This window comes from Ranitomeya variabilis, chromosome 2 (assembly GCF_051348905.1).
Source record: "Ranitomeya variabilis isolate aRanVar5 chromosome 2, aRanVar5.hap1, whole genome shotgun sequence".
Lineage (NCBI taxonomy): Eukaryota > Metazoa > Chordata > Amphibia > Anura > Dendrobatidae > Ranitomeya > Ranitomeya variabilis.
The window spans coordinates 977,192,967-977,337,145 of NC_135233.1; the positions used below are offsets into that span (position 1 = coordinate 977,192,967).

General features: G+C 45.1%; 1 protein-coding gene across 1 annotated transcript; it reads left to right on the forward strand.

The window, feature by feature from the left end:
* The first annotated feature begins 316 nt into the window (after window positions 1–316).
* Window positions 317–49,013, forward strand: SLC25A36 (solute carrier family 25 member 36). Its single transcript, XM_077290851.1, has 7 exons — window positions 317–776; window positions 17,522–17,692; window positions 21,606–21,683; window positions 22,766–22,866; window positions 43,337–43,403; window positions 44,949–45,238; window positions 47,532–49,013. Exons 1-7 carry the CDS (start codon window positions 736–738, stop codon window positions 47,723–47,725), a joined length of 942 nt encoding a protein of 313 aa, XP_077146966.1. The 5' UTR covers window positions 317–735; the 3' UTR covers window positions 47,726–49,013.
* Window positions 49,014–144,179: the final 95,166 nt, after the last annotated feature.

Sequence of the window (144,179 nt, forward strand, 5' to 3'; positions counted from 1 at the left end):
GACTCGCCCTTCCCACCACTCTTTAGGTCACCCTCTGACTGTGGTGGACGCCACCAGTAGATGGGGACCCTGGCATCACCCTCAGGAGGCGCCGCAGCTGCCAGTACTGCCCTGTATTACCACCCGTGGCCTCTAATAGCTGCACATATTGAGGCAGCGCAGCGCTGAGCGACCTGTGAACCTCCAACACCGCGGTTGAAGTTACTGGCGCCTCCTCGGACACGCCCCCTGTGCTGCAGTGCATGCTGGGATCTTAGTCTTTTAGCCGCTGATGAACATTCCTCACACTTATATCCCAGCGCGGGAGCCAGGTCACGTGGTAAAGCAGCTGCGCCAGCCGTCACTTCCGCCACACCTTCGCAGCCAATCAGCTTGTGTTTATCTCGTGCTGCTGAATATTCATAAGAGAGCAGGGGGGTGAAGGCGGCAGAGGGGAGCGGAGAAGGCAGGGGACAGTGCTCCGGGCAGGACTGCGGAGGCAGGCAGTGTGGGAGGTCACGGCGGGCAGCTCCACGGTCTGTGCAGGCGCCATACACCTTTATATACGCGGGCAAGTCTGCGTGTGAGCAGCCGCTATCCGCAGACGCTGAGCGGTGCATGGTGGCGGGCCTACGTCTGCGGGCTGTGTGCTGACTGCTGCCTCCGACATCCAGTCACCCGAGAGCGGGCAAACGACCCGGCGTCTCCCCGGGGACCTGCTGCCTCCACCTGTCTGCAGGGGAGAATAATGAGAGAATGAGCCAGAGAGATACCCTGGTGCATCTGTTTGCTGGAGGGTAGGTGCACGTGTGGTTCCGGGGTGGGCTGTGCCGTGGGTCGGGCCCTCCATCACTTAGCATGGGTGCTGTGTACTCTGCGGCTGAGCCAGGTGTCCGGACACCTGTGAGAACGTGCAAGTGCGACGGCACCAAGACTACAGCCCCCACTATCTGCAGACATGCTGGTGATTATTGTTCCCTGTGGGGTAAGGACCAGGGGTGCACGACCTGTGGCCCCCTGTGCCATCCTGTGTGCTCCCAGCCAGCCCTGACCCTTGTGGATAGCTGTGCTCCTCTTGGCTTCTTCTATTCTGGACAGCTACATAAGGGGAGCAGAGGACCCTCTTAAGCTACCATAGTGGGTGCAGATATTAGCAGGTGGCATACAGTAGTGGTGAGGTGCCTCTGATCAGAATGCCCCTCTGTAGTTGATGTGGTCATGGCATAGTCTGGCACTAGTCAAAAACAGTGTGTGCACCTCTGCTATAGACTTATTATTATTATAGTGGCATTTATTCCATGGCGCTTTACATGTGAGGAGGGGTATACATAATAAAAACAAGTCACAGCTGGTACAGGAGGAGAGAGAACCCTGCCCGCGAGGGCTCACAATCTACAAGGGATGGGTGAGGATACAGTAGGTGAGGGTAGAGCTGGTCGTGCAGTGGTTTGGTCGATGTCACTTTACCACTGTTTAACCTGCGCTTTATAGACATCACTGCTGTCATCGTGTAGCAAAGGAAAACTACTCCCATCAGGAGCTGTCTGTACATAACCTGGGCAGCCCATGTCTGCAGGCTGAGCTCCTGAAGAACCTGTGAGGGGCCACCGCTGCTCTGGTGGATGTGTCCCTTCAGCTCTCCAGGCATGGGATGTCAGAGGCCACTGCTGCTCTGGTGGATGTGTCCCATCAGCTGTCAAGGGCCACTGCTGCTCTGGTGGATGTGTCCCATCGGCTCTCCATAATATAACAGATTTATGTGTGCACAACCTGAGAAGGTGCACGGGTAGGTTCCCAAACCGTAATCACCAGTAATGCAAAAACCCAGCACTCAACTTTGTAATGTGAAGGAGTGGATAATTTATTGTATCCCAAATCAGTAAATGTTTCGGTCACATAAAGGGACCTTCATCAGTAACGTAAATTGGGATAAAGAGTGGGTACGGGTGGCTATAAAGCCTGCCAGAATTGCCTCCAGTGTCTCACTGGATACTACCAAAGAGAGATAGCAGCCTGAGGGGTGGCTGTCATCGCGGTGTCCACTGCTGTAGTGCTCACACTACAGCAGTGGACACCGCGATGACAGCCACCCCTCAGGCTGCTATCTCTCTTTGGTAGTATCCAGTGAGACACTGGAGGCAATTCTGGCAGGCTTTATAGCCACCCGTACCCACTCTTTATCCCAATTTACGTTACTGATGAAGGTCCCTTTATGTGACCGAAACATTTACTGATTTGGGATACAATAAATTATCCACTCAACATTATAAAGTTGACCATCAGCTCTCCAGGCATGGGATGTGTGAGGGGCCACCGCTGCTCTGGTGGATGTGTGCCTTCAGCTCTCCAGGCATGGGATGTGTGAGGGGCCACCGCTGTTCTGGTGGATGTGTGCCTTCAGCTCTCCAGGCATGGGATGTGTGAGGGGACACCGCTGCTCTGGTGGATGTGTGCCTTCAGCTCTCCAGGCATGGGATGTGTGAGGGGCCACCGCTGCTCTGGTGGATGTGTGCCTTCAGCTCTCCAGGCATGGGATGTGTGAGGGGCCACCGCTGTTCTGGTGGATGTGTGCCTTCAGCTCTCCAGGCATGGGATGTGTGAGGGGACACCGCTGCTCTGGTGGATGTGTGCCTTCAGCTCTCCAGGCATGGGATGTGTGAGGGGCCACCGCTGCTCTGGTGGATGTGTGCCTTCAGCTCTCCAGGCATGGGATGTGTGAGGGGCCACCGCTGTTCTGGTGGATGTGTGCCTTCAGCTCTCCAGGCATGGGATGTGTGAGGGGACACCGCTGCTCTGGTGGATGTGTGCCTTCAGCTCTCCAGGCATGGGATGTGTGAGGGGACACCGCTGCTCTGGTGGATGTGTGCCATCAGCTCTCCAGGCATGGGATGTGTGAGGGGACACCGCTGCTCTGGTGGATGTGTGCCTTCAGCTCTCCAGGCATGGGATGTGTGAGGGGCCACCGCTGCTCTGGTGGATGTGTGCCTTCAGCTCTCCAGGCATGGGATGTGTGAGGGGCCACCTCTGCTCTTGTGGATGTGTCCCCATCAGCTCTCCAGGCACGGGATGTGTCAGGGGCCACCTCTGCTCTGGTGGATGTGTCCCATCAGCTCTCCAGGCATGGGATGTCAGGGGCCACCTCTGCTCTGGTGGATGGGATGTGTGAGCAGCTCTGAGTGCAGGTGGGAGTATTAACGATCCACTTATGGGGTGCATATACTTTATTTTTATGGCTAAACTGAGCCAAACTTGCATGAAGAAAAGCTCTCAATATAGTTAAGTAACACTTTAACACCCCTGCTATAATCTTCCATTCACTAAGGGCCAAAAAGAGTTTGTGTTTACTAGGTCCCTGTGGGGATCACTATCAGCCCGTGTCCCCGGTTTATTACACACTGTGCACTTGGCCAGGTTGTGTCCTGCATGGTTTCTCCTTACTTCAGCTGCCTTGTGTCGTGTCATGTACGTTTTGTGGGCAGATTATTAAAACTGATGTAGCAACAGTGAAGTAACAGTCAGATTCACGCTGTAATTCAAGAGATTGAGCATAAAACTCCCACTTGTCTGCGGGGGAGGAGGTAAGTGCTAATGTGCTCTGCTCTGCACTAGCTTTATTCTGGCCACTATCAGACTGCAATGTCCAGACTGACACCTGTCTAAGGGTCAGGAGATGGGCCTCTGTCCTTGGCCTAACTTTATACATATTCTAGGGACTACTTTATTAGCAATTGTCTATTACAGGAGTTGGTGCTTTACTCATAGGCTATGTGCACACGTTGTGGATTCGTGTGCGCACTTTTCCGCACCATTTTTGCAAAATCCGTAAAATGCAGTGAGTTTTACCTGCAGTTCTTGTGCGGATTCCACCTCCAGTTTTATACCTGCGAATTCCTATTGAGGATTTGGTTTTCCATAGGTTTACATGGTACTGTACACCGCATGGAAAACGGCTGTGAATCCGCAGTGGCCAATCCGCAACATGTGCACAGACCCTTAGTCTGCCTGTGACTGATCGCTGTAATGTTGCACTTTATGTCGTTTTCTCAGATATTGTCTTTAGTCCATAGTCACACAGACACTGCTGCATCTTACCCTCTGCTTGGTGGCATCGAGTCCCCAGGTATCCTGCGGTGTATTTATCCTGTGATTATAACCCTTTTTTTTTCCCCCTCTGGTGTTTACCTGGAGGATAAGCTGCTCTGTAATGTAGTAATTAGTAGCATAACCTGTAGATTCTGGGAGGAGTTGCTGGTCCTCGGACCGCTCTCATGCACAGCATTCGGGCGGTTTCTGCTGTCAGAGAACATGGATGACAGGGCAGTGAGGGAATTGGCTGCTGTACAGCAGCACAAGGGCAATGCCCTATCAAGTGTTGTAATAGCGCAGAATCTGGCCACATTGTTAGATTACAGCTCGGTATGTGCCAGGAGAGCCGGACATGATCCCTTCTACAGATGCCTCTCTGGATTCAAGGCTTTACTAGTTACTTCACTGCTTGTCTCTTCTCCTCGGGTCTGCTGTGTCCCCCTAATAGCACAAATCTCCAGTGCTGGAGTAAGTCTGTGCGTCATCCTCCTCTTCAAGCTATTCATTATTCTGGGCAGCTGTTTATTAATAATCTGATTCTTCATTTCATGACTAATGGCTGCTAATATCTCCTCATACTCCATAGTGGTGACTAGCCTAGTTATGTGGCTGTGCCCAGTGGGGCTTTATAACTAGATGGTGTTCCCCGGGGCTCTTGGGAAGGTGTAAGTGTGCATTATTGGGTTTTCATCCCAATTTTCAAGAAATTGGTGTAAAGTCTAAGGATACGTTCCCATGGGGCAAAAATAGAGCCACATGGAAAAACCACTGGAGTACTGGCGTGTGCATCAGAGTTTGAGAACTCTGCTTCCTGGGTTTCTCTAAAAGAGATCTGTATTGGTCACTAAAGAAACAGGTAACTGACAATGGCAGATCCTGGTAACCAGTGTGATCTGTAGTAGATCGTTCAGCGGCTGTAGGGTGCCATTGTGCTCAGCAGTGCATTGCCAATAATCTTGTGTGCATCATAAAAGATTTTCTCTTGAACGAGTGTTGCCATAAGGATTTTTTTTTTTTAATTAAGTAAAAGCACTGTCTTGCAAGTACCACCTAGTACAGGAAGCAACCCTATAAGTTAATGTCTGACCATTCAATATCCTTGGAACTTGACCAGGAAAAAAAAATCCAAACTAGAAGCTGTACAGGCAGCTGTTTCAGGTTGTTTGTCCATCATTAGTGCAGAGCAGTCAGGCTGGTAGTTTCACATGTTGCATACTATGGAGGAAAGACATGTCTGCTGTACTCGTTTTTTTTTGGGGGGGGGGGTAAGTGGAAATGGTCACACTTGGATCCCAAATCATCACAACATGTGTTTTGCACACCAGTCTTAATTTGGTGCATCTCGCTTCAGCAGATCCTTCAATAGGAATGCTTTTCTTAATTTTATGACATTTCAGCTGCTAAACACCAGCAGAGGAAGACAAAAATCAGCACAGAAACTGACATGCAGTTCAGATTCCGTTTTTTGTGGTGTGGATTTTACCCTTTGTAATGCATCATATAAAATCCAGGGCAAATCTATAACAGAATACTAATGTAGCTCATGCAGATTTTGTAGGAAAAAAATCTTCAAATCTGTCACGCTGAACACTAACTCTTGTGTCCACTCTGAGGGCCACCCCCCCCCCCCCCCCCCCCGGTCACCATACCTGGAAGCAAACCCCGTATGTGGTAAAATCAATGCTGTCATTCAAAAATACAACTGGCCTTACAAAAGAACAAGCCCTCACATGGCTACATTGATGGGGGGTTCTGGCTCTTGGAAGAATGGGAGGAAAAATCCTAAACCCAAAAAGATGGCCAGGTGGTGAAGGGGTTAAATGTCTTATCTGCAGAGTAGTTCAGTGTCTTGGGAGAACAGACTTTATATAGTTATTCCCTGGTGTAGATTTGCTTTTTAATTATGGTGATGTAATAAAACAAAGGGAATTACTCCTATGTAATTGTCTAGATGGATTGTCATCCTGAAAATCCCTCGTAACTGGAGGAGGGTACTTTGATAGCTGCTTGTTTTGAGGGACCTGGCACATCCCTTGCAATAGTTGGGGTTAGAATTGTACCTGAAAGCTGTTGGTTGTACTAAAATGGAACTGAATTTCAGAATTCTGCTTATTTAATTTACTTGGTAGGATAAATCTCCTAATTCAGTACTGCACAAATCCATAGCAGCTGGGAAGGCCATCCATGTAGAAACCATCCTGTAGACCTAACTTCTAGGTTCACATTGCGTTAGTGGGTGATCGCTAACGGACAGCGTTGCACGGCGAAAATGTCGCAATTAACGTCGTGCAACGGGTCCGTTAGCGCACCCATTGACAGCAATGTAAATTTCGCCTGCAGCGCATCACTAGCGCGTGCCTTTTTCGGCTCGCGCTAGTGATGTGCCGTTCTTCTGTGACGCGCCTCGGACGCTGCTTGCAGCGTCCGCGGCGCGCCCGAGGTCCGTTCCCCGCTCTCGCAGATCGGGGATCTGCGAGAGCGGGGACGTTAACGCGGCCCCTAAATAAACATTGCGTTAGCGCAATCCGCTAGCGCTAAACGGATTGCCCTAATGCAATGTGAACCTAGATTGTTATAGGAACATATGTACCATAAGTTCTTATTTGCCCACAAAACCGAATAAAAACAGTTTTTTGTGAAGTGCTATTGCCTATCTTGGGTTGAGCTTCAAACATAGATCTGGCTTTGATGGGAACTCTTAAAGGAACTGACCGCAAAGCTTGATGCTGTCTGACCAAACAAACTAATCTGAAATGCAGAGCTTGGACCCCAGTGCCCCATCGGGCATAGAGGGCGGTTGGCTCAGGATAGACACACTGACTGGGCCAGATATTGGCACAATCTTTTTCACGGACATGCAAGTTTGGACTTGGGTGGTAATGAAGCTGAAACTTGATGTGACAATTATTAGAAAAAAAATGGGGTCTGTTTGGCTGTTATTAGCTCTTCTCTGATGGATATATGAAGAGTACTGAGTCTATACTGTGTATTTGGGATGTTGTGCAGCACTATATGGGGGGAGTGCTAGGAAGAATTGTCACTATCCCATGTTTTACTACAGGATTGTTCCTGATTGGTCTTGTTGAATGCACATCTTATTCCTGGTGTTTGAGGGTAAATATCTGCAGGAAGCCTCCTTGTGTTGTCGGGCTGCTCCGCAGTAGGCCAGAGGTCACAGACCTGAGTGGAGAAGAATGGGGAATTACTTGTAAATGCAGCTTTACCACCGCATTACCCTGAGCTGCACATTGCAGATGATCTGTCAGGAATGGGCTGAGCGAAGTTACCCAGGGACATGTGTGAACTCTCCACATAACCCGGGAGCTCCATAGCTGTCATAGCTCTTCATTACTGAGTATTGCACGGAGAATTCCTGTTCTTTAATCTAGGAAAGAAATATATCTTGGTACCGTGTTAGCCAGTAGATAGAAAAATATTTAGAATTGAGTCCTCAGTAAAAAGGTATCAACCACTGAGGACTCTCAATTCTAAATATTGTTCTTTAATCTGACATTCTGAAGGATGTGCTTCAGTAAAACCCTGCCTGTTACTTGTGTTCCTTTCCTTATCCTGTATATCTGCATTAAAGAAAATCCTTCTGGGAGGAAAAATGCACCAACAAACTTTGTGCTTGTGAAGAACACATCTAAAGCTATGTTCACACATGGCCAAAAAAAAGCATGACTTATAATTTTTTTGCTGCAAAAGGAAGTTACCTGCATTTTTGCACTTACTCATTGTTTCCTAAGTGTGAAAAACACTGCAAATGCAATGAAGGTGACATGCAGCAGTTTTTTTTCCAGATCAGTCAGGAAGAAAGTCTGTATGAAATCTCAGACTTTGCTGGAACTGTAAAATGCAGCTTAAAATTTACATTAAAAAAATTTGGTGTGAACGTGGCTTAACATGGTGTGGGATGACTAAAAGCACCTTGGGCCCAATTTATTATTGCATTTTGGGTTTTTTTTTTTTTGTTTTTCTCTCCTCTGTATCCTTTGCACTTAGACCAACATTTATCCTGAGATTAAGATCTCCCCGATTCCCCATCCTTGTGTCTGATCACTTCTGTGGGAGATCTGAAAATTGTCAAGCAAGGCAGATAAGGGAGAGCTGGATCTCAGTCCTTTCTGGTCTGTTCTGTGGATATGCTAGGAGTACCTCAGATGGAAATGCCCCCTATACCACTATTTTATTTTATATATTTTTTTTCTCTCCTTTCTTGTGTAGTGCAGCTCTCCCAGTGTGCTCAAGGCTTGCTTAACTTACATCTACAGAAGTCACATTTTCATGGCTCACCTCCTTGCATATGTGGTAGGGCAAGAGTTCCTACTTTTATAAGACATTTTGGCCTTTTTCCATCATGCTAATTAATGGCTTGTCATTGCTCCATGTCGCTACCTCAGGACAAGGGTTATTTAAGGTTCCTCTGAAGGTGCATCTTCTAGGAAGCCTCCTCACGGTCTCGTGCTGCTGTCACAGATTGTTCTGTGGTGATGACACCCGCCCGGGCAGTGCCACGCTTCAGTCTGTTTATTGTACTATTATTAAAATGGCTAAGCTCTTACTTTCCTTGCATAGTTTCTTGGGATTCACTTTAAGCAGCCAGTCACAGCTTTTCAACACTGATATGAAGATGGCCTTCCACTAACTTGTGCCACCAGATCTGCTTCCTGGGGTAACAAAGTACTGGGGGTTAGTGTCAGAGCTGCTGTCCATGCAGACAAACTGTGTAGGCTTCTACTTTGTCCTCTGTTTTTAAGACCTAGTAGAGAGATGTTAATTGTGAGGTATTGAACTGTGACATAGAAATAAAATCTATGCATGGCCTTTCTTCTCGCTTCCATACTCTTCATTAGTCACAAACTTTGCCTCACTCACTTGATGGGCGCACACATTCATTATTTGTGGCAGAAATTTCTGTGGCAAATCCTGATGTGTTGGTATGAAAAATGCATAAAATAAGCGGGGTTTTTTTTCTGTTTTTCCTTGCAGATGTAAGTCTGCAGCAACATGTGCAGGAGACTTCAGGAGTCTCATTCACTTTGCTGGCAATAGGAAATACTTGTGCAAAAACAAACGCAATGTGTGCACACAGCCTTGGAGGCCATTTCTGCAGACCACTGAAGATCTGCATCCTAATGTGACTTTCTGTGGATTTAAAATTTGCTTTTGAAGATCAATGTTAGTGTCTATATGCTACGAGGTTATAGCAATCGTAAGTTTAAAAATAAAAAAAATAAAAAAAGCTATATGGTGGCCTCTTCACTTGGCATTCTTCAGGAGAACCCCAGGCGGGCTGCAATAAAACATGGTGGCAAGCTAATTTTTAAGTTAATTTTTACAAATTTTGACTCATCTTGCCCACCAGTGTACCTCTCCACATGTTTTTAATATGTGCCTATAAAGTGAGGAGGGTCTTAATTAGTGCTTGTTTCAGCTTCTCGCCAGTCAGCTGGGTAACAAAGGGCTTTAGATAATTACTGGTGGACTGAGTCTTGTGGGGCGATTACTTTCCTTCTCGCTGCCAAGACCCTCAGTATAAAGCTCGTGTGTCCCTAATTTGGGTCATGTTACTTTGTGTACACACTTATTATACAAGCGCCCGTCCTACAAATTAATGAACTCTTTGGACGCTGCAGCCTTGTGGCCCCTGTCTGCCAGTTAACAAAAGTCTTGGCAGAAAGTGTTTAGTGCTTGGCAGAAAAAACAGGACAAACGCGTGCCTTCTACTAAGCAGGGGAGAAAAACTCTCCTTTCTCAGCAGATCTGTGGACAAATGGGTTTGTTGTGCTGCAGATCCAGGTTCTCATTTACCTCCGAGCCCTTCATCACATTGGCTTGTGTCCTGTATACACGGGCTCGCTCTCCTCCATCTACCCCAAATATCTTGTAAACCTGCTGAATGTATAGTGCTACACTAATACATATTTTTATACATAGTTTAAACATTTTTTTCATATTCCTGCCCTCCACACTTGGACAAAAAAAACCTGGATGACGTGCAGGGTTTATTTATTTTATTTTTATATTTAGTGTTTTTATTTTTTTTATTTTTTTTCCCCCTCAAACAGATGGTTTTTCTTTTAAATGTTTCCTATAAATCTTTCTCCTGTGTTTTGTCCAGTCAGTCTCTGAAAGACTTGCAATAACACAATGGTAACGCTGTTTGTAGGTGGAAATTAGATTTTGGGGAGGCTGTTGCCTTCCTGCTCCAGACTTCTCCAATCAGGCGTGGAGGGTGGGTACTATAAGCCCTGGGATCCCTGTGGAAATGTAGTTTCATAACAAAATTATTTTTAATCTGTGGCAAATGTGAGCATTTCTGTTTTCCTCTTGTAAAAAAAAAAAAAAAGAGAGAGAATCCAGCCATCGTTGTAGGTGCTGCTTTCCACTAGTGACATTCACTGTATCTTGTCATGGGGTTTTTTTTGTTTTTTTTTGTATAGAAAGATCGATAGGGATGACTCTTGCGCATTATTTAGCAGAGCTAATTACCGTACCTTGCAAGGCAGTTTTGGGTGTTGTGTGCAGATTGCATGTGAGCTTTGTCTTCAATACATGTTTAGTAAGTTAGCTTTATTCACCAAGAATGAATGCAGTTCTTCATCAGGAAAAGTGTATGCATGAGATCATCATCATCTGAGCACTATACTTGAACATGCCACTAGAGAAAAATACTACTAACCTGCACATCTGGGGTCAGTAGTATTACTAACCTACCTGGTGCCTATGAGTAGCTGAACACGATGGTAGAAAATGAACTTTATTCTCTCTGGGAGCTTTCAGTTTGTCACCACTCAGCAGCTGTAGCCATGGCCCCAACAGCGGAGCCCCAATTTGGGGTCGGTCTGATCAGTGCTGGGGATGTGGTTACAGCAGCCGCTCTGTATAATCAATAATGAACAGTGGCCTGTAGTTTTGTTTTTGGCTTTCAATCCCAGTTAACTTTTCAAGGCTTGCTAAATGTACTGTCTTGAGTAATAGTCTCACATAGGGTATATGCACACATTTGGTGCATCACATCCGATGTGAAGGCATCATATGCGATATGCTAATGACCCTCAGCTCCTGCTTTGTTGCAAGCCAAGTGTTACGGTACTGTGCTTTTCTCCGCTTGCATCAGAGAATCACAGCAGAGTAGATGGCGAAAATTTCTCCTCAATGGCCTGATTCTATGTATATCGTACTGCACTTGGATGACATCAGAGTGCAGTCAGCTGATTCTCACGCCCCCATAGACTTGTATTGGTGTGATTGAGCAGAGTCTTGCTGCCGATCATGGCATACTGCCATTGCTCCCCCATGCTGAATCTGCATGAGAAAATAATCACCAATCTGAGCTGCCCCATAGTAGAACATCAGACAGAGCTGTGCAATATGTTGTCACATAGCACTCGGCCATGTTATATAGTAGCCATAAAGGTTAAAATCTACAAGTGTTGATAAGCAGCATGTGACTTCAGACATATCGTCACTTCCCATGTGCTGTAAAACACTAGATAAAAACGTAACATATCCTATATGGTATTTGCAAAGTTTCTTTAGTCCTGAGTTCTTATAAAATGAAAGTAACTCTAAGGCCATGTGCACACATTGCAGAAGCTACACAGAAAATTCTACAGGCAAATCTGCATCTCTCAGGGTGATGTCACTGCTCTACAGGGCCTCCCACGATGCACTGACTGGAGATAATGGCTCCTGCAGTGCATCGCTGAAGAGGATACCTGAGTTCAGGCTCACTTTACAGCAATGCTGCATGGGAATTTTCTCACATAGCGCGCTGCCAGTGAGAGAATGAACTCAGATGACCTCTCTCCCCTCAGTAGCGGAGGAGATTCATCACGGAGGATTACCTCCCGCCTGTCAGTTCATCGCAGAGGCCCTGTAGAGCGCTGATATTGCCAGATGTCACTGTTCTACACAGGAGATTGTCGTGAGACACTCGTTGTTAACTGGACTACGGCGGAAAGGTAAGTATACGTTGGTGTATTATCCTATAGGAAATCAATTTTTTTTTTTTTTTTTTTTTCTTGCTACTGAACACATGCATTGTCTGATGGGACTACTTTCCCATCATTGGCTTGCTGCTGTCACTGTGAGCATTCATATCCGGATGAGAGCAGTAGTCCCATCAGACAATGGCTGCTCACTCACTCTCTCCCCTCCTTCCGATCTGCAGTGTTTCTTGCACTCAAATCGGCAGCTCTTTTTTACAACTGCAGTTTTGCTGCGGATGTGCCTGACTTAATGGGTGCAGATCCACAAAAAGAATTGACATGCTGCGGAAAATAAAACGCTGCAAATCTGCACTGATTTTTCCAAAGCATATGCACAAGTCATTTCACATTGACTAACATTGGTAGTGCACTACACTGCGGATTTGATGCAATTCCGCACGTCGAAAAACGCTGCGTATCCACAGCTTGTGCACATAGCCTAAAGGTACCACATAGGAGCCGCTTGGTGCACGGTGGGTATTTCTAAATTTTTGCAAGAATGGTTAGAAATATAATTGAAGGATGAGAATAGAGGAATTGCTGCAATCTGTGAAAGCTGTTACTTTTTAAATGGCCGATACACTTTCAGCATATTGAGCCCATTGTGTAGATCATGTGATGGAAATTAATAATTTATTTATATGGCGCCAGCATATTCCGCAGCACCTTATAAATTATAGAGGGGAGGGGGGGGGGGGTTGTACAGACAATACACATAACAAAAATCACAGTTCAAAATGGATACCAATAGGAATGAGGTCCCTGCTCGCAAGCTTACAATCTATAGGAGAAAGGGAGACACGAGAGGTGGATGGTAACAATTGCTTTCGTTGTTCGGACCAGCCATAGTGTAGAGATTGGGTGTTCATGTAATGCTGCATGAACCAGTTAACAGCCTAAGTATGTAACAGTACAGACAGAGGGCTATTAACTGCACAAAGTCTATGAGAACATGATGCGAGGAACCTGATCATGGTTTAAGTATTTTTTTTTGGGGGGGGGGGGTTTTGGTTTTTTTTTAATGGGCCACACGGTGATAGTTGGGTTAATGCGTTGAGGCGGTAGACCAGTCTGAACAAATGCGTTTTTAGGGCACGCTTAAAACTGTGGGGATTAATCTTATTAACCTGGGTAGTCCATTCCAAAGAATTGGCGAAGCACGTGAAAAACCTTGGAGTGGGAGGTTCTGATTATTGAGGATGCTAACCTCAGGTCATTAATAGAACAGGTAGGGTGGTAGACTGAGACCAGTGAGGCGATGTAGGGTGGTGCTGAGCCATGGAGCGCTTTGTGGAAGAGAGTAATAGTTTTATACTGGATTCTTGAGTGGATGAGTAACCAGTGTAATGACTGGCACAGGGTAGAGGCATCGGTGTAATGGTTGGTGAGGAATATAATCCTGGCTGCAGCATTCAGGACAGATTGGAGCTGGGAGAGTTTGGTAAGAGGGAGGCCAATTAAGAGAGGGTTACAATTGTCTAAACGAGAATGAATGAGTGGAACGGTGAGTTTTTGCAGTGTCAAAAGTAAGAAAAGGGCAAATTCTAGAAATGTTTTTGAGATGCAGATAAGAAGAGCGAGCCAGTGATCGGGTGTGGGGGTGAATGAAAGCTCAGAATCAAGCATGACCCCAAGGCAGCGGGCATGTTGCTTGGGAGTAATGGTGGAACCGCACACGGAGATGGCAATGTTAGGTTAGTAGAGGGAGAGAACACGAGGAGTTCAGTTTTTGACAGGTTCAGTTTCAGATAGAGGGAGGACATGTTAGACAGTGGTAAGACAATGACTGGTGTTTTCTAGAAAGGCCGGCGTGATATCAGAAGTGTATTATTGGGTGTCATCAGCATAGAGGTGGTACTGGAACCCAAATCTACTGATTGTTTGACCAATAGGGGCAGTATACAAGGAGAAGAGTAGGGGACCTAGGACTTGAGGAACCCCAACAGTAAGGGGAAGGTGAGAGGAGGAGGAACCAGCAAAAGATAGTAAAAGAGCCGTCAGATAGGAGGAGAACCAGGGGAGAACGGTGTCCTTGAGGCCGATGGAGCGGAGCATAGTGAGGAGGAGCTGATGATCCACAGTATCAAATGCTGCGGAGAGATCCAAGAGAATTGGCATGGAGTAGGGACCATTAGATTTAGCTGTTAGTAGATCATTGGAGTCTTTAGTGAGGGCAGTTTCAGTAGAGTGTAAATCAGATTGAAGAGGATTGAGAATAGTTATCTGAGAGATAGCTGGTAAGACGGGCGTGGACCAGGCGTTCGAGGAGTTTAGAGATGAAGGGAAGATTAGAGACAGAAATTATGAATGTCCTGTTAATAACAAATTATGTTCTTGCCCCCTCTCACCGTCCTCCATAAATTACTGAAGAGCTCGGACTCCTTTATGTTAACACTTGACTAGAAGTTAGTCTGTAGTGTCAGTAATGCAGAGGTGGGTTACAGGACGTGGGGGGGCTGCCCTGACTCCTCCTGCCAGTCCACCTGTTATGCCAGAGTTCAGTTTTGGACAGTAAACCCATTGAATAAATGTCAATGCTAAGCATGCTGGGAAATGAGTTCCAGTAGACACCTTGTCCAGGCTGGGCAGTATATCCTTGTGATGTGTGGGGTCAGTATGACTCTTCATTGCTTATATGCCAGGGGTTGCCTTGTTGATAGTGCACTTTAAATGTATGTAATATAGGGTTGTCAGGACGTATAGGTGTTCTACTCTGTGGGGATAGGATACCCCTCGCTATATCTCCTATATCTCACCTAACAAGCTTTTTTTGATGGGTCAGCTGGCAGCCTTTTGCATGGCATATTTATTTCTGTGACTTATGAGGGTCTCTATATTTGGAGTCTGGTATTTAACCCATTCACATTATGTATGAGCATTGCCACCGTTATATTGCTCGGTCCGTTTGGGGTGATTATGGTTGGGCTATTTAGCCTTGTTAAGTGTTTTTAAAATTTGTTACCACCTTTGCCTTGTTTGTATATGATATTTAAATAAAGTACATTATTCAGGTTGATCTCTTGTGTGTGCATATCCTTTTTCTTGTTTTTCTGAGTTCCAGTAGTGCTGGCAGAATGCTAATGAGGGGAAACCACCCATTATGTTAACACAACCCTATTTAAGTGTTCTGACTGTGTGGAGAGCTGACATTGCACCAGGTATTGACCAGTGTTATTCAGTAGAGCATGCATTAGGGGCTCCGTATGTAAGATGGGACTCGCCTACTCAAGTTTGAGCGTGAAAGAAATTCATATTCCATATTGCATCTGATTTTTAGAATACATGGAATACCTAAAATGGGACACTGTATTTGGTCTTGTACACTTCTCACTGAAGTACAAAAACAAATGATATATACAGATGTGATAATATAAAATGTAAAATCATCCTGTTCTGCGCCACTTTGTTGGTGGGTTTTTTTTTTTGTTGGGATCTCATTTTACAATAGTTTTTGGATCCTTGCGCACACATGGCCATCAGGGGTTCCCTTCTCCCTTCCACTAGCATCATTTGTGCTTTTTTTTTTTTTTTTTTTTTTAAAGGGAATCCAGCACCAGAAAAAATGTTAATGGCGTTATTATGCCTGGCGCCAGCGCTAAGCCCCACCGCCAGGAGAAAAATGAGCGTGATTCCCCCAACACCATTCTGGTATCAGTCACTGTAACGACGCAGCCCTATATAGTCAGAGCAGTGACTGAATCCCTGTGGGCACTGCCCCGTGACTGAAACCAGAACGCTGCTGGGGGGAATAAAGTTTACATTTTCTCCCTGCAGCATTTGGCTAAGTGCTGGCGCTGAGCAAGTTAGTAATTCTATTAACCTGCAGATTAACCACATCTGCAGGTTAATAGGATTTTTTTATTTCTTGTAACAGGTTCCTTTGAAATGGAGTTAGGAGTCCGTTTACACTTCAGAGTTTACATTTCTTCCATTAGGGCCCCTTCACACTGTGCAATCAAAGTCTGAACGAGCGTTCGATTTGTGACGTTTATCCGTCCTCGTTCCGAGGTTGCAAAGTGTGACATGGCGTTACGATTTGCGACGCAGCCCAGCATCGTACGATGTGAAAGAAAGAGCAGAACTTTCTTTCGTCGTAAATGTCCCGCTGTGGCGGTCGAAATCGTAGTATGTGACGGCGGTCATACGAGCTCGTAATGCGACTACGTGGGTTGGGCTTCCGCATACCTGTCTCCTGATTGGGCGTGACGTTTTAGCACGCCCATGCTGGTAATACGTCACGCTCGGAGTCGTAGGACTATGGCGGTGTGAAGGGTAGCGTACGATTGCGACGCGTGACGTTCACATCGCAACTACGTCAGAAAAAGCGTTAACATCGTAGAGTGTGACCGCTGGCTACGAGCTCGTACTGCGATGTCGAATATGACGCAAATGCGTCGTAATCGTAGCAGAATCGACCAGTGTGAAGGTACCCTTAGTCATTCATTCATGCAGCTTTTATTCCTAAAATGTGCCATTCTGTTAGGACTCCACTAAGCAAACCCATCGCCCAGGTGTTGTAGTAATGAAGGCATGAGCTGTTTATTGAGAAGCCGTAAGATTTAGATATTCTCAAATTAATCATTTGCTGGCGGACACTTGAACTGACTTTTTGTAAATCTTAATTGAGGTAATACTCGTGGAGAGGCCTATGAGCGAACATCAGCCGCCTCAAATGAAATGCCATTATATGGTACGTGGGGAAACGGTCTGAGGAAGGTTCTTCACATAGAGGATGTCAGGGGTCGGGGCCGAACAAGTTGTGCTTTCTCAATGAGTAGTGATGAACGAGTGTACTCGGGTTTTCTGAGCATGCTCGGGTGTTCTCAGAGTATTCTGGGCGTGCTCGGAGATTGTTTGAGTTGTCGTGGCTGCTATTCAGCCTGAATACATGTGGGCATTCCCTAACAAACAGGCAAACTCCACATGTATTCGGCCTGTCTAGCAGCCACAAATCATGCAGCTGCGGGGACTCAAACATAATCTCCAAGCACACCCAAATACTCCGATCACCAAGCATCCTCTGCTGGGCTAGGTGTAGGCATGAGCTACCATCAGGTTGAACAATGTAGTAATGGGCACTGCCCTTAGCCAAATTTAGTGCTTGGTGTGTTGTCTGGAGCTGAACCTATGTGCCTTGCGTATTAAAGGAGTTGATAATGTGTATCTCTGGAAGTACATTGCTAACACGAGCATTTATTGGTGTGCTAACCACGATAGGACTGCATCCTCTAGAACTAAAGAAAATAAGGTTTCACAATTGGGATTCTTTACTGTAAGAGCAGTGAGACTACAACCCCAAGTGACAGATGGGCCTGGCTGCTAAGCGTCTTGGTTGGATTTTATGGACCTGTACTTGGGTGTGGTGTGTTTTTTTGGGTGTGGGTTATGACTACAGCAGAACATGCCGGGTTGAATTTAATCTTCTTAAATCTGTTTTCCTTTCTGACTTCCATTTACAGATGTGGGGGCACTGTTGGTGCCATATTGACGTGCCCATTAGAAGTTGTGAAAACAAGACTACAATCCTCATCATTGACTCTCTACATCTCTGGAGTTCATCTCGACACCGTAGATGGCGCCAGCGTCAACAGAGTGGCAAGAGTGTCTCCAGGACCACTGCACTGTCTCAAGTATGAAATGCTATAGTGAAGGACACATCTGTCTTAAATTGAATATACTTGGTGGAAATTCCAGCCTAACTACCTGTATTTTAGAGGTGGTGTCCAGGCATCTAATATTGGGGGCCTATTCTTGGAGAATAGGAGGTGCTGAGTACTGCACAACAAATGCTACATGCTGTTTAGCACCGGCCACATGTACACATTGAATGAACAATGTGTACATGTGGCCGGTGCTAGTAGCAGGAATTCTGCGGGTGTGGGACCTCCACTGAGCTGTCGATATGAATTATGCTTGCCATAGCACCATCCTAATAAGCAGCGCTTTAGACATCACTGTCCCCATTGGGGCTTACAAGCTAAATTCCCTATCGGTATGTCTTTGGTGTAATTATTCTTATTGGTCATCAGTATTTGATTCTGTACTCAATCAGCTGTGTGGTGGGTTTGTTTTTTTTTTTCTTATGTAATCTGAGGGCAGCATGATATAGCAGCAGAGAGCCTGATTCCAGCAATGTGTCATAGTGGGCTATGTTTTGCAGGTTTTTTTTTTCAGCTCACTTCCTTCAGATGTGACTTGTGTGAAGGTGGGGGAGTGAAGCGGATGTTTGGTTGCAGGGATCATATGACGTAACTGTTTTGGGCACACATACAGATTGAGAAGGGGTTGTCCGAGTAGTGGGGAAAACTCCATTTAATGAGAAATTCTGTTAGAGATTAGCCTTCAAATCCTGCCTTACTGGAGCTGCAGCTACAGGGAGAAGGTGAACTTGTCTCCTCCCTGTAGCGACTTGATTTTAGTCATAAGGTGGTGGTTATGGTCCCTGGTTAGTATACTGTGAGCATGGCTGTTATCATTCCCTGGTACATTGACAACCTGTTGTATGTGTGAAGTGAAGGCCTTTGGGGAGTGATCACAGCCACCACTTTCTGTATAGTGACTGTAACCGCTCCCTGCTCTGCTTCAATGACTGAAAGAGAGTAGCTGCAGGGAAGATAAACCTTCACTTTCTCCATGTAGCCACTGCTCCAGTAAAGCAGACGGTCATTATTCTGTTTAGCTGCAGACTAGCCCTATGTCTGTAGGTAAATTACTTCTGGACAAGATGGCTTCCTTTGAAAGGGATTCAGTACAGAATGACTATTCAAAGTACAGGCGACTTATACGGTTTCTCCTGAGGAAGCTGCACTTGTTTGTGACGAAACATGTGGGGTCCTGTCCCCTTCCTAAGGGTACCGTCTCACAGTGGCACTTTGGTCGCTACGACGGTAAGATCTGTGACGTTCCAGCGATATCCATACGATCTCGCTGTGTCTGACACGCAGCAGCGATCAGGGACCCTGCTGAGAATCGTACGTCGTAGCAGATCGTTTGAAACTTTCTTTCGTCGCTGGATCTCCCGCTGTCATCGCTGGATCGGCGTGTGTGACGCTGATCCAGCGATGTGTTCGCTTGTAACCAGGGTAAACATCGGGTTACTAAGAGCAGGGCCGCGCTTAGTAACCTGATGTTTACCCAGGTTACCATTGTAAATGTAAAAAAGCAAAAACTCCATACTCACATTCCGGTGTCACGTCCCTCGCCGTCTGCTTCCCGCACTGACTGTGAGCGCCGGCCGTAAAGTAAAAGCAGAGCATAGCGGTGACGTCACCGCTGTGCTGTGCTTTACGGCCGCCACTGACAGTCAGTGCGGGAAGCCGCCGGCAGTGGACGTGACAGACATCAGAAGGTGAGTATGTAGTGTTTTTGTTTTTTTTGTTTTTTACATTTACAATGGTAACCAGGGTAAACATCGGGTTACTAAGCGCGGCCCTGCGCTTAGTAACCCGATGTTTACCCTGGTTACCCGGGGACTTCGGCATCGTTAGTCGCTGGAGAGCTGTCTGTGACAGCTCTCCAGCAACCACACAACGACTTACCAACGATCACGGCCAGGTTGTATCGCTGGTCGTGATCGTTGGTAAATCGTTTAGTGTAACGGTACCCTAACTCCATGATTGACACAGGTTTTGTACGAGCTCACATTATATGATGGTTGATAAAGTTTGCATATACGGCTGTTAACTGCGCTTTATCCTCTCCATGGATTAAGTTTGTGGTCTTTTCTTCTGAAAAGGCCCATTATTTGGTTTTTATAGCTGCTGTCTGTTAGCTTGGAGATACCACGACTACCACAACTTTTAAGGGTTGATATCATGTGGAAAATAGAGAGAGAGAGAGATCTCATACATGAACTAAAAACAACTACATTTGTCAGCAGAGAATAACTGTTCAAACAGAGTCCCTCTAACCTCCTGCTGGGTGAGGTGAAAGATGATTTCCTGAGATGCTGAATAATGAACCACTTTAAACTGGCTCTCATTTAGAATATTGACCCATATAGTTAAATCGCCTGTGAATGTTTTTGGTTTGCTCTGTCACTAATTTGTTTGCTTTTTTTGCCTGATTGGACATCATTAGAGGCTGAGGATGTGTGAAAGTGATGCAGGCTGAATGGAGATCATGTGTTTGCATGATATCCTGCTGACATCACCTGGACTTGTTTTTTGTGTTCAGCTCAGTTCACAAGTCCAGTAATCATCCTTTAGAAAACATCCAGTGACTAAAAAAACGAATCTTCAAACTCTTATCTGCTTAGACATCGATTGCTTCGGAATCTGTTTTGATAAATCAATAAAGCCAGTGTGCCTGTATAGGTTATAACGTGAACCAGTAGAAGCTGTTCCAGGGTTTTGTGTTTTTTTTTTTTGTTGTTGTTTTTTGTGGGGGGGTGATAACACTTAAAGGTTGAACTTCAGTTCTTTACCAAGAACCACCTACAATAATTTATTGTGCCACAAACAGAATTTCTAGTAGTCACAATTAAATGTTGGCATTTCTCTGCTAGTGTCATACAGGGCAAACATTGACTTCCCTGTAGGATGGCGGTGGTCTCGGCCTGGTAACACCTATGAGGTTGATTCATGCAGGATACCAAGGTTCTGATGGAGGCTATGTACATCTCACCAATAATATTGAGCCAATTAGAGCAAAGATATAATTACTTCCTCCAGCACTCTGATTTCTGGAGGGTAGAAATCATCCATTCAATCATCCATTCACAACACAATTATGACTAGATGTGAGATTTCGGGGAGTGGTGAGGTATACAATGCATGGCCAACAGTGTGAAATAAAGGGAGGAAAAGTAATTTCCATTAATCGGAATGACTTCTGTCCTGCCTTTGTAGCTCTTGTCTGACAGATCTTTCTCCTGATTCCACCATAAATGAGCTCGCTCTGCATTCAGTCTGATGGGGAAAGGGTAAGATGTTTCTGAATGAACTTATCTTCACAGAACATTAAAAATGTCTCCTTCACTTTTTGAAACAAAAAGCCACTTTGCGTGTATTGCAGCTTCATAGAAGCTTCATAGAAGCTGCTGCAAGCCAAGCTAGGAGCAACAATATGGTTATGCTGAGTCTGTATAGGGGGCCTGCCATCGGTCTCCCCTCCCCACACCCCTCAATACATTGTCAGGGGCAGATGTTTCTGCCGTATCTGATTTTCTACTGATGATCCTTTTATCTAAGAGATGAGCCACCAGAGTCCGACAGCGGCACTGGAGCCCTCAGACCCTCCGAGTGTTTGTGTATGGGAGAGAGCTGCCTGCCAAGCAATTGGTTGCCTGACCGCTATGGGGGGGGGCTTTAAAGTCAGGCCATTGTTGGTGGAAGTTTAATTTATGCTTCTCCTGAAACCTTATTGCTAGATTTGTGTTATCGCTCTAGATTTTCTTGTCCATAATGTCATGTGTAGCGTAGCTCCTCACCTGATACCCTCTCCAGATTGCTGTAAATTCAAGCTGGCTTTTTTTTTTTTTTCGTAACCAAATATTAAAAAAATAGCTTCTGAATATCTAACTTGAACTCTGTTGCTTTGCAGGATGATTCTGCAGAATGAGGGTCCTCGTTCCCTATTTCGAGGCCTGGGCCCTAACCTAGTGGGGGTGGCTCCTTCCAGGTACTGTAAATTTGTGAATTAGTTAAAATGTCTCAGGTGTAAAAGTGAGCAGGATTTTGCGCTGTGTTGAGCTTTATTGCAGAGCACAATGAGCAGAGCCGAGCGCTACGCTGACCTTACTATCAGAACTTTGCTCTAAATAACTTTGGTCTAAATATAGCAAAAGCTTTCACTGTCACAGAAGTCTTATTGTAAACCTGTACGGCTGTGGGAATATACCCAGCACTTCTGTATGGATAAAAAGCAAAGGTAATGTGTATATATTGCTTACACATCTATGGTGCCTTGTGCTCCTTCAGTTTGATCCCAGAATGCCCCTTATGTGTCCAGTGCTGGGGAGAAGCTGCTGGTTCTTTTAGGCTGGCCAACATAAGAGGAGGCTTTGCTGCCCACTTACAAAAGCATCAGGACAATGGGACTGAGCAAATGAGATCCCTCAAATGCACATAAGGGGACACTATAACAAGTATTGAACCCTAGACCCCCATAAAGGCCTCTCTTACTTTGTTTTGACTGGGGCAAGAATGCAATACAGTTCGCAAATAAAGGTCTTTGTTTTGGAGGAGAATGGTTTGGCTGAAGAACCAAAGTCATAAGTCTCATTATAGGTACAATATAAACTTATAGGTTACCTACCTCCAACTTTCTTCTGTAGTTGGAGAAAACCTTAACTTTAACCTGGCCATACACTGGCTTTAAGCAAAATGTCCAATCCCTACAACACTAATGCTTTCTGATGTTGAAATTCATAATGTCAGTGGGTACCCAAGAGAGTTGGCCTGTCTGCCAAACTTTTTGCCGGACATTGCTCCTGTCTGTGTTTGGGTTCTTGATTTAGCTCTTGCATAAAATTTTAACATCACAAAATAAAAATAAGAATTCAGTAGGTGTTATAATGTTCTCTTGGGATTTCACAGGCTGGTAAAATGGCCTTCTGCCTCCAGGTTTCCTTTATCCTCAATGCAGTGGGTGATCCTTCAACTCTTGAGTTCCCAATCTCTTCTACAGCTTGGCCATTATTTGCACTCTACAGAGATCCCTAGTCTGGACCTGTGGCTTGATGCTATGCTTTCTCTCCGCAGGGCCATCTATTTTGCAGCTTACTCAAGCTGCAAGGAAAGACTGAACCCTGTATTTGGGAACGATTCCACACAGCTGCACATGTTCTCTGCTGGGGCCGCAGGTATGTATCCTGATTTATGATGACCAAATAGTGCTAGCCAGACGTATGGCCAGTGATGGAAAATAGTCTAAGAACCCTTTGTTTCTACTTTTTTGATATTCTACACTTATCAGACTAGTACTGGAGCAAAAGCTACTAACATTACTGATAATTTCTTGTTGGCGATGTTACATATGTTAAAATAATGGAAAATGCAATTCCAGTATTAGGGATTTGATCAAATGTTTTGTTTTTTTTGTTTTTTTCTTAATTCACAATTCCAGACGTCATTTACTACATATCATTCACATGATCTGTACACCACTTTCTCATTCGATATAACAGGAGCTTGACTAGATGCATCTTCCTGTAAAATTTGCAGTTATGTGCGCCAAACACTTCCTAAGCATTTTTTTGCTTTTAGGTGAACATCCCCCTTCAAAGGGCTACATTAGTTTAGTATGAGAACCTCAATGGCTGCAGAAAAAAAATAAAGGGGTAGTTGCATGAATACAGCACCAGACCCACAATCAGATGAGTACATTGCTAAACTGCAGCGATCAAATGCAATGTTAAGTCGGCCCCATATACATTTGTATATCACATGAACCTGAAACTCACAGATAAACAATGGTAAGGAGATACTGAGAGTTGTTACCAATCAGACTGGCTCTTACAGGAACTACAATACAAATGAGGTGCTGACAATATTGGACATTTACATCCAGGTAGTTTTATCAATTACACTTCTCCAATGACTCATTTTTGACCCTTTGTCTTCATGTTGTACAGTTTCCACTTCACTTCTGCAGACTTCCATCTTCTGCAGCACATCCTGACATGGGCATATTCTAATGCCCAAATAAAAATGTTACCCATGCTATGCCTAATGCCCAAATAAAAATGTTACCCATGCTATGCCCCTCACTGTGCTTACTACACCAAGTGATCCTCATATTGTCACCATTACAATACATTGCCTCCACACTGTCAACCTCCCTCTGTTAATTTATAAAAAAAAAAAAAAAAAAATCACAGTACTCCCTTATGACCAGTTGCCACACTGTCCTTTACGAAGTATGGTCTTCAGAGTACTCCAGCTTCTCCTTACAGTTCCACTCCATCTCACCATATTTTCCCTCATGCTGCTCCATCTCCTCAGTAACCCCCTTATAGTAGTCTGTACATTCATCTGTCATGGTGCGCTTACTGTACCTGCCATGTCGGCTGAGTCCTCGATGTCTCTGTAGTGACAGCACCAATGTGGTGACCTCCTCGTGCCGCTACACGAGTGCTCTCCTGCCTCTTTCTGCCTCTCAAGTGGCCAAATGACTTTGCATTGGCAAGTCACAAACTGGAGCACAGTTGTGAGCCAGCATCTAAAAGCACCACAAGACCTCCTTTAGCGAACTGCATGTTGTGGAGGCATTAGGAAACAATCCTTGGTTAGATATGCGCCAAATACGGTACTCAACCACTCAGAACGTATGAACGGTTGAGTATTCAGATAAGGCAGACTGCATAGAACAAAGTAACTTGCTCTTTTAGATTAAGATCTCCTGCTCTTTATTGACCGGATCTGTACAGACCATAAAATATGTAGCTGTGAAATGGCTCTGAAAATGGCCATGAAGTGAGAATCGGCAAGGCTTACACCAATGGCCTGTCACCACCAGGGCCTCATTCATCCTGTTCCCACTTGCAGTTTACATTTTCTATTTTACCACTGACTTCAGTGTGTTCAATAGATTTCAAGTGTCCAAATCACTCAGCTCCATATTGATCTTGTCAACTTGACCCTTGTATTGATTTAGAACAGGTTACAATCATCAGGAAGAATAAAACTTACATTAAATGTGTAAAACCATCTTGGTCTAACGACATTTATCTAAAACTGACAATAGGCCATTTCCTTATGCATTGCATTGACAGTTGTATCTTTTGCCCTTTTGGCCATTTGTGTACGCTTTATCATAATGTTCATTTTTGACCCACTGGATGTGACTTGTGCAGTTATACAAGTGCACAGCTTAGAATGGTCCTCCCACTCCGTATGTTAGGATTTAGAATAACTGATTTTTCCCTAAATCTGTCCTAAACTACAGGAGTGTTCATCCTCAGTTGTTACAGGGATAAAATTACCTTCAAGGAGTTTTTGATCAATATTTTTTTTTTTTTTTTTTATTAGTTGGTTGAGACTAAACATTGATCCCTGGCACCTTTCTATCTTAAGAACAGCTTTTTACCAGACATTGCTATAATACAGGTTGTGACATACCAGTCACGACCCATGGGTGAGGGTTTCCTGGCTGTTGGACCTGTACCTGCCACAATGTGAAAAGATATACCGTATATATTTTCAATCCTTTAGTCCCATCCAAACCTGTTTAAGGGTAAGTATTTCATAGAAACGACAACTTTTAATTACTTATATACATGTATATGCAGATAACAACAAGGGGCAGAAGCACTTGGCTGAGATCTGTGCACTTCATTTATGGTCAGCTCCCTGGAGAGCAGAGCCAGATGTGCACCACTCCGAAAAGGGACTATAGGGAGTACTCTGAGCACTTCTGCCCCCTTGTGTCAGCCGGTGGTTAGTAACTGATATGACAAGTGTATGGAGGGTGTTTCTTTTTTTTATTTTTCATTTTCTCTATCCCCATGATGGCACCACGGAGAGAGGGGTCCGCCCCCAGGGACAGGAAACCTACAGGTGAAAAAGGGCGTACCTCTCTCCCACATCAGTTGGTTTCCTGTCCCTGACGGGGAACCTACAGCACGTACCTGAAGGATTCTTCGTGGGATTCCAGGGGCTGATGCAGTCGACTTTCTAACAGGGGGCGCCCTGTTACGGCTGGGTCAAGCGGTTTTTTTCCCCTCTTTTTCTCCCTTTCCTGAAGCACCACCACAGAGGTCGGCGGGCCTCATGGGTGAGTGGAGGAAGGCAGTGAAAGGATCCAGTCTGCCTTCCACGAAAAAAAAAAAAAAAAAAGGGGGGAGGAGCGGGTGACGGCGGTCACCGGAGGACTCTTGATAGTAATATGGGGGTAGCGGCGGCTATCTTACCATAAAAGCCCAAGTAAGAACGGGCCAGAGGACGCCGGCGTCATTACCACTAAATCGGTGTGGGCGTCGGGAAAGGAGCGCTGGTGTGCTCACCGGCGCCATCACCGCAAAAACGCAGCGCTAGTGCGCGCGCGCCGGCGTCCCAGTATATTCATTCCCTCATGTGAGGCCGACGAATCAGAGAACCGGAAGTTGGGCGGGCGCATGCGCAAACCGTCACTTCCGGTCTCGCCGGCACAAATGCAATAAAAGAACGCCAGCATATGGAAAAGGGTGGCAAATTCAAACTCCAAGTGCACCAGACAGTGCGGAGGCCACCATGAGCGAAAGCGAGCAGCAGGTTATGCAGGAAGCTGTCCAGCGATCTCCTGAGCAGGCACAAGTGCAGCGGCATCTACACCCACAGCAGCAGCGCAAAGGAAACTCTTCCTCTGTACAGCGCAGCAGCAGCGGACGATCAGCGGGGGTCTGCAAAAACCACACGGCCGGCGACGATTCCAGCGGATACAGTCCCCAGGCCCGAGACGGTATCTCTGATCCACAGGGGGTGAGTGATCTACGTGAAAGTGCTGAGTTTAATATAGGGCTCTTTTTGTTCTAGGGGAGAAAAAGTACAGCCAAAACTAAGCACAAAGAATGTGCCATATGTTCAGACGGGCTGCCTTCCTCCTGGGAGAAGAGACTATGCAGCGTCTGTATAAAAAAGACAATTCAGGAGGAAACCCCATCATTTGCATCCGAATTAAAGTCATTAATAAAAAGCCAGGTGGAAAGTGCCATTAAAGGCATTAAAGCCACAAAGAAAAAACATAGGAAAACACCTGAGTCCCCTGTGTCTAGTGCGGACGAGTCAGAAAGTGAACTATCTGACTCAAATAATTCGTCAGCCTCTGATACCTCTTCAGTATCCTCTGAGGGAGGCCGCAGTTGCTTCCCTATCGAGGAAACAGACGCTTTAGTGAAAGCGGTCAGAGCAACAATGGGGCTAGTGGAGGAGCGACCTAAAAGAACAGCGCAGGACAATGTTCAGCGGTCTGGAACAAAAAAGAAAAAGAGCATTTCCAGTAAATGAGAAAATTCACTCTCTAATTAAGAGTGGAAAAAACCAGACAAAAAAGCTCTCCTCACCCCTAAAAGAAAATACCCGTTTGATGACCCAGCCTGCTCGTCCTGGAGTAAGGCACCAAAATTAGATGTGGCCATAGCAAAGGCCTCAAAAAAGTTTGCCCTACCTTTTGAGGACATGGGTACCTTAAAAGATCCGATGGACAAAAAAGCCGAGGTTTTCCTAAAAAAACTCCTGGGAAGCGGCAGGAGGTGGGCTTAAACCAGCTGTCGCGGCCACCTGCACGGCTCGCGCGCTAATGGTGTGGCTCGAGCACTTGGATTCCCAATTAAAGGGAAAAATCTCAAGAGACACAATTCAAAAATCAGTGTCTGTAATGAAAGGTGCAGCAGCCTTTTTGGCGGATGCATCTGTAGATTCGGCCAGACTAGCAGCCAGGGCTGCCGCCTTTTCGAACGCCGCAAGACGTGCCCTGTGGCTGAAATGTTGGCCAGGGGACCTTCAGACAAAAACAAAACTGTGTTCAATACCCTGTGAGGGGGAATTCTTGTTCGGCGCAACGCTAGATGACATCCTCGAGAAAGCCGAGGACAAGAAAAAGTCTTTCCCTGGTTTCCCCAACCAATCGTACAGACGTTCCTTTCGGAATAAAAAATTTATGCGGAGAAAACCTCCGAAAGGGAACAAAGAAACATGGGAGGAAAAAAGAAATAAAACCAGAGGGTTCCTATTCAACAAACCCACTCCCGACAACAAGAAAACTCAATGAAGGTGTCCCCCTGGTTGGCGGGAGACTGACAGGGTTTCTCCCAGCCTGGGAAAAAATTTCAAGCAGTCCCTGGATACTAGGCATAGTACGAGAAGGGCTCAAGCTAAAGTTCCGCATTCCCCCCAACAACCTCTTCATGGTGACACCACAGAGACAGTCTCAAGAACAGTCGGCTCTTCAGGAAGAGATTCTAGGCCTAGTCCAGAAGGAAGTCCTACAGGAAGTCCCTCACCAGGAAAGAGGCATGGGCTTCTACTCTCCCCTCTTCCTCCGAAAGAAGCCAGATGGATCATACAGGACAATAATAAATCTCAAAAAGTTAAACAGTTTTCTCGAGATCCCACACTTCAAAATGGAGACAATAAAATCTTGCGTAAAAATACTCTTTCCCAGGTGTTTCATGACTGTTCTAGACCTACGAGATGCATACTATCATGTACCGATCCACAAGGATCATCAGAAGTACCTCCGGCTAGCAGTGAATATCCAGGGGGAGGTGAAACATTATCAGTTTCGGGCCCTCCCTTTTGGGTTAGCTATCGCACCCCGGGTATTCACGAAACTAATGTCGGAAGTGATGGCTCATATACGAGAACAGAATATCCTGATGGTTCCCTACCTGGACGACCTCCTTGTAGCAGGGACATCATTCCATCACTGCAAACAGCAGTTGGATTTGGTTATGACTTCTCTGTCAAGCCTAGGTTGGCTGTTGAACCTTACCAAATCCAAAATAGTCCCATCACAGGTACAGGAGTACTTGGGGATAGTCCTCGACTCAACCACACAAACGTGTTATCTTCCTCAGGGGAAGATTCAAAAAATGACACAGGCAGCGGTACAGTTGTCAACATCCCCGGTCACCACACTCAGGAAAGCCATGTCCCTGCTGGGCTCCATGACATCCTGTATCCCGGCAGTGCAGTGGGCACAGTGCCATTCCCGGGACTTACAATGGGAGACTTTAAGTTCAAGCCTGTGTCTGGGAGGAAATTTAGACGGGCAGTTAAGCATATCACCAACTACGATACACTCCCTACAGTGGTGGGCGGACCCGATAAATCTTACCAAGGGGGTCCCCTGGTCACTACCAACAGAAAAAATCCTAACGACGGATGCAAGCCCCTGGGGGTGGGGTGCTCATATAGACGGTCAGGTGACACAAGGGAACTGGAGCAAAAATCAAGAGCTAACCTCATCAAATATGAAAGAACTGCTAGCGGTAAAACTCGCCCTAATACACTTTCTAAAAATCATCCGCTCCCACCACGTAAAAGTCTTCTCGGACAATCAGGTAGTGGTAGCATACCTAAACCACCAAGGGGGCACCAGGTCACAAACACTGATGGAAGAAACCCGATCCATCTTCTACATTGCAGAACACAATCTGAAGTCCCTGACGGCCCTTTACATAAAGGGTTCAGAAAACCAGACCGCAGACTTCCTCAGCAGAACACGCTTGAAACAGGGGGAGTGGGAGCTGAAACAGTCGGTATTCAACCAAATAGTGAAGCGTTGGGGAGAGCCAGAAATAGACCTATTCGCAGACTATCAGAACCGGAAAGTGAGGAAGTTCTGCTCAATCGACCCCCGGGGAGGGCCAGTAGCTCTGGACGCTCTCACAGTCCCCTGGAACTATCGCCTCTCCTACGCGTTCCCTCCAATATCCCTCATTCCCCTAGTCTTGAGGAAAATTCGGGAGGAGGGGGCAACAGTGATAATCATAGCTCCATTCTGGCCTCGCAGAATATGGTTTTCTTGGCTGAGAAAGATGTCCTTAGACAGTCCGTGGGTTCTACCAGACACGCAAAATCTGTTATCCCAGGGCCCAGTGTGTCACCCCAATGTAAAAAGCCTACATATGACAGCCTGGCTTTTGAAAGGAAGCTATTAAGCAGCAAAGGGTTTTCATCCAATCTGGTGTCCACATTACTACAGAGTAGGAAACCCGTAACCACCAAAATATATGGCAAAGTGTGGAAAAAATTTATGTCTGTATCGGGAGCTGACCCAGGGGGGGAAATCCCAATAGATAAAATTCTCGAATTCCTGCAAAAGGGTTTGGAAAAAGGGCTAGCTACAAGTACTCTAAAGGTTCAGGTAGCAGCCTTGGGAGCGCTGTATAATTATGATCTAGCCAGAAACCGATGGATCGTGAGATTCATCAAAGCCTCGGGTAGATCAAGACCGGTTCCTTTGCATAATGCCCCTCCATGGGATCTAAACCTTGTTCTAAACGCACTAACCAAATCTCCTTTTGAGCCCTTGGCAGACGCACCCCTAAAGATTCTGTCTTTAAAAACAACACTCTTAGTGGCCCTAACCTCAGCCCGTCGCGTTAGTGACATACAAGCATTGTCCGCGGGCCCTCCCTTCACTCAAATTCTCGAGGACAGAGTCATTCTAAAAACAGACCCGGCTTACCTCCCAAAAGTCGCGTCTCAATTTCACAGGACACAAGAGGTCTCCCTGCCCTCATTCTGTCCCAACCCCAAGAATGAGGGAGAAAAAGCACTACATACCCTTGATGTTAGGAGGTGCCTACTCCAATACTTGTCAGCCACTAGGGAGTGCAGGAAGGATAGGGCTCTGTTTGTCTGCTTCCAGGGTCCACGGAAGGGACAAAGCGTCAAAAGCTACGCTAGCGAGGTGGATAAGAGATGCCATCGCCCTATCCTACTCTTCCAGCGGGGCGGCCATCCCGGAGAATATAAAAGCGCACTCGACCAGAGCAGTAGCATCATCCTGGGCGGAAAGAGCTGGCGCTTCAATACAACAGATATGTAGAGCGGCCACTTGGTCTTCCCAGTCTACATTTTTTAAACACTACCGCTTAGACTTGACCTCCTCTGATCTCACCTTTGGTCGAAGGGTTCTAGAGGCAGTGGTCCCTCCCTAAAAAGGTTACAATCTATGTAAATCTCTCCGTGGTGCCATCATGGGGATAGAGAAAATCGTAGTTACTTACCGATAACGGTATTTCTCTGATCCCATGATGGCACCCGTATATTCCCTCCCTTTTCACACAGGTGTGCACACTATAATGTATAGTTAGTTACCCTTAGTCACGGTGCCTCTGTTAAGTAAAAATGGTTAAGTTTAATTTGTGTAAATATCAAATTGCAGCTGAAGTTCTGTATAAGGCTCTGTTAACCAACTGATGTGGGAGAGAGGTACGCCCTTTTTCACCTGTAGGTTTCCTGTCCCTGGGGGCGGACCCCTCTCTCCGTGGTGCCATCATGGGATCAGAGAAATACCGTTATCGGTAAGTAACTACGATTTTTGTCTTCTGACTGTTATAACGTTTCCATACATTTATCCACAGCTCATGCAAAAAGTCTAACTAAAGTTCCTATTCATGCTCCCTTGTCCCTCTTCTTCATTTTTTTTTTTTTTTTTTTTATAAACCCTTCTTATTTTTTAGCCTTTATCTTATTTCTCCACTTTTTTTTGTTTTCTTTTCCCCATTCTGCAAGTCTATTTATTTTGTGAAATCCCCCTCCGTGGGTTTCACTGGTGCGCAATGTTGTGGACCACTGCTTGTTGTTGCGATACAGAAAAGCCTGTGTCTATTTTAGGCGTTTACTGTACATTTCCACTGTGAAAGGCGCGAGATTGTGTCATCTCATGCTCGCCTCCTGCAGGTCTCGTCCTGCGGAAATATGGACTAAGTTAACCCTCGTGAGTACTTGACCCAGCTTCTATCTGCAGCCAAAAGAGTAAGAACAGCACATTGGAATTGTAATTGACTTTTTTAATGGGGAATAAAGAAAGCATTGAGAAATGTTAAGAAATGCAGATATCGCAGTCCAGATTTATGAAGTTAGCCAAAGGTGTATTATATATGTGAGGTGTGTGTGTGTGTGTGTGTGTGTGTGCATGCTTGTGTATTCATCGGCTCATGGTTCTGTATGCCTTCCTCTAGCAATTCATTGAAGTGTGATATCTGTATTACACCAACATGAATTGTCTTTAGACTTATTTTTGTTGTAAACCATTCACTAACTTGTCAAACCTTATGTTTTTGTGCCCATGTAAGGATGTTGGGCCATAGCCATAGCCATATCCAACCAATGGTGTCTAACCCACGGAATACTGACTAATCAGAAGAACAGTCTGTGACGCTCTGCTCACTAGTAGTACAAGGGACAGCCACACTCTTAAGGCCCCGTCTCACATAGCGAGATCGCTAGCGATATCGCTGCTGAGTCACAAGTTTTGTGACGCAACAGCGACCTCAGTAGCGATCTCGCTATGTGTGACACGTACCAGCGACCAGGCCCCTGCTGCGAGATCGCTGGTCGTGTCGGAATGGCCTGGACCTTTTTTTGGTCGTTGAGGTCCCGCTGACATCGCTGAATCGGTGTGTGTGACACCGATCCAGCGATGTCTTCACTGGTAACCAGGGTAAACATCGGGTTACTAAGCGCAGGGCCGCGCTTAGTAACCCGATGTTTACCCTGGTTGCCAGCGTAAATGTAAAAAAAACAAACAGTACATACTCACCATCTGTTGCCCGTCAGGTCCCTTGGCGTCTGCTTCCTGCTCTGACTGAGATCCGGCCGTACAGCGAGAGCAGAGCGCAGCAGTGACGTCACCGCTGCGCTCTCGCTGTACGGCTGCTCAGTGAGAGCAGGAAGCAGACGGCAAGGGACCTGACGGGCAACAGATGGTGAGTATGTACTGTTTGTTTTTTTTTACATTTACGCTGGCAACCAGGGTAAACATCGGGTTACTAAGCGCGGCCCTGCGCTTAGTAACCCGATGTTTACCCTGGTTACCCGGGTGCTGCAGGGGGACTTCGGCATCGTTGAAGACAGTTTCAACGATGCCGAAGTCGTTCCCCTGATCGTTGGTCGCTGGAGAGCGGTCTGTGTGACAGCTCCCCAGCGACCACACAGCGACTTACCAACGATCACGGCCAGGTCGTATCGCTGGTCGTGATCGTTGGTAAATCGCTATGTGAGACGGGGCCTTTACACCTGGATAAAGGGGCCACAGCTTTTGTTACCCCCTCTCAAGCATTGAAAGTCAATCCTAAGGATGGACCATGTATTGAAATGCCTTCAAAGTTTGTTGAATGGACATTCCGAATGGGGATATATATATATATATAATTTTTATTTTTTCTTGCAGCCATTTCATCTACCTCAATGCGCAGACACTGCATGTCCTGTAGAATTAAGCTGGAGTCACACTAGACGACTTGCCAACGATCACAACCAGCGATAGGACCTGGCCGTGATCGTTGGTAAGTCGTTGTGTGGTCGCTGGGGAGCTGTCACACAGACAGCTCTCTCCAGCAACCAACGATCAGGGGAACGTCTTCGGCATCGTTGAAACTGTCTTCAACGATGCCGAAGTCCCCCTGCAGCACCTGTGTAACCAGGGTAAACATCGGGTTACTAAGTGCTGGGCCGCGCTTAGTAACCCGATATTTACTTTGGTTAACATTGTAAAATTAAAAAAAACAAAACACTACATGCTCACATTCTGATGTGTCACGTCCCCCGCCGGTGTCCACAGGGTTAAAACTGCTTTCGGCAAGAGCGCTGCTAATGTACACGCTGCTGCCGAGAGCTTCCCTGCACTGAATGTGTCAGCGCCGGCAGTAACAGCGGTGACGTCACCGCTGTGCTCTGCTTTACGGCCGGCGCTGACAGTTAGTGCAGGGAAGCTCTCGGCAGCAGCGCATGCATTAGCAGCGCTCCTGCCGAAAGCAGTTTTAACCCTGTGGACGCCAGCGGGGGACGTGACAGACATCAGGATGTGAGTATGTACTGGGTTTTTTTTGTGTTACAATGGTAACCAGGGTAAATATCGGGTTACTAAGCGCTGCCCTGCGCTTAGTAACCCAATATTTACCCTGGTTACAAGTGAACACATCGCTGGATCGGCGTCGCACACGACAGCGGGTGATCAGCGACCAAAAAATGGTCCTGATCATTCCCCAACGATCTCCCAGCAGGGGCCTGATCGTTGGTCGCTGTCACACATAACAAGATCGTTAGCGGGATCGTTTGTACGTCACCAAAAGCGTGACGTTGCAGCGATATCGTTAACGATATCGTTATGGGAAGTGTAGAGATGCACAGTCTAATCTATGATCTGTAAAGATTTCGCTTTGGCCTGGAGAGTAAACAAATGATCATCAGATTGTCAGTCTAAAGTAAACTCTACAACAAATCTAAATCCTATTAAACCTTTTAAAGCCCTTGGTATGTGGTGATGTATCAGTAAATATGGGCTATTACAGCTTCACATTGGCTGGAGTTTTTTATTTGCAGATTGTGCACGGTGGCATCCGCTTGCCAACTCTGGATATTATCTCGACAATATTTGTGTGTTCTGGGCACTGTCCCATTGGAAACTGAGCCAAATCGCAAATGTATTATCTTGTCCCAGCATTACATGACAAACTCATTGTGTAACTTTCTGACCATGAATAAGCTCGGACAACATGGTAAAGCAAACACAATGAGGGCACTCGGTGCTGTAAACTTACAGGGCAGTCTCAGCTGCTGGAATAAATTGGCTTTTTCATTGCATAAATCATATTTTAACATCCACAAGATGCAAAATGAGTGCCCATCTCTGCTCCTGGTAAATGACATAAGGCCCACTCCTGTGGAGAGTGGGTGCAGCATCAACTTTAACAAACCTAAGGGTAGGTTCACATGAGCGTATATAAAGTCAGGTTAATCCAGAAATGTGGGATTTTATTTATCTTTTTTTTTTCTTGTCTTACAGCAGCAATTAATACTTTACAGGACCATTTACAGTTTCCTGTGTAAAGAATTGCTATGGATCTGAAAAATGGATGCTGCTGTGTATGGCATCCAAGCATTTATTCGGACTCCCATGACAGCACCACAAGAGAGGGGACCCGCCCCTTAGGAGCAGGAAACCCACAGATACAAAAGGGCAGCACCTCTCCCACGTATCAGTTGGTTTCCTGTTCCTGAAGAGACTTGATCCTACAGATTTTACAAAAGGATCCCAGGCCGGCCAGCCGACTGGGGGGGGGCCGGTGCAGAGATCCTGGAAGTGTCACGGTGGTCCTGGCAGGGCTGCACGGCAGGTGACATTCTCTGCAGGGAGCGGTCGCCGGTGGTGTCCTATCTCCGAGACCAGCGCTAGGTGAGTATGTCCTCTAGGTCTCCTCCTTCCGGTAGGATGGTGCGGCTGGGGGCTGTCTGCGGCGGCAGCATTTGGGGGCGCCACCCGGCGTGCTGTGGGTTAGCTGGGCATCCCACACTGCTCTGGAGCGCTGCAGGAAGCGCTGAGAGCTAGAGTGACGTCAGGGGCGGAGCCGGCAGTCACTTACAGGGTCCCACGCATGCGCAGTGCATCCAAGATGGCAGCACCCACCGGCAATTGCACGCCGCTCGCAATCGGACCCCGGAGATGACCTCCTGCACCTGGGGGAGGAGGCTGGCAGCGAATCAGGGAAGCGCTTGGCACATCTGCTGACCGGAGGAGGGATTATATGAAGAGCTCCAGTCCTGGGTTCCTTGCTTCTGGCCTCATCGTGACGATGGAGAGTGACCATGATCAGCAACCTCAGCTGCTGGAAGAGGTGTCCCAGAAGCCCAAAGGAAAGGAACATGACCGAAGGAGCAGTGAATCTGGTCACAAAAGTTCCTCCAGACAGGGGTCTGGAGCATCAGCCAGGAAGAATCCCCCTCATATTCCGGTATTTCTTTGGGCAGCCGCTGTTAAGTGATCTTCGTGAAAGTTCACCTAGTGACGTGATTCCCCTCATATGTTTTGTTGTAGGGGAAGAAATGCATCAGTAAGGCGAAACACAGAGTGTGCCATCTGCCGAGTACCCTTACCTGATTCGTGCCCTAAAAAACTATGTGCCCCCTGTATCCAGCAGATGGTGAGGTCTCAGGAAGGGGGAGGGGGTGAGCATTATATCTACATAGATTAGATTGCCTTAAGGCCCCGTCACACTTAGCGACGCTAAAGCGATCCTGACAACGATACGACCTGTCAGGGATCGTTGCTGCGTCGCTATGTTGTCGCTGGTGAGATGTCAAACAGTGAGATCTTCCCAACGACGCAGCAGTGAAGTAGCGACCTGTACAACGATGTCGTTGGTCGTTGTGACCCTGTCACATGGCAGCTATTATGACGATTCAGACCTCGATGAGGGACGTCCTGTGTGACGAGGTCGTTGGTATGGTGTCAAACACAGCGATGTGTGCTACCCAGCGGGACCTCAACGATCAAAAAAAGGTCCAGGCCATTCCGACATGACCAGCAATCTCACAGCAGGGGCCTGGTCGCTGCTACATGTCAAACATAGCGAGATCGCTACTGAGGTCGCTGTTGCGTCACAAAACTTGTGACTCAGCAGAGATCTCGCTAGCGACCTCGCTTAGTGTGACGGGGGCTTTACTATGGCCGCAAGCTTGAAAGATGGTCAGAATGGAGGTCAAACAATCCATAAAGTGCCTATCTCAAGCGGGAAGCTCTAAACATAAAGCTCCATTGCTCTCAGATTCTTCAGTGGATGGGGATGAAGTTTCCTGTGGTTCAGCTGCATCGTCCTCGGATGAAGACACTGCTCGCTTTTGTCTACCTCTTGAAAGGATGGATAAGTTAGTTAAAGCGGTCAGATGGTCAATGGGCATAACAGGACCCAAACCCCAACTATCCAAGGAGGAGATCATATTTAGTGGTTTGGAGCAGAAGCGTAGTTTTTCCGCTAAATGAGAAAATTCAAGAACATATTAATAAGGAGTGGAGGATGCCTGAGAGGTTCCTTACCACCAGCACAAAAACGCAGGTATCCCTTTGATGACCCAGCAGCAATTAGGAAAAAGCCCCTAAATTGGATGCGGCAATAGCCAAGGTGGCGAGACGAGCCTCTCTTCCCTTCGAGGATATGGGAACCCTAAAGGACCCCCTTGACAGGAAGGCGGCCGGTTCCTTCAGGCCCGCGGTGGCTTCAACCTGTACAGCCAGATCAATGATGGTTTGGCTGGACCAGTTAGAGACCCAGTTGAAAGAGGGAGCTTCTAGGGACTCTATTCTAACTGCTTTGCCAGTGATTCAGGAGGCAGCTGCCTTTTGTCGGATGCTTCCATCGACTCTGTTAAAATGGCAGCTAGAGCAGCAGGACTCTCTAATGCGGCTAGGAGAGCCCTATGGTTAAAATGCTGACCAGGGGATATACAAACGAGGTCAAAACTTTGTGCCATTCCATGTAAAGGAGAATATTTATTTGGTCCCACTCTGGACATACTCCTAGAGAAAGCAGGAGACTACAAAGTTCCCTAATCTATTTGGGTCCTATCGTCGTCCCTTCAATAAGAAGAGATTTGGTCAGGGAAGGAAGCGTGCTTTTTCATCCGTTAGAGATCGGTCTAGATGGGACGATAGATGTAGAAGAGGTACAGGATATATGTTCCGTCGTTCCTCAAAGGAGAGAAAGAAGGAAGACAAATGACTAGGAATCCCGGTGGGGGGTAGACTATATTGCATTTCTATTCAGAATGGTCAGAGATCACAAATAGTGTTTGGGTACGAAACACTATTTCTCGGTCTCATGCTTGTTTATCCGCACACCACGGGATAATTTTAAATTTACTCCTTTATGCTCTTCCCCTCTGGAACAGTTGGCTTTAGAACAAGAGGTGTGGTCTCTTTGTTCTAAAAATGTCCTTATTGAGGTTCCAAAGTCTGATAGAGGAAAGGGATTTTATTCTCCCCTATTTCTTATTCAGAATCCTGATAAGACTTATAGGACCATCATAAGTCTAAGGGCTTGTTCACATGATCCTTTTTTCACTGCGGATTTTTCAGGTCCTTTTTTGGGAAAATCCGCAGTGAAAACCGCAGTGCTTTTCACTGCGGGTTTTTTTTTTTTTCTACTGCGGATTCCACTGCGGGTTTCCAACTGCAGTTTCCTATTGGTGCTGCTGGAAACCCGCAGCGGAATCCGCAGAAAGAATTGACATGGTACTTCTCTTTTTCTGCAGGCAAATCCGCGTGGATTTGCCTGCGAAAAAAAGATCTTCGGCACAGCGTTTTTTGTTTTCCATAGGGTAACATTGTACTGTACCCTTCATGGAAAACTGCTGCGGATCCGCAGCTGCAATTCCGCTGCGGATCCGCAGCAAAAACCGCATCGTGTGAACATAGCCTTAGGCATCTTAATACTTACCTAGTTAAACATACCTTTAAGATGGAATCTATCCACTCAACAATAAAGATGCTGTTCAAAAGTTGTTTTATGGTAGTAGTGGCTTTAAAAGATGCCTATTATCATGTGCCCATTTATGAAGATTTCCAACGGTTCCTAAGGGTAGCAGTAGTAATCGGGGGAGTAGTTCACCATTTTCAGTACAGAGCACTTCCCTTCGGTATAACTTCTGCCCCTAGAGTATTTACAAAAATAATTGTGGAGGTTATGGCACATTTACAGGAATCTAATATTTATTGTCCCCTACCTTGATTTCCTCATAGCAGAGAACTCAATGGAACACTGTTTGTCACAATTAGAGATAACTAGAGTTAAATTGGAACACCTGGGCTGGATAATTATGAGAAATCCTGGTTGCAGCCCCTAAAAGTTCAAAAGTTTTTAGGGTTATTGTTAGATTCATCTTCACAAGTGTCTTCTCCCAATAAATAAATTAGATCAAATTCAGCATCGGGTATCAAAGGCAATCAATGCACCCTCTATGACCCTTCGGCAAGCTATGTCCCTGCTAGGGTCCCTCACAACATGCATCGCAGCGGTCAGATGGGCCCAATTTCATAAGAGACCCCTTCAAAAAGATGTATTGATTAATGACAAAATCTTGAGGGGTGCATTAGGGGAAAAAATAACCTTAAATCCGGTAACTCTTCAATCCCTAAAGTGGTGGCTGGATATGGATAACTTATCGGCGGGGGTTCCGTGGATAACAAATATATCACGGGTGGTAACTACGGATGCCAGCCCCTCAGGGTGGGGGGCCCACATGGATAACATTGTGGTTCAGGGACAATGGGAGCCATACACAACGTCCTCATCCAATCAGAGGGAATTATTGGCGATTTGAGTTGGCGGTTAAAAAAACTCATTTATCTGCAGGGCCACCACATCAGGATCCTCTGACAACCAGGTGGCAGTCACCTATATAAATCAAGGTGGAACACGTTCCGAGACTCTGATGCAGGTCACAGATTGCCTGAAAATTCATTTCTGCCATCCAGAACAATCTTTGACTGCTCTCCACATCAAAGGAAGGAAAATATAAAAGCAGACTTTCTCAGCCAAAATATACTAAAACAAGGGGAATGGTCTCTAAATGGAGACGTCTTCGATCAGATTGTCCGCCGATGGGGTCGGCCAGTGGTGAACCCATTTGCTACAAGAGACAACAAAAAAGTAAAAAACTTTTGTTTGAATCCCAGGGAGAATCCGCTGGCAGTGGATGCCTTCCTAATAAAATGGGATTTTACTCTGGGATACGCCTTCCCACCATTGCATCTGTTACCTCTAGTGGTGACAAATTAGAGAAGATCGTGCGAAGGTCATTCTGATTGCTCCTTTCAGGCCCAGGAGAACCTGGTTCGCATGGCTCAGGACAGTGTCGGTAGGCGATCCCTGGGTGCTACCAGACATCCCAAATTTACTTTTCCAGGGGCCGGTATTCCATCCACAAGTGAAGGGACTCCATTTAACGGCTTGGAGTTTGAGCGGTCATTATTAATATAAAGGTTTCTCCCCAAATTTGGTTGATGCCCTTTTAAAAAGTAGAAAGCAGATAACAACGAAAATCTACTCTAGAACCTGGAGAAAGTTCCTGACGTTCTCAGATTTTGACATCAAAGGGGTACCGATACGCCAAATATTAGAATTTCTGCAGAGGGGGTTAGAGTTAAATCTCTACAAGCACACTGAGTGCAGGTGTCAGCGCTTGGTGCCCTGTTCTCATGTAATGTTGCCGATAACTATTGGGTGTTGAGATTCATTAAGGCAGTTGGTAGGGCCAGACGTTACATAAAAACAAATTGGTACCGTGGGACTTAAATCTAGTCCTTTCTTCTCTAACAAAAGACCCCTTTGAGCCCTTACATGAACCCTCAATCAAAATGTTCTCTCAAAACAGCTTTTCTGTAGGGGACATCCAGGCGCTTTCCAGACTTCCCCCATATACAGAATTCTTACAGGATAGTTATCTTTACGCCAGACCCAGCCTACTTGCCAAAGGTAGCATCCCAATTTCACAGGTCACAGGACAGTTCTACCTTCTTTTATCCCTAATTCTTCTAACCCTAAAGAGAGCGCTCCATATGTTGGATGTCAGGAGATGCCTTTTACAATATATTTCAGTCACTAATGACTGGAAGAAGGATAATGCACTATTCTTATCCTTCAAAGGTCCTAGGAAAGGGGTTATGGCGTCAAAATATACACTAGCTAAATGGATTAGGGAGGCTATCTCTCTGGCTTACACAGCAGGTGGGGGTCCAGCTCCGCAGAATCTGAGGGCACATTCTACCCGAGCCATGGCATCATCCTGGGTGGAAAGGTCTGGAGTGTCAAACGACAGATATGTAAGGCGGCCACATGGTCATCTCCTTCCACCTTTTTCAAGCACTATCGGTTGGACTTTGGGTTCTCGTCAGATCTCACGTTCGGGTTAAGGGTGCTGCAGGCTATAGTCCCTCCCTAGGGTGGCTTACATCTCTGTAAATCTCTCGTGGTGCTGTCACAGGAGTCCGAATAAAGCATTAAGCTACTTACCGGTAGCAGCATTTTTCGGAGGCCCATGACAGCACCCTTAGTTACCTCCCTATTCACGTGGGGGTTGCACTTCCTTAAAATGTATAAAAAAAAAAAAAAAATATATAAGTCTCGCGTGTGATATCTGGATTGTTACTTTATTAAAGATATTGTATTATATTGTATATAATGTTTGTGTATACTTGTCATTAACTGCAGTAGTCCTCTCAGACTCTGTAATACAACTGATACATGGGAGAGGTGCCGCCCTTTTGTATCTGTGGGTTTCCTGTTCCTAAGGGACGGATCCCCTCTCTCTGGTGGTGCTGTCATGAGCCTCCGAAAAATGCTGCTACTGGTAAGTAGCTTAATACTTTTTTTTTTTTTTTTTTTTCTCCACATGCAGATTGTCATTGAGAACTCATCCGCACTACCCCAGGCAGCACTCGGGCTGAAAATAGTCATGTGAACAGGCCCTGTATATGAAAACCTACAAAATGGACCTCCTGGCCATTCCAAAAATAGGGGTTTGGTACAAATCAACACAATTTTATTAAACTATAATACACAAACATGGCGCTAAAGTGAGCAAGATCACTGCAGCTAAAACAACCAGTGCATAGAATTTGGGAGAAAGCATGGTTGGAAAGACACATGTCCTAAAGCAACATCTGCAGTACAAAATTAATGGACAAAAGCCGTAAGCTTAAGATTCACAGAGCCAAAGGAATAATTCCTGATCAAGATAAATAACAGGCAAAATAACCTGATAATTTGAAAGAAATGCTGTCACAAAAAAAAACCGGAGATCTGCTATTCTCTCCCTCAACTTTTATTTTACGCACCACAAACCTGTGGGTCATTCCTGGACAAATAAAAATCTGTGCAGGTTCTGTGATTTGTGAACATACTGATTTTTCTAAAGAATCTGGAACTATCTTCATGTATTCATTAAGCTGTGAATTTAATTCATACTGCTGACTTCATTGTGGATTTTGGAAAGGCTGGCATCCAGTGAATACCTACACAAAGAATCGGTGCAGAATTTTCTAATTTCGATTTCTAATAGAAATTTTCTAATATTCTGCACCTTTAGGATTCCTTTAGTACTGGGGCTTGTTGAACACTTTGAGCCGCGAACAGTCACCACGACTTTCTACTGTAGCAGTTTCAGGAATAAGAGTTGATCACACTTAAGTCCGTCATTTTAAGTCTTTATTTAAGGGATAGAAGAAACACAACCTCCCTGACAGTCAGGCTATGGTCACAACATCTCATGGGCCAAAGCATCTGGTTTGCAGCCTGCCTTCATGAGCTCTGTGTGAGTGGAGAATATATCGGGGTATATGAACACGCCATGGTTGTCTTTCTCCGTCATCTCTGGCACTGCATGATCAGCACTCTTTATTTCTAGATCTGGACATTGCATTTTTATGGCCAGATCTTTGACAATAACCACATGCAAGCCTTCATCTTTCATTTTCTTTTCCCTTTCCTAAAGCTGTACTGGTGGCGATCCAGAGCATGTGTGCTATATAATGGTGCTTGGAGGGAAGAGTGCTAGACTGGTGAAGGGAGTGTGCTTTAGAGGTCGTCTGTCACCCCCTAAAACGCAAATTAATCTACTTGTACAATTATATGAAAACAATACTAGCACAGACACCGTAGTTGTAGAGGCCTACCATCTCAAAATAGGCTAATTGTATTGTGGACACTCCATGGTTACAATTTAAGCACTGAAAACACGGAGTAACAATCCTTTAAAAATACAAAATGTATTCAGGAAAAATAGACATGTGAAAATGTAGATTACATATAAAGGCAAGGTAATATGGGGGGCTCAATGTGCCCCTCATTACCTTGCCTTTATATGTAATGTACCTTTTTTTTTTTTTTGCCATAATTGCCAGCGCTTGCTTGCCCAGAGTAAGCCTGCATTAAGTCCCCATCCTTGCACTGACGCCTGCAGAAGTACAGTGAGTGCAGTGTTCAGGTTTAATTGGTGTTTTGGGGGTGACAAACTCTCCTTAAATGGGGTTCTCCTGGAATAGCTAAAGTAAAAAATCTGAATTACATTTTGCTAATAGTATCATTGTGGACCAATTCCTAATCTCCTAGTTCTGTCTAGGGAGGTAATCACTGTAGTACAGAAGGACTGTCCTATTAACACTACAGGGCTGTATTCTGTGAGCATGTGCAGTCAGACCACTCCCCTTATTGTGGCCAATCACACTGCTGTCCTTCGTCCTTGCTGCACATGCTCACTGACGCTGTTGGGCTTTAGCCTGTGACAAGGAGGTCCTCCTAATATTCAATAAAGCACCTCCCTAGGCAAAACGAGTGACTTATGAAATTGGTTATGCTGATTTTTTTTTCTCTCTTCCTTCATCCCTTTGTATTTCCTGTCGAATTGGTTTAGTTCACCTCAGCTACCATGGTGTCACTTCCAGTTAATTTTTTTTTTTTTTTTTTTGTATTGCTTTTAAAACTCTCCCATCATGTAACTGATATAGTAGTATTTCTCAAGAACTTTACCAGAAGGGCAATATAATGAACCTTTGATTTTTTTTTTTTTTCTCCCCTATTGCCTTTGTAAGTTCTTTAAAAATAACTTGGTTTTCCCTGTTGAAGCAAGTAACCTTCCTGGAGTCATGTACAATAACTTTCACAGTTTAAGGTTTTGGCTTAGAGTTGGGTGGTGGGGCTTAGTAGAAGTAGGTTTACTGTAATATTGAGCTATGTTTCCCCCTAGCTTTAAACCTAGCTCCTTGTCCTCTCTAGAATGTCACTAGTGCATGTCATCGCTGACTGGTTTGCTTTTGATGTAATATAGAATAATTTAGTGTCATTTATTTAGGCTTTACTGCGATCACGGCCACCAATCCCATCTGGCTAGTAAAAACACGGCTGCAGCTGGACGCAAGGTAAGTTTTTGCTTGGCTCTTAATGTACCTTAACCTGTTCCCTGGCTCCAATATTAAGTGTGGAAGGTTTTATCAAACAATTAGGCTGTCATTTATTAATGTTTCATACTCCAATCTTTGAAGGGTATCTGTCAGCCCTCCTATGCCATCTGTATGGACATGTAGGTCATAAAATGATACATGGCTGAGGTCAAGGTATCCCAGAGAAATTGCATGTTTTTCTTGTATGTAAATGAGCTGTTAAGATCTATGAGCGTGACCTGGATTGTCCTGAGAATCTGCCTCCAGAGCCTATTTTAAATAAAAGGGCATTACCAGTACATGAGACATGTAATAACCGACTGCTCTAATGATCTACATGAGCATCTGTGATTACAAAGTAAGCAACGTGAGACTTCAGGAATCTTCACTTTGAAATGAAACCACCTCATAACAAACTCTTCTGTAAAATAAAAATAAACCACTGCCATGTTTTCCAAGGGGCTGACAAATGTTTGCAGGGACATCTGATTCACCTGGATCTTTCCTAATCAGAAGCTAAAATTATGCTCAGGACTAAGCCCATATACATGTGTTCAGCTACAATTTACACTCACTGGCCACTTTATTAGGTACACCTGTCCAACTTCTTGTTAACACTTAATTTCTAATCAGCCAAACACATGGCGGCAACTCAGTGCATTTAGGCATGTAGACATGGTCAAGACAATCTCCTGCAGTTCAAACCGAGCATCAGTATGGGGAAGAAAGGTGATTTGAGTGCCTTTGAACATGGCATGGTTGTTGGTGCCAGAAGGGCTGGTCTGAGTATTTCAGAAACTGCTGATCTACTGGGATTTTCACGCACAACCATCTCTAGGGTTTACAGAGAATGGTCCGAAAAAGAAAAAAAATCCAGTGAGCGGCAGTTCTGTGGGTGGAAATGCCTTGTTGAGGTCAGAGGAGAATGGGCAGACTGGTTCGAGCTGATAGAAAGGCAACAGTGACTCAAATCGCCACCCGTTACAACCAAGGTAGGCCTAAGAGCATCTCTGAACGCACAGTACGTCGAACTTTGAGGCAGATGGGCTACAGCAGCAGAAGACCACACCGGGTACCACTCCTTTCAGCTAAGAACAGGAAACTGAGGCTACAATTTGTACAAGCTCATCGAAATTGGACAGTAGAAGATTGGAAAAACGTTGCTTGGTCTGATGAGTCTCGATTTCTGCTGCGACATTCGGATGATAGGGTCAGAATTTGGCGTAAACAACATGAAAGCATGGATCCATCCTGCCTTGTATGGAGCATCTTTGGGATGTGCAGCCGACAAATCTGCGGCAACTGTGTGATGCCATCATGTCAATATGGACCAAAATCTCTGAGGAATGCTTCCAGCACCTTGTTGAAACTATGCCACGAAGAATTGAGGCAGTTCTGAAGGCAAAAGAAGTCCAACCCGTTACTAGCATGGTGTACCTAATAAAGTGGCCGGTGAGTGTACGTTGTCACAATTCCATTTTACTCAATTATGTTTTTTGTTTACTTTTTTCCTTCCCCCTCCAGAAACCGAGGTGAAAGACGGATGAGTGCTCTGGAGTGCATCCGCAAAGTGTACAAGGCAGATGGTGTGAAGGGTTTTTACAGGGGCATGTCAGCCTCCTATGCCGGAATCTCTGAAACTGTTATCCATTTTGTTATTTACGAAAGTATTAAGCGCAAACTGCTGGAACATAAAATTGCATCAACCATTGATGACAATGAGGAGTCTGCGAAAGAAGCTTCTGACTTTGCTGGACTCATGTTGGCAGCCGCTACTTCTAAGACTTGTGCCACCTCAATAGCATACCCCCATGGTGAGTGCTATGTAATGAATACTACACTTCCCCCCCCCCCCCCCCCCCCCTTTTCCTTCACTTGCAGCTGTTTGGGCTTCAGTGCAGTTTCTCATGTGACTGCTGCCTCCTTGTGGCCATCTCAGTCTTTAACCCCCCCCCCCGATCAGATAGTGTCCTTTAAAATTTGCAAGTTGGTTTCCCTGCTCTCATGTACAGTGCCTAAAAGTAGTATTCAACCCCCTGCAGATTTAGCAGGTTTAATAAGATGCAAATAAGTTAGAGCCTTCAAACAAGAGCAGGATTTATTAACAGATGCATAAATCTTACAAACCAAAAAGTTTTGTTGCTCAGTTACATTTTTATAAATTTTAAACATAAAAGTGTGGGTCAATTATTATTCAACCCCTAGGTTTAATATTTTGTGGAATAACCTTGTTTGCAATTACAGCTAATAATCGTCTTTTTTATAAGACCTGATCAGGCCGGCACAGGTCTCTGGAGTTATCTTGGCCCACTCCTCCATGCAGATCGTCTCCAAGTTATCTAGGTTCTTTGGGTGTCTCATGTGGACTTTAATCTTGAGCTCCTTCCACAAGTTTTCAATTGGGTTAAGGTCAGGAGACTGACTAGGCCACTGCAACACCTTGATTTTTTTGCCTCTTGAACCAGGCCTTGGTTTTCTTGGCTGTGTGCCTTGGGTCGTTGTCTTGTTGGAAGATGAAATGACGACCCATCTTAAGATCCTTGATGGAGGAGCGGAGGTTCTTGGCCAAAATCTCCAGTTAGGCTGTGCTATCCATCTTCCCATGGATGCGGACCAGATGGCCAGGCCCCTTGGCTGAGAAACAGCCCCACAGCATGATGCTGCCACCACCATGCTTGACTGTAGGGATGGTATTCTTGGGGTCGTATGCAGTGCCATCCAGTCTCCAAACGTCACGTGTGTGGTTGGCACCAAAGATCTCGATCTTGGTCTCATCAGGCCAGAGAACCTTGAACCAGTCAGTCTCAGTCCTCCAAGTGATCATGAGCAAACTGTAGACGAGCCTTGACATGACGCTTTGAAAGTAAAGGTACCTTACGGGCTCGTCTGGAACAGAGACCATTGCGGTGGAGTACGTTACTTATGGTATTGACTGAAACCAATGTCCCCACTGCCATGAGATCTTCCCGGAGCTCCTTCCTTGTTGTCCTTGGGTTAACCTTGACTCTTCGGACAAGCCTGACCTCTGCACGGGAGGAAGCTTTCAAAGGCTGTCCAGGCCGTGGAAGGCTAACAGTAGTTCCATAAGCCTTCCACTTCCGGATGATGCTCCCAACAGTGGAGACAGGTAGGCCCAACTCCTTGGAAAGGGTTTTGTACCCCTTGCCAGCCTTGTGACCCTCCACAATCTTGTCTCTGATGGCCTTGGAATGCTCCTTTGTCTTTCCCATGTTGACCATGTATGAGTGCTGTTCACAAGTTTGGGGAGGGTCTTAAATAGTCAGAAAAGGCTGGAAAAAGAGCTAATTAATCCAAACATGTGAAGCTCATTGTTCTTTGTGCCTGAACTACTTCTTAATACTTTAGGGGAACCAAACAGAATTCTGGTGGGTTGAGGGGTTGAATAATAAATGACCCTCTGAAACAACTTTTCACAATTAAAAAAAAAAATAAATAAACAAAAATAACATTCTTTTTTTGCTGCAGTGCATTTCACACTTCCAGGCTGATCTACAGTCCAAATGTCACAATGCCAAGTTAATTCCAAATGTGTCAGGCTATGTTCACACAGTGCAGATTATTTGCGGTTTTTTAGCGTTTTTGCGCTATAAAAACGCTATAAAACCGCAAATAATCTGCATACATTAAGCATCCTATCATTTTTAATGAAATCCGCAATTTCTGTGCACATGATGTGCGTTTTTCCGCATGAAAAACGCATTGCGGTAAAAAACCGGACATGCTCATTAATTTTGCGGTTTTTTTCGCGGTTTTCCCACTGTCTAATGCATTGGGAAATGTTTGGGAAAAACCGCGTCAAAAACGCGCTAAAAAAACGCATGCGGTTTTCATGCAGAAAACCGGCAGAAATGTCAGGATTTTCACAGGAATTTTCTGCATCAATTCCTGAACGTGTGTATGGGGCCTCAACCTGCTAAATCTGCAGGGGGTTGAATACTACTTGTAGGCACTGTATATGGCTAATAAAGCTACCCCTTGCATAATTTCTGCCATTAGCATTAGGCCTGGTTATGTTCTCTTGCTCAGTTCACTGTTAAAATAAAATAGTAATTTTTTTTTATATTATTTTTTTTTCCCCAATTTCAGAGGTTGTACGGACAAGACTACGTGAAGAGGGGACAAAGTACCGCGCTTTCTTCCAGACGCTGTCTTTGGTTGTGAAAGAGGAAGGCTATGGCTCTCTGTACCGTGGTCTCACTACTCACCTGGTTAGACAGATCCCGAACACAGCGATAATGATGTGCACCTACGAAGTGGTCGTCTACCTGCTGAATGGATAACCAGGAATGTCTTGTCTGTGAAGATGGGAGACCAAAGGAGTGAAAGTGGACCAGAGGGCACCTACTGAAGTAATGATGGTGACAACAAGCAAAGACTGACACCATCATGGAATGTATCATGGCTGCTGCTGGAAGTGCTCATGTCGCCTTCATTGTGTGGTCTTTGGCCACTCGTGCAATTTAATACATGGGGTATTGTCGGGGAAACGTCATATTTCAGGATTGCGACTTCCCCTTTAACTGGTGCATTGCACTTGGCTTTTCTAAGTCTGACATTGATGAGATTAGCGTTTCATCCTTCTTTTTGGTTTACAGTATACAAATGTAACTCCAGTATATGCCATCCATATCTCGTGTCTTTCTACCTGCTGTATATCTGGTTTTCCCCATCAAATGGGAAAGTATGAACTGGGCCTGACGTATAAATAAGGATTCCTTATTTGAGATGTAATCTGCATCACATCTTGAAATTCTGTTTTGTTGGATTTTATCTATTTTTTGCTGATGTTTGTGCATCAGCTGAACATGTGCACTTTTTATCCCATGACCAAAGCCAGGCCATCTTGGTTCTCATGTCATTTCATCAGTCGGCCTCTGTAGCACTAACCACATCATTCACCATCTTTACTACCCTATAAACGTCACTCTCGGCACTCACTAATATCTCAACTGTGAATAAAATATATGAAGTCTTGAGGCGCTGCCGCTTTATCCACTTTTCTTTTAGTCTAATTTTTTAAAATGGTATTGCACCTCTTACTAATTCACGCAATTTTTTTTTTTTTTTTTTTTTTTTTCATAGCCATCAAACTTTGGTGTCTTGTCATTGCATTGAAATCCCCCACCTCACGTTCAGAGGCTTCAATTATTTCATACATGGCATTAGTCTACTCTCAGTCTCTCGTTAATCATTCAATAGAGCGGTTGCCCCTTACATTTCTGTATAACCAAACTGACCAGGTAAACTATATAAAGTTTCCTCTTACTATGGAAATGTTTGTATATTTCATATAACTTGACTTGCAGTACTCTGATTTCTGGTTCACTTTTATTTTTGTAATATCCAATCTTGTCCATGAGGGTTATAATTGAATTATGTACCTAATACTGGCCACCTTCCATTTCCAGATCATGACTGTCCAGTCGGTGGCTGCACTACAAAAGCGCAAGTTACAGAAGTGTAATCGAACGCTTGGGTATTAAAGTATTTATTGAACGTTCCTTCTAATCCTGATTATATACATTGAAGAGTTGTCTCCATTCAGAAATAAAATTATAAATATCTTGATTTTGGTTTTCAATGGTTTTTTTTTTACCTTTTCCTTCTTTCAGATAGTGTTATAGCTGTAAAGTTTATGCCAGTCCCTGGGCAAGCTGGGGGCACTTGCCATCGGACAAGTGTCACTTGCCTCACTTAAGGCCCCACTTACTTGCTTCTCCCTGTTCCTGCGCAGCTCCAGTTTTTTGTGTCACTTGACTGACATCTCAGGACAGAGGGCGCAATGACATCACTACTGTGCACCCTCTGCTGAGTCCGGGCCTGTCAGGAGGTTTGAACACTTCATTTTTATTTTATTTTTATTTTTTTTTGGTATGGAGTATTATGTGGCACATTATATGGTGTCCATTCCGTATGAAGCAATATATGGGGCTTGTACTGTATGGAGGAGTTAAATAAACTTTTGAATCCCTCCCCCAGGACACTTGCTGCAAGGATTTGACTTTTTTTTTTTTTTTTTTTTTTTCCTGAGCTGTTGTAGAATTTACAATAGCTATCACTCGTGTAATGTAATGAGTGACATCTTTGGCATTATACTATACCTACAGTACAGACCAAGTTTGGACACACCACCTCATTTAAACATTTTTCTGTATTTTCATGACAATGAAAATTGTACATTCACACTGAAGGCATCAAAACTATGAATTAACAAATGTGGAATTATATACTTAATTTCAGTTGTTTCACACTTTTTTATGTCTTATATTCTAGGTTCTTCAAATTAGCCACCTTTTGCTTTGACTGCTTTGCACACTCTTGGCATTGTCTTGATGAGCTTCAAGAGGTAGTCACTGGGAATGGTTTTCACTTCACAGATGTGCCCTGTCAGGTTTAATAAGTGAGATATCTTGCCATATAAATGGGTTTAGAACCATCAGTTGTGTTGTGCAGAAGTCTGGTGGATACACAGCTGATAGTCCTACTGAATAGACTGTTAGAATTTGTATTATGGCAAGAAAAACAAGTGGCCATCATTACTTTAAGAAATGAAGCTGTCAGTCCGAAAAATTGGGAAAACTTTGAAAGTGTCCCCAAGTGCAGTTGCAAAAATCATCAAGCGCTACAAAGAAACTGGCTCACATGAGGACCGCCCCAGGAAAGGAAGACCAAGAGTCACCTCTGCTTCTGAGGATAAATTTATCCAAGTCACGAGCCTCAGAAATCGCAGGTTAACAGCAGCTCAGATTAGAGACCAGGTCAATGCCACACAGGGTTCTAGCAGCAGACACATCTCTACAACAACTGTTAAGAGGAGACTTTGTGCAGCAGGTCTTCATGGTAAAATAGCTGCTAGGAAACCACTGCTAAGGACAGGCAACAAGCAGAAGAGACTTGTTTGTGCTAAAGAACACAAGGAATGGACATTAGACCAGTGGAGATTTGTGCTTTGGTCTGAGTCCAAATTTGAGATCTTTGGTTCCAACCACCGTGTCTTTGTGCAATGCAGAAAAGGTGAACGGATGGACTCTACATGCCTGGTTCCCACCGTGAAGCATGGAGGTGTGGGGGTGCTTTGCTGGTGACACTGTTGGTGATGTATTCAAAATTGAAGGCATACTGAACCAGCATGGCTACCACAGCATCTTGCAGTAGCATGCTATTCCATCGGTTTGCATTTAGTTGGACCATTTATTTTTCAACAGGACAATGACCCCAAACACATCTCCAGGCTGTGTAAGGGCTATTTGACCAAGAAGAAGAGTGATGGGGTGCTACGCCAGAAGACCTGGCCTCCACAGTCACTAGACCTGAACCCAATCGAGATGGTTTGGGGTGAGCTGGACCTCAGTGAAGGCAAAAGGGCCAACAAGGGCTAAGCATCTCTGGGAACTCCTTCAAGATTGTAGGAAGACCATTCCCGGTGACTACCTCTTGAAGCTCATCAAGAGAATGCCAAGAGTGTGCAAAGCAGTCACCAAAGCAAAAGGTGACTACTTTGAAGAACCTAGAATATAAGACATATTTTCAGTTTCACACTTTTTTTTTTAAGTATATAATTCCACATGTGTTAATTCATAGTGTTGATGCCTTCAGTGTGAATGTAAAATTTTTATAGTCCTTTAAAATACACAAAAATCTTTAAATGAGGTGGGTCCAAACTTTTGGTCTGTACTGTGTGTATGTATGGCCACATACATGTGTATATATTGCATAGTCTCCTTATGTATATTGCCGTCCCTTACATATTGGATTTTATAGAGCCCTGTTTTTTATTACATACCATCCTGTCTTGTTAGCTGTATAATACAATGATGGCGGATGGAGCATGGGAAAACTTCTTTTTTAAAGGAGGAGCTGACGGACTGGACATCTGGTTACCGGCTCCTCCATCAGTAGTCATTTTACATCTAACAAGTGAGGGGACTATGTAATAAAAGAGGGTGATGTGAATAACAAGAATACACTATGTAAGAGACAGCACTGTCCATAACAGCAGAGGAATCTATATAATAAGGGATGGCACCATATAGAACTAGAGAGGATGGTATGTAATAAGGGATGGTGTTATACATAAAAAAAAAAAGAGGAAACTATGTAACGAAGGATGGTGTTATACATAAGTGAGTACACTATATACTAAGGGACTGTTAGACATAATCGATGATGATAACATCTTCCTCCACTTCCCCCAGTTCCTAAATCCATTATAAATCCCTCTTCCTCCCATCCCAATCTCCCACACCCCTCATTGTCCTCCCCCCACATCCCATTATTGCCCTCTCCTCCACCCCCATGATTGCCCTCTTCACCACCTCCATCATTGCTTTCGCCCAACCACCCCATTATTGCCCATTCCACCACCTCCATCATTGCCTACCCCCACTACCCCATCATTGTCCTTTCCACTGCCACATCAATGCCTTCTCCCCCACCACCCCATCATTACCCATTCCACCACCTTCATCATTTCCTCCTCCCCCACCATTGTCCTTTCCACCATCATCATTGTCTTCTCCCCCACCACCCCCATCATCATTGTCTTTTCCCCACCACCCCATCATTGCCCATTACACCGCCTCCATCATTTCCTCCTCCCACCACCCCCATTATTGCCCATTCCCCACCTCCATCATTTGCTCCTCTCCCACCACCCCATCATTGCTTTCTCCCCCATCATTGCCCTGTCAACCCATTCATTCCCTTCCGCCCCATCATTGCCCTCCACCTGTAAGAGGGTGGTGCTGTTGCATACTGAGAAATTCCTTCTCGCTGCAGCCTAGAGAAAAATTTGGCGCGAAGGTGTCTGGCGCTAGCAGTCTCGCCGTAGATCTCTTCCAGAAACTTCACTAGCTCCGTCAGGGTACTACGGGTGAGTTCTGGTTGTAGGCAGACTTTTCTACGGGCTTCTCCCTCTAGGGCAGTTAAAGTGATTTCCAATTCAAGGTCTGGGCTGATGTTATAAATCTTCAGGGTGCTTTGCAGCCAGAACACCCAGTCGGACAGTGGCATATTACTGCCGTCAAACTTTGGTAGCACAGTAAATATGGTGCCCATAGGGAGTGTCCTTGCAGGGGTTCCACCAATGCCCACAGCATCTCCATTAACATCATTCCCGCTGTTGCTGTCTGCTGCCTCCATCTTGGTGACAGTACCCTGCTCGCAGCGCTACTTGAAGCAATGGCCGGGGGACCACCACGGTGCAGGAAGACTATCGTACACAAGATGAGGTGCAAACAACAAAGGGTAAATTTATTGGAAGGCAAGGAATGAAGTGGATGAGGAAGATGCAAACGGGTATGCAATGGCAAAAGATAATTTACAATAGTTATATTCTTTAGCCTGTCCGTCAAATAGCACGGTGCTCCAACTGTTACAGATTCAATATATGCCACACAAGCAAATGCAAACAAACAAATAATTATGCTACTCTACGTAAAACCTCCCTGGCCTTTACTAAGCAGGCTCCCGTGTACTGACTATTGAAGCCTACTCTAGGCCCTAACGTGCACAAAACAGGAACAAACTCACGGTGATGTTGGGGACTCAGATCCAGTCCTGGGAGGGCCCCCTACAGTCTACTACGGTGGTGCGCACGGCTTTCTGCCAGCTCCGTGAAACGTGGTCTTCTCCTTCTGGGTCCTGGAGATGCTTCTGAAAACTGTAAATCCCTTTCTCGTTGTCTTCGTAGCTTCTCAAACTCGCATAGGACAGCCACTCTCGCTGCACCTGGAAAAGTCTGTCAAATTTCACAAGTCCACTCTGTTACAGGCTGTGGGTTCTCTCGCAGCAAAATAGCACAAAGTTCTCTCTGCAGCAGCTCCAGCTCACACACTGTTCAGGCTCCATCCCCACCCTCTGCACAGTCCAGTTCATTCACACAGTCTATTGCAGGGGAGAAGCAGAACATTCCATTATGCCAGACAAGGGGGTGCAGTCTCTTAAAGTGACCGTGTTCCTTACTATCCATAACAGCACCACCCTCTTACACACACACACAGACACACACGGCACCATTCACCTCTCTGCACACACACACAGCACCATTCACATCTCTGCATACGTATACAGACACACAGCACCATTCACCTCTGCACACGGTATCCTGAAGACGCACCATCACCGGTAGCTTCATGTCTCGCACAGCTGCGGCGCTGAATGATGATGTAATTCTGCCGCTGCTGTGTGAGACAGGAAGCAGGACGGATCCCTGCCCGCCGCACATGAGGGCAATCTGGCCAGGGGCCCCCTGGAGCCTCGGGGCCGGATAAACTGGCCAGATTGCCCTCATTAATAGCCGCCCTGCAGGCCCCCGGAGCCTCCGGGCCCTGGTGCAGCCGCACCGGTTGAACCAGCGGTATGTCCGCCCATGATAGCAATGCTCCCACAATGCTGTACCTTACACCTGCGACTGCAGAAAGTGAAAGCCCCATGGTCAGAGTAAGTAAAAAAAAAAAAAAAAGTGGAAAAAAGTTGTAAAAATATGTTTTTTTAAATCACAAGATAATAATAAATGCTAGTTTTTGCAATAAAAAGCATCTTTAGTGTGTGACAACAGACAAACATAAAAACCCAATATAAATCTGGTATCCCTGTAATCGCACCAACCCAAAGAATAAAGTCATCTAATCCCTTATACCACATGAGGAACGGTGTAAAATAAAAATAAAACCAATTCTTCAACTGCTATTGATTTGTTAATTCTGCCTCCCAAAGATCGCAATAAGACTCGGCACACATTTATCCTGCACTCTATGCTGAGCGCTTACACTGGGGTTTCCATGTAAATCTATGAAATGTGTGATTCAGACAGAACTCCCAGCGGAAGACTCCCTATAATGAGGCAGACAGAGGCACTGTGGATGCTGTCTGGCCTATGATCCGGCGGTGTACGTGTTTTTAGGTATGCATAAAAATGCAGTCGGCCACAGTTTTGTGCACTTCTGAAAAGGACACCACTGAACAAAGACCAACCAGGGTAACTCTGCGGCCTCATGATAGTGAATGGATCCCTCGAGGGTTTCATCTGAATCACGTCACTCGAAAATTTAGATGGAAACCCCAATGTAAGTGCTCAGCGTAGAATGCAGAATAAATTCAAATGTTATGTAAAATGTTCCCAATAAAAGCTTTAACTCAAGCCACAAAAAAAAGTCCCCACTCAGGTCTGTCATATTGGAAATATTGGGGACTTCAATGTAACTGATAGTACAAAGACTCTGGAAAAGTGAAATGGCTCCTCACCATCCAAGAGAAGTTAAGCAAATTTTATACTCCGAAATCCAAATGCCCCCCTCCCTTCTGAGCCCCAGTGTGCCTAAACCACAAACAGCATCTACGTTTGGCATTTCAGTAGCGGTAAGAGCTTGACTAATTTACAGGTCTCCGGAAGCATGATCTGAGTATAAGGTACTAATAAATATAAGGTACTGGTCACTACCGCGTACAGGTCACTACAATGGCAGTTTGCAATTTTCACTCAGCAACATCCACTGCTGCTTGTTTCTGGAAAACATCCATTGAGTCAAAATCGTCACTACACATGTAGATAAATTCCTAAAGGGGTATAATTTCCAAAATGGGGTCACTTGAGAGAGGGATTCTGGTCTTCTAGCACTTAGGGGCCCTGTATATAGAGTCTTCAAACTATTGTAGGAAAATCTGCACCAGGAGGCAAATAGTGCTTTGTCCTTCCAGAGTCTCGCCATGTGGCTAAGTAGTACTGTACAGCCACATATGGGGTATTGCCATGTTTAGTAGAATGTGGGCCAAATTTTGGTGCCATTTTTACCCACTTGTGTGGAAATGTAAAATCTGGGGCTAAAACAAAATAATTTTGGTGGTAAAAATGTAATCATTATTTCTTCACTGCACAATAGTATAAAATTCTGTGACACACCTGTGGTATCAATATGATTACTGCACCCCATATGTGAATTCATTGAAAGGTGTAGTTTGTAAAATGGGGTCACTTATGGGGGTTCTCCTGTGCTGGCACCTCAGAGGCTCTCCCAGTGGGTCATGGCACCCGCAAACCATAATAGTAAAATTTGCACTATAATATGGTGCTGCTTGCCTTCTGAGCTTTGCACTGTGCCTGAAAAGTATTTCCCGATTACATGTAGGATATTGGCACACTCGGGAAAAATGGAGCTCAGTTTGTTTTAAAAATTTCTTCTATTAAAAACTTGGGGCTAAAACTACATTTTAGTGTTAAAAATGAAATTTCTTCACAGCTAAATGGTATAAAATTCTGTGAGGCGCATGTGTCAATATGATCACTGCATCCCTAGATAAATTCATTGGGGTGGAGTTGGTAAAATGAGTTCACATATGGGGGTTTCTGTTGTCCTGGCACCTCAGGACTCTACCAATGTCACATGGCACCCTCAAACGATTCCAGCAAAATCTCCAATATTAAGCTTCTTCCCTTCTGAGCTTTGCACTGTGCCTCAAAAGTAGTTTTCCCCCACATATGGGATGTCGGAGTACTGAGTAGAAATTGCACAACAAATTGTACTATGAAATTTCTCTTATTACCCTTACAAAAATGCAACATTTGGGGCTAAAAAACATTGTGAAAATGTAATTTTTTTTTTATTTTCACGGCTCAAATTCCTAAACTTCTGTGAAGCACCTGGGGGTTCAAGTTGCTCACCACACATACATTCCTTGAGAGGTCTAGTTTCCAAAATTGGTCACTTGTGGGGGATTTCAAGGCATGGCAACCGCTAATGATTCCAGCAAACTTTGCATTCAAAACATCAAATGACGCTCCTTCCCTTCCAACCCCTGCTGTGCGCCCAAACAGTAGTTTTCTCCCCATGTGGGGTATCAGCGTACTAAGGATAAATTGCTCAATAAATTGCATGGTGCAGTTTCTCCTGTTACCCTTATGGAAATGCTAAATTTGGGGCTAAAATACATTTTTTGTGGGGAAAGCTTCATTTTTTCATGTTCACGTCTCAACATTATAAACTTCTGTGAAGCACCTGGGGGTTCAAAGTACTCACCACACACCTAATACATTCCTTGAGGGGTCTAGTTTCAAAAAATGGTGTCACTTGTGCGAGGGGGGTTTCCAATGTTCAGGCACATCAGAGGCTCTCCAAATGGGACATGACATCTACTATTGACTCTTAAGAAATTTTGCGTTCAAAAAGTCAAATGGCGCTCTTTTGAGCTCTGCCATACTCCCAAACAGTGGTTTTTCTCCACATATGGGTTATCGGCATGCTCAGGAGAAATTGCATAACCAAGTTTGGGGTAAATTTTTTCCACAATCCAAAAATTCCTGTGAAGCAACTGAAGGGTTAATAAACTTCTTGAATGTGGTTTTGAGCACCTTGAGGGGTCCAATTTTTAGATTGTTGTCACTTTTGGGTATTTTCTGTCATATTGACCCTCAAAGTCACTTTATATGTGATGTGGGCCCTAAAAAAATTATTTTGTAAATTTTGTTGGAAAAATGAGAAATCGCTGGTCAACTTTTAACTCTTATAACAACCAAAAATTATGTTTCCAAAATTGTGCTGATGTAAGGTAGACATGTGGGAAATGTTATTCATTAACTATTTAGTGTGACATAATTCTTTGATTTAAGGGCACACAAATTAGAAAATTGCAAAATTTTCAAAATTTTTGCCAAATTTCCATTTTTTTCATAAATAAGCGCAAGTCTTATCGAAGAAATTTTACCAGTGACATAAAGTACAATATGTCACGAAAAAACAATCAGTGGGACACATTGAAGCGTTCCGGAGCTATAACCTCATAAAGTGACAGTGGTCAGGATTGTAAAAATTGGCCTGGTCAATCCTGACAGCAGGCACTAGATAAATCATACCTTTGCAAAATAAAGGTTTTTAAAAAAAAAAAAAAAATGAATATTTAATGTATATTACGTATTTTATCTATTTTATAACAATGTTAAGAGAACATGTTTAAAGAGGTTGTCCACTACTGGGTGTAACGAAGCCAATGAGCGACTTTGGCTGCGCTCTAATAGAGTTGTAAAGGCTGCAGCTGACGAGCAACTGCTCATTGGCTGCGGCTTACACGTGACATAAGAAGTCATGTCACTGTCTGGGAACAGTGACACTCACCTCATTGGAAAGGAGTTGCAGCAGGAGGTGGGCATACATTTTTTTTTATTGTAATTGGGGTCTTTGCATTGATTCAGCTGGCATTGTTCAGCAGTGAACAACCCCTCTAATCAGGACATTCAACCTCTGAATGTGAACAAAGGAAGATTCAGTTTATTGACATCAACCTAAGATGTTGACATTGAGGAATATTGCATGATGCAATTAATAAAATGTATTTACAACAAAGTATAGAAGATAAGAGAATACATGAAATACGTGTAGTCCTCCCTATGGCCACTGGATGGCAGTGTTGTTGCTCACTGGATGCTCGGAGCTGCTGAGATTGAGCATGTACTGTTCTTATATGCAGCAGTAAGGCTCGGATCTCACATAATAATGCTTGTATGTGTCCTCTACATTCTGCATTTTTTGCACTCCCTGTTAATGTCACCGTTTTTTACATTTGAGCAATTATCTAATTTTCTAATTTTTTCCAACACCCGGAAGTATAAATTACCTTCTAGTATGTAGGTGCTAAAAGTGCGCACACACGCACGTGACTGTGGAGCTGTGACTGGCATGGGAAAAACGAAACTGGTTTGTGTGAAAGAAATCAATCCTGACTTTTGGTCGCCCAGGAGTGATGGTTGAATTGTTACAATTGTCATAAGCAGGGGTGTAACTAAAATAGGTGCAGGGGTTACAATCGCACCTGGGCCCTGAAGCCTAGAGGGGATAAAAGGTCGCTTTCAGCCATATGCAAAAGACCATTAATATTAAAGACCTGCAATAATTGAGGGCCCCGTTGGAGCTTTTGCATTGAGGTCCACAGGCTTCAAGTTACGCCACTGGCCATAAGGTAAATTATAACATTCACCGCACTCTCTCTAGATAAGTGTCAAAATTGTATCAGTTTATTAACCTGAATTGAATTGGGAGCGTAAATTACTACCCCATAGGACCCGCAACTCTAATGTGGGTGAGTTGCCCCCAGTCCCCTGTTTTGTCCTATTCTGCCCCCTAGTATTATTATCTTCTTATTTTCATTTTATTTGTATTATTTTTTTCTCCTCCCCCGGATATCCTGCATCTGTACTATAGTCCTTTTTTTGCATTATAAAACAACATCTAGGCACAGTTACCAGTACCCACTAGCATTGTTGCGGCCACTGCATTATCCCCAGGCTACTATATGCCCCGATTAGGTCATCCACTCTGTTACACAGCGCTCTGATCTTAGCTATCAGCAGCGCTTAGTTACAAGGTTGCCATAACAAGCACTAGACATGCGCACTGAGGCCCCACACAGTAGCGCTATGTCACTTCCGGTTTGCGCCGTCCACTTCCGGTACGGCGGTGATTTAACCAATACACGCCGTCCCAGCCACAAACCTACCTACCTATACACCAGTACATTACTGAAAGGTAACCTGGACAATTTATTTGGGCACTATTCTTATATTCTCCACTGGCTAACCCTTGTTCACTGTTTTCTGCAGAATCTGTGCTGCAGCACTGGGACTTATCCCTTCTCACATACTATCCTTTATTGGAATAAGGTAAAATAGCTGCGCCATTGCCTTATGATGTTGTGATTTATAATACCATGCTACACTGATGTAATGCAATGTTTGTATATGTTCATTATGATTTATCCTTTTCTCCATTATCCTTACTATTGGTACTCACTCTACCATCCCTACTTGCAGGATACATGAGACCCTCTCCACCCTACTCAGATTCTCAATCCCTGACTCTTCACCTCCTCGGACATCCTCTTATGTCCTTATTGGTGGACATGTTTTTGTTTTCCTATTCCTTATCTAGGATATCTTGTTTATGGATATTGTACCATTTCGTTTATGTTATTTATTTTATGTGTTTATGTATTTTTTTCACAGCGATAACGTGATAAAGGCTCAGGTCGAGCCGAAACGTTGCTAATCGCATATGCTGTAATATTCTGTTACGCTCCCAATTCAATTCAGGTTAATAAACTGATACAATTTTGACACTTATCTAGAGAGAGTGCGGTGAATGTTATAATTTACTATATCAGGGCCTCTGGTCCATTACACCAGCACCTCGCCTCATTGGGCTGAGTGCACGCCAAATAACCTTCTCCTATACTATTGTATTGGCAGTTGCACCGGCCATTCCTATTACATCTTTGCAACGTTCCCATGTCTACCGACACTTTTGCATTTGATGTGGCCACAAGCTCAGATATACTGTCCCATGTGACAGGATCTAGCGAATTTCTCAGGACCCCAGTACATGAACTGAGGACCAGGGATTTTGAAAAAGAAAGGCGTAGGCTAATTTCCTATGACCTTCATTGCACAACCCTAGCTGAATATTATAGGTAAAACAAAATACCCAGGGGTCTAAGGTGCAATTTGCATCCCACTTTATTCTCGGATAATCCGGAATACTGTGAAAAATATAAGAGGATTCTCAACAAGTGCTCTTTAGACATCATTATACTAACAATAGAGTTCCTTCAGAAAGCAATAACGGAGACCAAACAGAATATTCAGAATATAGAGACACAGCTTTCATCCACTCTCTCCTCAACTGAGTGGTCCACTTTGAAAACAAAGACAGAGAAAACCTTGGCTGAACACTAGAGGGTCCTACAGGAACGCAAAAGAGCCAAATTCCAACGTGACACCAAAGATTACGCTAGCAACAGGGTCTACAAATGGACCGACTCCTCTACCTCCACCTGGCGCCAATCACGCTATCCACGCAGAGATGGATACTACAGTTCCGGCAGCGACTCTTCGACCAATTCCAGCCGTCGACGTTTTTTATCCAAGGGACGGAGAGGAGGACATCACGAAGGAGACCCACAAGGAGAGCAAAGCGAAAGAATGACAACAAGATCACAGGTGAGACCACGAACCTAGTAATCATTATATCCGACCATCTTCTTTCCCCCACAGAATTCTCAGTACTTCAGAAGGGGCTCTCGTTTTCCCCTACACCTAATTGGGACGCTCTGCAATTGAAAAAAGATTTGGAGAACTTCTACCGGACGATTAGATTAAAGACTCATTTTTGCCTTAATACGGACATTTCACGTACCCCGGTACCCACAAGGGGAGATGACACACCACCAGCGTTGTCAATCACCACCCTTGGACTCCGTAATCGAAGTAATTTTTGCCCTCCTAGGACCTACCACGCAGCTGAAACATTTATTTCTTTAGTGGATAAAGAGGTGGATTCTCTTATACACCAACAACGTCTTGGTCTATTCCCTCTGCACTCTAATCTTTCTACCACTGAGAAACAGGCTCTGTCCTCTCTTCACACCAATAAATCAATTATAGTGAAGCCAGCTGACAAGGGGGGAGCAATTGTAGTAATGAATCGTACACAATACATCGGTGAAATCAATCGCCAACTAGCAGATACCAACACCTACAGTATCATACCTAGGGATCCGGTGGCGGCCATTAGTCGCAAAATTAAAAATGTAATCGACACATATCTGATCCAACACACTATCGATCAGAAAACAGCGACTTTCCTGACTAACCCCCATCCGATAACACCTGTATTTTACGTGTTACCGAAGATTCATAAATCACTACTAAATCCCCCAGGTCGCCCAATTGTGGCCTCAACAGACTCTGTCCTATCTCCTCTATCTGTCTTTCTGGAGAGAATCTTGACACCCATGGTTAAAACCACCCAATCCTTTCTCCTAGACACCGGTCATTTTCTAAACATTATCAAACAGCTGGGAACAGTACCACCCAACAGTACCCTGGTTACGCTTGATGTCAATAGCCTTTACGGCAATTCAACACACGAAAGGCATTGAGGCCACTAAACACCTGCTGTACCAATCTACAATTCCAGAAGATGCTATTCAATTCTGTCTAGACCTACTCACCCTAGTGTTGTATGAGAACTACTTTTTATTCGAGGACACCTTCTACATCCAGAAGTGCGGGACCGCGATGGGTTCGAATGTTGCGCCAGCTTACGCAAATGCATTCATGAACCATTTCGAGATAACCCATGTGTTTACCAACGAACTCTTTTTACAACATGCGTTATGTTATCACCGCTACATTGATGACATTTTTCTTATCTGGACGGGTACCTCAGACACATTATTATCCTTTCATTCTTACCTGAATTCCATCCTCCCAGAGCTCCAATTTACCATCCATTACAACACCGACTCAGTACCCTTTTTAGACACCACAGTCGTGAAGGATACCAGTGGAGGTCTCTCCACGGATATGTATTGTAAACCCACCGACTGCAACAGCCTCCGACATTACACTAGCTGTCACCCGCGTTCACTGAAAAACAGCCTGCCTCGTTCCCAACTCAACAGAGTAGCCCGCATTGTCTCTGATCCTGTCAAACTCAACGATAGACTGGACACCATGTCATCTAAATTTCAAGAACGATGCTATCCCTCTAAACTTCTCGCCGTTGAGAAAGCACGCATTTTGTCACCTCCATCTCCTCGGCCCCCGAGCAATACAAGTGAAAGGATCCCGTTTGTACATGTGTTTCACCCGTTGGTTCCCAAAATCCATTCAATCATTAGGAGACACTGGCCACTTTTAGCCAAAGCATATCCTGACATACCTCCTTTCAAAGAACCAGCCCTGATGGGCAATAAAAGACCCCCCATGATTAGGGATCAACTTGTGAGAGCAGACATTGGCAGCAAGCGGCCTAACACAACACAGAGACTACTGGGCACCCAACGCAATGGCACCTTCCCGTGCCTTAATTGTGCAGCCTGTTCGAATGTCATCAAGTCCAGTACCATAACCCACCCTAGAACTGGCAAATCCTATCCAGTACGTGGCTTCTACACATGTGATTCGAATTTTGTCGTATATTTAATCAAATGTCCATGTGTGGTCCCCTCTACGTAGGGGAGACCACACAACACATAAAAGACAGAATCTCTAGCCACAAATCTACTATCAGATGCGGCAAAAACTGGCTGCCTATACCAGATCATTTTACCAAATTTAGACATACAGTGGCACAGCTAAAATTCCAGGTAATTGAACAGGTCCCCCGCCCTAGGAGAGGGGGAGACCATGTTAAACTTCTCAGAGCATGTGAAACCTTCTGGATATACAAACTCGACACTCTGGCCCCCAGAGGGCTTAATAGGGATATTGATTGGTTAATATGAGCCTTGCTAAACAACTTAATGATTGTATTCTCTTTTTCAGACTCGCTAAATTACTACCCCATAGGACCCGCAACTCTAATGTGGGTGAGTTGCCCCCAGTCCCCTGTTTTGTCCTATTCTGCCCCCTAGTATTATTATCTTCTTATTTTCATTTTATTTTTATTATTTTTTTTTCTCCTCCCCCGGATATCCTGCATCTGTACTATAGTCCTTTTTTGCATTATAAAACAACATCTAGGCACAGTTACCAGTACCCACTAGCATTGTTGCGGCCACTGCATTATCCCCAGGCTACTATATGCCCCGATTAGGTCATCCACTCTGTTACACAGCGCTCTGATCTTAGCTATCAGCAGCGCTTAGTTACAAGGTTGCCATAACAAGCACTAGACATGCGCACTGAGGCCCCACACAGTAGCGCTATGTCACTTCCGGTTTGCGCCGTCCACTTCCGGTACGGCGGTGATTTAACCAATACACGCCGTCCCAGCCACAAACCTACCTACCTATACACCAGTACATTACTGAAAGGTAACCTGGACAATTTATTTGGGCACTATTCTTATATTCTCCACTGGCTAACCCTTGTTCACTGTTTTCTGCAGAATCTGTGCTGCAGCACTGGGACTTATCCCTTCTCACATACTATCCTTTATTGGAATAAGGTAAAATAGCTGCGCCATTGCCTTATGATGTTGTGATTTATAATACCATGCTACCCTGATGTAATGCAATGTTTGTATATGTTCATTATGATTTATCCTTTTCTCCATTATCCTTACTATTGGTACTCACTCTACCATCCCTACTTGCAGGATACACGAGACCCTCTCCACCCTACTCAGATTCTCAATCCCTGACTCTTCACCTCCTCGGACATCCTCTTATGTCCTTATTGGTGGACATGTTTTTGTTTTCCTATTCCTTATCTAGGATATCTTGTTTATGGATATTGTACCATTTCGTTTATGTTATTTATTTTATGTGTTTATGTATTTTTTTCACAGCGATAACGTGATAAAGGCTCAGGTCGAGCCGAAACGTTGCTAATCGCATATGCTGTAATATTCTGTTACGCTCCCAATTCAATTCAGGTTAATAAACTGATACAATTTTGACACTTATCTAGAGAGAGTGCGGTGAATGTTATAATTTACTATATCAGGGCCTCTGGTCCATTACACCAGCACCTCGCCTCATTGGGCTGAGTGCACGCCAAATAACCTTCTCCTATACTGGCCATAAGGTTACATGTAACTTTGTTTCCCATACGGAATCATGGCTTTGCAGCAAACCAAGAGTTTGTCTTGCCATAAACTAAATCTAACCACATTGCTGGAGGCACATTTATAGCACACTTAAAGATCTTTTTGAATGTTTGGGAACAACTTTCTCTTTTAGGATCTAGTTTCTTCCTGCAAGTCTGGAAGCAATACATAAAAAATATTCATAATCAACGAACGCTCCAACATCCTGAGATACCATCACTTAAAGGGAACCTGCTGATTCATGCTGACCGAACCACAAAATGGATTTTCCATTGAAATCAATACGATGAGTATTCAAAGCATATTAGAAGAGGTTTTTGATGTTTATTTTGGTGCTGATCTTCTTCAAAATCCTTATGGAAAAGCCCTGTTTGCATCTCTCTGTACAGATTTTGGGGGTGATTCCTGATATTTTTTCGACTGTAAGAGCAGTGGATGGCACTCTGGTCCTGGTGCCAGATAAAAAGTTCTCAGAATTGTAAATGGGAGATGATACGGGTGCTTCTCACAAAATTAGGATATCATCAAAAAGTTAATATATTTCAGTTCTTCAATGCAAAAAGTGAAACTCATATATTATATAGAGTCATTACAGAGTGATCTATTTTAAGTGTTTATTTATGTTAATGTTGATGATTATGGCTTACAGCCAATGAAAACCCAAAAGTCATTATCTCAGTAAATTAGAATACTTTATAACACAAGGTTGAAAAATGATTTTAAAATCTGAAATGTTGTCCTACTGAAATGTATGTTCAGTAAATGCACTCAATACTTTATCAGGGCTCCTTTTGATCAATTACCGCATCAATAGGGCATCGCATGGAGGCGATCAGCCTGTGGCACTGCTGAGGTGTTATGGAAGCCCAGGTTGCTTTGATAGCAGCCTTCAGCTCGTCTGCATTGTTGGGTCTGGTGTCTCATCTTCCTCTTGACAATACACTATAGATTCCTTATGGGGTTAAGGTCAGGTGAGTTTGTTGGCCAATCAAGCACAGTGATACTGTTGTTTTTAAACCAGGTATTGGTACTTTTGGCAGTGTGGACAGGGGCCAGGTTCTGCTGGAGAATGAAATTTTCATCTCCAAAAAGCTTGTCAGCAGAGGGAAGCATGAAGTGCACTAAAATTTCCTGGTAGACGGCTGCGTCAGCAGCAGATGACATGGCTCCCCAAACCATCATTGATTGTGGAAACCTCACACTAGACCACAACCAGCTTGGATTGTGTGACTATCCACTCTTCCTCCAGACTCTGAGAGATCTTGATTTCCAGATGAAATACAAAATTTACTTTCATCTGAAAAGACTCTGGACCACTGATCAGCAGTGCAGTTCTTTTCTTCTTGGCCCAGGTAAGATGCTTCTGGTGTTGTTTATTGGTCATGAGTGGCTTGAAACAAGGAATGTGTCACTTATAGCCCATGTCCTGGATATGTCTGTGTGTGGTGGCTCTTGAAGCAATGACTCCAGCAGCAGTCCACTCCTTGTGAATCTCCCCCAAATTTGTGAATGACCTTTTCTTAACAATCCTTTCAAGGCTGCGGTTATCCCGGTTGCTTGTGAGCCTTTTTCGTTCCACTCAACTTTCCATTGTTATACTTGGATACAGCACTCTGTGAACAGCCAGCTTCTTTAGCAATTACCTTTTGTGGCTTACCATCCTTGAGGAGTGTGTCACTGACTGCCTTCTGGACATCTGTCAAGTCAGCAGTCTTCCCCATGATTGTGGAGCCTACTGAAACAGACTAATATACCTTTTTAAATGCTTAGGAAGTCTTTGTAGGTGTTTTTTGTTCATTATTCTAACTTACTGAGATACTGACTTTTGGGTTTTCATTGGCTGTAAGCCATAATCATCAACATAAACAGAAAGAAACACATGAAATAGATCACTCTGTCTGTAATGACTCTATATAATATATGAGTTTCACTTTTTGTATTGAAGAACTGAAATAAATTAACTTTTTGATGATATTCTAATTTTATGAGAAGCACCTGTAGGTAGGGGCTCTGATTTTGCATTGGGGCCCAGAAGACAGGGAATAGTAGCATTGTCACTCTGGAAGTCTGACCATTGACACAAGATAACCGGAGCAAAACGATTATTCACCTAAGGCCTCTTACAGACATACATGTTTTTCAAGTACTCAAAAAAATGATACTGGCTTCATCAGTGTTTTGAATCCTTGTCATCACTGTTTTTCATGTATAAATAAATAAATGACAGAGCTTCTCCTATCTTTGGCAGTTTTAAACATGGCCAGCACACGGACTACACACTGATACCATTCATGTGCTGTCATATAGACTTGAATTGGCACTTGCATCTGTGCTGACATTAAAAAATGGACATGTCTCTGTGATTTTTGCATTGACGCACGGACTGTGAAAAAACAATCATATGAATAGCAGCATAGATTTCTATCCTTGACACATATGGATAGAACAAGTTTGTGAAACATAGACATCTGAATGAGGCCTAACAGATATCTCCCCTGACTTTGTTTTTCAAATAATTTTTATTGAAAGTTTTTTTAATAACTCTGGGGAGGGAGGGAAATGGGGAGGAGAAGGGGGGAAGATAGGGAAGGGAAGGGTAGGGAATGAAGGAAAGGAGGGATGAAAGGAAATATCCCTATGGAAATAGGGGAGAGACAAGCAATCATACATTTCTGTAGATATATACATAGTTAACTGTTGCACATTATTACAGCACCTGAAAATCAAAAGTATTAATCATACAAATACTTTGAGTAATATATGTAACATGTGAGAGCTTGTCGTGTCTGGGAACACCTATGGGTGACCCTGAGACTCTGTGGAGGGAAAGTTTGGTACAATTTAAACAGTAGCAAGTGGTATAAGATTTTACTATTTGCTTCAATACTGTCCGCTGCACTTTGTAGTCTGGAATAAGAAGACCCCGTGGGAATTGTACTAAATCAGCAACCCGTTTATCAAGTAGAATATAAGTCTGATGAGGATGAAGAGAAGAGTTTATGTGAGGTCGATGGGGGTAGTATTCCGTTTTTTTCCAAAAAGACAATTCCTTCCTCTGGTGAAGAGATAACTATTAGTTTCATTGCATATTTTATTTGTATGGTGGAAGTCTGGGTCCAGTGATGGGGTATTCCTGCGCGTAGGAGTTCTCGAGTTGTGTATTGGAATGATTTCCTTTTTTGAATTGTGGCCTTGGGCAAGTCTGTGAACAGAGTTATTTTGTCGTATGGAGATGCGAGGATTTTTGAATTTCTAGTCAGAGCGAGAAGATCATTCCTCACCCACCCAAGGTAAAAGGACACAATAACGTCTCTTGCTATATTTGGAGGGAGAGAGAGTGGTCTGGGAATTCTAAAAGCCCTCTCAACCAAGTTCTTTACTTTGATATTAGGGTACCGTCACACAGTGGCATTTTCATCGCTACGACGGCACGATTCGTGACATTCTAGCGATATCGTTACGATCTCGCAGTGTCTGACACGCTACTGCGATCAGGGACCCTGCTGAGAATCGTACGTCGTAGCAGATCGTTTGAAACTTTCTTTCGTCGCTGGATCTCCCGCTGTCATCGCTGGATCGTTGTGTGTGACAGCGGTCCAGCGATGCGTTCGCTGGTAACCAGGGTAAACATCGGGTTACTAAGCGCAGGGCCGCGCTTAGTAACCCGATGTTTACCGTGGTTACCAGCGTAAAAGTAAAAAAAAAAAAACCGTACATACTCACCATCTGATGTCCATCAGGTCCCTTGCCGTCCGCTTCCCGCTCTGACTGTCTGCCGGCCGGAAAGTGAGAGCAGATCACAGCGGTGACGTCACCGCTGCGCTCTGCTCTCACTGTACGGCGGCAGACAGTCAGAGCGGGAAGCGGACTGCGAGGGACCTGACGGACATCAGATGGTGAGTATGTACGGTTTGTTTGTTTTTCTTTTACGCTGGTAACCGACGGTAAACATCGGGTTACTAAGCGCGGCCCTGCGCTTAGTAACCCGATGTTTACCCTGGTTACCAGCGAACCTAGGCATCGTTGGTCGCTGGAGAGCAGTCTGTGTGACAGCTCCCCAGCGACCATACAACGACTTACCAATGATCACGGCCAGGTCGTATCGCTGGTCGTGATCGTTGGTAAATCGTTATGTGAGACGGTACCCTTAGGTAACAGATTAGATATCATTGAAGAGATATAATCTTTTAATTGAGATGGTTGGACCGATTCCGGAATTCCTCTAATTTTTAGGCTATTCTTTCTTTTAAAATCTTCGTAATTAGCTAAGCCGTCCTTAAAAGAGCGAATATCTTTTTTTAATCTTTTCTAGGGAGTCTGAGATCAGAGAATAATTTTTGACATTTTTTGAAGGTGTAGCTGTTGAATTTTTGATTGTCTTGTTGTGTGTTTTTGAGAAGGGTATCGAAGTGTTAGGAGCCTAAGGGTACGTGTCCACCTTCAGGATGGCCGGCGGTTTGGACGGAGTGGCAAACCCGCGCCGCCCTAAGCTCCGCCCCCTTCTGTGACGCAATGATGCCGGATGTGTTCATTGCACATATCCGGAATCATCGCACCCCACACATAGGGCCCTGTGTCTTACCTTGCGGCGGCGCCGCAAGGTAAACGGACATGCTGCGATCTTAAAAGACGCACCGCATGTCCGGAATCGCAGGGCCGCCGGATGCGTGTTACCACGCATAGTGGAGACGGGATTTCATAAAATCCCCTCCACTATGCCGTAACATCTGGACGCTGCGTGTTTGATGCTGCGGCTCTGTGCAGCGTCAAACACGCAGCGTTTCCTGAACGTGGAAACATACCCTTAATAGAATTCGGTTTGAGAATTTTAAGAATATGTGATAGAGTGTCTATGAGTAGTTTTTTGATAAAGGACTCAGAGGCCTTTGTTTCATCTGTTTGTTGGGAGTCAGAAATCTTTGTATTAGTCCGAGATAAAACTGTCAAATCAACATCAGAATCTAATCCCATTCCTGAAATCTCCACCGATGTTAGAAAGGCTTTACAAATTTTGATTATAAATTCTTCAGATGGAGAATCTTCAGAGGCGGGAATATTGTCCACTAAAGGTAGGTTGGAGGGGCGTATCTCAGAATCGTGAGAATTTGCTTCAAATTAGAGTTGTCTGTATTTAAGGAGTATGAAAAATGTTCTGGGAGATCGGGCTCACTGGGATCACTAGAATCTTCTGAATAGGAATGGAGAGATGAGGTATCAGAAGAATCTCCTTCATAGAGATCTCTCCTTCACCTCCCACATACAATCTCTTGCCCGCTCGTGCCGCTTACACCTAAAGAACATCTCTAGAATCCGCCCTTTTCTCACCATGGAGACAACAAAAACTCTCACTGTCGCCCTAATCCACTCCCGCCTGGACTACTGCAATGCTCTATTAATTGGCCTCCCCCTCACGCGACTTTCCCCTCTCAAGTCTATCCTTAATGCAGCAGCCAGGGTCGTCCATCTGGCTAATCGTTACTCGGACGTGTCCGCTCTTCACCAGTTGTTACACTGGCTGCCCATTCATTACAGGATACAATTCAAAGTACTTGTTCTCACCCACAAAGCTCTCCACAGTGCAGCACCCCCTTACATCTCCTCCCTCATTTCTGTCTATCGGCCTAGCCGACCACTGCGCTCTGCAAACGACTTTCGACTAACCTCTGCACTAATCCGTACCTCCCACTCCCGACTCCAAGACTTCTCCCGTGCTGCGCCAATCCTCTGGAATGCTCTACCCCAAGATATTAGGACCATCCACAACTTGCATAGTTTTAGGCGCTCGCTCAAAACACATTTGTTCAGAGTGGCCTATCACGTTCCCTAATCAAACTCATTTTATGTTTGTGTGTGTGTAGCCCATTCACTATCTCCATCTACCCCCGCACCCCCTGAAGATGGCTGGACCATCATTGTAAATACATCATTGTAAATACACACCTGTACTTTGTATCTCCCCCACCTCGCTGTAGATTGTAAGCTCTCACGAGCAGGGTTGTCTTATTTTGTCTTATTTTGCTTTATTACTGTATTGTTAACGTTGTTACCCATGACTGTTGTGTTTGAAACTGTTAAACTGTAAAGCGCTGCGGAATATGTTGGCGCTATATAAAAAAAGATTATTATTATTATTATAGAGAGAGTCCCTCCTCCCAAGAGAGGAAGATTCTGCCACGTCAGTAAAGTCTTCCAAGTGGACACTCTTTAGTTCCTCATGCGAGCCAAAAAAGGCGTCTGATTCAGAATTTGAGACATGGAGGGAATCATTGGTGTTTGACCCATTAGGGCAAGGGGAACTATCAAGAGATATTACCGCATTTTTGTCAGCAATCTCGCTGGTCTCTGCAGAAGGACCCATGGTGTCAATCAGCTGTGTTTCTTCAGCAGTGTCATCTATGGAGACATTACATAATCCTTTTTTGTCATACTTCTCAGCAGTGGCATTTACTGAGACATCATATAGACCCCTTTCGTTATTTGGCTCTAGTTTAGAGCATGATATCCAGCTGCTATAGCTTTCAAATAAATCTCTTGCATCCATTAAGCTGCTATCTGGTGGCACTGGATAGTCCTTATCCCCCTACATATGCCCCAAAGTTTTTAGGCTTTTATAAGGGGGTTTAGGGGTGGCACAGCTCTTTTGAAATTAATGGGGCTGCTGTATACCGTGGTGGTGTTGGAGCAGGATTGAACTCACAGCATCAGAGACATGTTGAATGGCAGCGCAGCCCTCATCCTCCTTCCTCTTCAGCGTGGGTGTCACAGGCTGGAGTGATTCTTTCCCCGGTCCCCGGCAGTATAGCAAGGCTCCGGGGAGACTCGCCTCTGTCAGAGTCCGCAATGATTCTCCTTGTCTTTTCAGCAGCGGCGCCATCTTCATTTCCTGCTTCGTCGTTGCAGCGATTTCACCGCGTCTGACCTCCTTTCTGGCAACTGGCAGAGAGGATGTCGGAGTATTCTTCTTTCCACTCCGCATGTCTCGGTGACCAAGGGGACTCCTGGTGCCTTTCCTCAACGATGTCACGTCGCTCCTCCTCCTCGTCCCCGGAAACGCTGCTGTCTGTCGGTTGTCTGGAACATTCTCAGCGGCTAATGTGTGAGCCGCTTGTAAGTCGGATTTCTTCTCTCTCACTGCTGGCTCAGTCGATGTCGCTCCGGGTGTCTTACGTCCAGTCAGGCTGGAGGTGATGAGTCTAGTGTGGGCATTCATCTTTGGTCCTGCATCGGCAGCCATTTTAGTTCTCTTCTTCCCCATCGACAAGGCAGGAAACGATCTCTGTTCTGGAAAGGGTTTTTCTTAGTTAAGACCATGTTTTGGTTCTTATTTAATGTTCCAGGTATGTTCCCACAGGTCTTCAGCTTCAATAAGCTCATAAAAGTCCACTTTAAAGCAAGCTAATGTTGCTTAATTAAGGGGATTCTCAGGAGCTCCTGTGAAACAGGTCTGCTCCCTTCCCCTTGCAAACCACACCCCTCTGCCCTGACTTTGTAAGCTCAACCAACCAGGCTTTTTATAGAGGTGAAGAGTTGGCTACACCCTTGGTTCCTCTTACCTCATTGGGAACATATGATCCAATGAGAGTAGAATAGTTTGTATATTTACCCATTTCTGCTGTCGAGAGATATGGGGAGAGGGCAGGAGCGAACATATCACAGCGGCCCAAAAGGTAAGGAGGCCCATTTCCACCACCAAAGCAGGTGAAATTATGCATTTTGATGCACTATTGGGCTGCAAACGTCCCATATACTGTTCTCACACAGGGGCACTTTTCTGTTTGTGTCCATCAGTGGGAGGGGGCATTGGTCTATGAATCTTGCCTACACCAAACTTTAGGTTGCCCATTGTTCTTAGATGACTTACTCTCACACCTGCTTGGCTTAAGCGGACGTGTGTTTTTAATAGGGAAAGTGGAGTGAGCCTTATTACCTGGAGAAACTATAGGATTGTGCATTATAATCCAATATGCCCGATCCTACTCAATCCCAACCTCATCTGTCTGCTGAGAGCCAGGAGAACACCATACACATTAGATATTCAGCCAGTCCTGGCAAGATTGCTGTATTTCCCTCACTTCCACGTGCCATTTATGGAGGGGCTTTAGTGTTCCCATTTATTCAACATCTTTTTGGGAATCTTCATCTTAAAAGCATACACTGCTATTGCAAACCCATGACCGAATAACATTTTCAAGATAGTCTGAAAGTATATATTATTCACATGTCTACCCAATATTACCATTAGTAAGATTACTGCCAATGGCTCAATCATAGTAACAGAATAAAATAGTAAAACAGCTAAAATCTGTTCACTAGCATTTAAGTCATATATTCCGGTAACATTTCACTATAAAACCTAATTGTTTCAGCTTTTGTGTTCAAGTGAAGCATAAAATGAAATAAAAGACCCATTGCTCATATAAATCAAAGAAACACTCCTCTGTAGAGTAGATTTATTTATTGGTTCAATTATATGTTTGGTACAAAGTCATAAAGCACAAGGCGGCTCTAGGTACAGTGCCGGCTATGTGTAATAGCAGTTCATTCTGATAATTGTGTTTCTGGGGAATACTATTTCAAAGCAAAGTGGCAAAGATAAATGGATTTCCATCAAATGAGGGAGTAAAATCTCTTAGCTCTGTATCATGTTGCTGTACAATGGTTTCAGTCTGTTATTAAATGTTCTTTATTCTGTAAGAAAACCTGGCAAAAATACCAAAAAATTTAAATAATTTATGAAGTAGTTTTCACACACAGGTTTTGGTGACTGCTATGGAAAAGCGTTGTGGGCATGTTCAGTGTCCTGTGCAGACCTCACTGTGTAGAGAGAAAGGGGAGAGGAAAGTGTTGTTGGCATGATCAGTGTCCTGTGCAGACCTTACTGCAGGGAGAAAGGAGAGGGGAAAGTGTTGTGGGCATGCTCAGTGTCCTGTGCAGACCTGACTGAGGAGGGAGAAAGGAGAGGGGAAAGTGTTCTGGGCATGCTCAGTGTCCTGTGCAGACCTCACTGAGGAGGGAAAAAGGAGAGGGGAAAGCATTGTGGGCATGCTCAGTGTCCTGTGCAGACCTCACTGAGGAGGGAGAAAGGAGAGGGGAAAGTGTTGTGGGCATGCTCAGTGTCCTGTGCAGACCTCACTGTGTAGAGAGAAAGGGGAGAGGAAAGTGTTGTGGGCATGCTCAGTGTCCTGCGCAGACCTCACTGTGTAGAGAGAAAAGGGAGGGGAAAGTGTTGTGGGCATACTCAGTGTCTTGTGCAGACCTCATGTTCAAGGAAAAAGGGGAGGGGAAAGTGTTGTGGGCATGCTCAGTGTCCTGTGCAGACCTCACTGAGGAGGGAGAAAGGAGAGGGGAAAGTGTTGTGGGCATGCTCAGTGTCCTGTGCAGACCTCACTGAGGAGGGAGAAAGGAGAGTTGAAAGTGCTGTGGGCATGCTCAGTGTCCTGTGCAGACCTCACTGTGTAGAGAGAAAGGGGAGAGGAAAGTGTTGTGGGCATGCTCAGTATCCTGCACAGACCTCATTGTGTAGAGAGAAAAGGGAGGGGAAAATGTTGTGGGCATACTCAGTGTCTTGTGCAGACCTCATGTTCAAGGAAAAAGGGGAGGGGAAAGTGTTGTGGGCATGCTCAGTGTCCTGTGCAGACCTCACTGAGGAGGGAGAAAGGAGAGGGAAAAGTGTTGTGGGCATGCTCAGTGTCCTGTGCAGACCTCACTGTGTAGAGAGAAAGGGGAGAGGAAAGTGTTGTGGGTATGATCAGTGTCCTGTGAAGACCTCACTGCAGGGAGAAAGGGGAGAGGAAAGCGTTGTGGGCATGTTCAGTGTCCTGTACAGACCTCACTGTGTAGGGAGAAAGGTGAGAGGAAAGTGTTGTGGGCATGCTCAGTGTCCTGCGCAGACCTCACTGTGTAGAGAGAAAAGGGAGGGGAAAGTGTTGTGGGCATACTCAGTGTCTTGTGCAGACCTCATGTTCTAGGAAAAAGGGGAGGGAAAAGTGTTGTGGGCATGCTCAGTGTCTTGTGCAGACCTCATGTTCAAGGAAAAAGGGGAGAAGAAACTGTTGTGGGCATGCTCGGTGTCCTGTGCAGACCTCACTGTGGAGTGAGAAAGGAGAGGGGAAAGTGTTGTGGGCATGCTCAGTGTCCTGTGCAGACCTCACTGTGCAGGGAGAAAGGGAAGGGGGCATCAAGCTGTCATCATCACCTATTGTTATCTGCAACCAGTTTTTTAATGTAGCTGTAACCCTGTATTGCCTTCTACTGGTCTCGATACTTGAGTCTGCAGCGCAAGCTGAAAAGTGACAAAAAGACCAGGGATAGGGAAAGCACTCAGTGGCCTATGATGAAAACTGCATATTTCATAGCCAGTGACCTAGAAAATGAAAAATAAATAAGCTGCCACCTTGTACAAGATTGTAGAAAAGTGTCTTCTTTTTTTACACAACAGTACAGTAAGGCCCCTTTCACACATCAGTTTTTAGCCGTCAGGCACAATCCGGCTAATTTTGAAAAAACAGATCCATTGCAAATTGTGAAAATCTGATGCGACAGATCTGTTTTTCCACTGGATGCGAGAGATTTTCCAGAATGGAAAATGCATGACTTCTTTAAAAAAATGGAATCGGTCGCCGGATTCCATCATTTCACCTCACGTTTCATCCGTTTTTCCCCGGATTCGTCGCTGTGCGTTTTTTTGCCGGACAGAAAAAAACGTTCCTCTGTACGTTTTCTCCGGCCGCCAGAAAACTAATTTTCGACGGATCCGGCAAAAAACGGATGAAATGTGAGGCCATCTGTCGCAATCAGGCGCTAATACAAGTCTATGAGAAAATAATGGATCCGGTGGCAACTTTTGCCGGATCTGTTTTTTTTTTAAATTCACCGGATTGTGCCTGACGGCAAAAACCTAATGTGTGAAAGGGGCCTTATAGTCTGTACCTGGTGGTGTGGCTCATTCGCAAGTACTGAATGGCTATCTGGTATCAAAGTAGACACTTTATTCCAATATAATAAATGAGATGAAGTTTACGAAACATCAAAAGAAAAAATACTGGGTGAGATTTATCAATAGGGTCACTGACTTTGTAAATTTATCAGCGGACAACAATACTCTATGGTATAGGCTCTAACCAGTCCCAGTTTTTCCTTCCAAAGATACAGTTGTGCTCTAAAGTTTACATACCCTGGCACAATTTTTGCTTTCTTGGCTTTTTTCAGAAAATATGAATAATAACACCAAACACCTTTTTCTCCAGGAGCGGTCACGGACCACTCCGGGCACATTAACCCCCGGAACACTGCGATCAAACATGATTGCAGCTTTCCAGCAGCACAGGGAAGCATCGTGCAGGGAGGGGGCTCCCTGCATGCTTCCCTGAGACCCTCGGAGCAACGCGATGAGATCGCGTTGCTCCGAGCGTCTCTTTCCCTGCAGGTCTCGGATCCAAAATGGCCCCGGGGCTCCTTCCGGGTCCTGCAGGGAGGTGGCTTTCAAGAGCTCAGAGCAGGCGCCGGGAAGCCTCCCTGCAGTGCCTGTCAGATTGCTGATCTGACACAGTGCACTGCAGTGTCAGATCAGCGATCTGACACTATAGTATGATCTCCCCAACCCTCCCCCCCCCTTCCCCCCGGGGCAATGTTACAAAGAAAAAAATATATATCTATTTACATGTGTAAAAAATATATATATATATTTGTTCCAATAAATACATTTCTATAACTAAATTAAAAAAAAACTATAAAAGTACACATATTTAGTATCGCCACATCCGTAACAACCCGACCTATAAAACTGTCCCACTAGTTAACCCCTTCAGTGAAGACCGTAAAAAAAAAAACGAGGCAAAAAACAACGCTTTATTATCATACCGTCGAACAAAAAGTGGAATAACACGCGATCAAAAAGACGAATATAAATAACCATGGTACCACTGAAAACGTCATCTTGTCCCACAAAAAACGAGCCTCCATACAGCATAATCAGCGAGAAAATAAAAAAGTTTTAGTCCTCAGAATAAAGCAATGCAAAAATAATTATTTTTAATATAAAAGTTTTTATCGTATAAAAGCGCCAAAACATAAAAAAAGATATAAATGAGACATCGCTGTAATCATACTGACCAGAAGAATAAAACTGCTTTATCAATTTTACCAAACGTGAAATGGTATAAATGCCCCCCAAAAAAAGAAATTAGCGAATAGCTGGTTTTTGGTCATTGTGCCTCACAAAAATTGGAATAAAAGGCGATTAAAAATGTCACGTGCCCGAAAATGGTACCAATAAAAATGTCAACTCGTCCCGCAAAAAACAAGACCTCACATGACTCTGTGGACCAAAATATGGAAAAAATTATAGCTCTCATTTTTTGCAATAAAAAGCGTTTTTTAGTGTGTGACAGCTGCCAATCATAAAAATCTGCTAAAAAAACCCGCTATAAAAGTAAATCAAACCCCCCTTCATCACCCCCTTAGTTAGGGAAAAAGTAAATTTTAAATAATGTATTTATTTCCATTTTCCCATTAGGGTTAGGGTTGGGCTAAAGTTGTGGTTGGGGCTAAAGTTAGGGTTTAGGTTGAGGCTAAAGTTAAGGTTAGGGCTAAAGTTAGGGTTAGAGTTGGGGCTACAGTTAGGGTTGGGGCTACAGTTAGGGTTAGGGTTGGGGCTGCAATTAGGGTTGGGGCTAAAGTTAGGGTTAGGGTTGGGGCTAAAGTTAGGGATAGGGTTGGGGCTAAAGTTAGGGTTAGGCTAAAATTAGGGTTGGGGCTAAAGTTACGGTTAGGGTTGAGGCTAAAGTTAGGGTTGGGGCTACAGCTAGGGTTGGGGCTAAAGTTAGGGCTAGGGTTGGGGCTAAAGTTAGGGCTAGGGTTGAGGCTAAAGTTAGGGTTGGGGCTAAAGTTAGGGTTAGGGTTGGGGCTAAAGTTAGGGTTAGGGTTGGGCTAAAGTTAGGATTAGGGTTGGGGCTAAAGTTAGGGTTAGGGTTGGGCTAAAGTTAGGGTTGGGGCTAAAGTTAGGGTTGAGGCTAAAGTTAGGGTTACAGTTAGGGTTGGGGCTACAGTTAGGGTTGGGGCTACAGTTAGAGTTAGGGCTGGGGTTAAAGTTAGGGATAGGATTGGGGCTAAAGTTAGGGGTGGGGCTAAAGTTAGGGTTGAAGGATACAGTTAGGGTTGGGGCTAAAGTTAGGGTTGGGCTAAAGTTAGCGTTAGGGTTGGGCTAAAGTTAGGGTTAGGGTTGGGGCTAAAGTTAGGGTTAGGGTTGGGGCTAAAGTTAGGGTTAGGGTTGGGGCTAAAGTTAAGGTTTGGATTACAATTACAGTTGGAATTAGGGTTGGGATTAGGGTTAGGGGTGTGGTTAGGGTTATGGCTGGGACTAGGGTTAGGGGTGTGTTGGAGTTAGGGGTGTGATTAGGGTTGGGATTAGGGTTAGGGGTGTGTTGGGGTTAGGGGTGTGGATGGGATTAGGGCTAGGGGCATGTTCGGGTTAGGGGTGTGGTTAGGGTTGGGATTAGGGCTAAGGGTGTGTTTGGGTTAGGGTTTCAGTTAGAATTGGGGGTTTCCACTGTTTAGGCACATCAGGGGTTCTCCAAATGTGACATGGTGTCCGATCTTAATTCCAGGCAATTCTGTGTTGAAAAAGTAAAACCTTCCCTTCCGAGCTCTCCCGTGTGCCCAAACAGGGGTTTACCCCAACATATGGGGTATCAGCATACTCAGTACAAATTGCACAACAACTTTTGGGGCCCAATTTCTTCTGATACCCTTGGGAAAATAATAAGTTGGGGGCAAAAAGATCATTTTTGTGAAAAAATATGATTTTTTATTTTAATGGCTCTACATTATAAACTTCTGTGAAGCACTTGGTGGGTCAAAGTGCTCACCACACATCTAGATAAGTTCCTTAAGGGGTCTACTTTCCAAAATGGGGTCACTTGTGGTGGGTTTCAATGTTTGGCACATCAGGGGCTCTCCAAACGCGACATGGCGTCCCATCTCAATTCCAGTCAATTTTGCATTGAAAAGTCAAATGGCGCTCCTTCCCTTCCGAGCTCTGCCATGTGCCCAAACAGTGGTTTACCCCCACATGTGGGGTATCAGCGTACAAATTGCACAACAACTTTTGGGGTCCAATTTCTTCTGTTACCCTTGGGAAAATAAAAAATTGGGGGCGAAAAGATCATTTTTGTGAAAAAATATGATTATTTTATTTTTACAGCTCTACATTAAAAACTTCTGTGACGCACTTGGTGGGTCAAAGTGCTCACGATACATCTAGATAAGTTTCTTAGGGGGTCTACTTTCCAAAATGGGGTCACTTGTGGTGGGTTTCAATGTTTAGGCACATTAGGGGCTCTCGAAACGCTACATGGCATCCCATCTAAATTCCAGTCAATTTTGCATTGAAAAGTCAAACGCCGCTCCTTCCCTTCCGAGCTCTTCTATGCATGCAAACAGTGGTTTACCCCCACATATGTCGTATCAGCATACTTAGGACAAATTGTACAACAACTTTAGGGGTTCAATTTCTCCTGTTACCCTTGGTAAAATAAAACAAATTGGAGCTGAAGTAAATTTTTTGTGAAAAAAAGTTAATTGTTCATTTATTTTTTTTAAACACACTTGGGTATTTTCTATCATATAGACCCCTCAAAGTGACTTCAAATGTGATGTGGTCCCTAAAAAAATGGTGTTGTAAAAATGAGAATTTGCTGGTCAACTTTTAACCCTTATAACTCCTTAACAAAAAAAAAATGTCGGTTCCAAAATTGTGCTGATGTAAAGTAGACATGTGGGAAATGTTACTTATTAAGTATTTTGTGTGACATATCTCTGTGATTTAAGGGCATAAAAATTCAAAGTTTTCAAAATTTTTGGCAAATCTCCGGTTTTTTCACAAATAAACGCAGATAATATCAAATAAATTTTACCACTATCATGAAGTGCAATATGTCTTGAGAAAACAGTGTCAGAATCATCAGGATCCGTTGAAGCGTTCCAGAGTTATAACCTCATAAAGGGACAGTGGTCAGACCACCCTTGGGGGTTAAGGGATTAAACTGAGGGTCCTGTTCCATTTTTTGTTTTGCCCATTCTGCAAATTCAGCATGCCGATCTGGCATCAGTTGAACATCCCTTCGGCGGATATTAGCTACTCACAAATGGTGCCCTTACAAAATCCAGCTGCTGCAGCATCTCAACGACGACGACCCAGATCGGCACACTGAATTTGCAGCTAGGACAGTGTTCTTGGGGTTGTATTCATCCTTCTTCTTCCTCCAAGCACGGTGAGTGGCGAAGATTCCAAAAAGTTCTATTTTGGTCTAATCTGACCACATGACCGTCTCCAATGCTGCTTGTGGATCATCTAGATTGGTCATTGGCAAACTTCAAATGGACCTGGTCAGTGCTGTCATGAGCAAGGGGACCTTGCATACTGTGCAGGATTTTAATCCATGACGGCGTAGTATATTACTAATGGTAATGTTTGAAACTTTGGTCCCAGCTCTCTTTAGGCCTTTTACCAGGTCATCCTGTGTAGTTCTAGGCTGATCCCTGACCTTTATCAGAATCATCCTTACCCCACGAGGTGAGATCTTGCATGGAGCCCCATACCGCGGAAGATTGACAGTTGTCTTGTGTTTCTTCCATTTTCTCACAATTGTTGCCTTCTCACCAAGCTGCTTGCCTATTGTCCTGTAGCCTATCCCAGCCTTGTGCAGGTCTACATTTTTTACCCTGGTGTCCCTAGACAGCTCTTTGGTCTTAGCCAAGGTGGAGAGGTTGTAATGTGATTAAGTATGTGGACAGGTGTCTTTTATATAGGTAATTAACTCATACAGGTGTAATTAATACAGGTAATGAGTGCAGAGTAGGAGGGCTACTTAACCCTTTTGTGCCAGAGCTTGTTTTCGCTTTTGTGACTGGGCCAAATTTTACAATTCTGACCAGTGCCACTTGATGAGGTAATAACTCTGGAACGCTTCAACGTATCCCAGTGATTCTGAGAATGTTTTTTCGTGACATATTTTTCTTCACGGAATAAACCAGAAAAAATTGGAGTGCATGTCCAAGAAAGTAATTATATCAAATGTTATTAAGTTACACGAATAAGAAAAAAACATGTATCACAATACTTTTATAAAACGGTACATAAGAATTCAGACAAAGGTAGGTAGTACAGACCGAAAAAACAGTGCTGTTCACTAACTGATGCCATAAATACAAAAAGTCATATGCATAATGCAAAAAATGGGGCGGGCACCGAGTCTAGGATCAATGGGGCCGTATAAGAAAGTGCAGTAAGCCCTGTACACAGGCTCGTATATTCATTATTCATAGAGTCCACCCATCCCTATCCTCTTACCCAAAGTGCTGGTGTCAGGAATGAACGGCATCGTTGGGGGCAACAGTGCCGTTCATTCCTGATGCCAGCACTTTGGGTAAGAGGATAGGGATGGGTGGACTCTATGAATAATGAATATACGAGCCTGTGTACAGGGCTTACTGCACTTTCTTATACGGCCCCATTGATCCTAGACTCGGTGCCCGCCCCATTTTTTGCATTATGCATATGACTTTTTGTATTTATGGCATCAGTTAGTGAACAGCACTGTTTTTTCGGTCTGTACTACCTACCTTTGTCTGAATTCTTATGTACCGTTTTATAAAAGTATTGTGATACATGTTTTTTCTTATTCGTGTAACTTAATAAAATTTGATATAATTACTTTCTTGGACATGCACTCCAATTTTTTCTGGTTTATTCCTATAGCGGGAGTGTCCTTTTTTTCTGTAATAGTGTCTCTTATATAGGCTTCCCCACTGGGGTTGTGAGCATGTGGGAGAACAATAGACAGTTACTTTTCATCTTGGGTTCGTTTTATTATATTTTTCTTCATGGTAGTGGTAAAATTTGTTTAATATGATTTTCATTTATTTCAGAAAATATCTGAAATTTTCGCAATCTTTACATTTTTAATTTTTGTTTCCTTAAACCAGAGAATTATGTTGCGCAAAATAGTTCATAAATAAAATTTCCCACATGTATACTTTACATCAACACAATTTTTTAAACAACATTTTTTTGTTACAAAGTTAGAAGGGTTGAAAGTTGAATAGCAATTTCTCATTTTTCCATAAAATTAATAAAAACATTTTTTTAAAGACTACATCACATTTAACCCCTTCACCCCCAAGGGTGGTTTGCACGTTAATGACCGGGCCAATTTTTACAATTCTGACCACTGTCCCTTTATGAGGTTATAACTCTGGAACGCTTCAACGGATCTTGGCGATTCTGACATTGTTTTCTCGTGACATATTGTACTTCATGATAGTGGTAAAATTTCTTCGATATAACTTGCGTTTATTTGTGAAAAAAAACGAATATTTGGCGAAAATTTTGAAAATTTCGCAATTTTCCAACTTTGAATTTTTATGCCCTTAAATCACAGACATATGTCACGCAAAATACTTAATAAGTAACATTTCCCACATGTCTACTTTACATCAGCACAATTTTGGAACCAACATTTTTTTTGTGACGGAGTTATAAGGGTTAAAATTTGACCAGCAATTTCTCATTTTTACAACACCATTTTTTTTTAGAGACCACATCTCATTTGAAGTCATTTTGAGGGGTCTATATGATAGAAAATACCCAAGTGTGACACCATTCTAAAAACTGCACCCCTCAAGGTACTCAAAACCACTTTCAAGAAGTTTATTAACTCTTCAGGTGTTTCACAGGAATTTTTGGAATGTTTAAATAAAAATGAACATTTAACTTTTTTTCACACAACATTTATTTCAGCTCCAATTTGTTTTATTTTACCAAGGGTAACAGGAGAAAATAGACCCCAAAAGTTGTTGTACAATTTGTCCTGAGTACGCTGATACCCCATATGTGGGGGTAAACCACTGTTTGGGCGCATGGCAGAGCTCGGAAGGAAAGGAGCGCCATTTGACTTTTCAATGCAAAATTGACTGGAATTGAGATGGGACGCCATGTTGCATTTGGAGAGCCCCTGATGTGCCTAAACATTGAAACCCCCCACAAGTGACACCATTTTGGAAAGTAGACCCCCTAAGGAACTTATCTAGATGTGTGGTGAGCTCTTTGACTCAACAATTGCTTCACAGAAGTTTATAATGCAGAGCCGTAAAAATAAAAAATCATATTTTTTCACAAAAATGATCTTTTTGCCCACAATTTTTTATTTTCCCAAGGGTAAGAGAAGAAATTGGACCCCAAAAATTGTTGTGCAATTTGTCCTGAGTACGCTGATACCCCATATGTGGGGGTAAACCACTGTTTGGGCGCATAACAGAGCTCAGAAGGGAAGGAGCGCTATTTTACTTTTCAATGCAAAATTGACTGGAATTAAGATGGGATGCCAAGTTGCGTTTGGAGAGCCCCTGATGTGCCTAAACATTAAAAACCCCCACAAGTGACAACATTTTGGAAAGTAGACCCCCTAAGGAACTTATCTAGATGTGTTTTGAGAGCTTTGAACCCCCAAGTGTTTCACTACAGTTTATAACGCAGAGCCGTGAAAATAAAAATTCTTTTTTTTTTCACAAAAATGATTTTTTAGCCCCCAGTTTTGTATTTTCACAAGGGTATCAGGATAATTTGGACCCCAAAAGTTGTTGTCCAATTTGTCCTGAGTACGCTGATACCCCATATGTGGGGGGAACCACTGTTTGGGCGCATGACAGAGCTCGGAAGGGAAGGAGCGCCATTTGGAATGCAGACTTAAATGGATTGGTCTGCAGGCGTCACGTTGCATTTGCAGAGCCCCTGATGTACCCAAACAGTACAAACCCCCCACAAGTGACCCCATATTGGAAACTAGACCCCCCAAGGAACTTATCTAGATGTGTTGTGAGAACTTTGAACCCCCAAGTGTCTCACTACAGTTTATAACGCAGAGCCGTGAAAATAAAAATTATTTTTTTTTTCACAAAAATGGTATTTAGCCCCCAGTTTTGTATTTTCACAAGGGTATCAGGATAAATTGGACCACAAAAGGTGTTGTCCAATTTGTCCTGAGTACGCCGATACCCCATATGTTGGGGTAAACCCCTGTTTGGGCACACGGGAGAGCTCTGAAGGGAAGGAGCACTGTTTTCCTTTTTCAACGCAGAATTGGCTGGAATTAAGATCGGATGCCATGTCCCGTTTGGAGAGCCCCTGATGAGCCTAAACAGTGGAAACCCCCCAATTATAACTGATACCCTAATCCAAACACACCCCTTACCCTAATCCCAACAGTAACCCTAACCACACCTCTAACCCAGACACACCCAACCCTATTCCCAACCGTAAATGTAATCCAAACCCTAACCCTATCTTTAGCCCCAACCCTAACTGTAGCCCCAACCCTACCCCCAACCCTAGCCCCAACCCTAGCCCTAACCCTAACAATAACCCTAGCCCTATCACTAGCCCTAACACTAGCCCTAACACTAGCCTTAACACTAGCCCTAACACTAGCCTCAACACTAGCCCTAACCCTAGCCCTAACCCTAGCCCCAACCCTAGCCCTAACCCTAGCCCCAACCCTAACCCTAGCCCTAACCCTAGCCCTAACCCTAGCCCTAACCCTATCCCTAGCCCTAACCCTAACCCTAGCCCTAACCCTAATGGGAAAATGGAAATAAATAAAAAAAAAAAAATTTTTTATTTTTCCCTAACTAAGGGGGTGATGAAGGGGGGTTTGATTTACTTTTATAGCGGGTTTTTTAGTGGATTTTTATGATTGGCAGCCATCACACACTGAAAGACACTTTTTATTGCAAAAAAATCTTTCTTGCGTTACCACATTTTGAGAGCTATAATTTTTCCATATTTGAGTCCACAGAGTCATGTGAGATCTTGTTTTTTGCGGGACGAGTTGACGTTTTTATTGGTAACATTTTCGGACACGTGACATTTTTTGATCGCTTTTTATTCCGATTTTTGTGAGGCAGAATGACCAAAAACCAGCTATTCATGAATTTCTTTTGGGGGAGGCTTTTATACCGTTCCGCGTTTGGTAAAATTGATAAAGCAGTTTTATTCATCGGTTCAGTACGATTACAGCGATATCTCATTTATATCATTTTTTTATGTTTTGGCGCTTTTATACGATAAAAACTATTTCTCAGGACTATAACTTTTTTAGTTTTTGCTGATGATGCTATATGGCGGCTCGTTTTTTGCGGGACAAGATGACGTTTTCAGCGGTACCATGGTTATTTATATCAGTCTTTTTGATCGCGTGTTATTCCACTTTTTGTTCGGCGGTATGATAATAAGGCGTTGTTTTTTGCCTCATTTTTCTTTTCTTACGGTGTTTACTGAAGGGGTTACCTAGTGGGGCAGTTTTAAAGGTTGGGTTGTTACGGACGCGGTGATACTAAATATGTGTACTTTTATTGTTTGTTTTTTTATTTAGCTAAAGAAATGTATTTATGGGAATATTAAAAAAATTTTTTCTTTATTTTGGATTTTTTTTTTTTTCTTTTTACACACGTGGAGAATTTTTTTTTTACTTTTTTACTTTGTCCCAGGGGGGGACATTACAGCACTCTGTCAGATCTGTGATCTGCTGTGCAGGGCTGCAGGCTTACCAGCGCCTGCTCTGAGCAGGCACTCGGTAAGCCACCTCCCTCCCTGCAGGACCCGGATGCCGCGGCCATCTTGGATCCGGGACCTGCAGCGAGGAAGGAGGTAGGAGACCCTCGGAGCAACGCGATCACATCGCGTTGCTCCGGGGGTCTTGGGGAAGCCCGCAGGGAGCCCCCTCCCTGCGCGATGCTTCCTATACCGCCGGCACACCGCGATCATGTTTGATCACGGTGTGCCGGGGGTTAATGTGCCGTGAGCGCGGCCGATCGCGTATGACGTACTATCCCGTCGGTGGTCATACGGGCCCACCCCACCTCGACGGGATAGTACGTCTAATGTCAGAAAGGGGTTAAAGTGACATTGAGGGGTCTATAGGACAAAAAATACCCAAAAGTAACACCATTCTAAAAACGGCACCTCTCAAGGTACTGAAAACCACATTCAAGAAGTTTATCAACCCTTCATGTGATTCACAGGAATGAATGTGGTATGAAAAAAATGAATATTTAATTTTTTTCCACAAAAATGTTACTTTAGCCCCAAATTTTTCATTTTCACAAGGGTAACAGGAAAAAATGCACCATGAAATTTGTTGTGCAATTTTTCTTGAGTATGCAGATACCACATTTGTGGAGGGAAACTACTGTTTGGGGCGCATATCAGAGCTCAAAAGGGAAGGAGTGGCATTTGACTTTTTGAAAATTGTCTGGGACTGATAGCAGGCGCCATGTCGCGTTTGGAGAACCCCTGAGATACCTAAACAGTGCAAACCCCCCACAAATGACCGTATTTTGGAAAGTACACCTTTCAAGAAACTTATTCCCACAAAAATATTACTTTCGCCCCAATTTTTTATTTTCACAAGAGTAACAGGAGAAAATGGATGCCAAAATTTGTTGTGCAATTTTTCCCGAGTACGCAGGTAGCCCATATTTTTGGCAAAACAACTGCTTGGGCGCAGAGCAGGGCTGGAAAGGTAATGAGTGCTATTTTGGTTGGAATAGGTTGCGGATACCATGTCACATTTAAAGAGCCCCTGGCATGTCAAAACAGCAGAAACCCCCCACAAGTGATCCCATTTTGTAAAAGACACAGCTCAAGGAATGCATCTTGGGTAGTAGTAAGTATTTTTAACCTTCAGGTGATTCACAAACTTGTATAACATTGATCTGAGTAAATTAAATACTGTATTACTATATTTTCCACTAAAATGTTGCTTTGACCCCGATTTGCAATCTTCAAAAGGGGTAATCGGAGAAAGTGAACATTACAATTTGTTAGGCAATTTCTCCTGAGTATAATACCACCTCATAAGTGATCAAAAACTACTTTTGAGGTACAGTGCAAAGTTGAGAAGGGAAGGAGCGCCATATCGCGGTGCAAATTTTTTGCACTAGTTTGAGGGTGCCATGTCACTTTGACAGAGCCCTTGTGATCCCAAAAAAGCAGAAAACCTTCTAAGTGACCCCATTTTACAAACTATATTTCTCAGTGAATTAATCTAGGGGTGCAGTGATCATATCAACACCACAGGTGTATCACAGAATTTTATACCATTGGGCAGTGAAAAGAAAATAATTACATTTTTACCACAAAACATACTTCTAACCCCATGTTCTGTCTTCATACACGTTGATACGGTGTGTGATCCAACATACAGCATAAACCACTTCTGTCTTCCAAAGTAAGCAGACTGTTTTCTGTAGTCTAACTTGTTTATTGGTAACAGGTATTGAAATGCGGTAAAACTATAAGAATACAAATGATTTGAGTAAGTATTGGGCACATAACAGCACAACTGATACTATAACTAACGGGGAAAGCATACAGGATGATGCAACTTCTACATGCAGCTACATACAGTAACTCACAGATAATAGATTTCCCGGGTACTAGTTGCTATACAGTAATCACATTCTATAGAACAATATATTACAAAAACAAGGATAGCAATCTTACCGGATAAACTAACCAGGGTGGCAGGTAAATGAAGTAGTTCCAACACAGCTGAATAACAGAGTGAACAGGAAATACAAGAGAAAAGGCTGGGGAATTTCCCAATCCCATGATGCTTTGCTGAAACCCACAATGCAACACTCTATTATTCATGGAAAACACAGGTTATAAATTTATCCACCACTGGGTGGTGCTATAACACAACAAAACCAGAACTATAATAATAGTTAACCTTTTAATGCTTGAAACGAACCCCTGTCCTGTTAGAAGGACAGAACACTCCCCGCTTGGCATCAACCGATGCCACCTACAGGTTCTTTTGGCGAAAACAGTCAGACAAGTTCCGCCATTGGTCTGAGGAATAGTTTGCTTTCCCCAGACTTGCCTACTTTGACCTCGACCTTACGGATCTTCCCATCTTTGCTTGGGAATACTTTAGTGATGAGGCCTAGTGGCCACTCATTACGGTGTGACTGGCTGTCTTTCATGAGAACGACATCACCGGTTTTGATGTTTGGTTTGTCGGTCTGCCACTTCCTCCTTGGTTGTAAGGTGGAGAGGTACTGCTTCCTCCATCTGTCCCAGAAGGTATTGGAGAGACTTTGGACTTGTCTCCACTGTCGTCTGTAGAGGTCCTTGTTGCTAAATTCTCCAGGTGGAGCGCTGAGAACGCTGGCCTTCTGAGTAAGTAACATGGCAGGAGTGAGAATGGTCGGATCCTCAGAGTCACTAGAAAGTGAAGTCAATGGTCTGGCATTAATGATGGCCGAAACTTCTGCTAGGAATGTGGTCAAACTTTCATGTGTGAGTCTTGCACTACCTGCTTGCAAGAAAATGGAGTCAAGGATTCTGCGTGCTATTCCTATCATCCTCTCCCAAGCGCCTCCCATGTGAGAAGAGTGTGGTAGATTGAAAGTCCAGGTACATCCCTGCTCACTAAGGTATCTTTCCACACCGGTGGTGTCTAGGTTGGAAGGAATTTGAAGTTCTTTCACTGCTCCTACAAAGTTGGTACCTCTATCGGAGCGTATGTGCTTCACGGGACCTCTGATGGCAATGAAACGTCGGAGTGCATTTATAAACCCTGAAGTGTCCATGGACTCAATTACTTCAATGTGGACTGCTCTAATGGACATACAGGTGAACATAACAGCCCAGCGTTTGGCATTGGCCTGGACTCTTCTAGTGTTCCGTGCAACCACAGACCATGGCCCGAATACGTCCAGTCCGACGTTGGTAAAGGGAGGTTCTGTACTAAGTCTGTCTGGTGGGAGATTGGCCATCTTCGGCTTTTGAGTCCCGCCACGGAGTTTGCGACAAATCACACAATTGTAAATGAGTTTACTCACGCATCGTTTTGCTCCGACTATCCATAGTCCAGCAGTTCGTAGATTTCCTTCAGTAAACAGCCGTCCCTGATGTTTCACCAAGACGTGGTGGTGTTGCACAAGCAGGGTCGTGACATGATGATGTCCAGGAATTATTATAGGGTGTTTCTCCCCGAATTCCACTTCAGCTTCTTGAAGATGACCTCCAATTCTTAACAGCCCATCCTGGTCAATGATTGGATCAAGCTTCCTCAAGACACTATCTCTGGAAACAGGTTGGCTTTTATTAAGGTTATCTATTTCTTTGGCGTAACATTCACGTTGTATGGTACGAATTATAACGTTCTTGGCATTTTCCATGCTTGGAACGGTAAAGGCACACTTGCAGTGGTGCCAACCTTTGCAAGGTTTCTGGATGGCGGGTGACGTTGACTTGTAGGATTGAGCCACATGAATTAAACAAACGAGGGCACGAACAAGTGAGTCCCAAGTTGAGAACCTGTTGAAGCGGTGGGATTTGAGGTGATTGTCTTTAGTCACCGTACGTAGAACGGATACCTGAGGGCGGATTTCCTCATCTGCCTCTGGATCCACCAATTCAAAGATGTTTGACTCGTCCACATATGGCGTCGAACGGTATAAGAATGTAGGGCCGGTGAACCAGGTTGTGTCCTTAAGTTGTCTTGCTTCAACGGATCTGGTTGCGTGGTCCGCCGGATTGTGGTGCGTGGACACATAGTGCCACTGTTTAGGTTCGGTAGATCTCCTGATCCTTAGCACCCGATTGCTGACATAGACATAGAAGCGACGAGTTTCATTGCAGATGTACCCCAGCACTACCTTGCTGTCGGTGTAAAACTCGACTTCTTTGATTTCCAGGTCCATTTCTGTCGAGATAAGCTCAGCTAACTCTACTGCCAGCACAGCTGCACAGAGTTCCAGTCTGGGTACTGTGTGTTCACGGAGTGGGGCCAATTTTGTCCGGCTCATAACAAGCCTTACGTGGCATTGTTCATTGATGTCAGTTGTTTTCAAATACGCCACTGCTGCAATTGCCTTGGTTGAAGCATCACAAAAGATACAAAGCCTTTGCACCTTGATTTCTGATGAAGGCACAGAAGCATATGGTCGTGCCACGTAGAGACTTGACAGAGCTTCTAAAGAATGTTTCCATCTTTCCCACAATTCTTTTTTATCGCTGGGAAGCGGATCATCCCAATCGGATGTCTCTTGGGTGAAGTCTCTCAACATCATTTTACCTTGGATAGTTACAGGGGTTACAAATCCCAGAGGATCGTACAAGCTGTTCACAATGGACAGGACGCCTCTACGCGTGAAGGGTTTCTCTTCTTCACTGATCTGGAAGGTGAATGCACCTTTTTCAAATCCCAGAGTAGACCCAGGCTCCGCTGCATGGGAAGGGAGTCCGTGCTTAAATCCAAGTCTTTTAAATCGGTTGAGTAATCTTGAGAGGGAAAGGCTGCCATTAGTTTCTGGCTGTTGGAAGCAATTTTGTGCAACCTCAAATTGGATGAAGCGAGCATTTCTTGTGCCCTTTTCAGGAGACTGACTGCCAACTCCTCTGTGGGTGTGGATTTCAGGCAGTCATCTACGTAGAAATCCTTTTCCACGAAAGATCTTACATCCGATCCATATTTCGCTTCACCTTCTCTGGCTGAATGTCTAAGGCCATAGATAGCAACAGCAGGGGAAGGGCTGTTCCCGAAGATGTGAACCTTCATACGATATTCCACGATGTCCTTGTAGGGGTCATTATTGCGGTACCAGAAGAACCTCAAGTAGTTTCTGTGTTCTTCTTTAACAAGGAAGCAGTGAAACATCTGTTGTATGTCGGCCATAAATGCTACTGCATCTTTGCGGAAACGAAGAAGTACTCCCAGAAGTCTGTTGTTGAGGTCTGGACAAGACAGGAAGACGTCGTTTAAAGAAACCCCTTCGTATCTGGCACTTGAGTCAAATACCACTCTTATCTGACCTGGTTTCTTCGGATGATACACGCCGAAAATAGGTAAGTACCAACATTCCTCGGAATCTTGAAGTACAGGTGCAATTTCCGCGTGGCCACTCTGGAATATTCTCTCCATGAAGGTAAAGAAGTGTTGTTTTGTTTCTGGTGCCTTCTGCAGTTTGCGCGTAAGGGAAACAAATCGACTGTAGGCAAGTTCTCTGTTGTTGGGTAAGCGTTGCCTCTGTGGTTTGAATGGTAAAGGTGCGACCCAACTCTTTGATTCATCTCTTACTATCTCTCGCTCCATGATGTCCAAGAACAGTCTGTCCTCTATGGACATTGCTACCTGGTTGTCTTCTCTTTTCCTGTGGAAAACTGTGCACCCTATATGATCTTGCTCACCGTCGCATGCATGGTCTTCACAGGAAGGATCAGCTAACGGACAAGGTGGAGGGGTGTGGTGTGGCAATTCTTTAATCAGGAAACTACTCTCGCATGGCTGGAAGAGAGACGGGCGTCCATTCTCAAGGGTATTGGTGAGCATGCTGTTGACTGATGTCGGCCTGTGTGCTCCACCCAAACAGACATCTCCCACAATGACCCATCCTAGGTCAAGTCTCTGAGCATATGGGGCGTTTTGTGGGCCGTTGATCTGTCCTCTAGCCTTGTGGACCCGTAGTATGTCTCTTCCGAGAAGTAAGACAATAGGAGCTCCTTGGTCGAGCTCTGGTATCAGGTGAGCTATACATCTCAAGTGGGTGTGATGAGCTGCTACCTCTGGTGTAGGTATCTCAGACCTGTTGTCTGGAATCTGGTTGCACTCCAGTATTGATGGCAAGGATAAGCAGGTTTGACCGTCTATAGACTCTACTTTGAATCCAGTTGCTCTCCTCCCCGCCGTCTCGACAGTACCTGCACATGTCTTCAAGGAGTACGGAGAGCCGGGACCAGCAATGTTGAAGGTGTCGAAGAGAAAGGATTTAGCTAGAGACCTGTTGCTCTGATCATCCAAGATTGCATATACCTTGATCGCCTTATCCCGTTGGCTCGCTGGGAATACTCTGACAAGACAGATCTTTGAGCAGGATCTTCCTGCTACGAGTTCCTTGCAGATTTCTGTGCACCGAGAAGTGACCACTGGGGTGTCCACGTCGGGGTCCGTCTGTTTTTCGGCAGACTCTTCTACTCGTGACGATACCCCTGAGGGTGGTCCAGGATGTAAGGCCGTGTTGTGCTCCACACTACTACATTCTGTGCATTTCACACTGGTTTCACAGTTCTTGGCGAAGTGTGAGGTTGTCGCGCAGCATCTGAAGCATATCTTGTTTTCCTTTAGGAAACTCTTACGGTCTTCTAGAGACTTCTCCCTGAAGGCTCTACATTTTAGGAGAGGATGAGGTTTCTTGTGTAGGGGGCAGTATTTGCTGAGATCCTGCGGTGTGTCCTCTTCTGGAGAGGACTTACTTGCCCTGTAAGGAAAACCTGTGGAGGTAACATTAGTTTTGTGGACTGCCACTGGTGTTTTACTGGGTTTTACACCAGAGGCAGTGGTACATGACATAGTGAAATCGAAACTAGGGTCATTTCTAACTTTAGCCTGCTGAGCAACAAAGTCTACAAACACCCCAAAGGGAGGAAATGGTACCTTATGAGCCTGTTTGTAACGGGACCCGTGACTGACCCACTTTTTGGAAGTGCATCTGAACAGCAAGGTGGATTGCTGTTGAGGGGAGATAGAGAGAAAAAAAAAATCTATAAATCTTCAGCACAGCGAGTGTGAGCGAGCTGAGTGTGACCTGAGCGTAAGTGTGAACGGCGGTAAGTGTGTGACTTGTGATTCAGTGACTTTGGAATCAGGGAGTTTCCAAGGGAGGAATTGCTTCTGTTTTTTTTTTTTTTTTGGTTTAATTAATACTTTGTATTTATTTTTAATTAACGTTTCTGTGTGGTGCAATCCCCATTAGGAAATGTGCTCCACAATTGTTAATGCCATCCAGTGTACATCTTGCCACATGTATGCAGTCCTTGACCAGCCGGTCGAGGGTGCATACTGCTGTGCGAGATGTGAGCTCATTGTGCATTTGGAAACCCAGATACTGGATCTAAATGTGCAGCTGGCAACACTGAGATCCATAGACAATATGGAGAGGAGTCTTCTGCTCACAGAGCAGACGCTCAATGGGATAGATGAGGAGGGGGATGGTAGGATGGAGTTGCAGGACAGTGTGGCAGTTAGCTGGGTGACAGATAGAAGGCGGGGCAGAGGGAAGAGTGCCAGGGAGGCTAGTCCTGATCTGGCACACCCCAATAAGTTTGCTAAGTTGGCAGATGAGGGGGGTGCCAGTACAGGGGTAGCATTGCTGCAGCCAGGCATGTCCTCTGAAAGCCAGAGGAGTGACTGCTCCAGTAAGGAGGGAAAAAGGAGAGCAGGGCAGGCCAGACAGGTGCTGGTAGTGGGGGACTCAATTATTAGGGGAACAGATAGGGCAATCTGTCACAAAGACAGGGATCGTCGGACGGTGTGCTGCCTACCTGGCGCTCGAGTCCGACACATCGCTGATCGGGTGGACAGATTACTGGGAGGGGCTGGTGAGGACCCAGCGGTCATGGTGCACATTGGCACAAATGACAAAGTTAGAGGTAGGTGGAAGGTCCTTAAAGATGATTTCAGGGAATTAGGCTGCAAGCTGAAAGCAAGGACCTCCAACGTGGTATTTTCCGAAATACTGCCTGTACCACGTGCCACGCCAGAGAGGCAACGGGAGATTAGGGAGGTTAATAAGTGGCTCAAGAATTGGTGTAGGAAGGAGGGGTTTGGGTTCCTGCAGAACTGGGCCGACTTCTCAGTTGGCTACAGGCTCTACGCTAGGGACGGGCTGCACCTCAATGGGGAAGGTGCAGCTGTGCTGGGGGAGAAAATGGTTAGAAGGTTGGAGGAGTGTTTAAACTAGGGATTGGGGGGGAGGGTATTCATTTTATAGGAGGGGAAGATAGTGCAGATAGAGACCTGGGCACAAATAAGGAAGTTGGGGGTGGCGGTTGCATGGGGAGTGGGGTTAGAACAGTTAGTAATTTAAGAAAGAATAGAGGTACAGAGAGTAACATAAAGTGCATGTATACTAATGCCAGAAGCCTCGCCAACAAAATGGACGAATTAGAACTAATGTTGTTGGAGCATAATTATGATATGGTGGGGATATCTGAGACGTGGCTGGATGAGAGCCATGACTGGGCTGTTAACTTGCAGGGCTATAGCCTGTTCAGAAATGACCGTACAGATAAGCGAGGGGGAGGGGTGTGTCTATATGTAAAATCTTCCTTAAAACCCATCCTGCGTGATAATATAGGTGAATTTAATGAAAATGTAGAGTCCCTGTGGGTGGAGATAAGGGGAGGGGGAAAAAATAATAAATTACTGATAGGGGTTTGTTATAAATCTCCAAAACTAATGGAAGCAATGGAGAATATCCTCGTAAAGCAAATAGATGAAGCTGCGACTCAAGGAGAAGTCATTATTATGGGGGACTTCAACTACCCTGAAATAGATTGGGGAACAGAAACCTGCAGTTCCAGCAAAGGTAATCGGTTTTTGACAACTATGAGAGACAATTACCTTTCACAACTGGTTCAGGACCCAACAAGGAGGGGGGCACTGCTAGACCTAATATTAACCAACAGGCCAGACCGCATATCAAATATAAGGGTTGGGGGTCACTTGGGGAATAGTGATCACAAAATAATAAGTTTTCATGTAACCTTTAATAAGATGGGTAGTAGGGGGGTGACAAGGACACTAAACTTCAGGAGGGCAAATTTCCGACGTATGAGAGAGGATCTTGGTGCAATTAACTGGGACGATATCCTGAGACACAAAAATACACAAAGAAAATGGGAGACATTTATTAGCATCCTGGATAGGACCTGTGCACAGTATATACCGTATGGGAATAAACATACTAGAAATAGGAGGAAACCAATATGGCTAAATAGAGCTGTAAGGGGCGCAATAAGGGACAAAAAGAAAGCATTTAGAGAATTAAAGGAAGTAGGTAGTGAGGAGGCATTAAATAAATACAGAAAATTAAATAAATTCTGTAAAAAGCAAATCAAGGCAGCAAAGATTGAGACAGAGAGACTCATTGCCAGAGAGAGTAAAAATAATCCCAAAATATTCTTTAACTATATAAATAGTAAGAAACTAAAAAATGACAGTGTTGGCCCCCTTAAAAATAGTCTGGGTGAAATGGTGGATGAGGATGAGGAAAAAGCCAATATGCTAAATGACTTTTTTTCATCAGTATTTACAAAAGAAAATCCCATGGCAGACAAAATGACTAGTGATAAAAATTCCCCATTAAATGTCACCTGCTTAACCCAGCAGGAAGTACAGCGGCGTCTAAAAATAACTAAAATTGACAAATCTCCGGGCCCGGATGGGATACACCCCCGAGTACTGCAGGAACTAAGTACAGTCATTGATAGACCATTATTTTTAATCTTTAAAGAGTCCATAATAACAGGGTCTGTACCACAGGACTGGCGTATAGCAAATGTGGTGCCAATATTCAAAAAAGGGGCAAAAACTGAACTCGGTAATTATAGGCCAGTAAGCTTAACCTCTACTGTGGGTAAAATCCTGGAGGGCATTCTAAGGGATGCTATGCTGGAGTATCTGAAGAGAAATAACCTCATGACCCAGTATCAGCACGGGTTTACTAGGGACCGTTCATGTCAGACTAATTTGATCAGCTTCTATGAAGAGGTAAGTTCCGGACTGGACCAAGGGGAACCCAGTGGACGTAGTATATATAGACTTTTCCAAAGCTTTTGACACGGTGCCACATAAAAGGTTGTTACATAAAATGAGAGTAATGGGGATAGGGGAAAATATGTGTAAGTGGGTTGAGAGCTGGCTCAGGGATAGGAAACAAAGGGTGGTTATTAATGGAGCACACTCGGACTGGGTCACGGTTAGCAGTGGGGTACCACAGGGGTCAGTATTGGGCCCTCTTCTTTTTAACATATTTATTAATGACCTTGTAGGGGGCATTCAGAGTAGAATTTCAATATTTGCAGATGACACTAAACTCTGCAGGGTAATCAATACAGGGGAGGACAATTTTATATTACAGGATGATTTATGTAAACTAGAAGCTTGGGCTGATAAATGGCAAATGAGCTTTAATGGGGATAAATGTAAGGTCATGCACTTGGGTAGAAGTAATAAGATGTATAACTATGTGCTTAATTCTAAAACTCTGGGCAAAACCGTCAATGAAAAAGACCTGGGTGTATGGGTGGATGACAAACTCATATTCAGTGGCCAGTGTCAGGCAGCTGCTACAAAGGCAAATAAAATAATGGGATGTATTAAAAGAGGCATAGATGCTCATGAGGAGAACATAATTTTACCTCTATACAAGTCACTAGTTCGACCACACTTAGAATACTGTGCACAGTTCTGGTCTCCGGTGTATAAGAAAGACATAGCTGAACTGGAGCGGGTGCAGAGAAGAGCGACCAAGGTTATTAGAGGACTGGGGAGTCTGCAATACCAAGATAGGTTATTTTACACTTGGGGCTATTTAGTTTGGAAAAACGAAGACTAAGGGGTGATCTTATTTTAATGTATAAATATATGAGGGGACAGTACAAAGACCTTTCTGATGATCTTTTTAATCATAGACCTGAGACAGGGACAAGGGGGCATCCTCTACGTCTGGAGGAAAGAAGGTTTAAGCATAATAACAGACGCGGATTCTTTACTGTAAGAGCAGTGAGACTATGGAACTCTCTGCCGTATGATGTTGTAATGAGTGATTCATTAATTAAATTTAAGAGGGGACTGGATACCTTTCTGGAAAAGTATAATGTTACAGGGTATATACACTAGATTCCTTGATAAGGCGTTGATCCAGGGAACTAGTCTGATTGCCGTATGTGGAGTCGGGAAGGAATTTTTTTCCCCATGGTGGAGTTACTCTTTGCCACATGGGGTTTTTTTGCCTTCCCCTGGATCAACATGTTAGGGCATGTTAGGTTAGGCTATGGGTTGAACTAGATGGACTTACAGTCTTCCTTCAACCTTAATAACTATGTAACTATGTAACTTTTCTTGTAAGTTGTAAGGGAGCTTTTGGACAATCGGGTTGACACCTCTGGCAGTGTCCAGGAATGCCAACCCTGGTAGATCACCTTCTGCCTGAGCAGCATGTACCTCCATTAACAAGTCGCTCAGTTCCCTGAGCTTTTGATAACCCTTATTTGCTATCTTGGGGAAATCATCAATTCTTTTATACAAAGCATTTTCTATAGCTTCTATTGACCCATAACATTCTTCGAGTCTCTCCCACACCATACGAAGTCCTGTGTGTGGGTACTTTATGTTAATGTTCCTGATTCTTTTGGCATGTTCAGCTGACTCGCTCCCAAGCCACTTAACCAACAGATCTAACTCTTCACTACTGGAAAGATGCAAGTCTCTGATGGCATTCTGAAAAGAAGCTCGCCATGCTCTGTAGCTTTCAGCTCGATCAGTGAACTTTACAAGTCCCTTGGTCACCAGCTCCCGGCGGGTAAAGAACCTTGCAAAGTTCATAGTGGCTGAGTCTGTGCCGACGTGAGCTGGTGTGCTGTTGTTATGCGGTGTTTGTGGTGCATCCTCATACCTGGTAGGAGCTTCTGGCATAGGAAAGTCTGTATAAACCTGTTCAGTGGCGAAGGGTGTCCCTGTCAGTCTGGGCGGAAGCCGTACCTTCTGTTCCGTAGGACGGTAGTGGTGATCAATGTCGTTTCGCAGTATACTTTCCTGCTTCCAGTACGGTGTTTGGAGGAAGGATCTCTGGTAATCTGTATAGGCTGGTTGGCGTAACGGATCAGAGTAGTCTTCCACTTTGGGATGTTGGCGGACATATTCTGAGACGCGTTGAGCAGGGTCCTGATGATCAAGGTCTGGTCCGCGTATGTCGCTGCCTCGCTCGGATTCAGGAAACTCCACGGCTTCTAAAAACTCAGCTTTGGCTATTGCGGCTGCTGCTTCTTTTTCAGCGGAAAGCCTTTCTAAGGTCGCTTGCAGGCGGGCTCTATCTGCTTCTTGCTCTGCTCGCAGGCGGGCTCTTTCTGCTTCTTGGCGGGCTCTTTCTGCTTCTAGCTCTGCTTGCAGGCGGGCTCTTTCTGCTTCTTGCTCTGCTTGCAGGCGGGCTCTTTCTGCTTCTTGGTCTGCTTGTCTTAGCTTTAACTGCATCTCTTGTGCAGCGAAGGAGGATCTTACTTTCGCCGCCTCAGCTTCTGCTCGGGCGAGGGTGACAGACCTTTTCGAGGAAGACTTGCTAGAGCGGCTTGTTTGGGACCTCGTCCTGAGTGAAGATGCTCGACTTGCAGACATTTTGTGTCCGTTTGCAGGCTGTAGGATGTCTCAGAGCGGGTAGGAATGACTTCAGCGTGGACTGAGACGTGTCATGCTTGGTGGGCTGCACTCTCGGTACTTGTGACTGTATAGCGGCCGCTGCGGTATCTGCAGGCAGTGCGGTATGGTACAAGCGGCTCGTAAGAGTTATTTGCTATCGCTGGCGTCTAGCCTCCCTTTACTGTAATCCCGGCGCCTAGCTTCCGTTTTACTAGCCTCCGCTGGTATTAAGTCTCCGTTTTACTGGCCTCCGCTGTTATTAAGTCTCCGTTTTACTGGCCTCCACTGGTATTTAGCACCCGTTTTACTGTTCTGTCTTCATACACGTTGATACGGTGTGTGATCCAACATACAGCATAAACCACTTCTGTCTTCCAAAGTAAGCAGACTGTTTTCTGTAGTCTAACTTGTTTATTGGTAACAGGTATTGAAATGCGATAAAACTATAAGAATACAAATGATTTGAGTAAGTATTGGGCACATAACAGCACAACTGATACTATAACTAACGGGGAAAGCATACAGGATGATGCAACTTCTACATGCAGCTATATACAGTAACTCACAGATAATAGATTTCCCGGGTACTAGTTGCTATACAGTAATCACATTCTATAGAACAATATATTACAAAAACAAGGATAGCAATCTTACCGGATAAACTAACCAGGGTGGCAGGTAAATGAAGTAGTTCCAACACAGCTGAATAACAGAGTGAACAGGAAATACAAGAGAAAAGGCTGGGGAATTTCCCAATCCCATGATGCTTTGCTGAAACCCACAATGCAACACTCTATTATTCATGGAAAACACAGGTTATAAATTTATCCACCACTGGGTGGTGCTATAACACAACAAAACCAGAACTATAATAATAGTTAACCTTTTAATGCTTGAAACGAACCCCTGTCCTGTTAGAAGGACAGAACACCCCAGATTTTACATTTTCACACAGGGAAATGGATTAAAATGGTTCCAAAATGTGTCACACAATTTCTGCTGAATGTGGCAATACCCCATATGTGGCTGTACAGTACTGCTTAGCCACACAGCGAGACTCGGGATGGAAGGAGCGCTACTTGACTCTTAGAGAACAAATTATTGTAGAATATTTTATTAACTCCATATACAGATCCCCTAAATGTTAGAAGGGCATAATCCCCCTTTAAGTGTCCCTATTTTGGAAATTACTCCCCTCTGGGAATTTATATACAGGTGTAGTTATGATTGTAACTCCATAAGTGTTTTCCAGAAACAAGCAGCAGTGGATGTTGCTCAGTGAAAATTGCAAACTGCCGTTGTAGTGACCAGTACGTTGCAGTGATCAGTACGTTATAGTGACCAGTACATTATGCCCAGCTCATGCACTGGAGACACGCACCCGTAAATTAGGCAAGTCTCATCGCTACAGAAATGCCAAACATATGGTTTAGGCACTCTGTGTGGCTCAGAAGAGAGTGGGGCATTTGGATTTGGGAGTTCAGAATTTGTTGTATTCATTGCCACAGCGCTTTTACAGAGCTTTTATACAACCAGTAATGTGGAAGCCCCTATATTTCCGTCAACATATGATGGACCTGAGTGGGGGCTTTTTTTGTGAATTGAGTTGAAGCTTTTAATGGGAACGTTTTACATAACATTTTGGATCAAATTTATCCTGTGCTTTACACTGAGCACATAGTTTCCATCTAAATCTCAGAGAGTGATGTGATTCAGATGAAAGCTCCCCGGGGGTCCATTCACTATAATGAGGCAGCAGAGTTACTCTGGACTCTGTTCAGCATTGTCCTTTTCAGAGGTGCAAAAAACTGTGGCTGACTGTGCTTTTATGCGGGATTAGAGTTGAGCGACTTTCATTTTTTTAAGATCGAGTCGGGTTTTGTGAAACCCGACTTAGTCCAGAGTCGAGTCGAGTGAAGTCGGCCGATTATCGCTAAAAGTCGGGGATCGACCGAAACACGAAACCCAATGCAAGTCAATGGGGAAGCATAGCCGGCAGTGAGTGGAGGCCAGGAAAACACCTACAGTGCCCATTTTAATGCCAAAAACATCCATTCTTGTTTTCTGAAGCTTGTCAATCTAAATTAACTTTATAATAATAGTTGGGCACTGGAAATTGGGGGTGATTTGGCAAAAGTTGTGGGGGGTAGGGCTGGTTCAAGGTTTTAGTGGGCACAGGAAACATGGACTACGTCACGGCGGTGGAGCAGTGAGAGGTAAGTATGTCAAGTTTGCAAGTGCTGTGATCCTAAGCAAGCAGGGGGGCCCACTCGTTGGCATTGGCACTGGCACAGGGCCCCTCAAAGTACAGCGGTGTGTTTGCACGGCGGGGGCGCCTCCCACCAGCAGCGACACTTTTGCGTACTCTGAGGGGCCATGTGCCAGTGACGTCGCCAACGAGTATGCCCCCCCCACCTGATGAAGGAACCTGCACTTTCATCTGCACCTTCCTCTTTGTCCCTGTGTAAGGTGGTATAACATGCGGGAAGGGGAACCTGACTTTCAGCAGGGTCAGATTCTGGCTGTGTAGAGTGCAAGGGGAATGTAGTGGTCTAGGTCAATGTACCAGCAGACTCATGTAGCAAACATCCAATGTAGAGAAACAGAAGCATTTAGCCACGAATATAAAAAGGATTTCCTTTATTTAAATATATCCTTCAAACAACATATACATTTTTCATTATTAATAAATTAAAAATGGGGTAAAGCTGCACAGAAAAAAACACCGCCAAATATCACAGAGATGACAAGTAAATGACATAGATGCCGAAAGTTATATTCCTAGGAGTAAATATAAATATTGTTCACCTAGTATTGCACCTATTCCACAGTATGTCCTATAATATGGATTGCACACATGCACTAGAAGCCTAGATCTTTATTCACTGCCTACATAACCTTTGTGGTATCAAAGACTCATGTAGCAGTGGCTGGGCAGTGGGCAAGATGAGGAGGAAACAGATATAGGGCCAAAGAATAAAGTAGGCTAAATGCAGTTCAAAATTGGTAACAGGACTAAACAGGCGGCATTGCTTTGTTGAGTGGAGTAGCAAACCCAGGAGCAGCAGACACTGTTTTAAGGGCCCAAACACACTAATAGGCCAAATGCAGTTTAATATCTGATACTATAGGCCGAAAGCCATAAGGTTGAAGCTCAGCTTTTTTTAGTTGAGGACAAACACCAGGGAGGAGCAAACAGAGCTATTAGGCCCCATCCAGCAATTTAAAAAAAAAAAAAAGAGCCAGAAGGTGGAAACTCAGCTTTGTTCAGTGGAGGACAACACCAGGCAGGGGCAGACACCGTTAGTAGGCCCTAACCACCAATTTTTAAAAACACAGCACTTAATGAGAGCAAGAAGGTTGAAGCTCAGCTGTATTCAGTTGAGGGCAACACCAGGGAGGGGCAGACACCGTTAGTAGGCCCTAACCACCAATTTTTAAAAACACAGCACTTAATGAGAGCAAGAAGGTTGAAGCTCAGCTGTATTCAGTTGAGGACAACACCAGGGAGGGGCAGACACCGTTAGTAGGCCGTAACCAAAGTTGAAGGCCAAATGCAGTTTAATATCTGATACTATAGGCCGAAAGCCAGAAGGTTGAAGCACAGCTTTATTCAGTTGAGGGCAACACCAGGGAGGGGCAGACACCGTTAGTAGGCCCTAACCACCAATTTTTAAAAACACAGCACTTAATGAGAGCCAGAAGTTTGAAGCTCAGCTTTATTCAGTTGAGGGCAACACCAGGGAGGGGCAGACACCGTTAGTAGGCCGTAACCAAAGTTGAAGGCCAAATGCAGTTTAATATCTGATACTATAGGCCGAAAGCCAGAAGGTTGAAGCACAGCTTTATTCAGTTGAGGGCAACACCAGGGAGGGGCAGACACCGTTAGTAGGCCCTAACCACCAATTTGTTTTTTAAAAAACACTTAATGAGAGCCAGAAGGTTGAAGCTCAGCTGTATTCAGTTGAGGACAACACCAGGGAGGGGCAGACACCGTTAGTAGGCCGTAACCAAAGTTGAAGGCCAAATGCAGTTTAATTTCTGATACTATAGGCCGAAAGCCACAAGTTTGAAGCACAGCTTTATTCAGTTGAGGGCAACACCAGGGAGGGGCAGACACCGTTAGTAGGCCCTAACCACCAATTTGTTTTTTAAAAAACACTTAATGAGAGCCAGAAGGTTGAAGCTCAGCTGTATTCAGTTGAGGACAACACCAGGGAGGGGCAGACACCGTTAGTAGGCCGTAACCAAAGTTGAAGGCCAAATGCAGTTTAATATCTGATACTATAGGCCGAAAGCCAGAAGGTTGAAGCACAGCTTTATTCAGTTGAGGGCAACACCAGGGAGGGGCAGACACCGTTAGTAGGCCCTAACCACCAATTTTTAAAAACACAGCACTTAATGAGAGCCAGAAGGTTGAAGCTCAGCTTTATTCAGTTGAGGGCAACACCAGGGAGGGGCAGACACCGTTAGTAGGCCCTAACCACCATTTTGTTTTTTAAAAAACACTTAATGAGAGCCAGAAGGTTGAAGCTCAGCTGTATTCAGTTGAGGACAACACCAGGGAGGGGCAGACACCGTTAGTAGGCCGTAACCAAAGTTGAAGGCCAAATGCAGTTTAATATCTGATACTATAGGCCGAAAGCCAGAAGGTTGAAGCACAGCTTTATTCAGTTGAGGGCAACACCAGGGAGGGGCAGACACCGTTAGTAGGCCCTAACCACCAATTTTTAAAAACACAGCACTTAATGAGAGCCAGAAGGTTGAAGCTCAACTGTATTCAGTTGAGGACAACACCAGGGAGGGGCAGACACCGTTAGTAGGCCGTAACCAAAGTTGAAGGCCAAATGCAGTTTAATATCTGATACTATAGGCCGAAAGCCAGAAGGTTGAAGCACAGCTTTATTCAGTTGAGGGCAACACCAGGGAGGGGCAGACACCGTTAGTAGGCCCTAACCACCAATTTTTAAAAACACAGCACTTAATGAGAGCCAGAAGGTTGAAGCTCAGCTTTATTCAGTTGAGGGCAACACCAGGGAGGGGCAGACACCGTTAGTAGGCCCTAACCACCATTTTGTTTTTTAAAAAACACTTAATGAGAACCAGAAGGTTGAAGCTCAGCTGTATTCAGTTGAGGACAACACCAGGGAGGGGCAGACACCGTTAGTAGGCCGTAACCAAAGTTGAAGGCCAAATGCAGTTTAATATCTGATACTATAGGCCGAAAGCCAGAAGGTTGAAGCACAGCTTTATTCAGTTGAGGGCAACACCAGGGAGGGGCAGACACCGTTAGTAGGCCCTAACCACCAATTTTTAAAAACACAGCACTTAATGAGAGCCAGAAGGTTGAAGCTCAGCTGTATTCAGTTGAGGACAACACCAGGGAGGGGCAGACACCGTTAGTAGGCCGTAACCAAAGTTGAAGGCCAAATGCAGTTTAATATCTGATACTATAGGCCGAAAGCCAGAAGGTTGAAGCACAGCTTTATTCAGTTGAGGGCAACACCAGGGAGGGGCAGACACCGTTAGTAGGCCCTAACCACCAATTTTTAAAAACACAGCACTTAATGAGAGCCAGAAGGTTGAAGCTCAGCTTTATTCAGTTGAGGGCAACACCAGGGAGGGGCAGACACCGTTAGTAGGCCGTAACCAAAGTTGAAGGCCAAATGCAGTTTAATATCTGATACTATAGGCCGAAAGCCAGAAGGTTGAAGCACAGCTTTATTCAGTTGAGGGCAACACCAGGGAGGGGCAGACACCGTTAGTAGGCCCTAACCACCAATTTGTTTTTTAAAAAACACTTAATGAGAGCCAGAAGGTTGAAGCTCAGCTGTATTCAGTTGAGGACAACACCAGGGAGGGGCAGACACCGTTAGTAGGCCGTAACCAAAGTTGAAGGCCAAATGCAGTTTAATTTCTGATACTATAGGCCGAAAGCCACAAGGTTGAAGCACAGCTTTATTCAGTTGAGGGCAACACCAGGGAGGGGCAGACACCGTTAGTAGGCCCTAACCACCAATTTGTTTTTTAAAAAAACACTTAATGAGAGCCAGAAGGTTGAAGCTCAGCTGTATTCAGTTGAGGACAACACCAGGGAGGGGCAGACACCGTTAGTAGGCCGTAACCAAAGTTGAAGGCCAAATGCAGTTTAATATCTGATACTATAGGCCGAAAGCCACAAGGTTGAAGCACAGCTTTATTCAGTTGAGGGCAATACCAGGGAGGGGCAGACACCGTTAGTAGGCCCTAACCACCAATTTTTAAAAACACAGCACTTAATGAGAGCCAGAAGGTTGAAGCTCAGCTTTATTCAGTTGAGGACAACACCAGGGAGGGGCAGACACCGTTAGTAGGCCGTAACCAAAGTTGAAGGCCAAATGCAGTTTAATATCTGATACTATAGGCCGAAAGCCAGAAGGTTGAAGCACAGCTTTATTCAGTTGAGGGCAACACCAGGGAGGGGCAGACACCGTTAGTAGGCCCTAACCACCAATTTTTAAAAACACAGCACTTAATGAGAGCCAGAAGGTTGAAGCTCAGCTTTATTCAGTTGAGGGCAACACCAGGGAGGGGCAGACACCGTTAGTAGGCCCTAACCACCATTTTGTTTTTTAAAAAACACTTAATGAGAGCCAGAAGGTTGAAGCTCAGCTGTATTCAGTTGAGGACAACACCAGGGAGGGGCAGACACCGTTAGTAGGCCGTAACCAAAGTTGAAGGCCAAATGCAGTTTAATATCTGATACTATAGGCCGCAAGCCAGAAGGTTGAAGCACAGCTTTATTCAGTTGAGGGCAACACCAGGGAGGGGCAGACACCGTTAGTAGGCCCTAACCACCAATTTTTAAAAACACAGCACTTAATGAGAGCCAGAAGGTTGAAGCTCAGCTTTATTCAGTTGAGGGCAACACCAGGGAGGGGCAGACACCGTTAGTAGGCCCTAACCACCATTTTGTTTTTTAAAAAAACACTTAATGAGAGCCAGAAGGTTGAAGCTCAGCTGTATTCAGTTGAGGACAACACCAGGGAGGGGCAGACACCGTTAGTAGGCCGTAACCAAAGTTGAAGGCCAAATGCAGTTTAATATCTGATACTATAGGCCGAAAGCCAGAAGGTTGAAGCACAGCTTTATTCAGTTGAGGGCAACACCAGGGAGGGGCAGACACCGTTAGTAGGCCCTAACCACCAATTTTTAAAAACACAGCACTTAATGAGAGCCAGAAGTTTGAAGCTCAGCTTTATTCAGTTGAGGGCAACGCCAGGGAGGGGCAGACACCATTAGTAGGCCCTAACCACCATTTTGTTTTTTAAAAAACACTTAATGAGAGCCAGAAGGTTGAAGCTCAGCTGTATTCAGTTGAGGACAACACCAGGGAGGGGCAGACACCGTTAGTAGGCCGTAACCAAAGTTGAAGGCCAAATGCAGTTTAATATCTGATACTATAGGCCGCAAGCCAGAAGGTTGAAGCACAGCTTTATTCAGTTGAGGGCAACACCAGGGAGGGGCAGACACCGTTAGTAGGCCCTAACCACCAATTTTTAAAAACACAGCACTTAATGAGAGCCAGAAGGTTGAAGCTCAGCTTTATTCAGTTGAGGGCAACACCAGGGAGGGGCAGACACCATTAATAGGCCCTAACCACCATTTTGTTTTTTAAAAAACACTTAATGAGAGCCAGAAGGTTGAAGCTCAGCTGTATTCAGTTGAGGACAACACCAGGGAGGGGCAGACACCGTTAGTAGGCCGTAACCAAAGTTGAAGGCCAAATGCAGTTTAATATCTGATACTATAGGCCGAAAGCCAGAAGGTTGAAGCACAGCTTTATTCAGTTGAGGGCAACACCAGGGAGGGGCAGACACCGTTAGTAGGCCCTAACCACCAATTTTTAAAAACACAGCACTTAATGAGAGCCAGAAGGTTGAAGCTCAGCTTTATTCAGTTGAGGGCAACACCAGGGAGGGGCAGACACCGTTAGTAGGCCCTAACCACCATTTTGTTTTTTGAAAAACACTTAATGAGAGCCAGAAGGTTGAAGCTCAGCTGTATTCAGTTGAGGACAACACCAGGGAGGGGCAGACACCGTTAGTAGGCCGTAACCAAAGTTGAAGGCCAAATGCAGTTTAATATCTGATACTATAGGCCGAAAGCCAGAAGGTTGAAGCACAGCTTTATTCAGTTGAGGGCAACACCAGGGAGGGGCAGACACCGTTAGTAGGCCCTAACCACCAATTTTTAAAAACACAGCACTTAATGAGAGCCAGAAGGTTGAAGCTCAGCTTTATTCAGTTGAGGGCAACACCAGGGAGGGGCAGACACCGTTAGTAGGCCGTAACCAAAGTTGAAGGCCAAATGCAGTTTAATATCTGATACTATAGGCCGAAAGCCAGAAGGTTGAAGCACAGCTTTATTCAGTTGAGGGCAACACCAGGGAGGGGCAGACACCGTTAGTAGGCCCTAACCACCATTTTGTTTTTTAAAAAACACTTAATGAGAACCAGAAGGTTGAAGCTCAGCTGTATTCAGTTGAGGACAACACCAGGGAGGGGCAGACACCGTTAGTAGGCCATAACCAAAGTTGAAGGCCAAATGCAGTTTAATATCTGATACTATAGGCCGAAAGCCAGAAGGTTGAAGCACAGCTTTATTCAGTTGAGGGCAACACCAGGGAGGGGCAGACACCGTTAGTAGGCCCTAACCACCAATTTTTAAAAACACAGCACTTAATGAGAGCCAGAAGGTTGAAGCTCAGCTTTATTCAGTTGAGGGCAACACCAGGGAGGGGCAGACACCGTTAGTAGGCCCTAACCACCAATTTTTAAAAACACAGCACTTAATGAGAGCCAGAAGGTTGAAGCTCAGCTTTATTCAGTTGAGGGCAACACCAGGGAGGGGCAGACACCGTTAGTAGGCCCTAACCACCATTTTGTTTTTTAAAAAACACTTAATGAGAGCCAGAAGGTTGAAGCTCAGCTGTATTCAGTTGAGGACAACACCAGGGAGGGGCAGACACCGTTAGTAGGCCGTAACCAAAGTTGAAGGCCAAATGCAGTTTAATATCTGATACTATAGGCCGCAAGCCAGAAGGTTGAAGCACAGCTTTATTCAGTTGAGGGCAACACCAGGGAGGGGCAGACACCGTTAGTAGGCCCTAACCACCAATTTTTAAAAACACAGCACTTAATGAGAGCCAGAAGGTTGAAGCTCAGCTGTATTCAGTTGAGGACAACACCAGGGAGGGGCAGACACCGTTAGTAGGCCGTAACCAAAGTTGAAGGCCAAATGCAGTTTAATATCTGATACTATAGGCCGAAAGCCAGAAGGTTGAAGCACAGCTTTATTCAGTTGAGGGCAACACCAGGGAGGGGCAGACACCGTTAGTAGGCCCTAACCACCAATTTTTAAAAACACAGCACTTAATGAGAGCCAGAAGGTTGAAGCTCAGCTTTATTCAGTTGAGGGCAACACCAGGGAGGGGCAGACACCGTTAGTAGGCCCTAACCACCATTTTGTTTTTTAAAAAAACACTTAATGAGAGCCAGAAGGTTGAAGCTCAGCTGTATTCAGTTGAGGACAACACCAGGGAGGGGCAGACACCGTTAGTAGGCCGTAACCAAAGTTGAAGGCCAAATGCAGTTTAATATCTGATACTATAGGCCGAAAGCCAGAAGGTTGAAGCACAGCTTTATTCAGTTGAGGGCAACACCAGGGAGGGGCAGACACCGTTAGTAGGCCCTAACCACCAATTTTTAAAAACACAGCACTTAATGAGAGCCAGAAGTTTGAAGCTCAGCTTTATTCAGTTGAGGGCAACGCCAGGGAGGGGCAGACACCATTAGTAGGCCCTAACCACCATTTTGTTTTTTAAAAAACACTTAATGAGAGCCAGAAGGTTGAAGCTCAGCTGTATTCAGTTGAGGACAACACCAGGGAGGGGCAGACACCGTTAGTAGGCCGTAACCAAAGTTGAAGGCCAAATGCAGTTTAATATCTGATACTATAGGCCGCAAGCCAGAAGGTTGAAGCACAGCTTTATTCAGTTGAGGGCAACACCAGGGAGGGGCAGACACCGTTAGTAGGCCCTAACCACCAATTTTTAAAAACACAGCACTTAATGAGAGCCAGAAGGTTGAAGCTCAGCTTTATTCAGTTGAGGGCAACACCAGGGAGGGGCAGACACCATTAATAGGCCCTAACCACCATTTTGTTTTTTAAAAAACACTTACTGAGAGCCAGAAGGTTGAAGCTCAGCTGTATTCAGTTGAGGACAACACCAGGGAGGGGCAGACACCGTTAGTAGGCCGTAACCAAAGTTGAAGGCCAAATGCAGTTTAATATCTGATACTATAGGCCGAAAGCCAGAAGGTTGAAGCACAGCTTTATTCAGTTGAGGGCAACACCAGGGAGGGGCAGACACCGTTAGTAGGCCCTAACCACCAATTTTTAAAAACACAGCACTTAATGAGAGCCAGAAGGTTGAAGCTCAGCTTTATTCAGTTGAGGGCAACACCAGGGAGGGGCAGACACCGTTAGTAGGCCCTAACCACCATTTTGTTTTTTGAAAAACACTTAATGAGAGCCAGAAGGTTGAAGCTCAGCTGTATTCAGTTGAGGACAACACCAGGGAGGGGCAGACACCGTTAGTAGGCCGTAACCAAAGTTGAAGGCCAAATGCAGTTTAATATCTGATACTATAGGCCGAAAGCCAGAAGGTTGAAGCACAGCTTTATTCAGTTGAGGGCAACACCAGGGAGGGGCAGACACCGTTAGTAGGCCCTAACCACCAATTTTTAAAAACACAGCACTTAATGAGAGCCAGAAGGTTGAAGCTCAGCTTTATTCAGTTGAGGGCAACACCAGGGAGGGGCAGACACCGTTAGTAGGCCGTAACCAAAGTTGAAGGCCAAATGCAGTTTAATATCTGATACTATAGGCCGAAAGCCAGAAGGTTGAAGCACAGCTTTATTCAGTTGAGGGCAACACCAGGGAGGGGCAGACACCGTTAGTAGGCCCTAACCACCATTTTGTTTTTTAAAAAACACTTAATGAGAACCAGAAGGTTGAAGATCAGCTGTATTCAGTTGAGGACAACACCAGGGAGGGGCAGACACCGTTAGTAGGCCATAACCAAAGTTGAAGGCCAAATGCAGTTTAATATCTGATACTATAGGCCGAAAGCCAGAAGGTTGAAGCACAGCTTTATTCAGTTGAGGGCAACACCAGGGAGGGGCAGACACCGTTAGTAGGCCCTAACCACCAATTTTTAAAAACACAGCACTTAATGAGAGCCAGAAGGTTGAAGCTCAGCTTTATTCAGTTGAGGGCAACACCAGGGAGGGGCAGACACCGTTAGTAGGCCGTAACCACCAATTTTTAAAAACACAGCACTTAATGAGAGCCAGAAGGTTGAAGCTCAGCTGTATTCAGTTGAGGACAACACCAGGGAGGGGCAGACACCGTTAGTAGGCCGTAACCAAAGTTGAAGGCCAAATGCAGTTTAATATCTGATACTATAGGCCGAAAGCCAGAAGGTTGAAGCACAGCTTTATTCAGTTGAGGGCAACACCAGGGAGGGGCAGACACCGTTAGTAGGCCCTAACCACCATTTTGTTTTTTAAAAAACACTTAATGAGAACCAGAAGGTTGAAGCTCAGCTGTATTCAGTTGAGGAGAACACCAGGGAGGGGCAGACACCGTTAGTAGGCCATAACCAAAGTTGAAGGCCAAATGCAGTTTAATATCTGATACTATAGGCCGAAAGCCAGAAGGTTGAAGCACAGCTTTATTCAGTTGAGGGCAACACCAGGGAGGGGCAGACACCGTTAGTAGGCCCTAACCACCAATTTTTAAAAACACAGCACTTAATGAGAGCCAGAAGGTTGAAGCTCAGCTTTATTCAGTTGAGGGCAACACCAGGGAGGGGCAGACACCGTTAGTAGGCCGTAACCACCAATTTTTAAAAACACAGCACTTAATGAGAGCCAGAAGGTTGAAGCTCAGCTGTATTCAGTTGAGGACAACACCAGGGAGGGGCAGACACCGTTAGTAGGCCGTAACCAAAGTTGAAGGCCAAATGCAGTTTAATATCTGATACTATAGGCCGAAAGCCAGAAGGTTGAAGCACAGCTTTATTCAGTTGAGGGCAACACCAGGGAGGGGCAGACACCGTTAGTAGGCCGTAACCAATTTGAAGGCCAAATGCAGTTTAATATCTGATACTATAGGCCGAAAGCCAGAAGGTTGAAGCACAGCTTTATTCAGTTGAGGGCAACACCAGGGAGGGGCAGACACCGTTAGTAGGCCCTAACCACCAATTTGTTTTTTAAAAAACACTTAATGAGAGCCAGAAGGTTGAAGCTCAGCTGTATTCAGTTGAGGACAACACCAGGGAGGGGCAGACACCGTTAGTAGGCCGCAACCAAAGTTGAAGGCCAAATGCAGTTTAATTTCTGATACTATAGGCCGAAAGCCACAAGGTTGAAGCACAGCTTTATTCAGTTGAGGGCAACACCAGGGAGGGGCAGACACCGTTAGTAGGCCCTAACCACCAATTTTTAAAAACACAGCACTTAATGAGAGCCAGAAGGTTGAAGCTCAGCTTTATTCAGTTGAGCACAACACCAGGGAGGGGCAGACACCGTTAGTAGGCCGTAACCAAAGTTGAAGGCCAAATGCAGTTTAATATCTGATACTATAGGCCGCAAGCCAGAAGGTTGAAGCACAGCTTTATTCAGTTGAGGGCAACACCAGGGAGGGGCAGACACCGTTAATAGGCCCTAACCACCAATTTTTAAAAACACAGCACTTAATGAGAGCCAGAAGGTTGAAGCTCAGCTTTATTCAGTTGAGGGCAACACCAGGGAGGGGCAGACACCGTTAGTAGGCCCTAACCACCATTTTGTTTTTTAAAAAACACTTAATGAGAGCCAGAAGGTTGAAGCTCAGCTGTATTCAGTTGAGGACAACACCAGGGAGGGGCAGACACCGTTAGTAGGCCGTAACCAAAGTTGAAGGCCAAATGCAGTTTAATATCTGATACTATAGGCCGAAAGCCAGAAGGTTGAAGCACAGCTTTATTCAGTTGAGGGCAACACCAGGGAGGGGCAGACACCGTTAGTAGGCCCTAACCACCAATTTTTAAAAACACAGCACTTAATGAGAGCCAGAAGGTTGAAGCTCAGCTTTATTCAGTTGAGGGCAACACCAGGGAGGGGCAGACACCGTTAGTAGGCCCTAACCACCATTTTGTTTTTTAAAAAACACTTAATGAGAGCCAGAAGGTTGAAGCTCAGCTGTATTCAGTTGAGGACAACACCAGGGAGGGGCAGACACCGTTAGTAGGCCGTAACCAAAGTTGAAGGCCAAATGCAGTTTAATATCTGATACTATAGGCCGAAAGCCAGAAGGTTGAAGCACAGCTTTATTCAGTTGAGGGCAACACCAGGGAGGGGCAGACACCGTTAGTAGGCCCTAACCACCAATTTTTAAAAACACAGCACTTAATGAGAGCCAGAAGGTTGAAGCTCAGCTTTATTCAGTTGAGGGCAACACCAGGGAGGGGCAGACACCGTTAGTAGGCCCTAACCACCATTTTGTTTTTTAAAAAACACTTAATGAGAGCCAGAAGGTTGAAGCTCAGCTGTATTCAGTTGAGGACAACACCAGGGAGGGGCAGACACCGTTAGTAGGCCGTAACCAAAGTTGAAGGCCAAATGCAGTGTAATATCTGATACTATAGGCTGAAAGCCAGAAGGTTGAAGCACAGCTTTATTCAGTTGAGGGCAACACCAGGGAGGGGCAGACACCGTTAGTAGGCCCTAACCACCAATTTTTAAAAACACAGCACTTAATGAGAGCCAGAAGGTTGAAGCTCAGCTTTATTCAGTTGAGGGCAACGCCAGGGAGGGGCAGACACCATTAGTAGGCCCTAACCACCATTTTGTTTTTTAAAAAACACTTAATGAGAGCCAGAAGGTTGAAGCTCAGCTGTATTCAGTTGAGGACAACACCAGGGAGGGGCAGACACCGTTAGTAGGCCGTAACCAAAGTTGAAGGCCAAATGCAGTTTAATATCTGATACTATAGGCCGAAAGCCAGAAGGTTGAAGCACAGCTTTATTCAGTTGAGGGCAACACCAGGGAGGGGCAGACACCGTTAGTAGGCCCTAACCACCAATTTTTAAAAACACAGCACTTAATGAGAGCCAGAAGGTTGAAGCTCAGCTTTATTCAGTTGAGGGCAACACCAGGGAGGGGCAGACACCGTTAGTAGGCCCTAACCACCATTTTGTTTTTTAAAAAAACACTTAATGAGAGCCAGAAGGTTGAAGCTCAGCTGTATTCAGTTGAGGACAACACCAGGGAGGGGCAGACACCGTTAGTAGGCCGTAACCAAAGTTGAAGGCCAAATGCAGTTTAATATCTGATACTATAGGCCGAAAGCCAGAAGGTTGAAGCACAGCTTTATTCAGTTGAGGGCAACACCAGGGAGGGGCAGACACCGTTAGTAGGCCCTAACCACCAATTTTTAAAAACACAGCACTTAATGAGAGCCAGAAGGTTGAAGCTCAGCTTTATTCAGTTGAGGGCAACGCCAGGGAGGGGCAGACACCATTAGTAGGCCCTAACCACCATTTTGTTTTTTAAAAAACACTTAATGAGAGCCAGAAGGTTGAAGCTCAGCTGTATTCAGTTGAGGACAACACCAGGGAGGGGCAGACACCGTTAGTAGGCCGTAACCAAAGTTGAAGGCCAAATGCAGTTTAATATCTGATACTATAGGCCGCAAGCCAGAAGGTTGAAGCACAGCTTTATTCAGTTGAGGGCAACACCAGGGAGGGGCAGACACCGTTAGTAGGCCCTAACCACCAATTTTTAAAAACACAGCACTTAATGAGAGCCAGAAGGTTGAAGCTCAGCTTTATTCAGTTGAGGGCAACACCAGGGAGGGGCAGACACCATTAATAGGCCCTAACCACCATTTTGTTTTTTAAAAAACACTTAATGAGAGCCAGAAGGTTGAAGCTCAGCTGTATTCAGTTGAGGACAACACCAGGGAGGGGCAGACACCGTTAGTAGGCCGTAACCAAAGTTGAAGGCCAAATGCAGTTTAATATCTGATACTATAGGCCGAAAGCCAGAAGGTTGAAGCACAGCTTTATTCAGTTGAGGGCAACACCAGGGAGGGGCAGACACCGTTAGTAGGCCCTAACCACCAATTTTTAAAAACACAGCACTTAATGAGAGCCAGAAGGTTGAAGCTCAGCTTTATTCAGTTGAGGGCAACACCAGGGAGGGGCAGACACCGTTAGTAGGCCCTAACCACCATTTTGTTTTTTGAAAAACACTTAATGAGAGCCAGAAGGTTGAAGCTCAGCTGTATTCAGTTGAGGACAACACCAGGGAGGGGCAGACACCGTTAGTAGGCCGTAACCAAAGTTGAAGGCCAAATGCAGTTTAATATCTGATACTATAGGCCGAAAGCCAGAAGGTTGAAGCACAGCTTTATTCAGTTGAGGGCAGGGCCGGCGTTAGGGGCAGGCAGACTAGGCAGCTGCCTGGGGCCCCCGCTGCCCTAGGGGCCCCCAGCCAGGGGCAGACATACTGTTGATGGCACTGCTCCAGGGCCCAGAGGTGGAGGGGGGGCCCTGCAGGCAGGCCCGGTATCATGCAGGGTCGGGCCCCTCTCACTCCCTCCTGTAATCATGGAACACCGAGTGTCGGGGAGAGAGCGGGGCGCGAAGTGCAGGAGATCAAAAAGGGGGCGTGTCATGCAGGGAAAGACGCTGGCCAATGAACGCTTTCCTTACCTCACAGTGACCAGACTGAGGAGAGCGCTCACTGGCTGCCGTCTGTCCCCCTGCATGGAGCGTCCCAATGGTGAGTACTCGCCTACAGTCAGGGGCCCCGGCTGCACAGCACATAGAGACATCAGTGGAGGAAGAGCAGGACTTACAGGGGGTCTTCTGCTCCCTCCACTGTTCTGTTCAGAGCAGGCTGCAGCGTCTCCTCACAGAGAAGAGATGGGGGAGGAGCTCACTGCAGGGGACAGCACGGCAGCAAAATGTATGCGGTGAAGTGACCTGAAAAGTAATGTGCAGTTATAGTGCTCTTTATAACTTATCTCTTTATAATTTTAGTCATGGAACTTTTTGAATTTGAGTCTTTTCCTCCCTTACTGGGAATTTATCATCAGGTGCTGTCTGCTCTGTGCCCCATCCCCCACAGTGGGGTCTGCAGCCTTCTCCAGCTGAACTGACCTGCAGGGCTCATCTGATCACCTATACAAGATTAGTATGTATGTGTGTATATGCTTGTATATGTATGTGTGCATCTGTGTGTATCTATGTGTATGTTTCTATCTGTGTGTGTGTGTGTGTGTGTATCTGTGTATGTACAGTATATGTGTGTATGTATATGGTATAGTTGTATGGCTGTGTGTGTATGCATGTACAGTATGTGTGTATCTGTGTATGTGAAATAAATTTGTATGGATATATGGTATATATGTATGTTTATGTGCATGTACATACAGTATATGTATATGTGTGTACGGTATGTGTATACTATGTGTATATACTGTATGTGTGTATGTACGGTACGTGTATGTGTATCTGTATGTTCGGTATATGTGTGTGTATGCATGTACGGTATATGTATGTATGTACGGTATGTGCATTTGGGTGTATTTTATATGTATGTACGGTATGTTTGTACTATATGTATATAACTGTATCTGTGTATGTACGGTATATGTGTGTATCTGTGTGTATGTACGGTATATGTGTACGGCATTTGTGTGAATGTACGGTATATGCATGTGTGCATGTACGGTATGTGTATGTATGATGGTATATGTATGTGTATCTGTGTGTACGTACGGGTGTATGTATGTGTATTTGTGTGTATGTATGGTATATGTATGTACGGTATGTGTATACTATCAGTGTATATAACTGTATGTGTGTATGCATGTAAGGTGTATGTCTGTGTATGTACGGTATGTGTATCTGTGTGTATGTACGGTGTATGTATGTACAGTATATGCCGGAACAAAAATCATTGTTCTCATCAGCACATCGCCCAGTTAAAACTGCAGATATTCTGCTAAGATGATACTGTATGGGGACAGATTGATTTACTAGTGATCATTCTCTCCCCAGCCAGTGTAAAGAGGCTAGAAACAAGTGGCGAATGACTTCAATATTGTTGATCACGCTCGTTTAGTGGCCTGAAATCAGCGCATGTAGCTACAACCAAAATGTTTCTGTTGGTGCAATATGTTAGCATTTGGGGCCCCATTTTAAACTTTTGCCTAGGGCCCCACTTTGCCTAAAACCGGCCCTGGTTGAGGGCAACACCAGGGAGGGGCAGACACCGTTAGTAGGCCCTAACCACCAATTTTTAAAAACACAGCACTTAATGAGAGCCAGAAGGTTGAAGCTCAGCTTTATTCAGTTGAGGGCAACACCAGGGAGGGGCAGACACCGTTAGTAGGCCGTAACCAAAGTTGAAGGCCAAATGCAGTTTAATATCTGATACTATAGGCCGAAAGCCAGAAGGTTGAAGCACAGCTTTATTCAGTTGAGGGCAACACCAGGGAGGGGCAGACACCGTTAGTAGGCCCTAACCACCATTTTGTTTTTTAAAAAACACTTAATGAGAACCAGAAGGTTGAAGCTCAGCTGTATTCAGTTGAGGACAACACCAGGGAGGGGCAGACACCGTTAGTAGGCCGTAACCAAAGTTGAAGGCCAAATGCAGTTTAATATCTGATACTATAGGCCGAAAGCCAGAGGGTTGAAGCACAGCTTTATTCAGTTGAGGGCAACACCAGGGAGGGGCAGACACCGTTAGTAGGCCCTAACCACCAATTTTTAAAAACACAGCACTTAATGAGAGCCAGAAGGTTGAAGCTCAGCTGTATTCAGTTGAGGACAACACCAGGGAGGGGCAGACACCGTTAGTAGGCCGTAACCAAAGTTGAAGGCCAAATGCAGTTTAATATCTGATACTATAGGCCGAAAGCCAGAAGGTTGAAGCACAGCTTTATTCAGTTGAGGGCAACACCAGGGAGGGGCAGACACCGTTAGTAGGCCCTAACCACCAATTTTTAAAAACACAGCACTTAATGAGAGCCAGAAGGTTGAAGCTCAGCTTTATTCAGTTGAGGGCAACACCAGGGAGGGGCAGACACCGTTAGTAGGCCGTAACCAAAGTTGAAGGCCAAATGCAGTTTAATATCTGATACTATAGGCCGAAAGCCAGAAGGTTGAAGCACAGCTTTATTCAGTTGAGGGCAACACCAGGGAGGGGCAGACACCGTTAGTAGGCCCTAACCACCAATTTGTTTTTTAAAAAACACTTAATGAGAGCCAGAAGGTTGAAGCTCAGCTGTATTCAGTTGAGGACAACACCAGGGAGGGGCAGACACCGTTAGTAGGCCGTAACCAAAGTTGAAGGCCAAATGCAGTTTAATTTCTGATACTATAGGCCGAAAGCCACAAGGTTGAAGCACAGCTTTATTCAGTTGAGGGCAACACCAGGGAGGGGCAGACACCGTTAGTAGGCCCTAACCACCAATTTGTTTTTTAAAAAAACACTTAATGAGAGCCAGAAGGTTGAAGCTCAGCTGTATTCAGTTGAGGACAACACCAGGGAGGGGCAGACACCGTTAGTAGGCCGTAACCAAAGTTGAAGGCCAAATGCAGTTTAATATCTGATACTATAGGCCGAAAGCCACAAGGTTGAAGCACAGCTTTATTCAGTTGAGGGCAATACCAGGGAGGGGCAGACACCGTTAGTAGGCCCTAACCACCAATTTTTAAAAACACAGCACTTAATGAGAGCCAGAAGGTTGAAGCTCAGCTTTATTCAGTTGAGGACAACACCAGGGAGGGGCAGACACCGTTAGTAGGCCGTAACCAAAGTTGAAGGCCAAATGCAGTTTAATATCTGATACTATAGGCCGAAAGCCAGAAGGTTGAAGCACAGCTTTATTCAGTTGAGGGCAACACCAGGGAGGGGCAGACACCGTTAGTAGGCCCTAACCACCAATTTTTAAAAACACAGCACTTAATGAGAGCCAGAAGGTTGAAGCTCAGCTTTATTCAGTTGAGGGCAACACCAGGGAGGGGCAGACACCGTTAGTAGGCCCTAACCACCATTTTGTTTTTTAAAAAACACTTAATGAGAGCCAGAAGGTTGAAGCTCAGCTGTATTCAGTTGAGGACAACACCAGGGAGGGGCAGACACCGTTAGTAGGCCGTAACCAAAGTTGAAGGCCAAATGCAGTTTAATATCTGATACTATAGGCCGCAAGCCAGAAGGTTGAAGCACAGCTTTATTCAGTTGAGGGCAACACCAGGGAGGGGCAGACACCGTTAGTAGGCCCTAACCACCAATTTTTAAAAACACAGCACTTAATGAGAGCCAGAAGGTTGAAGCTCAGCTGTATTCAGTTGAGGACAACACCAGGGAGGGGCAGACACCGTTAGTAGGCCGTAACCAAAGTTGAAGGCCAAATGCAGTTTAATATCTGATACTATAGGCCGAAAGCCAGAAGGTTGAAGCACAGCTTTATTCAGTTGAGGGCAACACCAGGGAGGGGCAGACACCGTTAGTAGGCCCTAACCACCAATTTTTAAAAACACAGCACTTAATGAGAGCCAGAAGGTTGAAGCTCAGCTTTATTCAGTTGAGGGCAACACCAGGGAGGGGCAGACACCGTTAGTAGGCCCTAACCACCATTTTGTTTTTTAAAAAAACACTTAATGAGAGCCAGAAGGTTGAAGCTCAGCTGTATTCAGTTGAGGACAACACCAGGGAGGGGCAGACACCGTTAGTAGGCCCTAACCACCAATTTTTAAAAACACAGCACTTAATGAGAGCCAGAAGTTTGAAGCTCAGCTTTATTCAGTTGAGGGCAACGCCAGGGAGGGGCAGACACCATTAGTAGGCCCTAACCACCATTTTGTTTTTTAAAAAACACTTAATGAGAGCCAGAAGGTTGAAGCTCAGCTGTATTCAGTTGAGGACAACACCAGGGAGGGGCAGACACCGTTAGTAGGCCGTAACCAAAGTTGAAGGCCAAATGCAGTTTAATATCTGATACTATAGGCCGCAAGCCAGAAGGTTGAAGCACAGCTTTATTCAGTTGAGGGCAACACCAGGGAGGGGCAGACACCGTTAGTAGGCCCTAACCACCAATTTTTAAAAACACAGCACTTAATGAGAGCCAGAAGGTTGAAGCTCAGCTTTATTCAGTTGAGGGCAACACCAGGGAGGGGCAGACACCATTAATAGGCCCTAACCACCATTTTGTTTTTTAAAAAACACTTAATGAGAGCCAGAAGGTTGAAGCTCAGCTGTATTCAGTTGAGGACAACACCAGGGAGGGGCAGACACCGTTAGTAGGCCGTAACCAAAGTTGAAGGCCAAATGCAGTTTAATATCTGATACTATAGGCCGAAAGCCAGAAGGTTGAAGCACAGCTTTATTCAGTTGAGGGCAACACCAGGGAGGGGCAGACACCGTTAGTAGGCCCTAACCACCAATTTTTAAAAACACAGCACTTAATGAGAGCCAGAAGGTTGAAGCTCAGCTTTATTCAGTTGAGGGCAACACCAGGGAGGGGCAGACACCGTTAGTAGGCCCTAACCACCATTTTGTTTTTTGAAAAACACTTAATGAGAGCCAGAAGGTTGAAGCTCAGCTGTATTCAGTTGAGGACAACACCAGGGAGGGGCAGACACCGTTAGTAGGCCGTAACCAAAGTTGAAGGCCAAATGCAGTTTAATATCTGATACTATAGGCCGAAAGCCAGAAGGTTGAAGCACAGCTTTATTCAGTTGAGGGCAACACCAGGGAGGGGCAGACACCGTTAGTAGGCCCTAACCACCAATTTTTAAAAACACAGCACTTAATGAGAGCCAGAAGGTTGAAGCTCAGCTTTATTCAGTTGAGGGCAACACCAGGGAGGGGCAGACACCATTAATAGGCCCTAACCACCATTTTGTTTTTTAAAAAACACTTAATGAGAGCCAGAAGGTTGAAGCTCAGCTGTATTCAGTTGAGGACAACACCAGGGAGGGGCAGACACCGTTAGTAGGCCGTAACCAAAGTTGAAGGCCAAATGCAGTTTAATATCTGATACTATAGGCCGAAAGCCAGAAGGTTGAAGCACAGCTTTATTCAGTTGAGGGCAACACCAGGGAGGGGCAGACACCGTTAGTAGGCCCTAACCACCAATTTTTAAAAACACAGCACTTAATGAGAGCCAGAAGGTTGAAGCTCAGCTTTATTCAGTTGAGGGCAACACCAGGGAGGGGCAGACACCGTTAGTAGGCCCTAACCACCATTTTGTTTTTTGAAAAACACTTAATGAGAGCCAGAAGGTTGAAGCTCAGCTGTATTCAGTTGAGGACAACACCAGGGAGGGGCAGACACCGTTAGTAGGCCGTAACCAAAGTTGAAGGCCAAATGCAGTTTAATATCTGATACTATAGGCCGAAAGCCAGAAGGTTGAAGCACAGCTTTATTCAGTTGAGGGCAACACCAGGGAGGGGCAGACACCGTTAGTAGGCCCTAACCACCAATTTTTAAAAACACAGCACTTAATGAGAGCCAGAAGGTTGAAGCTCAGCTTTATTCAGTTGAGGGCAACACCAGGGAGGGGCAGACACCGTTAGTAGGCCGTAACCAAAGTTGAAGGCCAAATGCAGTTTAATATCTGATACTATAGGCCGAAAGCCAGAAGGTTGAAGCACAGCTTTATTCAGTTGAGGGCAACACCAGGGAGGGGCAGACACCGTTAGTAGGCCCTAACCACCATTTTGTTTTTTAAAAAACACTTAATGAGAACCAGAAGGTTAAAGCTCAGCTGTATTCAGTTGAGGACAACACCAGGGAGGGGCAGACACCGTTAGTAGGCCATAACCAAAGTTGAAGGCCAAATGCAGTTTAATATCTGATACTATAGGCCGAAAGCCAGAAGGTTGAAGCACAGCTTTATTCAGTTGAGGGCAACACCAGGGAGGGGCAGACACCGTTAGTAGGCCCTAACCACCAATTTTTAAAAACACAGCACTTAATGAGAGCCAGAAGGTTGAAGCTCAGCTTTATTCAGTTGAGCACAACACCAGGGAGGGGCAGACACCGTTAGTAGGCCGTAACCAAAGTTGAAGGCCAAATGCAGTTTAATATCTGATACTATAGGCCGAAAGCCAGAAGGTTGAAGCACAGCTTTATTCAGTTGAGGGCAACACCAGGGAGGGGCAGACACCGTTAATAGGCCCTAACCACCAATTTTTAAAAACACAGCACTTAATGAGAGCCAGAAGGTTGAAGCTCAGCTTTATTCAGTTGAGGGCAACACCAGGGAGGGGCAGACACCGTTAGTAGGCCCTAACCACCATTTTGTTTTTTAAAAAACACTTAATGAGAGCCAGAAGGTTGAAGCTCAGCTGTATTCAGTTGAGGACAACACCAGGGAGGGGCAGACACCGTTAGTAGGCCGTAACCAAAGTTGAAGGCCAAATGCAGTTTAATATCTGATACTATAGGCCGAAAGCCAGAAGGTTGAAGCACAGCTTTATTCAGTTGAGGGCAACACCAGGGAGGGGCAGACACCGTTAGTAGGCCCTAACCACCAATTTTTAAAAACACAGCACTTAATGAGAGCCAGAAGGTTGAAGCTCAGCTTTATTCAGTTGAGGGCAACACCAGGGAGGGGCAGACACCGTTAGTAGGCCCTAACCACCATTTTGTTTTTTAAAAAACACTTAATGAGAGCCAGAAGGTTGAAGCTCAGCTGTATTCAGTTGAGGACAACACCAGGGAGGGGCAGACACCGTTAGTAGGCCGTAACCAAAGTTGAAGGCCAAATGCAGTTTAATATCTGATACTATAGGCCGAAAGCCAGAAGGTTGAAGCACAGCTTTATTCAGTTGAGGGCAACACCAGGGAGGGGCAGACACCGTTAGTAGGCCCTAACCACCAATTTTTAAAAACACAGCACTTAATGAGAGCCAGAAGGTTGAAGCTCAGCTTTATTCAGTTGAGGGCAACACCAGGGAGGGGCAGACACCGTTAGTAGGCCCTAACCACCATTTTGTTTTTTAAAAAACACTTAATGAGAGCCAGAAGGTTGAAGCTCAGCTGTATTCAGTTGAGGACAACACCAGGGAGGGGCAGACACCGTTAGTAGGCCGTAACCAAAGTTGAAGGCCAAATGCAGTGTAATATCTGATACTATAGGCTGAAAGCCAGAAGGTTGAAGCACAGCTTTATTCAGTTGAGGGCAACACCAGGGAGGGGCAGACACCGTTAGTAGGCCCTAACCACCAATTTTTAAAAACACAGCACTTAATGAGAGCCAGAAGGTTGAAGCTCAGCTTTATTCAGTTGAGGGCAACGCCAGGGAGGGGCAGACACCATTAGTAGGCCCTAACCACCATTTTGTTTTTTAAAAAACACTTAATGAGAGCCAGAAGGTTGAAGCTCAGCTGTATTCAGTTGAGGACAACACCAGGGAGGGGCAGACACCGTTAGTAGGCCGTAACCAAAGTTGAAGGCCAAATGCAGTTTAATATCTGATACTATAGGCCGAAAGCCAGAAGGTTGAAGCACAGCTTTATTCAGTTGAGGGCAACACCAGGGAGGGGCAGACACCGTTAGTAGGCCCTAACCACCAATTTTTAAAAACACAGCACTTAATGAGAGCCAGAAGGTTGAAGCTCAGCTTTATTCAGTTGAGGGCAACACCAGGGAGGGGCAGACACCGTTAGTAGGCCCTAACCACCATTTTGTTTTTTAAAAAAACACTTAATGAGAGCCAGAAGGTTGAAGCTCAGCTGTATTCAGTTGAGGACAACACCAGGGAGGGGCAGACACCGTTAGTAGGCCGTAACCAAAGTTGAAGGCCAAATGCAGTTTAATATCTGATACTATAGGCCGAAAGCCAGAAGGTTGAAGCACAGCTTTATTCAGTTGAGGGCAACACCAGGGAGGGGCAGACACCGTTAGTAGGCCCTAACCACCAATTTTTAAAAACACAGCACTTAATGAGAGCCAGAAGGTTGAAGCTCAGCTTTATTCAGTTGAGGGCAACGCCAGGGAGGGGCAGACACCATTAGTAGGCCCTAACCACCATTTTGTTTTTTAAAAAACACTTAATGAGAGCCAGAAGGTTGAAGCTCAGCTGTATTCAGTTGAGGACAACACCAGGGAGGGGCAGACACCGTTAGTAGGCCGTAACCAAAGTTGAAGGCCAAATGCAGTTTAATATCTGATACTATAGGCCGCAAGCCAGAAGGTTGAAGCACAGCTTTATTCAGTTGAGGGCAACACCAGGGAGGGGCAGACACCGTTAGTAGGCCCTAACCACCAATTTTTAAAAACACAGCACTTAATGAGAGCCAGAAGGTTGAAGCTCAGCTTTATTCAGTTGAGGGCAACACCAGGGAGGGGCAGACACCATTAATAGGCCCTAACCACCATTTTGTTTTTTAAAAAACACTTAATGAGAGCCAGAAGGTTGAAGCTCAGCTGTATTCAGTTGAGGACAACACCAGGGAGGGGCAGACACCGTTAGTAGGCCGTAACCAAAGTTGAAGGCCAAATGCAGTTTAATATCTGATACTATAGGCCGAAAGCCAGAAGGTTGAAGCACAGCTTTATTCAGTTGAGGGCAACACCAGGGAGGGGCAGACACCGTTAGTAGGCCCTAACCACCAATTTTTAAAAACACAGCACTTAATGAGAGCCAGAAGGTTGAAGCTCAGCTTTATTCAGTTGAGGGCAACACCAGGGAGGGGCAGACACCGTTAGTAGGCCCTAACCACCATTTTGTTTTTTGAAAAACACTTAATGAGAGCCAGAAGGTTGAAGCTCAGCTGTATTCAGTTGAGGACAACACCAGGGAGGGGCAGACACCGTTAGTAGGCCGTAACCAAAGTTGAAGGCCAAATGCAGTTTAATATCTGATACTATAGGCCGAAAGCCAGAAGGTTGAAGCACAGCTTTATTCAGTTGAGGGCAGGGCCGGCGTTAGGGGCAGGCAGACTAGGCAGCTGCCTGGGGCCCCCGCTGCCCTAGGGGCCCCCAGCCAGGGGCAGACATACTGTTGATGGCACTGCTCCAGGGCCCAGAGGTGGAGGGGGGGCCCTGCAGGCAGGCCCGGTATCATGCAGGGTCGGGCCCCTCTCACTCCCTCCTGTAATCATGGAACACCGAGTGTCGGGGAGAGAGCGGGGCGCGAAGTGCAGGAGATCAAAAAGGGGGCGTGTCATGCAGGGAAAGACGCTGGCCAATGAACGCTTTCCTTACCTCACAGTGACCAGACTGAGGAGAGCGCTCACTGGCTGCCGTCTGTCCCCCTGCATGGAGCGTCCCAATGGTGAGTACTCGCCTACAGTCAGGGGCCCCGGCTGCACAGCACATAGAGACATCAGTGGAGGAAGAGCAGGACTTACAGGGGGTCTTCTGCTCCCTCCACTGTTCTGTTCAGAGCAGGCTGCAGCGTCTCCTCACAGAGAAGAGATGGGGGAGGAGCTCACTGCAGGGGACAGCACGGCAGCAAAATGTATGCGGTGAAGTGACCTGAAAAGTAATGTGCAGTTATAGTGCTCTTTATAACTTATCTCTTTATAATTTTAGTCATGGAACTTTTTGAATTTGAGTCTTTTCCTCCCTTACTGGGAATTTATCATCAGGTGCTGTCTGCTCTGTGCCCCATCCCCCACAGTGGGGTCTGCAGCCTTCTCCAGCTGAACTGACCTGCAGGGCTCATCTGATCACCTATACAAGATTAGTATGTATGTGTGTATATGCTTGTATATGTATGTGTGCATCTGTGTGTATCTATGTGTATGTTTCTATCTGTGTGTGTGTGTGTGTGTGTATCTGTGTATGTACAGTATATGTGTGTATGTATATGGTATAGTTGTATGGCTGTGTGTGTATGCATGTACAGTATGTGTGTATCTGTGTATGTGAAATAAATTTGTATGGATATATGGTATATATGTATGTTTATGTGCATGTACATACAGTATATGTATATGTGTGTACGGTATGTGTATACTATGTGTATATACTGTATGTGTGTATGTACGGTACGTGTATGTGTATCTGTATGTTCGGTATATGTGTGTGTATGCATGTACGGTATATGTATGTATGTACGGTATGTGCATTTGGGTGTATTTTATATGTATGTACGGTATGTTTGTACTATATGTATATAACTGTATCTGTGTATGTACGGTATATGTGTGTATCTGTGTGTATGTACGGTATATGTGTACGGCATTTGTGTGAATGTACGGTATATGCATGTGTGCATGTACGGTATGTGTATGTATGATGGTATATGTATGTGTATCTGTGTGTACGTACGGGTGTATGTATGTGTATTTGTGTGTATGTATGGTATATGTATGTACGGTATGTGTATACTATCAGTGTATATAACTGTATGTGTGTATGCATGTAAGGTGTATGTCTGTGTATGTACGGTATGTGTATCTGTGTGTATGTACGGTGTATGTATGTACAGTATATGCCGGAACAAAAATCATTGTTCTCATCAGCACATCGCCCAGTTAAAACTGCAGATATTCTGCTAAGATGATACTGTATGGGGACAGATTGATTTACTAGTGATCATTCTCTCCCCAGCCAGTGTAAAGAGGCTAGAAACAAGTGGCGAATGACTTCAATATTGTTGATCACGCTCGTTTAGTGGCCTGAAATCAGCGCATGTAGCTACAACCAAAATGTTTCTGTTGGTGCAATATGTTAGCATTTGGGGCCCCATTTTAAACTTTTGCCTAGGGCCCCACTTTGCCTAAAACCGGCCCTGGTTGAGGGCAACACCAGGGAGGGGCAGACACCGTTAGTAGGCCCTAACCACCAATTTTTAAAAACACAGCACTTAATGAGAGCCAGAAGGTTGAAGCTCAGCTTTATTCAGTTGAGGGCAACACCAGGGAGGGGCAGACACCGTTAGTAGGCCGTAACCAAAGTTGAAGGCCAAATGCAGTTTAATATCTGATACTATAGGCCGAAAGCCAGAAGGTTGAAGCACAGCTTTATTCAGTTGAGGGCAACACCAGGGAGGGGCAGACACCGTTAGTAGGCCCTAACCACCATTTTGTTTTTTAAAAAACACTTAATGAGAACCAGAAGGTTGAAGCTCAGCTGTATTCAGTTGAGGACAACACCAGGGAGGGGCAGACACCGTTAGTAGGCCGTAACCAAAGTTGAAGGCCAAATGCAGTTTAATATCTGATACTATAGGCCGAAAGCCAGAGGGTTGAAGCACAGCTTTATTCAGTTGAGGGCAACACCAGGGAGGGGCAGACACCGTTAGTAGGCCCTAACCACCAATTTTTAAAAACACAGCACTTAATGAGAGCCAGAAGGTTGAAGCTCAGCTGTATTCAGTTGAGGACAACACCAGGGAGGGGCAGACACCGTTAGTAGGCCGTAACCAAAGTTGAAGGCCAAATGCAGTTTAATATCTGATACTATAGGCCGAAAGCCAGAAGGTTGAAGCACAGCTTTATTCAGTTGAGGGCAACACCAGGGAGGGGCAGACACCGTTAGTAGGCCCTAACCACCAATTTTTAAAAACACAGCACTTAATGAGAGCCAGAAGGTTGAAGCTCAGCTTTATTCAGTTGAGGGCAACACCAGGGAGGGGCAGACACCGTTAGTAGGCCGTAACCAAAGTTGAAGGCCAAATGCAGTTTAATATCTGATACTATAGGCCGAAAGCCAGAAGGTTGAAGCACAGCTTTATTCAGTTGAGGGCAACACCAGGGAGGGGCAGACACCGTTAGTAGGCCCTAACCACCAATTTGTTTTTTAAAAAACACTTAATGAGAGCCAGAAGGTTGAAGCTCAGCTGTATTCAGTTGAGGACAACACCAGGGAGGGGCAGACACCGTTAGTAGGCCGTAACCAAAGTTGAAGGCCAAATGCAGTTTAATTTCTGATACTATAGGCCGAAAGCCACAAGGTTGAAGCACAGCTTTATTCAGTTGAGGGCAACACCAGGGAGGGGCAGACACCGTTAGTAGGCCCTAACCACCAATTTGTTTTTTAAAAAAACACTTAATGAGAGCCAGAAGGTTGAAGCTCAGCTGTATTCAGTTGAGGACAACACCAGGGAGGGGCAGACACCGTTAGTAGGCCGTAACCAAAGTTGAAGGCCAAATGCAGTTTAATATCTGATACTATAGGCCGAAAGCCACAAGGTTGAAGCACAGCTTTATTCAGTTGAGGGCAATACCAGGGAGGGGCAGACACCGTTAGTAGGCCCTAACCACCAATTTTTAAAAACACAGCACTTAATGAGAGCCAGAAGGTTGAAGCTCAGCTTTATTCAGTTGAGGACAACACCAGGGAGGGGCAGACACCGTTAGTAGGCCGTAACCAAAGTTGAAGGCCAAATGCAGTTTAATATCTGATACTATAGGCCGAAAGCCAGAAGGTTGAAGCACAGCTTTATTCAGTTGAGGGCAACACCAGGGAGGGGCAGACACCGTTAGTAGGCCCTAACCACCAATTTTTAAAAACACAGCACTTAATGAGAGCCAGAAGGTTGAAGCTCAGCTTTATTCAGTTGAGGGCAACACCAGGGAGGGGCAGACACCGTTAGTAGGCCCTAACCACCATTTTGTTTTTTAAAAAACACTTAATGAGAGCCAGAAGGTTGAAGCTCAGCTGTATTCAGTTGAGGACAACACCAGGGAGGGGCAGACACCGTTAGTAGGCCGTAACCAAAGTTGAAGGCCAAATGCAGTTTAATATCTGATACTATAGGCCGCAAGCCAGAAGGTTGAAGCACAGCTTTATTCAGTTGAGGGCAACACCAGGGAGGGGCAGACACCGTTAGTAGGCCCTAACCACCAATTTTTAAAAACACAGCACTTAATGAGAGCCAGAAGGTTGAAGCTCAGCTGTATTCAGTTGAGGACAACACCAGGGAGGGGCAGACACCGTTAGTAGGCCGTAACCAAAGTTGAAGGCCAAATGCAGTTTAATATCTGATACTATAGGCCGAAAGCCAGAAGGTTGAAGCACAGCTTTATTCAGTTGAGGGCAACACCAGGGAGGGGCAGACACCGTTAGTAGGCCCTAACCACCAATTTTTAAAAACACAGCACTTAATGAGAGCCAGAAGGTTGAAGCTCAGCTTTATTCAGTTGAGGGCAACACCAGGGAGGGGCAGACACCGTTAGTAGGCCCTAACCACCATTTTGTTTTTTAAAAAAACACTTAATGAGAGCCAGAAGGTTGAAGCTCAGCTGTATTCAGTTGAGGACAACACCAGGGAGGGGCAGACACCGTTAGTAGGCCCTAACCACCAATTTTTAAAAACACAGCACTTAATGAGAGCCAGAAGTTTGAAGCTCAGCTTTATTCAGTTGAGGGCAACGCCAGGGAGGGGCAGACACCATTAGTAGGCCCTAACCACCATTTTGTTTTTTAAAAAACACTTAATGAGAGCCAGAAGGTTGAAGCTCAGCTGTATTCAGTTGAGGACAACACCAGGGAGGGGCAGACACCGTTAGTAGGCCGTAACCAAAGTTGAAGGCCAAATGCAGTTTAATATCTGATACTATAGGCCGCAAGCCAGAAGGTTGAAGCACAGCTTTATTCAGTTGAGGGCAACACCAGGGAGGGGCAGACACCGTTAGTAGGCCCTAACCACCAATTTTTAAAAACACAGCACTTAATGAGAGCCAGAAGGTTGAAGCTCAGCTTTATTCAGTTGAGGGCAACACCAGGGAGGGGCAGACACCATTAATAGGCCCTAACCACCATTTTGTTTTTTAAAAAACACTTAATGAGAGCCAGAAGGTTGAAGCTCAGCTGTATTCAGTTGAGGACAACACCAGGGAGGGGCAGACACCGTTAGTAGGCCGTAACCAAAGTTGAAGGCCAAATGCAGTTTAATATCTGATACTATAGGCCGAAAGCCAGAAGGTTGAAGCACAGCTTTATTCAGTTGAGGGCAACACCAGGGAGGGGCAGACACCGTTAGTAGGCCCTAACCACCAATTTTTAAAAACACAGCACTTAATGAGAGCCAGAAGGTTGAAGCTCAGCTTTATTCAGTTGAGGGCAACACCAGGGAGGGGCAGACACCGTTAGTAGGCCCTAACCACCATTTTGTTTTTTAAAAAACACTTAATGAGAGCCAGAAGGTTGAAGCTCAGCTGTATTCAGTTGAGGACAACACCAGGGAGGGGCAGACACCGTTAGTAGGCCGTAACCAAAGTTGAAGGCCAAATGCAGTTTAATATCTGATACTATAGGCCGCAAGCCAGAAGGTTGAAGCACAGCTTTATTCAGTTGAGGGCAACACCAGGGAGGGGCAGACACCGTTAGTAGGCCCTAACCACCAATTTTTAAAAACACAGCACTTAATGAGAGCCAGAAGGTTGAAGCTCAGCTGTATTCAGTTGAGGACAACACCAGGGAGGGGCAGACACCGTTAGTAGGCCGTAACCAAAGTTGAAGGCCAAATGCAGTTTAATATCTGATACTATAGGCCGAAAGCCAGAAGGTTGAAGCACAGCTTTATTCAGTTGAGGGCAACACCAGGGAGGGGCAGACACCGTTAGTAGGCCCTAACCACCAATTTTTAAAAACACAGCACTTAATGAGAGCCAGAAGGTTGAAGCTCAGCTTTATTCAGTTGAGGGCAACACCAGGGAGGGGCAGACACCGTTAGTAGGCCCTAACCACCATTTTGTTTTTTAAAAAAACACTTAATGAGAGCCAGAAGGTTGAAGCTCAGCTGTATTCAGTTGAGGACAACACCAGGGAGGGGCAGACACCGTTAGTAGGCCCTAACCACCAATTTTTAAAAACACAGCACTTAATGAGAGCCAGAAGTTTGAAGCTCAGCTTTATTCAGTTGAGGGCAACGCCAGGGAGGGGCAGACACCATTAGTAGGCCCTAACCACCATTTTGTTTTTTAAAAAACACTTAATGAGAGCCAGAAGGTTGAAGCTCAGCTGTATTCAGTTGAGGACAACACCAGGGAGGGGCAGACACCGTTAGTAGGCCGTAACCAAAGTTGAAGGCCAAATGCAGTTTAATATCTGATACTATAGGCCGCAAGCCAGAAGGTTGAAGCACAGCTTTATTCAGTTGAGGGCAACACCAGGGAGGGGCAGACACCGTTAGTAGGCCCTAACCACCAATTTTTAAAAACACAGCACTTAATGAGAGCCAGAAGGTTGAAGCTCAGCTTTATTCAGTTGAGGGCAACACCAGGGAGGGGCAGACACCATTAATAGGCCCTAACCACCATTTTGTTTTTTAAAAAACACTTAATGAGAGCCAGAAGGTTGAAGCTCAGCTGTATTCAGTTGAGGACAACACCAGGGAGGGGCAGACACCGTTAGTAGGCCGTAACCAAAGTTGAAGGCCAAATGCAGTTTAATATCTGATACTATAGGCCGAAAGCCAGAAGGTTGAAGCACAGCTTTATTCAGTTGAGGGCAACACCAGGGAGGGGCAGACACCGTTAGTAGGCCCTAACCACCAATTTTTAAAAACACAGCACTTAATGAGAGCCAGAAGGTTGAAGCTCAGCTTTATTCAGTTGAGGGCAACACCAGGGAGGGGCAGACACCGTTAGTAGGCCCTAACCACCATTTTGTTTTTTGAAAAACACTTAATGAGAGCCAGAAGGTTGAAGCTCAGCTGTATTCAGTTGAGGACAACACCAGGGAGGGGCAGACACCGTTAGTAGGCCGTAACCAAAGTTGAAGGCCAAATGCAGTTTAATATCTGATACTATAGGCCGAAAGCCAGAAGGTTGAAGCACAGCTTTATTCAGTTGAGGGCAACACCAGGGAGGGGCAGACACCGTTAGTAGGCCCTAACCACCAATTTTTAAAAACACAGCACTTAATGAGAGCCAGAAGGTTGAAGCTCAGCTTTATTCAGTTGAGGGCAACACCAGGGAGGGGCAGACACCATTAATAGGCCCTAACCACCATTTTGTTTTTTAAAAAACACTTAATGAGAGCCAGAAGGTTGAAGCTCAGCTGTATTCAGTTGAGGACAACACCAGGGAGGGGCAGACACCGTTAGTAGGCCGTAACCAAAGTTGAAGGCCAAATGCAGTTTAATATCTGATACTATAGGCCGAAAGCCAGAAGGTTGAAGCACAGCTTTATTCAGTTGAGGGCAACACCAGGGAGGGGCAGACACCGTTAGTAGGCCCTAACCACCAATTTTTAAAAACACAGCACTTAATGAGAGCCAGAAGGTTGAAGCTCAGCTTTATTCAGTTGAGGGCAACACCAGGGAGGGGCAGACACCGTTAGTAGGCCCTAACCACCATTTTGTTTTTTGAAAAACACTTAATGAGAGCCAGAAGGTTGAAGCTCAGCTGTATTCAGTTGAGGACAACACCAGGGAGGGGCAGACACCGTTAGTAGGCCGTAACCAAAGTTGAAGGCCAAATGCAGTTTAATATCTGATACTATAGGCCGAAAGCCAGAAGGTTGAAGCACAGCTTTATTCAGTTGAGGGCAACACCAGGGAGGGGCAGACACCGTTAGTAGGCCCTAACCACCAATTTTTAAAAACACAGCACTTAATGAGAGCCAGAAGGTTGAAGCTCAGCTTTATTCAGTTGAGGGCAACACCAGGGAGGGGCAGACACCGTTAGTAGGCCGTAACCAAAGTTGAAGGCCAAATGCAGTTTAATATCTGATACTATAGGCCGAAAGCCAGAAGGTTGAAGCACAGCTTTATTCAGTTGAGGGCAACACCAGGGAGGGGCAGACACCGTTAGTAGGCCCTAACCACCATTTTGTTTTTTAAAAAACACTTAATGAGAACCAGAAGGTTAAAGCTCAGCTGTATTCAGTTGAGGACAACACCAGGGAGGGGCAGACACCGTTAGTAGGCCATAACCAAAGTTGAAGGCCAAATGCAGTTTAATATCTGATACTATAGGCCGAAAGCCAGAAGGTTGAAGCACAGCTTTATTCAGTTGAGGGCAACACCAGGGAGGGGCAGACACCGTTAGTAGGCCCTAACCACCAATTTTTAAAAACACAGCACTTAATGAGAGCCAGAAGGTTGAAGCTCAGCTTTATTCAGTTGAGGGCAACACCAGGGAGGGGCAGACACCGTTAGTAGGCCCTAACCACCAATTTTTAAAAACACAGCACTTAATGAGAGCCAGAAGGTTGAAGCTCAGCTTTATTCAGTTGAGGGCAACACCAGGGAGGGGCAGACACCGTTAGTAGGCCCTAACCACCATTTTGTTTTTTAAAAAACACTTAATGAGAGCCAGAAGGTTGAAGCTCAGCTGTATTCAGTTGAGGACAACACCAGGGAGGGGCAGACACCGTTAGTAGGCCGTAACCAAAGTTGAAGGCCAAATGCAGTTTAATATCTGATACTATAGGCCGCAAGCCAGAAGGTTGAAGCACAGCTTTATTCAGTTGAGGGCAACACCAGGGAGGGGCAGACACCGTTAGTAGGCCCTAACCACCAATTTTTAAAAACACAGCACTTAATGAGAGCCAGAAGGTTGAAGCTCAGCTGTATTCAGTTGAGGACAACACCAGGGAGGGGCAGACACCGTTAGTAGGCCGTAACCAAAGTTGAAGGCCAAATGCAGTTTAATATCTGATACTATAGGCCGAAAGCCAGAAGGTTGAAGCACAGCTTTATTCAGTTGAGGGCAACACCAGGGAGGGGCAGACACCGTTAGTAGGCCCTAACCACCAATTTTTAAAAACACAGCACTTAATGAGAGCCAGAAGGTTGAAGCTCAGCTTTATTCAGTTGAGGGCAACACCAGGGAGGGGCAGACACCGTTAGTAGGCCCTAACCACCATTTTGTTTTTTAAAAAAACACTTAATGAGAGCCAGAAGGTTGAAGCTCAGCTGTATTCAGTTGAGGACAACACCAGGGAGGGGCAGACACCGTTAGTAGGCCGTAACCAAAGTTGAAGGCCAAATGCAGTTTAATATCTGATACTATAGGCCGAAAGCCAGAAGGTTGAAGCACAGCTTTATTCAGTTGAGGGCAACACCAGGGAGGGGCAGACACCGTTAGTAGGCCCTAACCACCAATTTTTAAAAACACAGCACTTAATGAGAGCCAGAAGTTTGAAGCTCAGCTTTATTCAGTTGAGGGCAACGCCAGGGAGGGGCAGACACCATTAGTAGGCCCTAACCACCATTTTGTTTTTTAAAAAACACTTAATGAGAGCCAGAAGGTTGAAGCTCAGCTGTATTCAGTTGAGGACAACACCAGGGAGGGGCAGACACCGTTAGTAGGCCGTAACCAAAGTTGAAGGCCAAATGCAGTTTAATATCTGATACTATAGGCCGCAAGCCAGAAGGTTGAAGCACAGCTTTATTCAGTTGAGGGCAACACCAGGGAGGGGCAGACACCGTTAGTAGGCCCTAACCACCAATTTTTAAAAACACAGCACTTAATGAGAGCCAGAAGGTTGAAGCTCAGCTTTATTCAGTTGAGGGCAACACCAGGGAGGGGCAGACACCATTAATAGGCCCTAACCACCATTTTGTTTTTTAAAAAACACTTAATGAGAGCCAGAAGGTTGAAGCTCAGCTGTATTCAGTTGAGGACAACACCAGGGAGGGGCAGACACCGTTAGTAGGCCGTAACCAAAGTTGAAGGCCAAATGCAGTTTAATATCTGATACTATAGGCCGAAAGCCAGAAGGTTGAAGCACAGCTTTATTCAGTTGAGGGCAACACCAGGGAGGGGCAGACACCGTTAGTAGGCCCTAACCACCAATTTTTAAAAACACAGCACTTAATGAGAGCCAGAAGGTTGAAGCTCAGCTTTATTCAGTTGAGGGCAACACCAGGGAGGGGCAGACACCGTTAGTAGGCCCTAACCACCATTTTGTTTTTTGAAAAACACTTAATGAGAGCCAGAAGGTTGAAGCTCAGCTGTATTCAGTTGAGGACAACACCAGGGAGGGGCAGACACCGTTAGTAGGCCGTAACCAAAGTTGAAGGCCAAATGCAGTTTAATATCTGATACTATAGGCCGAAAGCCAGAAGGTTGAAGCACAGCTTTATTCAGTTGAGGGCAACACCAGGGAGGGGCAGACACCGTTAGTAGGCCCTAACCACCAATTTTTAAAAACACAGCACTTAATGAGAGCCAGAAGGTTGAAGCTCAGCTTTATTCAGTTGAGGGCAACACCAGGGAGGGGCAGACACCGTTAGTAGGCCGTAACCAAAGTTGAAGGCCAAATGCAGTTTAATATCTGATACTATAGGCCGAAAGCCAGAAGGTTGAAGCACAGCTTTATTCAGTTGAGGGCAACACCAGGGAGGGGCAGACACCGTTAGTAGGCCCTAACCACCATTTTGTTTTTTAAAAAACACTTAATGAGAACCAGAAGGTTGAAGCTCAGCTGTATTCAGTTGAGGACAACACCAGGGAGGGGCAGACACCGTTAGTAGGCCATAACCAAAGTTGAAGGCCAAATGCAGTTTAATATCTGATACTATAGGCCGAAAGCCAGAAGGTTGAAGCACAGCTTTATTCAGTTGAGGGCAACACCAGGGAGGGGCAGACACCGTTAGTAGGCCCTAACCACCAATTTTTAAAAACACAGCACTTAATGAGAGCCAGAAGGTTGAAGCTCAGCTTTATTCAGTTGAGGGCAACACCAGGGAGGGGCAGACACCGTTAGTAGGCCGTAACCACCAATTTTTAAAAACACAGCACTTAATGAGAGCCAGAAGGTTGAAGCTCAGCTGTATTCAGTTGAGGACAACACCAGGGAGGGGCAGACACCGTTAGTAGGCCGTAACCAAAGTTGAAGGCCAAATGCAGTTTAATATCTGATACTATAGGCCGAAAGCCAGAAGGTTGAAGCACAGCTTTATTCAGTTGAGGGCAACACCAGGGAGGGGCAGACACCGTTAGTAGGCCCTAACCACCATTTTGTTTTTTAAAAAACACTTAATGAGAACCAGAAGGTTGAAGCTCAGCTGTATTCAGTTGAGGACAACACCAGGGAGGGGCAGACACCGTTAGTAGGCCATAACCAAAGTTGAAGGCCAAATGCAGTTTAATATCTGATACTATAGGCCGAAAGCCAGAAGGTTGAAGCACAGCTTTATTCAGTTGAGGGCAACACCAGGGAGGGGCAGACACCGTTAGTAGGCCCTAACCACCAATTTTTAAAAACACAGCACTTAATGAGAGCCAGAAGGTTGAAGCTCAGCTTTATTCAGTTGAGGGCAACACCAGGGAGCGGCAGACACCGTTAGTAGGCCGTAACCACCAATTTTTAAAAACACAGCACTTAATGAGAGCCAGAAGGTTGAAGCTCAGCTGTATTCAGTTGAGGACAACACCAGGGAGGGGCAGACACCGTTAGTAGGCCGTAACCAAAGTTGAAGGCCAAATGCAGTTTAATATCTGATACTATAGGCCGAAAGCAAGAAGGTTGAAGCACAGCTTTATTCAGTTGAGGGCAACACCAGGGAGGGGCAGACACCGTTAGTAGGCCGTAACCAAAGTTGAAGGCCAAATGCAGTTTAATATCTGATACTATAGGCCGAAAGCCAGAAGGTTGAAGCACAGCTTTATTCAGTTGAGGGCAACACCAGGGAGGGGCAGACACCGTTAGTAGGCCCTAACCACCAATTTGTTTTTTAAAAAACACTTAATGAGAGCCAGAAGGTTGAAGCTCAGCTGTATTCAGTTGAGGACAACACCAGGGAGGGGCAGACACCGTTAGTAGGCCGCAACCAAAGTTGAAGGCCAAATGCAGTTTAATTTCTGATACTATAGGCCGAAAGCCACAAGGTTGAAGCACAGCTTTATTCAGTTGAGGGCAACACCAGGGAGGGGCAGACACCGTTAGTAGGCCCTAACCACCAATTTGTTTTTTAAAAAACACTTAATGAGAGCCAGAAGGTTGAAGCTCAGCTATATTCAGTTGAGGACAACACCAGGGAGGGGCAGACACCGTTAGTAGGCCGTAACCAAAGTTGAAGGCCAAATGCAGTTTAATATCTGATACTATAGGCCGAAAGCCACAAGGTTGAAGCACAGCTTTATTCAGTTGAGGGCAACACCAGGGAGGGGCAGACAACGTTAGTAGGCCCTAACCACCAATTTTTAAAAACACAGCACTTAATGAGAGCCAGAAGGTTGAAGCTCAGCTTTATTCAGTTGAGCACAACACCAGGGAGGGGCAGACACCGTTAGTAGGCCGTAACCAAAGTTGAAGGCCAAATGCAGTTTAATATCTGATACTATAGGCCGAAAGCCAGAAGGTTGAAGCACAGCTTTATTCAGTTGAGGGCAACACCAGGGAGGGGCAGACACCGTTAGTAGGCCCTAACCACCAATTTTTAAAAACACAGCACTTAATGAGAGCCAGAAGGTTGAAGCTCAGCTTTATTCAGTTGAGGGCAACACCAGGGAGGGGCAGACACCGTTAGTAGGCCCTAACCACCATTTTGTTTTTTAAAAAACACTTAATGAGAGCCAGAAGGTTGAAGCTCAGCTGTATTCAGTTGAGGACAACACCAGGGAGGGGCAGACACCGTTAGTAGGCCGTAACCAAAGTTGAAGGCCAAATGCAGTTTAATATCTGATACTATAGGCCGAAAGCCAGAAGGTTGAAGCACAGCTTTATTCAGTTGAGGGCAACACCAGGGAGGGGCAGACACCGTTAGTAGGCCCTAACCACCAATTTTTAAAAACACAGCACTTAATGAGAGCCAGAAGGTTGAAGCTCAGCTTTATTCAGTTGAGGGCAACACCAGGGAGGGGCAGACACCGTCAGTAGGCCCTAACCACCATTTTGTTTTTTAAAAAACACTTAATGAGAGCCAGAAGGTTGAAGCTCAGCTGTATTCAGTTGAGGACAACACCAGGGAGGGGCAGACACCGTTAGTAGGCCGTAACCAAAGTTGAAGGCCAAATGCAGTTTAATATCTGATACTATAGGCCGAAAGCCAGAAGGTTGAAGCACAGCTTTATTCAGTTGAGGGCAACACCAGGGAGGGGCAGACACCGTTAGTAGGCCCTAACCACCAATTTTTAAAAACACAGCACTTAATGAGAGCCAGAAGGTTGAAGCTCAGCTTTATTCAGTTGAGGGCAACACCAGGGAGGGGCAGACACCGTTAGTAGGCCCTAACCACCATTTTGTTTTTTAAAAAACACTTAATGAGAGCCAGAAGGTTGAAGCTCAGCTGTATTCAGTTGAGGACAACACCAGGGAGGGGCAGACACCGTTAGTAGGCCGTAACCAAAGTTGAAGGCCAAATGCAGTGTAATATCTGATACTATAGGCTGAAAGCCAGAAGGTTGAAGCACAGCTTTATTCAGTTGAGGGCAACACCAAGGAGGGGCAGACACCGTTAGTAGGCCCTAACCACCAATTTTTAAAAACACAGCACTTAATGAGAGCCAGAAGGTTGAAGCTCAGCTTTATTCAGTTGAGGGCAACGCCAGGGAGGGGCAGACACCATTAGTAGGCCCTAACCACCATTTTGTTTTTTAAAAAACACTTAATGAGAGCCAGAAGGTTGAAGCTCAGCTGTATTCAGTTGAGGACAACACCAGGGAGGGGCAGACACCGTTAGTAGGCCGTAACCAAAGTTGAAGGCCAAATGCAGTTTAATATCTGATACTATAGGCCGAAAGCCAGAAGGTTGAAGCACAGCTTTATTCAGTTGAGGGCAACACCAGGGAGGGGTAGACACCGTTAGTAGGCCCTAACCACCAATTTTTAAAAACACAGCACTTAATGAGAGCCAGAAGGTTGAAGCTCAGCTTTATTCAGTTGAGGGCAACACCAGGGAGGGGCAGACACCGTTAGTAGGCTGTAACCAAAGTTGAAGGCCAAATGCAGTTTAATATCTGATACTATAGGCCGAAAGCCAGAAGGTTGAAGCACAGCTTTATTCAGTTGAGGGCAACACCAGGGAGGGGCAGACACCGTTAGTAGGCCCTAACCACCATTTTGTTTTTTAAAAAACACTTAATGAGAACCAGAAGGTTGAAGCTCAGCTGTATTCAGTTGAGGACAACACCAGGGAGGGGCAGACACCGTTAGTAGGCCATAACCAAAGTTGAAGGCCAAATGCAGTTTAATATCTGATACTATAGGCCGAAAGCCAGAAGGTTGAAGCACAGCTTTATTCAGTTGAGGGCAACACCAGGGAGGGGCAGACACCGTTAGTAGGCCCTAACCACCAATTTTTAAAAACACAGCACTTAATGAGAGCCAGAAGGTTGAAGCTCAGCTTTATTCAGTTGAGGGCAACACCAGGGAGGGGCAGACACCGTTAGTAGGCCCTAACCACCATTTTGTTTTTTAAAAAACACTTAATGAGAGCCAGAAGGTTGAAGCTCAGCTGTATTCAGTTGAGGACAACACCAGGGAGGGGCAGACACCGTTAGTAGGCCGTAACCAAAGTTGAAGGCCAAATGCAGTGTAATATCTGATACTATAGGCTGAAAGCCAGAAGGTTGAAGCACAGCTTTATTCAGTTGAGGGCAACACCAAGGAGGGGCAGACACCGTTAGTAGGCCCTAACCACCAATTTTTAAAAACACAGCACTTAATGAGAGCCAGAAGGTTGAAGCTCAGCTTTATTCAGTTGAGGGCAACGCCAGGGAGGGGCAGACACCATTAGTAGGCCCTAACCACCATTTTGTTTTTTAAAAAACACTTAATGAGAGCCAGAAGGTTGAAGCTCAGCTGTATTCAGTTGAGGACAACACCAGGGAGGGGCAGACACCGTTAGTAGGCCGTAACCAAAGTTGAAGGCCAAATGCAGTTTAATATCTGATACTATAGGCCGAAAGCCAGAAGGTTGAAGCACAGCTTTATTCAGTTGAGGGCAACACCAGGGAGGGGTAGACACCGTTAGTAGGCCCTAACCACCAATTTTTAAAAACACAGCACTTAATGAGAGCCAGAAGGTTGAAGCTCAGCTTTATTCAGTTGAGGGCAACACCAGGGAGGGGCAGACACCGTTAGTAGGCCGTAACCAAAGTTGAAGGCCAAATGCAGTTTAATATCTGATACTATAGGCCGAAAGCCAGAAGGTTGAAGCACAGCTTTATTCAGTTGAGGGCAACACCAGGGAGGGGCAGACACCGTTAGTAGGCCCTAACCACCATTTTGTTTTTTAAAAAACACTTAATGAGAACCAGAAGGTTGAAGCTCAGCTGTATTCAGTTGAGGACAACACCAGGGAGGGGCAGACACCGTTAGTAGGCCATAACCAAAGTTGAAGGCCAAATGCAGTTTAATATCTGATACTATAGGCCGAAAGCCAGAAGGTTGAAGCACAGCTTTATTCAGTTGAGGGCAACACCAGGGAGGGGCAGACACCGTTAGTAGGCCCTAACCACCAATTTTTAAAAACACAGCACTTAATGAGAGCCAGAAGGTTGAAGCTCAGCTTTATTCAGTTGAGGGCAACACCAGGGAGGGGCAGACACCGTTAGTAGGCCCTAACCACCATTTTGTTTTTTAAAAAACACTTAATGAGAGCCAGAAGGTTGAAGCTCAGCTGTATTCAGTTGAGGACAACACCAGGGAGGGGCAGACACCGTTAGTAGGCCGTAACCAATGTTGAAGGCCAAATGCAGTGTAATATCTGATACTATAGGCTGAAAGCCAGAAGGTTGAAGCACAGCTTTATTCAGTTGAGGGCAACACCAGGGAGGGGCAGACACCGTTAGTAGGCCCTAACCACCAATTTTTAAAAACACAGCACTTAATGAGAGCCAGAAGGTTGAAGCTCAGCTTTATTCAGTTGAGGGCAACACCAGGGAGGGGCAGACACCGTCAGTAGGCCCTAACCACCATTTTGTTTTTTAAAAAACACTTAATGAGAGCCAGAAGGTTGAAGCTCAGCTGTATTCAGTTGAGGACAACACCAGGGAGGGGCAGACACCGTTAGTAGGCCGTAACCAAAGTTGAAGGCCAAATGCAGTTTAATATCTGATACTATAGGCCGAAAGCCAGAAGGTTGAAGCACAGCTTTATTCAGTTGAGGGCAATACCAGGGAGGGGCAGACACCGTTAGTAGGCCCTAACCACCAATTTTTAAAAACACAGCACTTAATGAGAGCCAGAAGGTTGAAGCTCAGCTTTATTCAGTTGAGGGCAACACCAGGGAGGGGCAGACACCGTTAGTAGGCCCTAACCACCATTTTGTTTTTTAAAAAACACTTAATGAGAGCCAGAAGGTTGAAGCTCAGCTGTATTCAGTTGAGGACAACACCAGGGAGGGGCAGACACCGTTAGTAGGCCGTAACCAAAGTTGAAGGCCAAATGCAGTGTAATATCTGATACTATAGGCTGAAAGCCAGAAGGTTGAAGCACAGCTTTATTCAGTTGAGGGCAACACCAGGGAGGGGCAGACACCGTTAGTAGGCCCTAACCACCAATTTTTAAAAACACAGCACTTAATGAGAGCCAGAAGGTTGAAGCTCAGCTTTATTCAGTTGAGGGCAACGCCAGGGAGGGGCAGACACCATTAGTAGGCCCTAACCACCATTTTGTTTTTTAAAAAACACTTAATGAGAGCCAGAAGGTTGAAGCTCAGCTGTATTCAGTTGAGGACAACACCAGGGAGGGGCAGACACCGTTAGTAGGCCGTAACCAAAGTTGAAGGCCAAATGCAGTTTAATATCTGATACTATAGGCCGAAAGCCAGAAGGTTGAAGCACAGCTTTATTCAGTTGAGGGCAACACCAGGGAGGGGTAGACACCGTTAGTAGGCCCTAACCACCAATTTTTAAAAACACAGCACTTAATGAGAGCCAGAAGGTTGAAGCTCAGCTTTATTCAGTTGAGGGCAACACCAGGGAGGGGCAGACACCGTTAGTAGGCTGTAACCAAAGTTGAAGGCCAAATGCAGTTTAATATCTGATACTATAGGCCGAAAGCCAGAAGGTTGAAGCACAGCTTTATTCAGTTGAGGGCAACACCAGGGAGGGGCAGACACCGTTAGTAGGCCCTAACCACCATTTTGTTTTTTAAAAAACACTTAATGAGAACCAGAAGGTTGAAGCTCAGCTGTATTCAGTTGAGGACAACACCAGGGAGGGGCAGACACCGTTAGTAGGCCATAACCAAAGTTGAAGGCCAAATGCAGTTTAATATCTGATACTATAGGCCGAAAGCCAGAAGGTTGAAGCACAGCTTTATTCAGTTGAGGGCAACACCAGGGAGGGGCAGACACCGTTAGTAGGCCCTAACCACCAATTTTTAAAAACACAGCACTTAATGAGAGCCAGAAGGTTGAAGCTCAGCTTTATTCAGTTGAGGGCAACACCAGGGAGGGGCAGACACCGTTAGTAGGCCCTAACCACCATTTTGTTTTTTAAAAAACACTTAATGAGAGCCAGAAGGTTGAAGCTCAGCTGTATTCAGTTGAGGACAACACCAGGGAGGGGCAGACACCGTTAGTAGGCCGTAACCAATGTTGAAGGCCAAATGCAGTGTAATATCTGATACTATAGGCTGAAAGCCAGAAGGTTGAAGCACAGCTTTATTCAGTTGAGGGCAACACCAGGGAGGGGCAGACACCGTTAGTAGGCCCTAACCACCAATTTTTAAAAACACAGCACTTAATGAGAGCCAGAAGGTTGAAGCTCAGCTTTATTCAGTTGAGGGCAACACCAGGGAGGGGCAGACACCGTCAGTAGGCCCTAACCACCATTTTGTTTTTTAAAAAACACTTAATGAGAGCCAGAAGGTTGAAGCTCAGCTGTATTCAGTTGAGGACAACACCAGGGAGGGGCAGACACCGTTAGTAGGCCGTAACCAAAGTTGAAGGCCAAATGCAGTTTAATATCTGATACTATAGGCCGAAAGCCAGAAGGTTGAAGCACAGCTTTATTCAGTTGAGGGCAACACCAGGGAGGGGCAGACACCGTTAGTAGGCCCTAACCACCAATTTTTAAAAACACAGCACTTAATGAGAGCCAGAAGGTTGAAGCTCAGCTTTATTCAGTTGAGGGCAACACCAGGGAGGGGCAGACACCGTTAGTAGGCCCTAACCACCATTTTGTTTTTTAAAAAACACTTAATGAGAGCCAGAAGGTTGAAGCTCAGCTGTATTCAGTTGAGGACAACACCAGGGAGGGGCAGACACCGTTAGTAGGCCGTAACCAAAGTTGAAGGCCAAATGCAGTGTAATATCTGATACTATAGGCTGAAAGCCAGAAGGTTGAAGCACAGCTTTATTCAGTTGAGGGCAACACCAGGGAGGGGCAGACACCGTTAGTAGGCCCTAACCACCAATTTTTAAAAACACAGCACTTAATGAGAGCCAGAAGGTTGAAGCTCAGCTTTATTCAGTTGAGGGCAACACCAGGGAGGGGCAGACACCGTTAGTAGGCTGTAACCAAAGTTGAAGGCCAAATGCAGTTTAATATCTGATACTATAGGCCGAAAGCCAGAAGGTTGAAGCACAGCTTTATTCAGTTGAGGGCAACACCAGGGAGGGGTAGACACCGTTAGTAGGCCCTAACCACCAATTTTTAAAAACACAGCACTTAATGAGAGCCAGAAGGTTGAAGCTCAGCTTTATTCAGTTGAGGGCAACACCAGGGAGGGGCAGACACCGTTAGTAGGCTGTAACCAAAGTTGAAGGCCAAATGCAGTTTAATATCTGATACTATAGGCCGAAAGCCAGAAGGTTGAAGCACAGCTTTATTCAGTTGAGGGCAACACCAGGGAGGGGCAGACACCGTTAGTAGGCCCTAACCACCATTTTGTTTTTTAAAAAACACTTAATGAGAACCAGAAGGTTGAAGCTCAGCTGTATTCAGTTGAGGACAACACCAGGGAGGGGCAGACACCGTTAGTAGGCCATAACCAAAGTTGAAGGCCAAATGCAGTTTAATATCTGATACTATAGGCCGAAAGCCAGAAGGTTGAAGCACAGCTTTATTCAGTTGAGGGCAACACCAGGGAGGGGCAGACACCGTTAGTAGGCCCTAACCACCAATTTTTAAAAACACAGCACTTAATGAGAGCCAGAAGGTTGAAGCTCAGCTTTATTCAGTTGAGGGCAACACCAGGGAGGGGCAGACACCGTTAGTAGGCCCTAACCACCATTTTGTTTTTTAAAAAACACTTAATGAGAGCCAGAAGGTTGAAGCTCAGCTGTATTCAGTTGAGGACAACACCAGGGAGGGGCAGACACCGTTAGTAGGCCGTAACCAAAGTTGAAGGCCAAATGCAGTGTAATATCTGATACTATAGGCTGAAAGCCAGAAGGTTGAAGCACAGCTTTATTCAGTTGAGGGCAACACCAGGGAGGGGCAGACACCGTTAGTAGGCCCTAACCACCAATTTTTAAAAACACAGCACTTAATGAGAGCCAGAAGGTTGAAGCTCAGCTTTATTCAGTTGAGGGCAACGCCAGGGAGGGGCAGACACCATTAGTAGGCCCTAACCACCATTTTGTTTTTTAAAAAACACTTAATGAGAGCCAGAAGGTTGAAGCTCAGCTGTATTCAGTTGAGGACAACACCAGGGAGGGGCAGACACCGTTAGTAGGCCGTAACCAAAGTTGAAGGCCAAATGCAGTTTAATATCTGATACTATAGGCCGAAAGCCAGAAGGTTGAAGCACAGCTTTATTCAGTTGAGGGCAACACCAGGGAGGGGTAGACACCGTTAGTAGGCCCTAACCACCAATTTTTAAAAACACAGCACTTAATGAGAGCCAGAAGGTTGAAGCTCAGCTTTATTCAGTTGAGGGCAACACCAGGGAGGGGCAGACACCGTTAGTAGGCCGTAACCAAAGTTGAAGGCCAAATGCAGTTTAATATCTGATACTATAGGCCGAAAGCCAGAAGGTTGAAGCACAGCTTTATTCAGTTGAGGGCAACACCAGGGAGGGGCAGACACCGTTAGTAGGCCCTAACCACCATTTTGTTTTTTAAAAAACACTTAATGAGAACCAGAAGGTTGAAGCTCAGCTGTATTCAGTTGAGGACAACACCAGGGAGGGGCAGACACCGTTAGTAGGCCATAACCAAAGTTGAAGGCCAAATGCAGTTTAATATCTGATACTATAGGCCGAAAGCCAGAAGGTTGAAGCACAGCTTTATTCAGTTGAGGGCAACACCAGGGAGGGGCAGACACCGTTAGTAGGCCCTAACCACCAATTTTTAAAAACACAGCACTTAATGAGAGCCAGAAGGTTGAAGCTCAGCTTTATTCAGTTGAGGGCAACACCAGGGAGGGGCAGACACCGTTAGTAGGCCCTAACCACCATTTTGTTTTTTAAAAAACACTTAATGAGAGCCAGAAGGTTGAAGCTCAGCTGTATTCAGTTGAGGACAACACCAGGGAGGGGCAGACACCGTTAGTAGGCCGTAACCAATGTTGAAGGCCAAATGCAGTGTAATATCTGATACTATAGGCTGAAAGCCAGAAGGTTGAAGCACAGCTTTATTCAGTTGAGGGCAACACCAGGGAGGGGCAGACACCGTTAGTAGGCCCTAACCACCAATTTTTAAAAACACAGCACTTAATGAGAGCCAGAAGGTTGAAGCTCAGCTTTATTCAGTTGAGGGCAACGCCAGGGAGGGGCAGACACCATTAGTAGGCCCTAACCACCATTTTGTTTTTTAAAAAACACTTAATGAGAGCCAGAAGGTTGAAGCTCAGCTGTATTCAGTTGAGGACAACACCAGGGAGGGGCAGACACCGTTAGTAGGCCGTAACCAAAGTTGAAGGCCAAATGCAGTTTAATATCTGATACTATAGGCCGCAAGCCAGAAGGTTGAAGCACAGCTTTATTCAGTTGAGGGCAACACCAGGGAGGGGCAGACACCGTTAGTAGGCCCTAACCACCAATTTTTAAAAACACAGCACTTAATGAGAGCCAGAAGGTTGAAGCTCAGCTTTATTCAGTTGAGGGCAACACCAGGGAGGGGCAGACACCGTTAGTAGGCCCTAACCACCATTTTGTTTTTTGAAAAACACTTAATGAGAGCCAGAAGGTTGAAGCTCAGCTGTATTCAGTTGAGGACAACACCAGGGAGGGGCAGACACCGTTAGTAGGCCGTAACCAAAGTTGAAGGCCAAATGCAGTTTAATATCTGATACTATAGGCCGAAAGCCAGAAGGTTGAAGCACAGCTTTATTCAGTTGAGGGCAACACCAGGGAGGGGCAGACACCGTTAGTAGGCCCTAACCACCAATTTTTAAAAACACAGCACTTAATGAGAGCCAGAAGGTTGAAGCTCAGCTTTATTCAGTTGAGGGCAACACCAGGGAGGGGCAGACACCGTTAGTAGGCCGTAACCAAAGTTGAAGGCCAAATGCAGTTTAATATCTGATACTATAGGCCGAAAGCCAGAAGGTTGAAGCACAGCTTTATTCAGTTGAGGGCAACACCAGGGAGGGGCAGACACCGTTAGTAGGCCCTAACCACCATTTTGTTTTTTAAAAAACACTTAATGAGAACCAGAAGGTTGAAGCTCAGCTGTATTCAGTTGAGGACAACACCAGGGAGGGGCAGACACCGTTAGTAGGCCATAACCAAAGTTGAAGGCCAAATGCAGTTTAATATCTGATACTATAGGCCGAAAGCCAGAAGGTTGAAGCACAGCTTTATTCAGTTGAGGGCAACACCAGGGAGGGGCAGACACCGTTAGTAGGCCCTAACCACCAATTTTTAAAAACACAGCACTTAATGAGAGCCAGAAGGTTGAAGCTCAGCTTTATTCAGTTGAGGGCAACACCAGGGAGGGGCAGACACCGTTAGTAGGCCGTAACCAAAGTTGAAGGCCAAATGCAGTTTAATATCTGATACTATAGGCCGAAAGCCACAAGGTTGAAGCACAGCTTTATTCAGTTGAGGGCAACACCAGGGGGGGCAGACACCGTT

Bases quoted from the DNA above. Each gene is read 5' to 3' on its own strand.
- SLC25A36 (XM_077290851.1), top strand. From the start codon at position 736: ATGAGCCAGAGAGATACCCTGGTGCATCTGTTTGCTGGAGG. The intron at 17,693-21,605 runs GTATGAAATGCT...GTTGCTTTGCAG, and splicing joins GGACCACTGCACTGTCTCAA to GATGATTCTGCAGAATGAGG. The intron at 45,239-47,531 runs GTGAGTGCTATG...CCCCAATTTCAG, and splicing joins CTCAATAGCATACCCCCATG to AGGTTGTACGGACAAGACTA.